The 144,179-nt window shown below is 43.1% G+C and overlaps 1 protein-coding gene across 1 annotated transcript; it reads left to right on the top strand.

Annotated features, from left to right (window-relative positions):
• The first annotated feature begins 29,652 nt into the window (after positions 1-29,652).
• Positions 29,653-77,685, top strand: PROKR1 (prokineticin receptor 1). The gene is made up of 3 exons (XM_069768743.1): positions 29,653-29,786; positions 57,799-58,377; positions 75,493-77,685. Exons 2-3 carry the CDS (start codon positions 57,959-57,961, stop codon positions 76,187-76,189), a joined length of 1,116 nt encoding a protein of 371 aa, XP_069624844.1. The 5' UTR covers positions 29,653-29,786; positions 57,799-57,958; the 3' UTR covers positions 76,190-77,685.
• Positions 77,686-144,179: the final 66,494 nt, after the last annotated feature.

The following is a 144,179-nucleotide window of genomic DNA, read 5'->3' as shown; positions in this document are numbered from 1 at the left end:
CTCTCACTCAGTGGGCCATAGAAAGCCTTTTTTTGTTTTATTTGTTTTCTAAATTCTCCCTGAAAAAATCATTTTATTTTATTTGGTTTCTAAATTCTTCCTGAAAAAATCATTTTATTCTATTTTTTTTTTCCTAAAGTCTCCCTGAAAAAAAAACAAAAAAAAAACAAATCAGTGGGAGATTAATATTGCCCTTTCTGCTTGTGTGCCAGTCTTGACTCCTGGGTGTGCCATCTCTCTCTCTCTCTCTCCAATTGTGGGCCATAGAAAGCCTATTATTTTTTTTAGCTTGATTTGGGTTTCAAAATCTACCTGAAAAAATCACTACATCAATCAGTGGGAGATAAATATTGGCCTCTGGGCTTGTGTGCCACTCCTGACTCCTGTGTGCGTCATCTCTCACTCAGTGGGCCATAGAAAGCCTTTTTTTGTTTTATTTGTTTTCTAAATTCTCCCTGAAAAAATCATTTTATTTTCTTTGGTTTCTAAATTCTTCCTGAAAAAATCATTTTATTCTATTATTTTTTTTCCTAAAGTCTCCCTGAAAAAAAAAAAAAAAATCAAATCAGTGGGAGATTAATATTTACATTTGTGCTTCAGTGACAGTCCTGCGTGTGTGGCATCTCTCTCATTTGTTGCCACCAACAACAGAGTGTGTAACATTGTGCCTGATTTTCGTTGTGGTCTCACTCACCTGTAAAGGGGTAGCTAAATCATACTGAAGTTATAGCTCACCGTGTAATTTGTGTGACAGCAACAAATACCGTTAGTTTGTTTACGTTTTTAAAACAATGAGGAAGTATGGTGGAAGAGGTCGTGGCCGGGGGCGTTCATTGTCAGCTGGTAATGAGGGTAGTGGTAGTGGTGGAGCATCAGCTGGTCGTGGGAAAAAAAATATTGCACCTAAGTCTGGAGCTGTGGAGCCAGGTTCGTCGTCTGGCTACACAAGGCCTCGAACGCTCCCTTTTCTGGGAGTAGGAAAACCGCTTTTAAAGCCGGAGCAGCAAGAGCAAGTTTTGGCTTATCTTGCTGACTCAGCCTCTAGCTCTTTTGCCTCCTCTCGTGAAACTGGTAAATGTCAAAGCAGCGCGTCGTTAGTGGATGTTCACGGTCAGGGACAAGTCGCTTCCTTGTCCTCTTCAGCAAAAACAACAACAGAGAAGAATGCAGCAGGCGACACAACGGGTTACTCCATGGAGCTCTTTACACATACCGTCCCTGGCTTAGAAAGTGAAGCAGTTAACAGTCCATGCCCATTACAAGTTGAATCTGACATGGAGTGCACTGATGCACAGCCACAGCCAGACTACTATGCTGGTCCTTTGACTCAGACCACAACATTGCCCTCGCAGGGTGCTGATCAAGAATCAGACCCTGATGAGACTATGTTGCCCCATCACGAACGCTATACCACCGACCGACACGGTGACACAGACGAAGTTGCACACGAGCTACAAGAAGAGGTAATAGATGACCCAATTCTTGACCCCGATTGGCAGCCATTGGGGGAACAGGGTGCAGGCGGCAGCAGTTCTGAAGCGGAGGAGGAGGGGCCGCAGCAGGCATCAACATCGCAACAGGTTCCATCTGCCGGGCCCGTATCTTGCCCAAAACGCGTGGCAAAGCTAAAACCTGTTGGAGGACAGCGTGGCCATCCGGTTAAAGCTCAGTCTGCAATGCCTGAAAAGGTATCCGATGCTAGAAAGAGTGCAGTCTGGCATTTTTTTAAACAACATCCAATTGATCAGCGCAAAGTCATCTGTCAAAAATGTTCAACTACCTTAAGCAGAGGACAGAATCTGAAAAGTCTCAATACAAGTTGCATGCATAGACATTTAACCAGCATGCATTTGCAAGCCTGGACTAACTACCAAACGTCCCTTAAGGTTGTAGCACCCTCGGCCAATGAAGCTAGTCAGCAACGCAACATCCCTTCCGGCAGTGTAGGGCCACCATTTTCCGCACCACCTGCAGTATCTGTGCAGGTTTCTTTGCCAGGCCAAAGCAGTCAGGGTCAGGGAATCACCAGTTTCGTAGTAGGAAACACTGCATCTAGGGCACCGGTGGCAACAATACCATCTCCCACCGTCTCTCAGTCTGCCATGTCCACCGGCACCCCCGCTAGTTCCACGATCTCCAGCTCTCCAGTCCAGCTCACCCTACATGAGACTATGGTTAGAAAAAGGAAGTACTTAGCCTTGCATCCGCGTACACAGGGTTTGAACGCACACATAGCTAGACTAATCTCGTTAGAGATGATGCCCTACCGGTTAGTTGAAAGCGAAGCTTTCAAAGCCCTGATGGACTACACTGTACCACGCTACGAGCTACCCAGTCGACACTTTTTTTCCAGAAAAGCCATCCCAGCCCTCCACCAGCATGTTAAAGAGCGCATCGTCCATGCACTCAGGCAATCTGTGAGCACAAAGGTGCACCTGACAACAGATGCATGGACCAGTAGGCATGGCCAGGGACGTTACGTGTCCATCACGGCACACTGGGTAAATGTGGTGGATGCAGGGTCCACAGGGGACAGCAAGTTTGGGACAGTTCTGCCTAGCCCACGGTCTAGGAAACAATTGGCTGTAGCCGTTCGCAACCCCTCCTCCTCCTCTTCGTCCTCCTGCAGAAGCGAGAGCTCGTCCACAGACCGCAGTCGCACAACCACTCCATCCGCAGCTGCCACTGTTGCACACCAGGTCTCCCATTATGGGGCAGCTACTGGCAAACGTCAGCAGGCTGTATTGGCTATGAAGTGTTTGGGCGACAACAGACACACCGCGGAAGTTCTGTCCGAGTTCTTGCAGAAAGAAACGCAGTCGTGGCTGGGCACTGTAGATCTTGAGGCAGGCAAGGTAGTGAGTGATAACGGAAGGAATTTCATGGCTGCCATCTCCCTTTCCCAACTGAAACACATTCCTTGCCTGGCTCACACCTTAAACCTGGTGGTGCAGTGCTTCCTTAAAAGTTATCCGAGGTTATCCGACCTGCTCCTCAAAGTGCGTGGACTTTGCTCACATATCCGCCGTTCGCCCGTACACTCCAGCCGTATGCAGACCTATCAGCGTTCTTTGAACCTTCCCCAGCATTGCCTAATCATAGACGTTGCAACAAGGTGGAACTCAACACTGCACATGCTTCAGAGACTGTGTGAACAGAGGCGGGCTGTTATGTTTTTGTGGGAGGATACACATTTACGGGCAGGCAGTAGGATGGCAGACATGGAGTTGTCAGGTGTGCAGTGGTCGAAGATTCAAGACATGTGTCAAGTCCTTCAGTGTTTTGAGGAATGCACACGGCTGGTTAGTGCAGACAACGCCATAATAAGCATGAGCATCCCCCTAATGCGTCTGCTGATGCAAAGTTTGACGCACATAAAGGATCAGGCGTCTGCAGCTGAGGAAGAGGAAAGCCTTGATGACAGTCAGCCATTGTCTGGCCAGGGCAGTGTACAGGACGAGGTAGCGGGCGAAGAGGAGGAGGAGGACGAGGAGGATGATGGGGATGATTATATTTTTAATGAGGAAGCTTTTCCGGGGCCACTGGAAATTGGTGGCGCGGCAAGGCCGGGTTCTGGTTTTTTGAGGGACACAAGTGACGTGGATTTGCCTGAAACTGCCCCTCAACCAAGCACAACCGCAGATTTGAGAACTGGAACTTTGGCCCACATGGCGGATTATGCCTTACGTATCCTCAAAAGGGACACACGCATAACTAAAATGATGAATGATGACGATTACTGGTTGGCCTGCCTCCTTGATCCTCGCTATAAAGGCAAATTGCAAAATATAATGCCACATGAGAACTTGGAACTAATATTAGCAACCAAACAATCAACTCTTGTTGACCGTTTGCTTCTGGCATTCCCTGCACACAGCGCCCGTGATCGTTCTCACACGAGCTGCAGGGGCCAGCAGACCAGAGGAGTTAGAGGGGCAGAAATCAGAAGTGGCGTTGGTCAGAGGGGTTTTCTGACCAGGTTGTGGAGTGATTTTGCTATGACCGCAGACAGGACAGGTACTGCAGCATCAATTCAAAGTGACAGGAGACAACATTTGTCCAGTATGGTTACAAACTATTTTTCATCCCTTATCGATGTTCTCCCTCAACCGTCATTCCCATTTGATTACTGGGCATCAAAATTAGACACCTGGCCAGAATTGGCAGAATATGCATTGCAGGAGCTTGCTTGCCCGGCAGCTAGTGTCCTATCAGAAAGAGTATTCAGTGCTGCAGGTTCAATACTAACAGAAAAAAGGACTCGTCTGGCTACCCAAAATGTAGATGATCTAACCTTCATTAAAATGAACCACAACTGGATTTCGAAATCTTTTGCCCCACCTTGCCCGGCTGACACCTAGCTTTCCTATGAAAAGGTCTTGCCTGTGGACTATTCTGAATGCCTTTTCCAATCTCGTAATTTTCTGCACCTGATTGTCCAGCATACGACATGTTTACACCTCACTAAATGGCCAAACTCCCCACACGGGGCCGTGGTATCGACACTTGGCGACAGCACCCATGAGAGTGCAGTTTGTGTGAAGAGGTGGGTGAGCCCGCTTTTGGTCGACGGCACTGCCACTGGGTCCCTCCTAGTACAATAAAGTGTCTCTGGCGGTGGTGGTGCGCACCCAACGTCAGACACACCGTTGTAATATGAGGGGCCCTGGGCCTGTACCGCCGGCCACAAGACAGTTTCCCCCCACCCCAGCTCAAACAGTGCTCTACCACTTGCAAAATTATCTCACAGCTCCACCAATGTTTAGTCTATGCGCTGACATCCTTCAATGCCTGCCACTGACAATACCATTGTATTGACATTTTTGTTATGTTAGGCCTTCGATGCCTGTCTGTGGTCACTCCTTCCACTAGGCCTCCACTGACCACACCACTGCTGCCCGTGTACCCCTGTAACCAATTTAAAATTGCCTACAGCCATGTGTTATTATTTTAGGCCTTCGATGCCTGTCTGCGGTGACTCCTTCCACTAGGCCTCCACTGACCACACCACTGCTGCCCGTGTACCCCTGGAACCAATTTAAAATTGCCTACAGCCATGTGTTATTATTTTAGGCTTTCGATGCCTGTCTGCGGTGACTCCTTCCTCTAGGCCTCCACTGACCACACCACTGCTGCCCGTGTACCCCTGGAACCAATTTAAAATTGCCTACAGCCATGTGTTATTATTTTAGGCCTTCGATGCCTGTCTGCGGTCACTCCTTCCACTAGGCCTCCACTGACCACACCACTGCTGCCCGTGTACCCCTGTAACCAATTTAAAATTGCCTACAGCCATGTGTTATTATTTTAGGCCTTCGATGCCTGTCTGCGGTCACTCCTTCCACTAGGCCTCCACTGACCACACCACTGCTGCCCGTGTACCCCTGGAACCAACATCAGAAAATATAAAAATAAGTATTTTGCTTATAAAAAAGAAAATACTGGAGAGATATCAAATGCAGACATTTTAACATTAAAAACAAACACATACAACAAAAATCTGGTACAGTACTAAAAATGGCCACCAGCTACAATAACTTTCTCCTGCAAGTAGTTAACTGAAAGGTTTTTTCAATTTTAAACACAGATATGGCATCCACCGAGTGTTGTCCTGTCGCGTCTTCTTTATATTATTGCCAAGAAGATGCAAAACAATGAAAATAATAAAATCATTATTTACCAAAAAAATAGAGTAAGTCAAAACCACATTGCAAATAAACATTCATTACAAATAAAGAAGCAGGGCGCGTCCGAGGGTGAGTATATACCTAATAAGAATATAATCACCCTCGGACGCGCCCTGCTTCTTTCCGACAGCCTTCCTTCCTAAGAATCAGCCCTTCCGTGGTGTAGAGAGAGGGTTTGTTACACTCCAAGGTGTTCCCCAGGTTGCCTTTCCTGAGCTTCGATCTTCCGGCTCCCGTTTAGTAGTTGTTGGAAACTACGCTGCATTGGGCCTACAAATTGGGTATGGGGTGTAGAGAGATGGTGTGTTCCACTCCAAGGTGTTCCCCAGGTTGCCTTTCCTGAGCTTCGATCTTCCGGCTCTCGTTTAGTAGTTGTTGGAAACTACGCTGCATTAGGCCTACAAATTGGGTATGGGGTGTAGAGAGATGGTGTGTTCCACTGTAGAGAGATGGTGTGTTCCACTCCAAGGTGTTCCCCAGGTTTCCTCTCCATTGCTTCGATCTTCCGGCTCTCGTTTAGTAGTTGTTGGAAACTACGCTGCATTAGGCCTACAAATTGGGTATGGGGTGTAGAGAGATGGTGTGTTACACTCCAAGGTGTTCCCCAGGTTTCCTCTCCATTGCTTCGATCTTCCGGCTCTCGTTTAGTAGTTGTTGGAAACTACGCTGCATTAGGCCTACAAATTGGGTATGGGGTGTAGAGAGATGGTGTGTTACACTCCAAGGTGTTCCCCAGGTTTCCTCTCCATTGCTTCGATCTTCCGGCTCTCGTTTAGTAGTTGTTGGAAACTACGCTGCATTGGGCCTACAAATTGGGTATGGGGTGTATAGAGATGGTGTGTTCCACTCCAAGGTGTTCTCCAGGTTGCCTTTCCTGAGCTTCGATCTTCCGGCTCTCGTTTAGTAGTTGTTGGAAACTACGCTGCATTAGGCCTACAAATTGGGTATGGGGTGTAGAGAGATGGTGTGTTACACTCCAAGGTGTTCCCCAGGTTTCCTCTCCATTGCTTCGATCTTCCGGCTCTCGTTTAGTAGTTGTTGGAAACTACGCTGCATTAGGCCTACAAATTGGGTATGGGGTGTAGAGAGATGGTGTGTTCCACTCCAAGGTGTTCCCCAGGTTTCCTCGCCAATGCTTCGATCATCATGCTCTCGTTTAGTAGTTGTTGGAAACTACGCTGCATTAGGCCTACAAATTGGGTATGGGGTGTAGAGAGATGGTGTGTTCCACTCCAAGGTGTTCTCCAGGTTGCCTTTCCTGAACTTCTATCTTCAGGCTCTCATTAAATTGTGGTTAAACGGAACAACTGCATTTGGCGTACTAGCTGGTTTGGGGCCTACTATCGATGTCTGCCGCTCCTTGCTGTTCTCCTGGTTTCCTGTCCTGAAATTCCGTTTTCAGGCGCTCGTTAAGTAGTTGTTAATGTTAGACTGCATTTGGCCTACTAGTTGGGTTGGGGCCTACTATCGGTGTCTGCCACTCCTTGCTGTTCTCCTCCACTGAACAAAGCTGTGCCGCCTGTTTACTACTGTTGCCAATTTTGAACTGCATTTCGACTACTTACTGATTTGGGCCTACTCTCTGTGTCAGCCTCTCATTCCAGTTGTCCTCCACTGCAATGCCCCCTGATTAGTCCTGTGTTACCAATTTTGAACTGCATTTAGCCCACTTTATTCTTTGGGCCTATATCTGTGTTTCCTCCTCATCCTGCCCATTGCCCAGCCAGTGATAGATGAGTCTGCTGGTACATTGACCCATAACGCAACATTTCCCGTGCACGCTACACTGCAAGATTGTGACCCTGCTGAAAGTCAGGTCCCCCTTCCCGCATACCATACCACCTTTCACGGGGACAAACAGGAAGGTGCAGATGAAAGTGCAGGTTCCTTCATCAGGTGGGGGGAGGAATACTAGTTGGCGACGTCACTGGCACAGGGCCTCTCATGGTACGCAAAAGTGTTGCTGCCGGTGGGAGGCGCCCCCGCCGTGCAAACACACCGCTGTACTTTGAGGGGCCCTGTGCCAGTGCCAATGCCAACGAGTGGGCCCCCCCTGCTTGCTCAGGTTCACAGCACTTGCAAAGTTGAAATACTTACCTCTCCCTGCTCCACTGCCGTGACGTGGTCCAGATTTCCTGGGCCCACTAATTACTTGAACCAGCCCTACCCACCACAACTTTAGCCAAATGACCCCCAATTTCAAATGCCTTCCAATTATTATAAGGTAAATTACGCTTGACAAGCTTCATTAAGAAGAATGGATGGTTTTAACATTAAAATGGGCACTCTAGGTGTTTTCCTGGCCCCCACTCACTGCCGACTATGCTGCCCCATTGACTTGCATTGGGTTTCGTGTTTCGGTCGATCCCGACTTTACGTCATAATCGGCCGATTTCACTCGACCCGACTTTTGAGATAGTCGGGTTTCGCGAAACCCGGCTCGACTCTAAAAAGGTCAAGGTCGCTCAACTCTACCGGTGACCGCTCCATTGCAAGCGGCAGCTTCCGGTCCCAGGGCTGGTATGCGACAAGGACCTGCCATGACGTCACAGTCATGTGACCGCGACGTCCTCACAAGTCCTGCTCATACTAGCCCTGGGACCGGAAGCTGCCGCTTGCAATGGAGCGGTCACCGGAGGGTCCCGAGGAGCGGCGGATGGTGAGTAAAGCAGGACTTCAACGGGCCTTCGGAAGGTGAGTATACTTTTTTTTGTATTTTAAGTCTCTATACTACGTGGCTCTGTGCTGTATACTCCGTCGCTGTGCAATATACTATGTGGCTGGGCAATATACTACGTGACTGGGCAATATACTATGTGGCTGGACAATATATTCCGTTGCTGTGCAATATACTACGTGGCCTGGCAATATACTACGTGGCTGGGCAATATACTATGTGGCTGGGCAATATAGTACGTGGCTGGGCAATATAGTACGTGGCTGGGCAATATAGTACGTGACTGGGCAATATAGTACGTGACTGGGCAATATACTACGTGGCTGGGCAATATAGTATGTGGCTGGGCAATATAGTGCGTGGCTGGGCAATATACTACGTGACTGGTTAATATACTATGTCGCTGGGCAATATACTACGTGGGCTGTGCAATATACTACGTGGCTGGGCAATATACTACGTCGCTGGGCAATATACTACGTGGCTGGGCAATATACTATATGACTGGGCAATATACTACGTCGCTGGGCAATATAGTACATGGGCTGTTCAATATACTACGTGGACATGCATATTCTAGAATACCCAATGCGTTAGAATCGGGCCACCATCTAGTATAATATAAATAGATAAATTACCAAAATTTCATATATCAGTTAAACGGCTGACATGAGATACGCACATCTATGGTGTGAAAACACGGGGATATATTAAGAAAAAATGCATCCAGATTCATCAGAATACCAGTCTATATGGCCTCCAGTAATGCCATCTAAGGCTAATAATGTAGGTAATATTCTTATTTCACAATGAGAAAGAAGCCGTGCTAAGTATAATACCACTGGATGAACTAGTCAAATCTAAATCCCCATATCTTAAGGAATAATCCCAGAGACATTAAAGAAGACATGCACATGAATTATCCATGCAGAAAATGCTACGTGCTCACCAAATACCGCACACGTGTACCCGTTCGGCGTCCACTCACCCCGATGTACGTTTCGCCGCCAGCTTCTTCCGTGGGCGTGCCTGGTTTTTGATGTGGGACTTTTTGTGTGGTTTACAAGATGAAGGCATTGCAGCTATGGACTGGCCCACCCATTACCCAGACCTGAATCCGATTGAACACATCTGGGATATCATGTCTTGCACCATCCACCAATCCGACTTTGCACCACAGACAGTCCAGGAGTTGGCAGATGCTTTAGTCCAGGTCTAGGAGGAGATCCCTCAGGAGACCATCCACCTCCTCATCAGGAGCATGCCCGGGCATTGAAGGGAGATCATACGTGGAGGCCACACACACTACTGAGCATCATTCCATTGTCTTGCGGCATTTCCACTGAAGTTGGATCAGCCTGTAACTGCATTTTCCACTTTGATTTTCAGCATCATTCCAACTCCAGACTTCCGTGGGATATTAGTTGTGATTTACGTTGATTATTTTTAGGTTTTCTTGTTTTCAACACATTCCACTATGTAGTGAATAAAAATTTTACAATGGGGACATTTAATTCAGTGATATCTAGGATGTGGGATTTTAGTGTTCCCTTTATTTTTTTGAGCAGTGTATATTACATTATTGTTTATTTTTATGTGTACTATTTATTTATTAAATAAAAAATAAAATAATGGATGCTCTCTAAGTTTCAGGCTGCAAACTTTGTTACTTTTATGCCTTTTTATGTGCTCCTGATGTGATATTTGCTGTCTGGTCCAAGTTTCAGATTTTTGTGCTGTGAGACACTCATTCCCAGTAATATTGGCTGGATGTGAGACAAGTGTGCTATTACTTATCTTAATATAACCACTAACTTATGTTAAAAAGTGTTCATAGCTCTTAAATGGAAGTTGTCACTTCAGAAAAGCTATTTACCTACAGATATGTTTATTTATATATAATTCAGAATATTTAAATTTTAAAACCAATAAAAAGGGGAGACAGAAATCCCTCACACTTCAAATGCAATAGATATAATACATCATCATAAATTATACAGGTAAAGTACAATCACAAGTTTATGTTGTCAAACAAATAATTGTATATTTTTCTGTAAGGTATATAAGAAAATAAAAAAAAATGTAAACAATTGCTTTATCACTCCTACAATCAAATAGGACTAAAATTAGTCCAGTTCACAGTAAAAAGATATGCTGCGAACATAGTGTCCGTAAAGTGGTATTTATACCCATGAGTAGGGTTGAGCGACCTTTACTTTTATAGGATCGGGTCGGGTTTCACGAAACCCGACTTTTTCAAAAGTCGGGTCGAGTGAAATCGGCCGATCCTATAAAAAAGTCGGGGTCGGGGTCGGCCGAAACCCGAAACCAAATGCAGTGCATTGGGTTTCCATGGTTCCCAGGGTCTGAAGGAGAGGAAACTCTCCTTCAGGCCCTGCGATCCATATTTTAGTGTAAAATAAAGAATTAAAATAAAAATATCGCAATACTTACCCTCTGACGCGCCCTGGTACTAACCGGGAACCTTCCTTTCTTCGAATCAGCGCTTTCAGGACCTTCGGTGATGTCGCGATGATGTCGCGGCTTGTGATTGGTCGCGCGACCGCCCATGGGACCACCGCCAACCAATCAGAAGCCGTGACGTCACCGCGACGTCACCGAAGGTCCTGGAAGCACTGATTCTTAGGAAGGAAGGCTGTCGGAAAGAAGCAGGGCGCGTCCAAGGGTGAGTATATTCCTATTAGGTATATACTCACCCTCGGACGCGCCCTGCTTCTTTCCAGCAGCCTTCCTTCCTAAGAATCAGCGCTTCCAGGACCTTCGGTGACGTCGCGGTGACGTCACGGCTTCTGATTGGTCGCGCGGCGGTCACATGGGCGGTCGTGCGACCAATCACAAGCCGCGACGTCACCGCAAGGTCTTGGAAGCGCTGATTCGAAGGAGGAAGGTTCCCGGTTAGTACCAGGGCGCGTCAGAGGGTAAGTATTGCGATATTTTTTATTTTAATTCTTTATTTTACACTGAAATCTGAATTCCGATACCAATTCCCAATATCTTAAACATATCGGGAATCGGTATCGGAATTCCGATTCCAGATTCAGAAGATCGCCGACTTCATGGCCGACCCCACACTGGGGTCGGGTCGGGTTTCATGAATCTTACCGACCCGTTTCGCTCAACCCTACCCATGAGTATTATAAAGTGCAAGTGCGTGTAATTGAAAAATTACAACCAACATTTGGACAGATATACTGTATATACATCGAATGGGTATGCCAATACCAAGCATAAAGAGTGAGTAAATCATTCACTAGGAATATAAGTTATACACCCTATTTAGATAATTTGGATGAAGACATGTATGCAAAGAATGAGAATGCCAGTGCCAAAACATAATTAGTAAATAGTCAATCACTAGTAATGATGGTAGAATAGTGGTCAATAGGGTTGAGCGACCTTTACTTTTATAGAATCGGGTCGGGTTTCACGAAACCTGACTTTTTCAAAAGTCGGGTCGAGTGAAATCGGCCGATCCTATAAAAAAGTCGGGGTCGGGGTCGGGGTCGGCCGAAACTCGAAACCCAATGCAGTGCATTGGGTTTCCATGGTTCCCAGGGTCTGAAGGAGAGGAAACTCTCCTTCAGGCCCTGCGATCCATATTTTAGTGTAAAATAAAGAATTAAAATAAAAAATATCGCAATACTTACCCTCTGACGCGCCCTGGTACTAACCGGGAACCTTCCTTTCTTCGAATCAGCGCTTTCAGGACCTTCGGTGATGTCGCGGTGACGTCGCGGCTTGTGATTGGTCGCGCGACCGCCCATGTGACCGCCGCGCGACCAATCAGAAGCCGTGACGTCACCGCGACGTCACCGAAGGTCCTGGAAGCGCTGATTCTTAGGAAGGAAGGCTGTCGGAAAGAAGCAGGGCGCGTCCGAGGGTGAGTATATTCCTATTAGGAATTATGAATTCCTATTAGGTATATACTCACCCTCGGACGCGCCCTGCTTCTTTCCGGCAGCCTTCCTACCTAAGAATCAGCGCTTCCAGGACCTTCGGTGACGTCGCGGTGACGTCACGGCTTCTGATTGGTCGCGCGGCGGTCACATGGGCGGTCGTGCGACCAATCACAAGCCGCGACGTCACCGCGACGTCACCGCAAGGTCTTGGAAGCGCTGATTCGAAGGAGGAAGGTTCCCAGTTAGTACCAGGGCGCGTCAGAGGGTAAGTATTGCGATATTTTTAATTTTAATTCTTTATTTTACACTTAAATCTGAATTCCGATACCAATTCCCGATATCTTAAACATATCGGGAATCGGTATCGGAATTCCGATTCCAGATTCAGAAGATCGCCGACTTCATGGCCGACCCCACACTGGGGTCGGGTCAGGTTTCATGAAACCCGACCTTGCCAAAAGTCGGCGACTTCTGAATCTTACCGACCCGTTTCGCTCAACCCTAGTGGTCAATGTATATAACCATGCATGATAATTAAAAAGGTAGATAATAACCTGTAATGCAGTCTGGAGGTTAATAACAGGAATGGGTCAGACCCGTAGAAGCGCTATACCAGCGCGAAACGGCCGTCGTCAGAGCCTGCACACTCCTATCTTCACACCCCCCCGAGCCATGAAGGTTTTATTATGTGACTGAATAAAGGACAAAACATTTTAAGGATCGGTGAGTGCTGCCTTCTCTTCTTTGTCATATGGACTACATTTCAATGTTTTTTCAGAGGAGCACCTGAGATCCGGAGGCTAAGCTTCCATGAGCACACTATGTGTTAGGTGCTTTGATCCAGTGTAGTCGGCGGTGCTGTCTACTATTTATCTTTTGACAGATTTTTGCTGATGTTGCCCAAATGAAAGACACTGATTCGAGATATAAAGTAAAAAAATATGAAATATGTAAAAAAAATTACACATGAGAAATATTTGATTAAAGTTTTTAAAGTCAGATATCAGGGATAATAATAAATTCTGAAGAACAAATAGCACATAATATATTTGTTTCATGCAAAATACAAGTCTATCGTGCAACCAAGAGAACAATAGTTGTGTAAGTTTACATTGCTAGGGAGAAATGTTGTCTTTTTGGATGCTCTAGAATAGTTATGATCAGGGTTGTCACACTGTAAACACCAGAAGTGGGCTGCCATCATGTTTGTTTTCCATCTGCCTTGATATCCCGTGCATCTCCCAAACTCTGGAACTTTCTACCCCAACATATCAGACTTTCGCCTACCGTGGAAACCTTCAAAGAGAACCTAAAAACCTACCTCTTCTGACAAGCCTACAACCTGCAGTGACCACTGATAGACCAAACCGCTGCACAAACAGCTCTACCCTCGCCTACTGTATTCTCACCCATCCTTGTAGATTGTGAGCCCTCGTGGGCAGGGTCCGCTCTCCTACTGTACCAGCCGTGACTTGTATTGTTCAAGATTATTGTACTTGTTTTTTATTATGTATACCCCTTCTCACATGTAAAGCGCTATGGAATGAATGGCGCTATAATAATAAATAATAACAATAATATCTATGTTCCTTGGTCGTGAAGGATGTCTTGGTGAAAGTGTTCACGTTATTCTTCACTCATAACACCAAAATTGAAGGGGATTGTAGTTCAGGTGGCTATGAAGGAAATGCAATTTGACACTCATGCTTGATCCCAGTCTTTGAAAAACAATCAACATATTTTTAGCTAAAATGTTATCATTTTTGGCCCTAAAGTTGCCAAGAAAGTCTGCGATCACGTCAGAAAAGCAAACCAAGCATCCTTTTCTATGGTTTTCATGGTATTAAAGAATTTTATGTCTTTCATTAGAAGCCAAATTTTCAGGTCATCAAATGTGACAGCTTTCAACTTCTCGTGTGAAAGAACAGGAAATTTGGTACAGATGTACTTGAAACACCATATCTTGATCCAAAGTCCTGATGAACTGCTTCACGAGTCTCAATTTTATATGCAGTGAAGGGAGCAACACTTTCTGATATTCTTTTCACTGATCGTAAATTTCTCTCTAGCTGGCCATTCTTGTCTTGTATAATGTTGTGCCCTTTAATCAGTTACCCCAAAGGCACAAGAAGCAAGGTAATTTTGTTTATCCGCTTTGCTGTCCTAAAATAACACTAGGCAACAAAATTTCAAAAGTTGTCTGGTTCAGAAATCAAATTAGCCATTTCTTAATGATTTTGATGTACTGAATTCAAATATGACAAGGAAAACTGTTATTTGGCTCTAATTTCCATGAAATCAAAGAGTTTTCGTTTTACTTTTAAGTAAATTAATAAATAATTATAACATGTAGTTATTACTTCTACAAACATAAAACTGGACATGTATTGTCAAATACATTTTATTAGATGTATTCAGAGGAAACTCAAGTGTATTTAAATCTACTATATAATTAATTCACATGTCTAAGTACTTTGAACAATTTTAATTTTAACTATTAATATACATTATTGCACAGTCCAAAATATGTCCTTAGTCACTGGATACTTGGCTCCTTTTTACTTGTCTCTTGTATTCAAGCATTGGATTATCTCTGGTGATTGTCCAACAGTAGTCTGCAAGCTTTGAAGGGTTCCAATTACCCTGATATCTTTTTTCCATAGTCGCAATTTCCTGGTGAAATTGCTCACCATGCTCGTCACTAACTGCTCCGCAGTTTGGTGCAAAGCAGTCTAGATGCGAATGCAAGAGATGAATCTTTAATGACATGTTGAATCCAAGATTATGATTGCCTGAAGAAAATTTTCCACCAGGTCTTTATAGTTGTGTGACTTGGTGTTTCCAAGGAAATTTGTTACCACTAACTGGAATGCTATCAATGCAGCATTTTCCTTGCCACACAGTAAACGGTGAAACTCCTCATCTTGCAGAAGCACACGAATCTGAGGACCAATGAAGACTCCTTCCTTTATGTTTGCTTCACTCAACCTTGGAAATTTACAAATGAGAAATTTAAATGCTTCTGCTTTTTGTCCATTGCCTTTACGAAGTTCTTCATGAGACCCAACTTGATATGCAATGGAGGTAACAGAATTTTCTGTGGTTCGACATGTGCTGGATGTATAGTCCACTTCTTTTTCTTAGAAATTATTTTCCCAATTGGAGGCACCATGCAGAATTCACAGTTGGTATTATGGTCAGAAGGCTCTCTCCATACCATTAGCACTGCAAAGGCATTGATTGTCTTTTCATATTCAACCACTGTGTGAGGTGTGATGAACATCGATTACAGCATGTATGTGGAGCCCAACTCTTGTCCCGATCTCCTATTTTGCAGCCAAAATACAGGTTGTAGGCTCTCTTCAAAACATGAGTCAAGTGTCACTTTTGTGACTCAAAAGTCACCTCAACATAGATATAGCAGAAATAATCTGCTTTATTAATGCAAGTCCGAGGCATCACTGAATAGCTGAACGATGATATCAGTAGACCACTGAAATTGCTGTGTGACTGATTGAGGGAGAACATGCACCTTTTATAGACTTGTGTGATGCAAGTTTAATTTAGATTGCATCATCTTTCTTTATTTGGCATCTATCATTGGTCATTTAGAGATGATGAAATACTGATGACTCAATTCATAAGTCATTTGGAGATGGTGCAATATTGATGAAGCAATCCATTAGTCAGTTGCATGGTGCAAAACTGATGACACAAGGCTGATGATGTATTCCTTGCCTAGCATTGTATCAAAGGCTGCGAGAAATATTGACGCACCCCTGTATCATAAAAATTAAAGCCACCCCAAAATTAGTTAAGTTGAACTGTTTTCATGTCTGAACCAATTTTGCTGTTGTAAAGTGTAATCGATATAACCTTTAGGTAACCACATAAAATCTAGCAACGATCATAATATTTGATTTTTTGAAGAATGATTCTCATGCATTTATAAGTAGTGATGAGCAAACCTATGGGCATTCGGGTTCGCCGAGTTCGTTGAATGTACAGTAAAAAGTTTGGTTCAGACCCGAACGTGACCCCAGACTCGATAGAAATCAATTGGGACCCGAACTTCGATACTTTAAAATGGCTGTAAAATGGTGATAGTCAGGGCTAGGAGGCTGCAAAAATAATCTAAATGGGGGTAAGAGCAGGACAATTGCCCTTCAAACAAATATGGACAGGGAAATTACTTAAAGAGGTTCTGTCACCATAGCAGTCATGGTAAAATAGGAAGTAAATGAATATCATAAAAATGTTAACAGTACCCTTACAGAGACTGAGGCTTGCTACTGCCAGCCCAGTTAAAAATTTTACCCACAGAGCATGGGGCAGAGTACCTCAACAGAAGCAACTTACAAATTTCACCGACAGAGCATTGGCACAGTAAACCTTGTAAGGTGGCTACAGGACACAAAGTTACTGGGAGGTATGTATCACAGAGGTGGTTGTCATCTGTGATGTAAACCTGGCATATTTCTCTAGTGCACATAGCACTAAGAGTCTTGTTTGGTGCTTTTGGGCCATGTTTTTTGGTCAGCCTGAGTGATGTGCTGGTCTGGCTGCCCACATATCCTATCTCTATGGTTCAGATGTTAAAATGGAGTATGTTGTTTGACACTTGGTTTGTGTGTGTGGAGGAAGAATGCCTCCTGTGTGTTATCTACAGACAGAGGCAGTATACTGGATGCTATCCAACCTATGTGACCAGAGCTGGCTCTAAAGAGACTTTGCCAAGAACTGTTTATTTTGTTTTACCTGCATGGAAAGGTCATTTGTTTTTCTTTTGCTTGTGGCTGGTTTATGAAGCACCAATAAACCGGCATGGACATTTAAATGGAAACACTGCCTGTGATGCCTCACGACACACCCAAGTGAGTTGCAATCCCACAACCTACAGAATCTTATAAAAAAAACTTCACCCACAGAGAATGGGAAGAGTAACCCTATATTAGAAGCTTACAAATTTCACCCACAAAGCATGTTTGCACATGTGCAGTGGTGACCAAAATTATTGCATTTTTTTAAACACTGTGATTACTTCTGTCTGGTTGTTGTGATGCAATTTTCCTGGTGATTTTGGTAAACCGGAAGCAAATGGTTGTCAGCTACAAGGATGAAAATTGTGTTTGACATTGTTTTATCCCTTTGTGTGATAGCTTTCAACATTTGCTGGGCCAAATGTTTTGCATATTCTGTCATAGGTAGTCAAATTTTGTGTTTTTTGGTTTAAACATAAGACACATTTATCACCAGATGTCAGGAAGCTTATTATTCTGACTAGATCGTGGCCCGATTCTTACACATCGGGTATTCTAGAATATGTATTTATGTATGTATATAGCAGCCACATGGTATATAGCACAGGCCACGTAGTATATAGGAGCCATGTAGTATATAGCAGACAAATACTACGTGTCCTGTGCTATATACTATGTGGCTGCTATATAATACATATTATAGAATACCCGATGCATTAATACAGGCCACACAATATATAACAGTGGCCACGCAGTATATAACACAGCCACGTACTATATAACACAGCCCACGCAGTATATAGCAGCCACGCAGTATATAACACAGACGACGTAGTATATAACACAGGCCACGCAGTATATAACACTGGCCACGTAATATATAACACAGCCCATGCAGTATATAGCAGCCACATAGTATATAACACAGCCCACACAGTATATAGCAGCCACGTAGTATATAACACTGCCCACGCAGTATATAAAAGTGGCCACGTAATATATAGCACAGCCCACGCAGTACATAACACAGCCCACATAGTATATAACACTGCCTATGTGAGACCGCTAAGTCTTCTGGGTAATTTCGCAGTGATCCCCAGGAATGGAAGATGGCGGCAGACGAGTGCGGCTCGGCGGACTACGGAGGGTAAGAATAGCAGGTTTTCTGTTTTTTTATTATTTTTAACATTACATTTTTTTTTACTATTGATGCCGCATAGGCAGCATCAATAGTAAAAAGTTGGGGACACACAGGGTTAATAACAGCGGTTACGGAGTGCGTTACCCGCGGCATAACGCAGTCCATTACCGCCGGCATTAACCCTGTGTGAGCGGTGACTGGAGGGGAGTATGCGGGCGCCAGGCACTGACTGCGGAAGTATGGAGCGGCCATTTTCTTCCGGACTGTGCCCGTTGCTGATTGGTCGTGGCTGTTTTGCCACGACCAATTAGCAACTTGGATTTCCATGACAGACAGAGACCGTGACCAATGAATATCCATGACAGACAGATGGAAGTGACCCTTAGACAATTATATAGTAGACTAGATTGTGGCCCGATTCTAACGCATTGGGTATCCTAGAATATGCATGTCCCCGTAGTATATGGACAATGATGATTCCAGAATTCGTTGCGGATTGTGCCCGTCGCTGATTGGTCGAGGCAACCTTTATGACATCATGGTCGCCATGGCAACCATTATGACATCAGCCCGTCGCTGAATCAGAAACGTGGGATTTCTACGTCCTTTATGACATCATCGTCGCTGTGCCTGTCTCTGATTGATCGAGGCCTAGCGGCCTCGACCAATCAGAGATGCGGGATGTCTACGTCCTTTATGACATCATCGTCGCTGTGCCCATCGCTGATTGGTCGAGGCCTGGCGGCCTCGACCAATCAGGGACGCGGGATTTCCAGGACAGACAGACAGACAGAAAGACAGACAGACAGACAGAAAAACCCTTAGACAATTATATATATATAGATAATGGAGTCAGGCAAAAGCTAAAAAGAGGTAGCTATGGAATTCAACTGCTCTCACAGTCAAGTGTCACGTATAATAAAGAAAGAAAAAGAAGGCTATGGAACACTTGATCACATTATTGAGAAAAAGTTAGTATCAAATCTCCATAAAAGAGTTGTACAGATTTCACACTAAATGAACGAAGAACATGGGATCAAAGTCCCCAAAATGTGATGTGATAGCTAAGAGCAGTAGGGTTGAATGCATGATTCCAGTCAAGAAGCCTTTCATCTCTGCAAAGAATGAGAAGGTCTGACTTAAGTTTGTCAAAGAACATACCAATGGAAAGAGACAGATTGGTCTAAGCTGTTGTGGTCAGATGAATCCAAGTTCAGTCTGTTCGGTAGTGATGACAAGCATAATATAAACCGCCCAATTGGAAAACGTAATGAATTAAGGTGCCAGACACCTGCAGTGAAACATGGTGGCAATGTCATGGTTTGTCGCTGCTTGTCTGCATCTGCCATTGGCCCTCTGCATAGAATTGATGGAAATGAATGCTACCATGTACAAGGATATATCGAAGAGTGTAATGCAGCCACATGGTAACCCCAAAGTAGGCAGAGGCTAAATTCCAGCAAGACAATGATCCTAAGCACACATCCAAATTAGTAAAAAATAGGTTAGCAAAGAAAAATGTTCGCTTGCTGCAATAGCTGAGCCAACCACCTGATTTAAACCCTATAGAGCACCTTTGGGATGAGTTAGGACAACGAGTTGAGGCCCGTACCCATAGCAATAAAGATAAATTGTTTGCAGATTTGCAAATGGAATGGAGCAAGATCCCTCAGGATGACTTGAATACCTTAGTTGCTTCAATAGGTGATGTCTCACAAGAGCTGATGGCAAACCTTCACATGCTCAATTGTCCCACTCGCCCTAGCTTGGGCGAGCTTATCCGGGAGGGTCTCCTCCTCTCCCTCTTCTGGCAGGTTGTATACAATGAGAGCACAGGCTTCCCACTCATATGCTTTCATTATGTTCACATGGAAAGCCTTCTGTCTTTCTCAGGAGTAGTCGAGTAGTCCAGTGTGACTAGGTACGTTACGGCATTAAGCTGCTGGTGCACAAGGCAGCGGCTTTGCCAGGCCACCTGCAGCTTGTCCTGGTGTACAGGGACCAGTACCCACACCTTTTAACCCACCTGGTAGGTCCTCTCACAAGCATTCTGGTCGTACCATTGCTTCTGGTCTGCCTGGGCTCACATCATATTATCGTGCACCAGCTGCGCCAAGGCCTGCATCTTGTCATAGACGCGTACAACGTACTTGATGACCGGCAATCCAGGGATGGCTAAGTCTCTTTGCCATACCTCCTCCACCTGAGCCAGGGGCTCTCGCACACGTCGCCCGTACAGGAGCTCAAAGGGGAGAACCCCGATGAGGCCTGTGAAACATCCTGGAAGGCAAACAGGTATGGGAGAAACCGCTCCATGTCACACCCATAGGAGTCAACCAACTTCTTAAGCATATGCTTCAGGGCGCATTTAAACTTATTGCACACACCATTGGTCTGTGGGTGGTACAGGATGCTCACTGGATGTTTCATCTGTATCTGCTTACAGAGGGCCTCCATTAGCTACGACATGAACTGGGTTCCGCCAGTTGGTGAGCATTTTCTGGGGAAAATCCACTTAGGAGAAAATCTCCAGTAAGGTGGAGACCACATGACAAGGCTACCGCTTCCTGGTACCTGGTGGCATAATCTACTAACATCTGTACGAAGCATTTCCTAGAGCTGCTGGGCATGGCCATCAGTCCAGCAAGATTCACAGCCACCTTCTTAAAAGGCTCTTCAATAATTGGCCAAGTTACCAGTGGGATATTGAGGTGCCACCATGCCTTCCTCACCCTCTGACACGTGTTTCACAAACAACATTAGGCAGCCACATCGGCCCCCATCCTTGGCCAGTAGAAATACTGGGTTAGCCTGGCCTTTGTCTTAATGATCCCTAATTGTCCGACCATAGGAATCCCATGCGTAATACCCAACAACTCTGCCCTGAACATAGTACCACTAACTGTCTTTCCCTAGACCACAACCTCCAGTGAATCCTGCTGGATTGTTACCTGGCACAGCCATTCTTGGTCCCAAGCCACCCTCTCGAGGTCTGAATCAGTGGGAAGTTGGGCCACCTGCTCCTTGAGAGCTTTCAGGCTGTTGTCAGCTTCCAAAACCACCTGAAACCCCTGACTGTATTTGGCCAGTATAGGTGAGACTGCCACATCTTCTGTCAGTTCCCTGGGACCTGTCTCCTGTCTTCTGTCTAACCCGGCAGCCACTTGGTCAGAAGGGGGAAGCTGTCGGACCCCCCAGAGGCCCCTGGAGCCCCAACACTACCACGACGCATTACAGCAGCCATGGCCGTTGCAACTGCATCTAGTTACCGCTTCCCCTCCGCTTCCAACCAAGTCTCTGGTCCAGACTGACTAACCTGACCCTCTGACTCCGAGTTGCAGAGGAACCATGCAATGATGCCTTACCTGGCAACCCTACCTCTCCTGGGACAGACCCACCTTCAATTGCATGTTCTCCCTCCGTAGATGTCTGTCTCCTGTCCATCTCCTCTGTGACAACCTCACAGAACAACTGGTCCCAGCATGCCAGCTGGCCACACTTTAAGCTTGCTTGGTTGATCTCCTCCCCCTGATTGGAGAGAGACACAGTACATCACTCACACCTACATGCCCATCAGTAGGCATGTTAATCTCATTGACATCAACACGGGTGGACATCATGTAGTTGTCTGGAGGATCAGGCCTTGGGGGCTCAGTGGCCCCATACTGGGACACTAGCAGCACCAAGTCTGTCCCAAACATTTGTGGGAATATTCGCGTATACAGCCACCTCCCACACTCCCTTCCTAGTGCCCCAGTCCAAATACACCTTGGTGCAGGCAACATCGGTTCGACTTCTCCAATCCCTTAAGGTACCGTCACACTCAGCGACGCTGCAGCGATATAGACAACGACCCGACCTAAACTAGATCGCTGGAGCGTCGCTGTTTAGGTCGCTGTAGAGACGTCAAACACAGCAACTCCAGAACGATGCAGGAGCGATCCAGTGATGTAACGGCGACTCACTTCTCGTTCTCGCTGGTTGTTAGCTCCATGTCAAACAGCCGGAGTGTACCGATCCGACACACATCTAGGGACCCTATGCTCGTTGCTGGCGTCGTTGCTTTTGATGTCAAACATGACGATACACGCCAACCTGGCGACGAAATAAAGTTCTGGACTTCTAGCTCCGACCAGCGATGGCACAGCGGGATCCAGATCGCTGCTGCGTGTCAAACACAACGAGATCGCTATCCAGGACGCTGCAACGTCACGGATTGTTGTAGTTCTCTTTGCAAAGTTGCTGAGTGTGACGGTACCTTTGGACAGCGAGGATTTTCCTGGGTACCACATCCTGTGAGGCCACCAGCTCAGGCAACACAAGAGTCAACTCAGTGCTGGCATCCTTCAGTCCCATGCCCACAGCCTGACCTAGGGTGATGGGCTGAAAGTTGTCAAGGGACCTCCCAACACCCACACACAAAACAGTGCAAGGTTTCTGGGATGTGCACAGGCCCTTCTGGTGCTGGGGACTCATGGCTTTGAAGTGTCCCGGCTGCTTGTAGAGATGACATAGTCGGAGTTCCCCCAGCGACATGGAGGCGGTAGCATGGGCAGGTGCCCCCATAGGTTTGGGGGCAGGGAAAGCAGGCACTGCAATTTTCTTAATCCCTCTCTAGCTGGCAGGTATCTGGGCCTCTGGAGTTCTGTTGCTGGAGTACTCATCGGCAAGCGTCGTTGTTGCAGAAGCGCCCTTTAGCTTCTGGTCATGGAGATACTGTTTGAGGTCCCCTGGGCAGTTCCTCAAAAACTGCACAGCTGCTATAATCTCTTTCAGCTGATGGATGGTGGTGAGCTCCAATCCCATGGTTCATTGGTCGACTATTCTCAGTAGGGCCCACATCTGATCAGCCTAGCTGTCTGCAGTACACCGCTGCATACTCCAGAGCTTCTTCCGGGACATCTCAGGGGTTAAGTTATACTGCCAAACCAGAGCTTGCTTCATATCCACATAGCTAAGCATGGTCTAGTTGGGCACATACCCAAAGATTTCTAGGGCCTAACCCCTGAGGTGAGGGGTAAAGAACCGGACCCAAATGCCAGCAAGAAAGTGTCCAAATCCCCTCCTTCGTACAGCAAGGGGAAGTTTTCCATCTGTAGATTTGGGACTAAGATCTCAGGGGACTCGCAACTGACTGGGCTCTGTGGCTGGAGCTGCAGTTTAAGCTGAAGCATTTGTCTCTGGTGGTCACGCTAACACTGACGTTATGCAGCTTCCTCGCAACGTTCTGCTGCCATGATGGTCTCATAGATTGCCTTGTCTCTGGCCAAGGCAGCTTGCAGGAGGGTATCCTACCCTGACTGGCTGGGGGAACAGGCAGGTGGAGAGCGGCCCACTGCATGACTGACTGCCGGAGACTTGATCCTTGTGGAGCCAGGGCTGGACTCCCCCTCTGCTTGAGCAACATTATCTTCCACTTCTCTCCACCATCCATAGCATTAGCAATCTCCCCGACTCTGCCCCTGGTGCCACCACATGTGATGAACATGCACCTCGCCACCCCACCTGACGTCACTATTATGTCAAAGAGATCATGTGGAACTATCTCCTCACTTGCACCAACTTAACGTTTTGCATCTCCTGGGTACAAATAACGTCGGCTTGGCACAGCTTTATACAAACACTCCCTGTCCATATGGGCCCAGGGAGGCACGTGGACTGAGAGGATTTGGCCCACGCAGTCACTGACATGGCAGCATGCTTGCTCACAACCCTGACAGGCTGAGAGGCCCTTTCACTAGCACGGGTGAAACAGTCTTATCAGCCTAGTGGGACTGCCATCAGTTCCTCGTTAAATATAAGCCCGGTCCATTAATGGGATTATATTGGGCCAGAAACCAGCCCCGGTAGCCTGGAAAGTTAAAACTGAGAACACGGACATGTGGATTCATGGATCAAAATAAATGCGCAGTCCGAGGTTAAATTATATATTTAATCACATTAAGGGCACACTAGACGATACACTACTGTATATAGAAAATGGTTATACATATAAAAATGGTCAGATATGCAAATACAGGTGAAGTACAAAAAATATAAGCAAATTAATCATGTCAATTAACGATTTAATGTTCGATCATGTGTGCTGGGTAGCATGGAGGCATGGGCTGCCAGCAGGTTCCTGTTCCTCGCAGTACGTTACTCGATGTGGTCCCCCTATAAAGTGAACAGCAAGCATGACAAAGAGAGAGCATTTGGCCTTACACAAGCCTTTTATCCCTTGTTGGTCACACCCTCTTTGTCTCTGGCATGAGCCTTATCACCCTCCCGTAGGTGCTTCTATCTAAAACTCCAAAATCCTATGGTTCTGGTGCTATAGGATCCGGCCGGGTCGCCATTACACTTGGAGACCAAACATGGCTTTTATCCCTACCTTCTACTAGCTGTTCTGTGTATTTCCCCACCCTGGGGTGCTAGAAGAGATCAAGATATTTTCTGTCCGTTCCAGATATCTCGAAAATGTAACCGGTGTGTGGTTAGGAAGTACAATAACTCCATATTCTCCTTAAATCTCCTTATGAAATTGTACCTGACTAGAGGAAGTTTAAATGCAGTCATACAGCGTGGGTAGCAGAAGTGGTTATACTGTGTGATACTGGATAATAGTTGGTGGGGCTGGACCACATGCTGAGCCAGGGGTCCTGTTACAGCTACAAATGCTGAAGGAGGACTGTTAGTTGCCATTAAATCTCCCCATATTCTTCACAAATACTGTAAATGCCGTCAGGTATGAGCGGTTCTTACGTCTCAGATTTCTGTTATAGCCGATGGACTGGGTTATGCAAATTGATTTGCAATAACTCTGAAATACAAAACTGAGCAGCAAAATTAGAAAAGTTTGAAAAAAATGCTTTCAAAATAAGCAGTTTTAATAGTTTAGTTTTCTCAATTAACAAAATTAAAAGTGAATTAGCTCAAGATCTAAATCAAATCAATATTTGGTGTGACCACCCCTTATCCTTGAGACAGCATCAATTATTCTAGGTACACTTTCACATAGTCATGGATTTTGTAGGATTATAGTCAGGTGTATGAGTAACCAATTATACCAGCAAGTGATTATGATCATCATCATTTTCATATGTAGATTCCATATAACATAGTAACATAGTAACATATTTAGCAAGGCCGAATAGTAAATACATTTACAACAACAGACATTGGTCCATCCAGTTCAGCCTATATTCCATCAGAATAAATCCTCAGATCTATGTCCTTCTAAAAACTTAACTGTAGGATACAATATTGTTACGCTCAAGGAAGACATCCAGGCCTCTCTTGAACCCCTCGACTGAGTTCGCCATCACCACCTCCTCAGGCAAGGAATCCCAGATTCTCACTGCCCTAACAGTAAAGAATCATCTTCTATGTTGGTGGAAAAACCTTCAATCCTGGTGGAATGCCCTCTTATGACCGCCACCTTCCTTAATATAAACAGATCCTCGGAAAGATATTTGTATTGTCCCCTTATATATTTATACATGTTTATTAGATAGCCCCTCAGTCATCTTTTTTCTAGACTAAATAATCCTAATTTTGCTAATCTCTCTGGGTACTGTAGTTCCCCAATCCCCTTAATTTTGTTGCCCTCCTTTGTACTTGCTCTAGTTCCATTATATCCTTCCTGAGCACCGGTGCCCAAAACTGTACACAGTACTCCATGTGGGGTCTAACAAGGGATTTGTACAGAGGCAGTATAATGCTCTCATCATGTGTATCCAGACCTCTTTTAATGCACCCTATGATCCAGTTTGCCTGGCACTGGCTGCTCCAGGTAAGTTTATCATGAACTAGTGAACTAGGATCCCAAAGTCCTTCTCCATGTTAGATTTACTCAGTGGTTTCCCGTTCAGTGTGTAATGGTGATATTGATTCCTTCTTCTGATGTGTATAACCTTTCATTTATCATTGTTAAACCGCATCTGCCACCTGTCAGCCCAAGTTTCCAACTTATCCAGATCCATTTGTAGCAGAATACTATCTTCTCTTGTATTGACCGTTTTATATAGTTTTGTGTCATCTGCAAATATTGATATATGTAAACCTTCTACGAGATTGTTAATAAATATGTTGAAGAGAACAGGTCCCAACATCGACCACTGCTGTACCCCAATGGTCACAGTGACCCAGTTAGAGAATATAACATTTATAACAACCCTCTGCTTTCTATCACTAAGCCAGTTACTTACCCATTTACACACATTTTCCCCCAGACCAAGCATTCTCATTTTGTGTACCAAACTCTTGTGTGGCACGGTATCAAACGCTTTAGAAAAATCAAGATCTACCACGTCCAATGACTCACATTGGTCCTATCTATAGCTTACCTCTTGATAAAAACTGATTAGATTGGTTTGACAGGAGCGATTTCTCATAAACCCATGCTGATATGGAGTTAAACAGTTATTCTCATTGAGATCGTCCAGAATAACATCCCTCAGAAACCCTTCAAATATTTTACCAACAATAGAGGTTAGACTTACTGGCCTATAATTTCCAGGTTCACATTTAGAGCCCTTTTTGAATATTGGCACCACATTTGCTATGCGCCAGTCCTGTGGAACAGACCCCGTCGCTATACAGTCCCTAAATATAATAAATAATGGCTTGTCTATTACACTACTTAGTTTTTTTAGTACTCGTGGGTGTATGCCATCCGGACCCGGAGATTTATCTATTTTAATCTTATTTAGCCGGTTTCGCACCTCTTCTTGGGTTAGATTGGTGACCCTTAATATTGGGTTTTCTTTGTCTCTCGGCATTTCACCTAGCATTTCATTTTCCACCGTGAATACCGTGGAGAAGAAGGTGTTTAATATATTAGCTTGTTCCTCCTCATCTACAACCATTCTTTCCTCACAATTTTTTAAAGGGCCTACACTTTGCCTTTTTGATTCTTTTACTATTGATATAGTTGAAGAACAGTTTGGGATTAGTTTTACCCTCCTTAGCAATGTGCTTCACTGTTTCCTTTTTAGCAGCTTTACATAGTTTTTTAGATAAAGTTTTTTCTCCTTATAGTTTTTTAGAGCTTCAATGGTGCCATCCTGCTTTAGTAGTGCAAATGCTTTCTTTTTACTGTTAATTGCCCCTCTTACTTCTTTGTGTAGCCACATTGGGTTTTTCCTATTTCTTGTCCTTTTATTCCCACAAGGTATAAACTGCTTACAGTGCCCATTTAGGATGTTCTTATCATTTCCCATTTATTATCTGTATTCTTATTTCTGAGGACATTATCCCAGTCAACCAGATTAAAGGCATCTCTAAGCTGGTCAAACTTTGCCTTCCTAAAGTTCAGTGTTTTTGTGACTCCCTGACAAGTCCCCCTAGTGAAGGACAAATGAAACTGTACAATATTGTGGTCGCTATTTCCTAGATGCCCGACCACCTGCAGATTTGTTATTCTGTCAGGTCTATTAGATAGTATTAGGTCTAAAAGTGCTGCTCCTCTGGTTGGATTCTGCACCAATTGTGAAAGATAATTTTTCTTGGTTATTAGCAGAAACCTGTTGCCTTTATGGGTTTCACAGGTCTCTGTGTCCCAGTTAATATCCGGGTAGTTAAAGTCCCCCATAACCAGGACCTCATTATGGGTTGCAGCTTCATCTATCTGCCTTAGTAGTAGATTTTCCATGATTTCTGTTATATTTGGGGGTTTGCAACAGACCCCAATGAGAATTTTGTTACTATTTTTCTTTCCATGTATTTTGACCCATATGGACTCGACATCCTCATTCCCTTCGCTAATATCCTCCTGACTTGAAACACAAGTCATTAACTGAAACAGAAATAGTTATGTAGGAGCTTAAAACTGAGTGAGGAACAGTCAAACTCTACTATAAAAATGAGGTTGTGGAGACAGTTTAAAGTCCGAGGTCATACACTATGGCAAGACTGAGCACAGCAGATGGTGCAGAATCATGGGGCAGGATGGATACGATGGAGACAGATGGGGAAGGATCATTGGGCAGATGGGGCAGGATCATGGGACAGATGGGGCAGGATGAAGGGACAGATGGGGCAGGATGAAGGGACAGATGGGGCAGGATCATGGGACAGATGGGGCAGGATCATGGGACAGATGGGGCAGGATGACGTAGGATCATGTGACAGATGGGGCAAGATATCCTCTGCATAAGGGCACTTATGGTGATATTAGTATTATGTGTTTTTTTTAATTAGTGATCAATATTGTAGTATTCAGTCATTATGTGGTGATAATATGTTGTCCGGCCATGGTGTGGTGGTATTTGTTCCTTGTATGTGCTATTATTTGGTCACTGTTTGGTGGTAATTTGTGGTCTGGTCATGGTGTGGTGGTATTTATTCCTTGAATGTGGTATTATTGGTCATCATGTGGTGGTAATATGTGGTCTGGACATGGTGTGTGGGTATTTGTCCCTTGTTAGTGATATTATTCGGTCACTGTGGTGGTAATATGAGGTCTGGACATGGTGTGGCGGTATTTGTTCCTTGTATGTGGTATTATAGGTCACTATGTGGTGGTAATATGGTGTTTGGTCATGGTGCAGTGGTATTTGTCCTTTGTATATGATATTATTGGTCATTTTAAACATTGAAAAATAATTAAAAATATACCTAAATTGTATTGGATATTTTAACAAATGATTAATAGAATAGAGTAGAGTAGGGCCCGGCCAAAAGTCTACCTTGTCGTGGTGGCGGCTTAAAAAATCTTTTGACTGTGGACAGTTTGAGGGGTGGAGCCTGGGCGGAGTCACAACGGTGCCCCGAAAATTTTGCCAGTATGGGGCCCCAAAATTCCTAGTGGAAAATAGGTGCCTGACATTCATAAAATGCTTTTCTTTGGGAGATTGCACATGGTTTCTCAATGGATGCTGCATTTCTATTCATTGATGTCTCTGAATCACAGATAAGTTGACTCTTTTTGTTAGCCATGGCTAGGTCAATAAATAAGCATTTCATACATCATGGCATTACATGCCCAAACAACAGGCAAAATGTTGCATCCTTTTAGAAAGAAAAGAAATCTGCCTGGGAAACAATCTGGCTATTGTTTCATTAGCTGCATGACATGTACACTTATTGCTCAGTATGCAGCATGGGGATATGTTTAAGTATCATTTGTTCATTTCTTGACTTACACTGTTACACAGTGTTTCATTTTAATAAGAGCCTCTAGGAATTGGATCTTGCTTGCTGGACAATTATATCCACAGTTAATAATAATAAAAGTTACCCTGAAGCAGAATATGCTACATGGTAGAATAGAGAAGAAGAAGCTCTCCTACTGTGTATTGATTCCTAAGCCATGCTTATAGCTGTGTGTGACAGAGATTTACTTCCAAGGGCTCTGCAGCTCTTCTATGGTGAATTCTGCAAAGACAACAGCAGGGGGCGCCAGCATCTCCAGTTCTAAAGCAAGCTGTCCATAAGATTTAATATAGGGAGGTACTTGGAGTTTTCTCAATACACAGAAGCAGAACTTAGAATCCCACATTGTATCACTGACAAGGGAAGGAGCTGAACAAGAGGAGAGGAAAATCTATTATTTATTTACTCGCAGATTTGTTTCCCATGGATGGCAAAGAAACTTTTATCACAATTATTTTCGGACAGGTAAGGACTTCGGTGGTTGTGTAATTCCCTTCTAAGCCTTTAACTTTGTTTTATGATCAGCTTTGTAAACCTTGCTCTTTTATGGATGGAAAACAGCCACGTGTCCTGCTCCCTGAAATAATTCCTAATGAATATTTACAGAAAAGTCTAGGGACAATGTGTATGGATGTACTGTTTAATAGTTAGATGACAGATAGCTAGGTAGATAGGTGGGTTGATCGATCAATAGATAAATAGATATAGATAGGTAGAAAAAGGTAAAGCAGCATTCTGTAAGGGCTAAGATGTATGCAAACATTTCATATAAAACATTTGGGCTGAATTACTGCTATATAGAATATACTTATAAATTGAAGGTACTTGGCGCACAAATTGACCAAATAATGAGAGCCCACCTGCAACGACAAGGTGTTCCTTTACTGGGTCCTTGAACCTAACATTTAGATAGATATCAGGGAAAAACACGTCAGCACACACAATACTGAGCTTTTTTTCCATTATTTATTGTTCAATAAACACAAGTCCACCTTTTTTTTACTTAAAGATGGAGCACTGCCCAATTTTGTTTTGCATTATAATTCTCTAGACAACTGGATATTTGTTTAGAAGCAAGAACCCACATTGCTTTATACCAGTGCTGCTTTAATTTGTGATAGAGAGAGAGAGAGAAAGATAATGGACAGATAGATGATAGATAGATAGATAGATAGATAGATAGATAGATAGATAGATAGATAGATAATGGACAGATATATGATAGATAGATAGATAGATAGATAGATAGATAGATAGATAATGGACAGATATATGATAGATAGATAGATAGATAGATAGATAGATAGATAGATAGATAGATAATGGACAGATATATGATAGATAGATAGATAGATAGATAGATATATAGATAGATAGATAGATAATGGACAGATATATGATAGATAGATAGATAGATAGATAGATAGATAGATAGATAGATAATGGACAGATAGATAGATAGATAGATAGATAGAAAGATGATAGATAGATGATAGATAGATAGATAGATAGATAGATAGATAGATAGATAGATAGATAGATAATGGACAGATATATGATAAATATATATGATAGATAGATAGATAGATAAATAGATGATAGATAGATAGATAGATGATAGATAGATAGATAGATGATAGATAGATAGATAGATAGATAGATGATAGATAGATAGATAGATAGATAGATAGATAGATAGATAGATAATAGATAGATAGATAATAGATAGATAGATAGATAATAGATAGATAGATAGATAGATAGATAGATAGATAGATAGATAGATAGATAATGGACAGATATATGATAGATAGATAGATAGATAGATAGATAGATAGATAGATAGATATATAGATAGATAGATAGATAATGGACAGATATATGATAGATAGATAGATAGATAGATAGATAGATAGATAGATAGATAGATAGATAGATAATGGACAGATAGATAGATAGATAGATAGAAAGATGATAGATAGATGATAGATAGATAGATAGATAGATAGATAGATAGATAGATAGATAGATAGATAATGGACAGATATATGATAAATATATATGATAGATAGATAGATAGATAGATAGATAGATAGATAAATAGATGATAGATAGATAGATAGATAGATAGATGATAGATAGATGATAGATAGATAGATAGATAGATAATAGATAGATAGATAATAGATAGATAGATAGATAATAGATAGATAGATAGATAGATAGATAGATAGATAGATAGATAGATAGATAGATATCTGTGCTATGACTGAACTATGACTGTTTTGCCTCGGTGGAGCGCTGCTATTTCTTTATTTTACTTTTGAATTTGGACTAAGATCACATCCTGCTCGGTGGTAATGGGGCTAAGTCTGTTTTTCATGCATGTGCTGCTTTTTCTGTGAAGTATTATTAGTCGATAGCTGAATACATTGTTGGCCATGAGAAGGACAGACTAGGTTTTATTCTAGGTCGTGTAATATGTGCCCATAAGGCTGGTCAGGTCCGTTAACCTTTAGCCCTAAGGAAAATCATTTCAGCATTTTGCGAGTTGTGCTAAAATGAGGAAGTCTGAGAAACCTATATGTGCTATATGTGCTGACTGATATCTAAGGATATAGAATAGATAATAGACAGATACCTATAGTAATACATCATAATAAAAATCTCCTAATCTTTACCCTCCTACTATACATTGTGCCAAAAGGCCGCCTTGTCTCTGCTCCTCTACATACAGCCTGGGATGAGTAGTAACGAACACATGGAGCTTTCTGATAAATGTTCGTTAAGTGCACAAATGTGAAGTGCGATAATACATATATACAGTACAGTCCTAAGGATTGTATACTATCCAGTTGTATTTATGTTTCATTATATTTCTTCTTACAGCCAGAGAAAGTATTGGATATTCTCTATCCAGATTTCTTGATAATAGATCCCATACTTGTAGCAATGACCGTTCTATTGTTTTGCCTGGAAATACCGATAATGGGATTTGATTATGTAGAGAATTTTAACTACCTGCTACTTAATACAATAAATCGCCATCACTACATTTTCTATTATGCCATACAGTTTAGTACGGTGTATTGCTGGTGACATTTGAGCAGCGTTTCCATCCTGTGCCTATAATATAACACATCGCCCGAGGGGAGAGTTTTATGAGGTTTTCTAAGTGCTAGAATGCGAAGATCAAATTGTATTATGTCGCCAAGTAGATTAAATGGGACATTATGCTTCACATTTGGTTAATGTATTCTGAAGCCTTGTTATAATTATAATGTACAATCTACAAATTATACCCAATGTACGAACAAGCTGAGGGGCCACGATAAATCCTTCTATATACCAGGAAATCATCTAAGTGGCTCCAGGGTTTATAAAGAGCCGGATATCAATCGTATCTCTCATATATGTATCTGCTAGCTCTCTATGTATCTATATCTATCATATCTGTCTATCAATCTATTTATCTTGGTTCATCCATCCCATATCTTGTGCTTACATATCTCATATTCTATAATTTTATTATAAATCTTTATAGATTTATCATTTCATATCTATAAATCTGTAAAATTTCCAATACTAGATCTATCTATCTATCTATCTATCTATCTATCTATCTATCTATCTATCTATCTATCTTTTGTCTACTGTATAGTATACAGCTCTGGCAAAAATTAAGAGACCACTGCAAAATGTTCAGTTTCTCTGATTTTTCTCTTTATAGGTATACTTTTGAGTAAAATGTAAATTGTTCTTTTATTATATAAACTTCTGACAACATGTCTCTGAATTTCCAAGCAATAAATTTTGTATTTTTTTTTTCTGAAAAGGATAAATAGTCAAAATTACAAAAAAAAGTGGTTTGAGACCTCAAATAATAGAAAGAAAACAAGTTCATAATCATTTAGGAACAACAATACTAATGTTTTACCTCAGGAAGAGTTCAGAAATCGATATTTTGTGGAATAACCTTGATTTTTAATCACAGCTTTCATGCGTCTTGGCATGCTTTCCACCAGTCTTTCACACTGCTTCTGGCGCAAAAATGTAAGCAGTTCTTCTTTGTTTGATGGCTTGTGACTATCCATCATCCTCTTGATTACATTCCAGAGATTTTCAATGGGGTTCAGGTCTGGAGATTGGGCTGCCCATGACAGGGTTTGATGTGGTGGTCTCTTAATTTTTGCCAGAGCTGTATATCATATGTTCCAACATTATATCTCATATTTTTCTTTATATCTTTGTTTTATTTAGTCATATCTATCTATAAAACACATTTATCTTATACCTACCTATTTACAAAAGATACATTTGTATAGGTTGTGTCATCCCTACATTAATAGTTAAGATAATGCACATCCATCTATCTATCTATCTATCTATCTATCTGTCTATCTACATGTGCTTCTCACAATATTAGAATATCATCAAAAAGTTATTTTATTTCAGTTCTTCAATGCAAAAAGTGAATCTCATAGGCGCAGTGGTTAGCACAGCAGCCTTGCAGCGCTGGAGTCCTGGGTTCTAATCCCACCTTGGACAACATCTGCAAAGAGTTTGTATGTTCTCCCCGTGTTTGTGTGGGTTTCCTCCGGGTACTCTGGTTTCCTCCCACATTCCAAAGACATACTGATAGAGAATTTAGATAGGGGACAGCGATAATAATGTGTGCAACCTGTAAAGCGCTGCAGAATATGTTAGCGCTATATAAAAATAAAGATTATTATTATTATATAAAGTCATTACAAACAAGTGTTTATTTCTGCTAATGTTGATGATTATAGCTTGCAGCCAATGAAAGCCCAAAAGTAATTTTCTCAATAAATGAGAATAATTAATAAAAAACACCTGCAAAGGCTTCCTAAGTGTTTAAAAAGTTCCCTTAGTCTGTTTCAGTAGGCTCCACAATCATGGGGAAGACTGCTGACTTGACAGATGTCCAGAAGGCAGTCACTGACACACTCCACAAGGAAGGTAAGCCACAAAAGGTCATTGCTAAATAATTTGGCTGTTCACAGAATGCTGTATCCAAGCAGATTAATGGAAAGTTGAGTGTAAGCAAAAAGTGTTGTAGAAAAAGGTGCACAAGCAACCGGGATAACCGCAGCCTTGAAAGGATTGTTAAGAAAAAGGCATTCAAAAATATGGGGCAGATTCACAAGGAGTGGGCTGCTGCTGGTGTCATTGCTTCAAGAGCCACCACACACAGACGAATCCAGGACATGGGCTACAAGTGTCACATTCCTTTTGTCAAGCCACTCATGACCAATAGACAATGCCAGAAGCGTCTTACCTGGGCCAAGGAGAAAAAGAACTGGACTGTTGCTCAGTGGTCCAAGGTGTTGTTTTCAGATTAAGTAAATTTTGCATTTCATTTGGAAATCAAGGTCCCAGAGTGCGGAGGAAGAGTGTAGAGATTTCAAGGCAAATTGGGGTATTAAAACTTAGCTTTTAATGTATACATGTTAAAACCTAACAAAAAGGTGCAAAGAGTGTGGAAAGTGCAGGTACATATATATATCAAAATGACCTGCCACCATTTCAGTGGTATGAGGTTCTCAGTTGAGAATAATGTGTTCTGCTACACCAAAAATAGCTATCCCCAATTGTCTGGGCAGCTTAAATATATAGTATATTTTGGAGCATATCACCTAGACAGATACCCTACACCTTTAAAGATCCAAATTGCATAGGTAAATACAATGTCAGAGGGCATTCGGCCCTTTATGCCCTAGCAAAAGATCATATATAAGTATAGGCTGTTATTCATATGTTAGAGGCAGTATCATTAATGCAAACTTCTTATCAAATAGCATACAGCCTGGAACCTATTACTTTGTCCCATTCTTAAATAAAATATATTTGCTCACTCATAGAGGCCCTAAAACAAAACATGCCAAGTCTTTCAGTTAAGGCGTACGTACAGTATGTCCTCATAGTATGTTCCATACAAAAAAAAAATCCTTACTTATACTCATCTGAAGGATCGGGAATGGATGCCGATTCTTACATACGGGTTAAGGAGTCCCAGCCTCAGTGGAGTATATGGCTCATTGCTTTCCCATGTGGCCTCTATTTATATATAATCGTCTAAGGTCCATTTCTGTCTGTTTGGTGCGACCAATCAGGCTGGCGCGACTAATCAGCGACGCGGGATTTCCGTTACAGACAAACAGACAAACAAACAGACTGTAACGGAAATCTCGTGTCGCTGATTGGTCGCCCCCGGCCGGCCGCAACCAAGCAGCGGCAGGCTTTACTATTGATGCTGCCTATGCAGCATCAATAGTAAAAAGATATCATGTTAAAAATAATTTTAAGAAAAATCGTGCTATTCTCACCTTCCGGCGGCCCCTGAACCCTTCGCCATCCTCGCGATGCTCTCGGCAGCTCCTTTCCCAGAAATGCTTTGCGAAATGACCCCAGATGACGTAGGATCACGCGAGACCACTACGTCATCACGGGTTATTGCCGCAAAGCATCACTGGGAACAGACCTGACGAGAGCATCGCTAACTCCTGGGCTGGATCTGGGGGTCGCCGGAAGGTGAGTATATAACTATTTTTTATTTTAATTATCTTTTTAACAGGGATATGGTGCCCACACTGCTATATACTACGTGGGCTGTGTTATATACTCTGTGGCTGTGCTATATACTACATGGCTGTGCTATATACTACGTGGCTGTGCTATATACTACGTGGACTGTACTATATACTATGTGGCTGTCCTATATACTACGTGGACTGTACTATATACTACGTGGATTGTGCTATATACTATGTGGACTGTGCTATATACTACATGGCTGTGTTATATACTACATGGCTGTGTTATATACTACGTGGACTGTACTATATACTACGTGAGCTGTGTTAGATATTACATGGCTGTGCTATATGCTATGTGGCTGTGCTGTATGCTATGTGGGATGTGTTATATGCTACATGGCTGTGCTATATACTACGTGGGCTGTTATATGCTACATGGCTGTGCTATATGCTACGTGGCTGTGCTATATGCTATGTGGCTGTGCTATATACTATGTGGGATATTATATGCTACGTGGGCTGTGTTATATACTACATGGCTGTGGTATATGCTACATGGCTGTGCTATATACTATGTGGCTGTGCTATATACTACGTGGCTGTGTAATATACTATGTGACTGTGATATATACTACGTGGGCTGGTATATGCTACGTGGCTGTGCTATATGCTATGTGGTTGTGTTATATACTATGTCACTGTGCTATATGCTACGTGGGCTGTGTTATATGCTACGTGGCTGTGCTATATGCTACATGGGCTGTGCTATATGCTACGTCAGCTGTTATATGCTACATTTACGTTTACTGAACAAGTTCCCGGTGCCGGGATCTATGGTAACCCCTGCAGCTCAGCGCCTTATCCTTGGAGGCACCAGCGCCACTCCTCCTGCGATTTTTTCTCTTTGCCAAGGCGTTTATCTCCCATTCCTCCAGGTCTAAAGAGGTACAAACACCACCCCCCCCGGGTATTGTCTGGCGCTGGCGCCTTTTTGGGCCCATATTCCTTGTTATTTGGCTTCCAGTACATCAAAGTTGTTTCTGATGAAGGTCTTGTGATTGGACCGAAAACGTTTAAACCTTTGAACTGGATGCACAAAATAAACGAAATGTTCATTTTCATCTTGCATAAGAACTTTTGAGTGCCAAGTAATTTATTGCTATTGAGTAACGGGTTGGAAACCTAACTTGTGCACCTCCAAGGAGCCCTGAGTGCCGTGTTCACTACTTCTATATGATTGGTCAATTTATGAGCTATGTGTTAGGGCTAGCGGAACGCACCGAGTAAATAGAGATGTTTATTGATATTGGTGCGTTCGCAGCCCGGGGTCCACCGTGCAGGAGTCCCTGCTGCTAGCAAACGGCGGAGCTATATGGCGGTATAGAGTAACTCAGTTAATTCACTGAGTAGCCGTGAAAGGAAAGCACTGTGCCCTGTTAGACTCCACAGAGGCACAGGCTAACTGCCCAAACAGAGAGCAGTCAGTGGTCACACAAACACACAAAACTCCTCGCCGGAGGAGCCAGCATTCTAGGGGCTTATTTCAGCCGGGTCCCTGAATACACTCAGACTCAATCTCCTCGCCGGAGGAGCCAGCATTCTAGGGGCTTATTTCAGCCGGGTCCTGAATACACTCAGACTCAATCTCCTCGCCGGAGGAGCCAGCATTCTAGGGGCTTATTTCAGCCGGGTCCCTGAACACACATACATGTGATCACACTGGCGCAAAGCACATAACATAAGACAATACTAGCGCATGGCCGTGCGGTCATGCGCAGTTTATATAGTTGCAGCACAGGAAGCTGCTACTGAAGTTTTTGCCCTTTCAGGACCTTCCAGAAGGACCAATGGAAAGTGCTGCAGTACCTGAGCATGTTTTGCCCTTTCAGGACCTTCCAGAAGGACCAATGGAATGTACTGCAGCACCTGAGCATGTGACCGAACATGTGGCCCTCGACCTCCAATGGGAGACCCTGCCCTGGGCATGCTCAGTGTGAGTAAACAAGGACTTAGTCCCAGAGAGGCTCGCTCACCGCAGATTAGTGCAGGGTATCATAGGAAAGCCAGAAAAGGCAGTAGTGACCCTATGCACCGAATCAGCCTCAGTGAGACGCTGGGAGCGACGTCTCCACTGAGCAGAGCCCACTGCGGCCGATACCGAATGGGAGACCGCAGCAGACACGGATCGAGATTCCCCTGTGCAGCAGAGGAAACTCGACTCCTAACATTACCCACCCTCCTAGGGCCCCCCCCTCCTTGAGCCTCACTACGCTCAAAAGCTGCGATAAGCAGCGGAGCCCGAATGTGCTCCACAGGCTCCCAGGTTCTATCCTCTGGGCCGTGACCCTTCCAGTCCACCAGATAAAATTTCTTGCCACGTACCACCTTGCACCCCACAATAGCATTCACCTCAAACTCATCCGTGGATGAACCCGATGTCCCAGCAGATGACTCGGAAAACCGGGACAAATGAACGGGCTTTAAGAGGGAAACGTGGAAAGTATCGGTGATACCAAGGCGTGGAGGAATAGCCAAACGGTAGACCACAGGGTTGACCTGTTCCAGAACCTTAAACGGGCCAATGTAGCGAGGAGCAAACTTAGTGGACTCAACTCGCAGCCTGATGTTACGGGCGGAGAGCCACACTAAGTCGCCAGGAGCAAAGACCGGAGTGGGGCGCCGGTGTGTATCAGCCGAAACCCTCATTCTCTCCTTGGAGGCCCGGATGGCATCCTGTGTGCGGTCCCAGATGTCACGTGCCTCCACCGCCCAGTCTGCCACCCTAGAATCGGTGGATGACACGGGCATGGGCACAGGGACACGTGCTGGCCGTAATTAAGGAGAAAAGGAGTTTGACCAGTGGAATCGGCTACGGCGTTGTTCAGGGCAAATTCCGCCCAAGGTAGCAAAGATGCCCAGTCATCCTGCCTAGCAGAGACGAAATGTCGCAAATACAGTTAGGGCCAGAAATATTTGGACAGTGACACAAGTTTCGTTATTTTAGCTGTTTACAAAAACATGTTCAGAAATACAATTATATATATATAATATGGGCTGAAAGTGCACACTCCCAGCTGCAATATGATAGTTTACACATCCAAATCGGAGAAAGGGTTTAGGAATCATAGCTCTGTAATGCATAGTGTCCTCTTTTTCAAGGGACCAAAAGTAATTGGACAATGGACTCTAAGGGCTGCAATTAACTCTGAAGGCGTCTCCCTCGTTAACCTGAAATCAATGAAGTAGTTAAAAGGTCAGGGGTGTGAGCAGACAACATGCGGTCAAAGGAACTCTCAATTGAGGTGAAGCAGAACATCCTGAGGCTGAAAAAAAAGAAAAAATCCATCAGAGAGATAGCAGACATGCTTGGAGAAGCAAAATCAACAGTTGGGTACATTCTAAGAAAAAAGGAATTGACTGGTGAGCTTGGGAACTCAAAAAGGCCTGGGCGTCCACGGATGACAACAGTGGTGGATGATCGCCGCATACTTAATTTGGTGAAGAAGAACCCGTTCACAACATCAACTGAAGTCCAGAACACTCTCAGTGAAGTAGGTGTATCTGTCTCTAAGTCAACAGTAAAGAGAAGACTCCATGACAGTAAATACAAAGGGTTCACATCTAGATGCAAACCATTCATCAATACCAAAAATAGACAGGCCAGAGTTAAATTTGCAGAAAAACACCTCAAGAAGGTAGCTCAGTTCTGGAAAAGTATTCTATGGACAGATGAGACAAAGATCAACCTGTACCAGAATGATGGGAAGAAAAAAGTTTGGAGAAGAAAGGGAACGGCACATGATCCAAGGCACACCCCATCCTCTGTAAAACATGGTGGAGGCAACGTGATGGCATGGGCATGCATGGCTTTCAATGACACTGGGTCACTTGTGTTTATTGATGACATAAGAGCAGACAAGAGTAGCCGGATGAATTCTGAAGTGTACCGGGATATACTTTTGTCGGGGTCGTCACGACAATACCCTTCATCCACCAGTCATTCCAAATCAGATTAAAAGCAGTGGTACCAAATTGAAGAATGAGTCAGACAAAGCTGGTTCAAACTCAGAGTCTGCTTATGCTTCCACACGTAGTGGTAACCTCACAGCAACTGAACTCTTTATTTCATATACACAACATTATATGGTCCATTGGGGGAAGGTGTGCAGAGGGCGGGGTTTAAGCAATGTATCTAGTATTCAGTCCCTCTGATTGGCCTGACATCATCTGATGAATCTTCCTTTGTCCACATCTTGTTAAGTTTCGATTTCCAGAGAAATGGCACTTTAGCTTCAGAAACGAAAGTAGATTCTTGGCAAGAACAAAAAGTAGGGCAAAGGTGAATACTGGCAGCCATCTTAAATACAGTTAAATTTGCATTTGGCAAGCAAAGGGAAAAACTTTATAAAATAGATTACATAAATCACCTGCGCTTATGGGGTAAAATGGATAGAGAAATAGGTGGATAAAATGCAAGAGCCCCAACACAGGATGCTGTATAGTAGCACAATAAAATGGTCTGGCTGGGCCTCCACCCCAGCAGGATAATAATCAATCCACTTAATGCAGATAATGTGAGCACTATACAGCAGACCCACATACAATAACTGGCTGGAGTGATAAAGGTACCTGGATAGTGAAGTAGGTGACCGTGCTGCTCCAGGAATCGGTGTGTCGGGCTGTACCGCAAATCTGCGGAGGAGTGACGGGACTGGCTATCCTCCAAAACAGTCTCTACTTGCTGGGCGGCTGGCAGGGACAAGAAACCGCCAACTCCTAGCGTGCCCCGGCCGGAAGCAACGCCGGAGCAGGAGCGGTGTGTGGAGGGGGCGTGGCCTAAGCTGTGACGTCACAAAATGGGCGGGCGCGAGACAGGGCAACCAATCCGACGCGTTTCGAAGGAAACACTCCTTCTTCGTCAGGACCCTGACGAAGAAGGAGTGTTTCCTTCGAAACGCGTCGGATTGGTTGCCCTGTCTCGCGCCCGCCCATTTTTGTGAGCCCTGACGAAGAAGGAGTGTTTCCTTCGAAACGCGTCGGATTGGTTGCCCTGTCTCGCGCCCGCCCATTTTTGTGACGTCACAGCTTAGGCCACGCCCCCTCCACACACCGCTCCTGCTCCGGCGTTGCTTCCGGCCGGGGCACGCTAGGAGTTGGCGGTTTCTTGTCCCTGCCAGCCGCCCAGCAAGTAGAGACTGTTTTGGAGGATAGCCAGTCCCGTCACTCCTCCGCAAATTTGCGGTACAGCCCGACACACCGATTCCTGGAGCAGCACGGTCACCTACTTCACTATCCAGGTACCTTTATCACTCCAGCCAGTTATTGTATGTGGGTCTGCTGTATAGTGCTCACATTATCTGCATTAAGTGGATTGATTATTATCCTGCTGGGGTGGAGGCCCAGCCAGACCATTTTATTGTGCTACTATACAGCATCCTGTGTTGGGGCTCTTGCATTTTATCCACCTATTTCTCTATCCATTTTACCCCATAAGCGCAGGTGATTTATGTAATCTATTTTATATTGTTTTATCCTAGACAGAGTATAGCGCAGACTCTGTCACCTCACCAGCAGCTTATTTTCCTTCCCTCTTTATGCACATTTAGTTTCTCTTCTTCCTGTCTGCAGCATTTTTGTCGGCGCAGCGCCGGTGTATACTAGTTTTATTCATTATAAAGGGAAAAACTTATTGTTTCACAGCATAAGAATATATAAAAGTACAAAAGTGTATAAAGACATATATTTTCACCTTGACAATCCCCCCTAAACACTAAGTTTTTCCCTAAAAAGAAAGTTCCTTCGAGACTGTCCATGTGATGGGGAAAGGGGAGGTGGATTTCTTCATCCAGACACCTCAGAAGCTCTCCCGTTGTGAGAGGCATCCAGGCAGCTGAACCCTTCACTAGCTTCACATGGAGTTCTCCTACTGTCCCTAAACTAAATCTTTTTACATCATCTGAAAATAGTGGGTTTTGTCTAATTTCTTGAGGGGGACGTACTTGGGGATCTCCCCTGGATCAGTGCCATCGTACTCTGGTGAGTCTACTTCTTGGTTGAGGAAGGTGCCAGTCGGAGTTGCCTCAGTGATAAACTTTTTTATACAGGGGAATAACACAACAGAGGATTATCGATCTAACTACAAGAAGGGCAATCAGTACTAGACAAGCTTGTTGAAGGAATCCTTTGAGCCCACCCAACCAACCGGAAAAGAAATATGTGTCTACTCCAGCATTTTAATTCTGCTGCTAACCCATTTATCTTTTTAAGGGCTATCATGGTCTTTCCATTTACCCCAGAGTTCTGAGGGATATAGGTACAACATTCCTCTCCCACCATCCCACAGACTCCTCCTTTCTCAGCTAAGATCATATCGAGGGCTAGTCGGTTTTGGAGGGTCATTCTAGTGTTAGGGCCCAATTCCTCAACTATACCCTGGAAAGCATCACAGGTAAAATTGACAAACCTTTGTTCACTGTAATATATGTAATTGATCCAATCAACATTTTTATTAATCTGCACTTGTGGATTAAAGAAGCAAAGCCAGCATAGATCTGGTTCTGGGCTTTAAACTGGTCAGGCACCCCCCTTGGCACTCCAATGCCATCGACATATACCAATGGATTTTCTTCATAACTCATGTGGAGCTGATCGAGACTTCTCCTCTTTCTGGTATATTCATCAGGTGTCTCTGGATCCCAAGGTAAAATCTTGAACTGCATGGCTAGTTTAACAAGGGTGCATTGACCTATCCAGGCATTAGGCAACCTAGGACGGAGCTTACCATCTCCACATAACCAATAAATATCGTACATATACTGTGTATGATTAACTAGCAAGTCAGTATCCAGGGAACTGTTCTCTTTGCAGAAACCTGTCTCGAAGACCCCTACTGGTGTACCTGTAGTGTCGTGGGAATTATAGTAGGTATAATTATCAGCTAATACGGTTATCCCTCCTGGGACCTTTAGTTTAGGTGCTTCATGAATTAGTGGGACATAATCTGAGCAATCAGTGGGCTTTAAATCCTTCAACAGATTCATAACACAGGCAGTGGTATTGTCATCAGGAAAAAACAATGCATGTGTGTATAGATGTGTATTCGCTGCAGCACAAGCAACACATCCTACAGAGATATTCTGGACTTGTACATTGTATCTTACCCATTCTAACCATAAATTTGTCCTTGGGGCTGTTTGTGTTTCTATGGAGAAAACTTCTTGCCAACTGAGGCCTGGAATGGGGATTGCTTCGTTAACTATATTTTGCAAACGTTCACCTGGGCCTGTTTTAGCTGTACTGGTAACAGGGGCCTTGGTTGGTCTGAAGCTAATATCCTGGAGCTGTATATGGCCTAAATTCCCATAGTATCCACTATTAAACACATTATGAAAATATCTTCCCAGCACAATTGTTATCTCTGGTAACACATATATAATACTGGATAATTCCCTCTACCACCCGCTGAGTCTCGGGGCACTTGACTACATCGCAGAAATCAAATCTCCAGATATTTACCGGGGCCGTTAGGTTTACCCAGAGAATAGTGGCACCGGAATTCTTATTTACAATAGGGGCCGGAAAGGTAGGGGCGAGGATGGCCCCCAGCCTCAGGACCAAAAACAACAGCAACATTTTCCTTCGATCATCACTGTGACTAAGCGCTGGTCCGGTCTCTTTTGCAGTGTGAAGCGTGGATCCAGGTGCTCTTTCCTTCAAGTTTTACTGACATAGCTTTTCACGACCATAAAACCACCAGGCTTCAAATTGTGACAAGTATCGGTTTCTGCTGAATCTGGAAGGGAAGAAGAAACTAGAACATGGGTGTTAGCAACATTTTTTTTTTTTTACTAAGCTGAATAACATATTGAACAGCACGGTCAGTTTCTTCTGACAACTACTGAGGCTGAAAATTTGCAACTGAGAACCTAGCACCAAACAATATCTCATATGGGGACAGGCCATGTTTTGCAATAGGGGTAGTACGAATGTGTAAGAGCCCTGGCCATAGAGCCGTAGTCTCCTGCATCATTTTGGTCAATTGTCCCTTCAGTGTGCCGTTCAGCCTCTTAACTTTCCCACTAGATTGTGGATGGTACGGAGTATGGAGGGCTACAGTGGATCCAAGCATTGTCAGAACCTCCTGACACACATGAGAAGAAAAGTCCGGGCCCTGGTCACTTTCAGCAACTTCTGGAACACCATATCTGCATATAACTTCCATCACCAGTTTCTTTGCTGTGGTCTTTGCAGTCACGTTGGTAATGGGGAATGCTTCTGGCCAACTGGAGAACATGTCGACAACCACCAGACAATATTCATACCTTCCAGACTTAGGCAACGTGATGTGGTCCTGTCGTCCACCTGGAGCCTTTGGAAAGGATAGTCGGGCTTAGCAAGATGCTTCGGGGTTACACGTTGAAGTTGACCGGGATTGCAGGTCTGACAGATACCTTGATGTGTGGGCCCATGCGCCCACGTGACAATAGCAGGGTACATCCGCTTAGGGAGACACACAAGTTGGCCCTTTTTCCAGCGACCATTGTCCATACGTGCTCCATCAGCTTTCCACTGCTTCACTTCTTCCTTTGGAGACATTCTCTGCATCGTCATTAAGCGGTCTTGCGGGGTCCGGCAGAAAACCTCAGTCTGTCATAGATCATCAGGTTCTTGTAGAGTCAGTGTTTCTTGTAACTGTTTACGCTGAGAGCGTGTGGTCACCATAGCTGGTATGGTCTGTTCAACGGGCAGAAGAGCAGCGGCTTTTGCTTGCATATCCGCAAAGGTGTTACCAACAGTCTGTGGACTGTTCCATGGTACCGTGCTCCTTAACTTTGATAATGGCCACCTGGGTAGGTAATTTGATTGAGTCCATGAGGGCTTTAACAGCTTCAGCATTCTTCACTGAGTCCCGGCAGTAGTAACAAACCCTCGATTGGCTCATAGGGCTCCTAAATCATGAGCAATACCAAATGCATATTGTGAGTCCGTGTATATATCAGCCCGCCTGTCTTTGGCCAAAGTACATGCAGTAGACAGAGCCTGACGTTCTGCTTCTTGTGCTGACAGGGAGGGAGGGAGTGCAGCTCCATGCACTACAGTGTCTTCCGTAGTAACAGCATTTCCGGTGTGAAATCTGCCAAAATCATCACCATATCTTGAACAGTCTTTCAGGGCCTTGTAGAGAAATTGCATTATGCGGGGTGCGTCCGGTATCCACTGACAACAATAAGTACATAGTCCAAGGAAACGCTGGAGCTCAGTCTCATCCTTTGTAGCTGACGGCTATTTTTCTTTCTTCTGTGAGGTGTCTGGCACCCTGAAGGAGACAGTGACCCAAAAATATCACTTGACCAAGGCAGAACCGAAGTCTCCAGGCCGAAACCCGACAGTTCAGATCTGCCAGATACTTGCGAAAACTAACAGTGGCAACAATGGCTTCCTGCTCTGTCTGTGCACACAACAAAAAAAAACAAAAAATTACCCACATACTGAAGCAGCATAACATAAGGATATTCTAACTGCCAGGGTTAGAGACACTATCCCCCCTATTTTTTTTTTTTTTTTTTAAACACATCTCATTATACTCATCTACATAGGGGTTATATAACATAAATACCATCTGACCATCATCTTGGCTCACCAACTCTCTAGGTCTGCTCAGGTGCACTTATACATCCATCATATTGTCTTTGTCTGTATAATGGGAAAGGTTTGTGCTCAGGGTCAGCCAATTATTTTAGCGTAGCTAGCTAGTCAGAGGGCTTTCAGGGATAATACTCCTGTATCTGTCTTACACCACCTGATGTGGTTGGTTCTCTGGTGGTGGGGGTGACTAGATGACCGGTTGGGGGTGACATGACATGCTGGTCTACAGCTCCTTCCCAAAAGGATTACTGTCAGCCTACTCCCAAAATTAATGTCCCCACTACCCACTATCCTGTGTCAGCTTCTTATGTCACTACATGTGATCTTATCTGGACAGGAATCAGTGTAATTCACTTAGATTGGGTTGCAACACAGATTATACAAGTATTTCTCCAGTCTGGGTTTGTCTGACCGCAATATTTACAAATCCATCTGTCTTGTCTTGGTCTGAAAATTAACATGGCGAGAGAGATTTCCAGACACAGGGTTAAAATGAATATTGGAATATGAGACTAGATTTGTGTAAGGGAGGGGGAGCTGGAGCTGAAGTCTTCTGCTTCTTGGGCCACTGATAAGGAAGCGAGCTGCGAGTTGTGTCCTTGAAGCTGCGGGGGGAGGGGGACTAGAGAGCGAGTAAAGATCGCTGCAGCTGCTGATACAGACTGGGTTAAGTTCTTCTGAAAACTTTGACCCCCCTTTCTCTGGCCCGCAGCACAAAGAGGAGAAGTAAAAAAAAAAAACAATTTGCGCAGGGGTTCACCCCTCCCATCAGCTTTAAACACAGAAATAAGAATTTACAGCATTCCTCAACACAAAAGGAAACAATAACGCAGCTATTTGACTCCCCCCTCCCATGGGGTGTTTTGGAAAACCACAGTAACGGAATACAGCAATTCTCAGACTCAATTAATTTCTACAAAACCTTCACACAATTCATATACCAAAACACCTTAGAAAAACCAATGATTGAGGTATTTTATAACCAAACACGGGCTCTGCATCCTTTCATCTTTCCTCTCCATCAACCTTTCTCCATTCCTCGTTCTTTAAACCTCGCGCAACTCACAGATGAGCTTGCGCTTGTTCTAACAGTCCTTTATCTTTCAATATTCTTGACTGCCTTCTTGCCCTCCCGTGACTCTACTATTGTCTTGACTTCCACAGCATCCTCATCTAACCTGTGGGGCACGGACTTCTTCTTCAAGAGACGCAACATGACTCACAGAATACTACGCCCTTCTGCAGTAGGCCGCTGACAGCGACAGCAATACTTGTGTCCTAACACAGAGCCTCGCGCTCCACGTGTTATGAATAAAGAGCCTCGCGCTCAATATTTTTCCCTAACCTGAACACCAGTGATTACAGTCTGCCCTGTCACGATATTCTAAACATTGGGAGGCGATCTCCTAGTGAGACCCCTCCACTGAGATTCTGGTGGTCCCCCCACTTGGGACGTCTTAATTACCAATGTGATTCTGGTGGTCCCCCCACTTGGGACGTCTTAATTACCAATGTGATTCTGGTGGTCCCCCCACTTGGGACGTCTTAATTACCAATGTGATTCTGGTGGTCCCCCCACTTGGGACGTCTTAATTACCTAGTTGGTACAATATCACAGAGGCTGCGTCTCCTGTCCCTTCTCTCAGCCGCCCCCAATCCACAAACTTCCTCAATCTTTCACTCTATCACTACTAGGCAACAGTCACGGGTAGGGTGGTTGAATGGAGTACAATGACCGGTGGAGGAGGTGTGGTGTACACGAGGACGCGCAGAGTGCAACGTCTCTCAGTTGCTGGTTCGAAGCGTGGCACGGGATCGCGCTCGGTCTCACCACTCGACCGGTCACTCCCCAGACCCAAGGAGACCACAGACTAACCAATAATGGCTGAAACACTAGCAAGTGTGACACATACATAGTAAGTAACATAGTAACATAGTAACATAGTTAGTAAGGCCGAAAAAAGACATTTGTCCATCCAGTTCAGCCTATATTCCATCATAATAAGTACCCAGATCTACGTCCTTCTACAGAACCTAATAATTGTATGATACAGTATTGTTCTGCTCCAGGAAGACATCCAGGCCTCTCTTGAACCCATCGACTGAGTTCGCCATCACCACCTCCTCAGGCAAGCAATTCCAGATTCTCACTGCCCTAACAGTAAAGAATCCTCTTCTATGTTGGTGGAAAAACCTTCTCTCCTCCAGACGCAAAGAATGCCCCCTTGTGCCCGTCACCTTCCTTGGTATAAACAGATCCTCAGCGAGATATTTGTGTTGTCCCCTTATATACTTATACATGGTTATTAGATCGCCCCTCAGTCGTCTTTTTTCTAGACTAAATAATCCTAATTTCGCTAATCTATCTGGGTATTGTAGTTCTCCCATCCCCTTTATTAATTTTGTTGCCCTCCTTTGTACTCTCTCTAGTTCCATTATATCCTTCCTGAGCACCGGTGCCCAAAACTGGACACAGTACTCCATGTGCGGTCTAACTAGGGATTTGTACAGAGGCAGTATAATGCTCTCATCATGTGTATCCAGACCTCTTTTAATGCACCCCATGATCCTGTTTGCCTTGGCAGCTGCTGCCTGGCACTGGCTGCTCCAGGTAAGTTTATCATTAACTAGGATCCCCAAGTCCTTCTCCCTGTCAGATTTACCCAGTGGTTTCCCGTTCAGTGTGTAATGGTGATATTGATTCCCTCTTCCCATGTGTATAACCTTACATTTATCATTGTTAAACCTCATCTGCCACCTTTCAGCCCAAGTTTCCAACTTATCCAGATCCATCTGTAGCAGAATACTATCTTCTCTTGTATTAACTGCTTTACATAGTTTTGTATCATCTGCAAATATCGATATTTTACTGTGTAAACCTTCTACCAGATCATTAATGAATATGTTGAAGAGAACAGGTCCCAATACTGACCCCTGCGGTACCCCACTGGTCACAGCGACCCAGTTAGAGACTATACCATTTATAACCACCCTCTGCTTTCTATCACTAAGCCAGTTACTAACCCATTTACACACATTTTCCCCCAGACCAAGCATTCTCCACTTACCGTGTTTGGAGGGTGATCAGTCCTCGAGGTCAGCCACTACGGGTGTCGTCCACGGACGTCCAGGCATGGGTCCAGGGGGTCTCGGATCGCCGGCCACGCCCCACGTTGGTTGCGCCAAATTGTCGGGGTCGTCACGACAATACCCTTCATCCACCAGTCATTCCAAATCAGATTAAAAGCAGTGGTACCAAATTGAAGAATGAGTCAGACAAAGCTGGTTCAAACTCAGAGTCTGCTTATGCTTCCACACGTAGTGGTAACCTCACAGCAACTGAACTCTTTATTTCATATACACAACATTATATGGTCCATTGGGGGAAAGTGTGCAGAGGGCGGGGTTTAATCAATGTATCTAGTATTCTGTCCCTCTGAATGGCCCTGACATCATCTGATGAATCTTCCTTTGTCCACATCTTGTTAAGTTTCGATTTCCAGAGAAATGGCACTTTAGCTTCAGAAACGAAAGTAGATTCTTGGCAAGAACAAAAAGTAGGGCAAAGGTGAATACTGGCAGCCATCTTAAATACAGTTAAATTTGCATTTGGCAAGCAAAGGGAAAAACTTATTGTTTCACAGCATAAGAATATATAAAAGTACAAAAGTGTATAAAGACATATATTTCCACCTTGACACTTTCAGCCCAGATTCAGCCAAATGCTGCAAAGTTGATTGGACGGCGCTTCATAGTACAGATGGACAATGACCCCAAGCATACATCCAAAGCTACCCAGGAGTTCATGAGTGCCAAAAAGTGGAACATTCTGCAATGGCCAAGTCAATCTCCAGATCTAAACCCAATTGAGCATGCATTTCACTTGCTCAAATCCAGACTTAAGACGGAAAGACCCACAAACAAGCAAGACCTGAAGGCTGCGGCTGTAAAGGCCTGGCAAAGCATTAAGAAGGAGGAAACCCAGCATTTGGTGATGTCCATGGGTTCCAGACTTAAGGCAGTGATTGCCTCCAAAGGATTTGCAACAAAATATTGAAAATAAAAATATTTTGTTTGGGTTATGTTTATTTGTCCAATTACTTTTGACCTCCTAAAATGTGGAGTGTTTGTAAAGAAATGTGTACAATTCCTACATTTTCTATCAGATATTTTTGTTCAACCCTTCAAATTAAACGTTACAATCTGCACTTGAATTCTGTTGTAGAGGTTTCATTTCAAATCCAATGTGGTGGCATGCAGAGCCCAACTCGCGAAAATTGTGTCACTGTCCAAATATTTCTGGCCCTAACTGTATGTCACCAGAGTCTGGTTGGTTCTCTCCACCAACCCATTCGTCTCGGGATGGTATGCAGAGGAGAGGTTTAACTCTATGCTGAGTAAACGGCAGAGCTCTCTCCAAAACCGAGATGCGAACTGGGGACCCCGATCGCTGACAATCTTATCAGGCATACCATGCAATCGGAAAATGTGTTTAATGAACAACACCGCCAAGGCCCGTGCTGAGGGTAACCGAGGAAGCGGCACCAAATGCACCATCTTGGAGAAATGGTCGGTGACAACCCAAATAATGGAGCAGCCACGCGACTTGGGTAGACCCACCACAAAGTCCATCCCGACCATCTCCCAGGGCCTGTCTGCCACCGGTAGAGGGTAAAGCAACCCAGCAGGCCGTTGCCGAGGAGACCGATTCTGGGCGCAAGAAACGCACGCCTGAATATAGTCCTTGACATCTCGGGCCATATGCGGCCACCAGAATGTTCTCGCCAGAAGCTCAGATGTCCTCTTGGTCCCAAAATGCCCACCCACTCTGGAGGAGTGAGCCCAAGAGAGAACCTCCGGTCGCAAGTTAGCTGGTACGAAAGTCTTGCCCGGGGGCACAGACTCTAACAAAACCGGAGCTACAGTTCTCAGGCTCTCAGAAGGGACAATAAGCCGAGGCTCCTCCTCCTCCTCCTCCGATGACACCACGGAGCGGGAGAGAGCGTCAGCACGAACGTTCTTCTCCCCGGAGAGGAAATGGAGAGTAAAATTGAACCGGGAGAAGAACAGGGACCATCTAGCCTGGCGAGAATTCAGCCGCTGGGCCGTTTGCAGATACACCAAGTTCTTGTGGTCAGTGAAGACTTGGAAGGGAAAGCGAGCTCCCTCCAAGAGATGTCTCCACTCCGAAAAAGCCAACTTCATGGCCAACAACTCCCTGTCCCCGATGGAATAATTCCTCTCCGCTGGTGTGAAGGTCTTGGAGAAGAAGAAGCAAGGATGCTTCCGACCTTGAGCATCCTTTTGGAAAAGGACTGCTCCAGCACCAACGGATGAGGCATCCACCTCCAAGATAAATGGCTTATCAACATCGGGGCGATGTAGGATGGGAGCGCTAGCGAAGTGTGACTTGATCGAGAGAAAGGCTTTGGAGACCTCCTCTGACCACAACTTGGGATTTGCTCCCTTCTTGGTGAGGGCAACCAAGGGAGCTACCAAAGTTGAGAAGTGTGGAATGAACTGGCGATAGTAATTAATGAACCCCATAAAGCGCTGCACCGCTTTAAGAGAATGGGGTTCCTGCCAGTCCATTACAGCCTGTAGCTTGGCAGGATCCATAGCCAAACCCTGGGCAGAGATGATATAACCAAGGAAAGGCAAGGACTCCTGCTCAAACACACACTTCTCCAACTTGGCGTAGAGGGAGTTTGCCCGTAAGAGGTCGAAGACTTTGCGAACATCTCTCCGATGGGAGTCAATATCTGGAGAGAAGATGAGAATATCATCCAGATAGACTACGACCGAGGTGGTGAGCATATCCCGGAAGATGTCATTCACAAAGTCTTGGAAAACGGCTGGGGCATTACAGAGCCTGAAGGGCATCACCAGATATTCATAGTGCCCATCCCTGGTGTTAAAAGCCGTCTTCCATTCATCCCCCTCACGGATGCGAATCAGGTTGTAAGCACCCCGCAGATCTAACTTTGTAAATACCCTCGCTCCCCGTAGCCTATCAAACAGCTCAGATATCAGGGGTAGTGGGTACTTGTTCTTAACGGTGATGGCGTTAAGACCCCTGTAGTCTATGCATGGACGTAAGTCTCCAGTCTTCTTCTGTACGAAGAAGAACCCTGCCCCTGCCGGTGACACTGACTTCCTAATGAATCCTCTTGCAAGATTCTCTTGGATGTACTGGGACATTGCCTCCGTCTCCGGGAGAGATAACGGATAGACTCGACCCCGGGGAGGCTCAGCACCAGGCAAGAGGTCAATAGGACAGTCATAGGGGCGGTGAGGCGGAAGGGTCTCCGCAGCTCTTTTGGAGAACACGTCTGCATAGGGCCAATAGTGCTTGGGGAGAGAGGAAAGATCTGCGGGTACCTGTGTAGTAGCAACCTGAACGCACTCCCTCAGACATCTACCCTCGCAGGATTTACTCCATCCCAAAATTCTCCCAGAGGACCACTCAATATGAGGAGAATGGTAGCGAAGCCATGGTATCCCCAACAGGACCTCATCAATTCCCTCAGGAATGACTAATAGGGAGATTATCTCCTGATGTGATGGAGACACAGATAGCGTGAAAGGAATGGTTTGGTGGGTAATCTGTGAAGGTAGTGTTGACCCATTTACCACTCGAACGGTTACTGGCTTGGCGAGCATCACCAAGGGTATTGCGTGACGCTGGGCAAAAGCGGAAGACATAAAGTTACCCTCTGCCCCAGAATCCACGCATAGCTCGACCATAAGAGTGGATGGGCCTATGGTAATTGTCCCCTTGAAGGACAACTTTGAGGCAAACATCGCCGTGTCTAGTGTACCTCCTCCAACTGCCACTAGACTCTGACGTTTCCCCGACCGCTGAGGACCCTTGGAGGCAAGGTGTCCTGACTGCTGGCAAACATGATGGACCTTATGTGCACGGGCAGACTGAGACTTGGATCCCGCTCGTGTCACCTCTAAGGCCTCATGTGACTCGGATGCCTGGACTGGAGATTCCAAAGGTTTGGCGAAGGTGGGAGCCAGCCGAAACCTCTGCCTACACTGGGCTCGCTCCAACCTCCGCTCGTTAAAACGGAGGTCAATACGAGTAGAGACAGTTATTAACTCCTCCAATATGGCAGGAATCTCCCTAGTGGCCAGAGCGTCCTTAATGTGGTCAGCCAGGCCCCTCCAAAATATGGGGATAAGGGCTTTATCCGACCACTCCAGCTCGGAAGCTAAAGTACGGAAGCGGACGGAAAAATGGTAGACCAAGGACTCACCCTGAGTTAATGCCAGTAGTTGGAGCGCTGTGTCATGGGTGACTTGAGGTCCTAAAAAGACCTTTTTCAGAGTGCTCAGGAACAACGGAGCACTCTGCACCACATGATCACCACGCTCCAACAGCGGCGTAGCCCACTCCAACGCCCTGTCCGACAAAAGAGACACAATAAATCCCACCTTAGCCCGCTCTGTAGGAAAACGTGCAGCCAGGAGCTCGAGGTGAATAGAGCACTGACTCACGAATCCCCTACAAGTTTTGCTATTTCCAGAAAATTTTTCTGGCAGCGGGAGGCGAGATAACGTCGGAACAGGGGTGGCAGTGGACAAGGTTGCTGCAGCCACGCTAGCAGCCTGTACAGCAACTGCGGTAACATCCACAGCTGAGGTTGAGCTCTCGAGAGCCGCCAACCTACCCTCCAGCTGCTGGATATACCGCAAAGATTGCTGAATGTCCGCCATTTACTAGCCAGACCCTGGCACTAGTATTCTGTTAGGGCTAGCGGAACGCACCGAGTAAATAGAGATGTTTATTGATATTGGTGCGTTCGCAGCCCGGGGTCCACCGTGCAGGAGTCCCTGCTGCTAGCAAACGGCGGAGCTATATGGCGGTATAGAGTAACTCAGTTAATTCACTGAGTAGCCGTGAAAGGAAAGCACTGTGCCCTGTTAGACTCCACAGAGGCACAGGCTAACTGCCCAAACAGAGAGCAATCAGTGGTCACACAAACACACAAAACTCCTCGCCGGAGGAGCCAGCATTCTAGGGGCTTATTTCAGCCGGGTCCCTGTATACACTCAGACTCAATCTCCTCGCCGGAGGAGCCAGCATTCTAGGGGCTTATTTCAGCCGGGTCCCTGAACACACATACATGTGACCACACTGGCGCAAAGCACATAACATAAGACAATACTAGCGCATGGCCGTGCGGTCATGCGCAGTTTATATAGTTGCAGCACAGGAAGCTGCTACTGAAGTTTTTGCCCTTTCAGGACCTTCCAGAAGGACCAATGGAAAGTGCTGCAGTACCCGAGCATGTTTTGCCCTTTCAGGACCTTCCAGAAGGACCAATGGAATGTACTGCAGCACCTGAGCATGTGACCGAACATGTGGCCCTCGACCTCCAATGGGAGACCCTGCCCTGGGCATGCTCAGTGTGAGTAAACAAGGACTTAGTCCCAGAGAGGCTCGCTCGCCGCAGATCAGTGCAGGGTATCATAGGAAAGCCAGAAAAGGCAGTAGTGACCCTATGCACCGAATCAGCCCCAGCGAGACGCTGGGAGCGACGTCTCCGCTGAGCAGAGCCCACTGCGGCCGATACCGAATGGGAGACCGCAGCAGACACGGATCGAGATTCCCCCTGTGCAGCAGAGGAAACTCGACTCCTAACACTATGTGCCTTCATTTTATAAGTATATTCTATATAGCAGTAATGTAGTCTAAATTTTATATATTCAATGTTTTCATACACCTTAGCTCTTACAGAGGCTGTTGTATTCTTTTGTATCTATCTATTTAGGTCACCATATATACACATTGTAATAAAATAATTCAGATATTGTATTTTTGCAATTACCACTGTTTTTAAGTTTTGCTCATTCACACTGTTGGGCCACGTTGACCCTTTGAGTATTTGGTCAGTTTTTTACATCAGTATTTGTAAGCCAAAATCAGGAGTGGGTGATAAGCAGAAGTGGTGACATGTTTCTGTTATACTTTTCTGATCAAATACTGAAGGTGTGAACGTGGCCTTAGCGTTCCAGTAGAAGTCCAGAGGTCAATTCAAAGTGTTGAAGAAACGTCTAGATCCTGAAGACTTGCAGGGTATTCTGTTTTAATTATTGTGGTTAATATTGTCTGTTTTTGTATTACTATTATGCTATTTTTTTATTCTTTCCTATCTGTTCTGTTTCTTATGATGCTCTTAAACGAGCAGAACACCATTTTAGATACAGACATCTCGCTGACGATCTTATTTACTGTGTTGCTCTGCAGAAAATCAAACACCATCACAGTCCTGTCTGGAAACGATGGAAAAAGCAATAACCTTCCATGGGGTTTTCTGCTCAAAACTATTAATTAGTGAAAAAGCATAGTCCCCAGATTTCTCCTACAAGCCATCAGTTTACTGAATGCTCCCATGAATAGGGATTGGAACTATGATGATCACATTCCTTGTGCATAAAGTTCAGGCTTAGCCCAAGTTATTAGACAAGTCTTGTAGAAATAAAGCAAAATCATACATGTTGTTACAAGCCACAGTAATGGCTAAATATTATAATGATAGCTTCTCTGCTAAATTTAAGGCAATTGTTGGAGTCATCTATATAAAAAAATAATTCAATCTGCATCTTTCACCGAAAAAAAGAACAAAGTTTATCGAGCACAATTGTTACCACAAAGTTAAAGGAATTGTCACCAGTTTTTGAGCCTGTGAACAAATGGAACTACCTTTAACTGCTCCTGTTTGGTAGACATGTCTTTCTACATCCCAAAGACATGTCTACCAACTCCTGACTGTATACACCAAAAAATACCATTTGATATGCTCCTGCTCTGTACGTAAATGAGGGTGGTCCGGTCCGATGAGGGTTCTCGCTGGGGCGTCAGTGCCTCTTCTCTGCTCCTAATCCCATCCTACTGATTTGACTGATATGGACGCGTCATCCACATTGAATACCGAGATATTGCGCTTGTGCAGAAGCCTCACTGGAGCACACGGGCGCATTCTGTTTTGTCCTACTGTGAGCAGAGCATTAAAGAGCACTGATCAAGCGCATAGATTTTATTGATGTGAATGATGCCGATGATATCGCTGTGCGCTTGCGCAGTGCGGTTTTATGCTCTGCTCACAGTAGGCAAATCAGAATGTGCCTGCACAGTCTTGTTCGCAATGTGGATGACGCAGGACACATCATACACATCAATCAAAGCAGGAGGATGTGATTAGGAGAAGAGAGGAGGGAGGCACGTCGCAGCGAGATCACCCATCGGACCAGACCACCATTATTTACATGCAGTACAGGAGCATATCAAATGGTATTTTTGGACTATACAGGGTAATTTGGGAGCTGATAGGCACATTTGTGGGATGCGCATAGGAGCAGTTAAAGGTGGTGCCATTTGTTCACAGACTCAAAAACTGATTGCAGGTTCCATTTAATGAGAGACAAATCTTACAAACAGTGGTTAGTGAAGGAGGTCGCCAACATTTTCCTTCTTATCATTGGATTAATTATCAATGAGTTTCTACTGCAGTTACTTTCATTACTTATATATATGGTCAAAGTTAATTTTTGGGGGTTGAGAATTTTTTAAATTATTAAGACCTAAAAAAAATGACAAAAGATTGGGACTTATAGTTCCAATCAAAATTATTCGACTGCCATTGCGAATTCGGATTATTAGCAAAATGTACAAACATTTTGCTGTTTTCAATAAGCTAATCAAACAAGATTAAGTTAAATTGCTGAACATGAATAATATAATGAGAGGTTTCAGTAAATTCAGCATCAATTACACTTTTAATGATTACTTCAGTCTTAGAATTATTTCCTCCTTCGTGACAAGCATCTTTTAATACTTAGTTGAGCACCTCTGGATGTTATGACCTGCTGCAAATGTAATGATGTAATGTATAGCCTGGCGTCAGCTTCTGGCAGCGTTCCTGAGGAATCTTAGTCCACTCCTCATGATCATTCGCCTCCAATTTACTAAAATTCTTCCTATTCCAGAATCTTGCTGGACATGTTCAGAAGCCAATGGTTTGCAGACTTTGAAGAATGCCTAAGATGGAAGGTCTAATGAGGCCCTATCTTCAACTGCCTCACATAAGGCTGGATGTTTTCATCTAGAATTTCCTGACACCTTACAGAATCCATCTCCCTCCCCCCCCACACACACACACATATTGCAGATTTTAAGTGGCCGCAAGGAAAAATTGCATTTTGTGTAGAATTTAGAGAAGCCACTTGTTATATTAGTTTTTTTGAGCTACTTAAAGGTAGCCTGTCACAAGGCTTTCCCCATATAAAGTACAGCCTCCACCATTAGGGCCTTTATTTACAGCATACTGGAATACTGTAAAAAAGTCCCCAATCCCCATTCCTACATCATCCCCACAGTGTGCTCCATCGCGCTCCTGCACAGGTGCGCTTCTCTCTGCCCTGCCAAGGGCAGAGCAAAGTACTGTAATGCACATGCACAGGTTTTACTTCCAGGTCATTGCCACTCTTTAGCCTATCCCGGCGCATGCGCATTACAACACTTTACTCTGCCTCGTCAGGGCAAAGATATGGTGTCTACTCAGGAGTGCGATGGGGGACACTTTGTAGATGATGTAGGATGCATCATCTGAAGGGAAGGAGGACAGCAATCATAAGAAAAGAGGAGGCACCGGTTCAAGACCAGAGACGCCCATCGGACCGGACTGCACCATCTGTAAATATAATAAGCGGTATTTTTTGGATCTGCAAACTGGATTGTGGACTTTTTTTTTTTTACAGCATTCCTGTATGCTTTTTAAAAGGACCCTAATGGTGGCGGTCATACTTTATATGGGAAAAACCTGATAGCAGGTTCCCTTTAAATTATTTTTGGTCTTTTGTAACTATTATTGGAAAGTTAGTACATTTTGGTGCTAAATCTAATTTGCACAAAGAGTTGAATAATTTTGATTGCATCTATACAAATGCAAACCCATTCATTTGTTCGCCCATAGAATGAAACTTATTACGTTCTTTTGGCAAATGATCCTGTCTCGTGGAGGAGATAAAGTTTACTCTACATTCTAATGTGAGTTTTAAACACCGATTATGTGTCTCTCTACATAAAACTAGAAATCCCTTTAAGCTGACTTTATTTCCTTTATCTTTTATAGGAAAATGGTGGTAAGATACTATGGTATTTGAGTTGCTTGGAGATGTAGCTTGCTATGTCAGTAACTTGTATTTTTCTTTTACTTGTGATCATAGGTGATAAATGCAATTAACTCATGATTTTTTTTTTGCAGATTATTTTCAGATCGCAACTCATAACTCTGGTATTTCTCATGACATTCACTAAAGAAATGATCTGGAATTTCAAGATTACTCCCAATCATCTTTTATCTCAATCAAAGTGACTACTTGTGTCTTCTTCAACCAATTCTCCATACACTATTTATTGCTCCCATGATGTCTCTGACTATGGACTACAACAAAAATTTAACCCCCCTACCAGATTACAACTACAGCGACTACGAATTAGATGATGATGATGTCACCAAAACCAGGACTTTTTACGCTGCTAAAATTGTCATCGGGGTGGCTCTTGTCTGCATTATGCTGATTTGCGGCATTGGGAACTTTATATTTATTGCAGCATTGGCAAGATACAAAAAGCTCCGAAATTTAACCAACCTTCTGATAGCCAACCTGGCCATTTCTGATTTCATCGTAGCCATAGTTTGCTGCCCTTTTGAAATGGACTATTATGTTATAAAGCAGCTTTCTTGGGAGCATGGTCACATCTTATGTGCCTCTGTAAATTACCTAAGGACTGTTTCCCTCTATGTCTCGACCAATGCTCTGCTGGCAATAGCTGTTGACAGGTAGGTCCTACCCATCTTTTCTACAAGCTTTACCCACGTGTTCAATAGCAATAATCGGATTAGGATTTAAAGACTAGAGGTTTACAAGACAAAAACAATTTCATTTCAATATATTCTATTAACTACAAAGACAGGTTATTTAGATTGTGAGCCCTGATGGGGACAGTGATGATAATGTCTGTAAAGCACTGTGACATATGTTGGCGTAATAAAAGAAAGTAAAGTAAATAAGTTATATGGACATAATGGAGGGACATTTACCTGTTTGGGATTGCCCTCTATTGGAAAAGGGGCAGACGAGCGTATGTTTTGTCATCCCAGAAAATTGGAGTGTCAGCATGGTGTGTTGTGAATTCTGCTCTTGGGTTCCCTCCAGGGGTTGTAGGTGGGAATGCAGTTGTCTCTGAGTCACAGTCTTGGCCAGGTGTATCTGCTAATTGCTGTTCTGACTGGGATATTTAAGTGTGCAGGATTCATTAGCCCTTTCCAGTTGTCAATGTTTCTTTGGAAGTATTGGATCTCTGCCTGGCCTCACCTGCTTAGCTGCCAGTTCAGCAAAGATAAGTGTCTGTTTCTTTTTCTGAAGCACACTTGCTGTGTGCTTGTTTTCAGTGCTGATCTTTTGTTTCTATTTGTCCAGCTTAGACTGTGTCAGTTGTTTTTCTCAGTCTGGTTGGATTCTATGGAGTTGCAGTTATACTCTCCACATCTTTAGTTAGGTGGTGGAGTTTTGTATTTTCTGCTGTGGATATTTTTGTAGTATTTTTATGCTGACCGCTTAGTATCCTGTCCTGTCCGTTTCTATTTAGCTAGAAGTGGCCTCCTTTGCTAAGCCTGTTTTCTGCCTGCGTGTGTCTTTTCCTCTCCAACTCACAGTCAATATTTGTGGGGGGCTGCCTATCCTTTGCGGGTCTACTCTGAGGCAAGATAGTTTTCCTATTTCCATCTTTAGGGGTATTTAGTCCTCCGGCTGTGTCGAGGTGTCTAGGTTTTGTTAGGCACACCCCACGGCTACTTCTAGTTGCGGTGATAAGATCAGGGTTTGCGGTCAGTATAAGTTACCACCTACTCCAGAGAAGGTTTTCATGCTGCTCCAAGGCCACCTGATCATAACAATGGTGTAATGCGATTCTCTCAGATGAGGAGAAGATGAAGAATAAAAATTCTCCATCTTCTCCATTGTGTCAGTCCATGGAAATCGCACTAAAAATTCTCCATCTTCTCCATTGTGTCAGTCCGTGGAAATCGGACTAAAAATTCTCCATCTTCTCCATTGTGTCAGTCCATGGAAATCAGACACCCTCAGATGTCATCTAAGTGCAGTCTTATAATTTCAATGAAATCATTGACCTGCATGTCCGAGTGAGATCTGAATATCAGATCAAACTCAGAAATGCAGCAATTGTGTTCTTTTGCGCGGAGAGATTGATTAAAAAAATCACACATGAGCACGATCCCATAGCATAACATTGCTTCTGTGACGCTAGTCACATCTCACGGCAAAGCCGTAAGTCAGAGTGGTCAAAAAGTGCAAGGTCAGAAGCCAGGGGGGTACGTCATAAACAAAAGGAAGAGACAAAAGCGTGGTCAGGCAACAATCAGAAGTCAGAGAACCAGGAGGATAATGGATCCGAACTGAAGGGGTTGAACAGGCGGATGGTCAGAAAGAAGTCCAATGTCAGACAACAGATCAAGCAAACAAAACTCAAGGCACAAGAAAGCACAGCACAATCCTTACAAGCTGAATGTATGCCTGGCTGTGTTCTGGGAGACACAGCTCAGTTAAGAAGCATGGCAATTAACTGGAATAGTGGACACCTGGAGACAGCTGACGCCTCACAGTCTTAGATTGATAGTTGAGCTGTCAATCAACACACTGACAGCTCAGCACACCCCTGTACTAGATTGAATGGCCAAGCTGTCAATCAAAGTACTGACAGCTTCAGCATGCCCCTAAACCAGATTGAGCGGTCGTGCTGTCAATAGCTGCATCCCAGACGCACCGAGGAGTGGAATCGTGACAGCTTCGAGCATGATCTCATGTTTTGTCGAATTGCACTTGGACTGATAGTGTAGTTGTCTGCATGAACCCTTAGCAACCGTAAAGAGTCAGTAACAAAGAAAGTCTCTGATTCATTCCAGCTACAACTTCATCTGATGATCACAGTTGAGTAGCAGGGAGTTTGGGAACTGAACCTGCTTTGACCAGCTCGCCAATTTCAATATAATGCTTTTAAAGTATCATAGTGTCAGTGCAATGTGTGGCAGAAAATGAAAGAATTTCAATTTTTGCAAAGAAAGTTATAATGAATTATGCGTATATTCATTTGTACAATCATTATACAAAGCGACTCAATCTCATTAGATAATGTTACCAATAAATAATTTGTAAACCTTTTAAAAATATCTTACCTTAAACAAATAGAATCACTTTGAAGTGACAACCTCTCACTCTCTCCTGTCATTTACACTTGCTGTCCAACGTCTGCTGTTAAAGAAAATCTATCAACAGGTTTATTTAATCTCACCGCAGCTTGATATAGAGGTACAGATTTCAGCGATGGGTCTCTTATTGAGTTGCTTGTTGTAGTTCCAGTAAAATCAGTTTTTTATCAGCTGAAGATTATCAATAGAGGACGGGTTCTCTTGTGCCATGCCCTGTGTATCCTCACCCCCATCACTGATTGGCAGAATTCTGCCTATGCACAGTGTACACAGAAAGCTACCAGATGGTGGTGTGGGTGGGGTTATTCAGGGCTCATCATTGAGCAGATCGGCAGTAGAGAAAATAGTGATGTTATTAAAACTGCATAAAGCAGACTAGTAATTGATACATAACTGGAGCCAGGGTCTCTGTTCCTACATCATGCTGCTCTCGGATTAAAAAACACAAGCCTGATTACAGATTCCATTTATGTGTAATCTGTCACAAGCATCAGAGACTTAGAGACTGATTATAAGAAGTGAGGATTGGTCTTTGTGCCTTTACTGGGAGTGGGAGCAGCTCTTTATCTTGCTTCTTCTGGGCTCCTGTCTGTCAAGTTACATACCAGCATAACACAGAGATAGACTTTCAGTTCAGAACAAGCATCTCTTTGGACACTGACAGGAGCAGTGCATGCTGGGAAGTGAGGAAGATGGAATTTCCAGCACCTGTAGTGCTAACATAATGCTAAAGAGAAGCTTCCCGCTAAAAAGAGTGGGTGCAAGTTCCAAAGCAGAAGAAGCATTGCCCCTAGTGACATCCTGTCATGTCCCCAGTATGAAATTTTCCTATGCAGTATGACACCCCCACAGAGCTTTCCTCCAAACAGTATTACATCTCCATAATATGCCCCGACTGTGTCCCCCAATACAGTATGATACCGCCCGTGCTCCAGAACCATATGATGCCTCCACAGAACCCCCAATAGAGTAGGATGCAACCACAGTGCCCCAAATACAGTATGATTCCCCCAATGCAGAATGATGCCCTCACAGGCCCCTCAATATAGTACAGGGTCTCTCCTTCCATCACAGAAAAATACACTGACACAGTAATAAAAATGCACTGACACAGTAATAACAATGCACTGACACAGTAATAAAAATGCACTGACACAATAGTAAAAAAAAATATTCACCTACCTCTAGTCTCAATGTTAACCCTCCAAGTATATTCGCTCATCACTAACAGTGACATCATACCAATAGGACAACCTCCCACTAGGGTCAGCAAATGGGAACATTTACCACCTTAAAAGGGGAGATGAGAATATTGGGTACACCCCTTACATGTACATACTAAATTATTTTATTGTTGTTTTCTTTTCATGTTTCTGCTATACAGTGTTCATTTTAGGACCTGGTCACATATCAAAGTCAAACATCAGAAATACTCAGTCTGATACCTCATTCTGATACTTGACTCTGATACCTGACTTTCACATATCAAAGTCAAACATCATAAATACTCTGTCTGATACCTGATTCTGATCCCTGAGTCTGATGCCTGAGTCTGATACCTGAGTCTGATGCCTGACTCTGATACTTGAGTCTGATACCTGACTTTGATACCTGACTCCGATACCTGACTTTGATACTTGAGTCTGATACCTGACTTTGATAACTGACTCTGATATCTGACACTTTTGACTTTGATATCTGAGTTTGATAATTCTGGGGTTTTGACTTTTTTTTCGCTACACCATTTACTGATCAGATTAATTCTTTATCTAGCTTGACAGATCAGGCGATTCTGAACGCAGCAATACCAAATATGTGTATGTTTGATTAATTTATTGTGCTATTTTGAATGGGGCAAAAGAGGGTGATTTGAACTTTTAGATTTTTTTATTTTTTTTTATTTTTAAAAACATTATTTGTTTACTTTTTGCATGCTTCAATAGTCTCCATGGGAGACTAGAACTACAGTTGCCCGATCGGCTCTGCTGCATACATGCATTCACCATACCTGTATGTAGCAGAAATCCTCACTTGAAATGAGTGCTGACCACCGGGCAGCACTCAGAGCAATCCAGCTATGACAATCATAGAGGTCTGCTGGAGACCTCTAGTAGTCATGCCAACCCATTGGTCACCCGCGATCATGTGAAGGGGTCACCGATGAGCAGGATTTCCAGCAAGCTTCGCGGAAGTGCGAGTTAAATGTCGCTGTCAGAGATTGACAGCGGCATTTAACTAGTTAACAGCCGCAGGTGGATTGTGATTCCACCCGCGGCTGTTAGAAGCACATGTCAGCTGTTCAAAACTGCTGACATGTGCCGGGAAAGATGTGAGCTCAGCGCCAGACACCACATTAAAGGGAACCTGTCACCTGAATTTGGCGGGACTGGTTTTGGGTCATATGGGCGGAGTTTTCAGGTGTTTGATTCACCCTTTCCTTACCCGCTGGCTGCATGCTGGCTGCAATATTGGATTGAAGTTCATTCTCTGTCCTCCATCGTACATGCCTGCACAAGGCAAGATTGCTTTGCGCAGGTGTGTACTATGGAGGACAGAGAATGAACTTCAATCCAATATTGCAGCCAGCATGCAGCCAGCGGGTAAGGAAAGGGTGAATCAAACACCTGAAAACTCCGCCCATATGACCCAAAACCAGTCCCGCCAAATTCAGGTGACAGAGTCCCTTTAAAGGGGACAGAAATGACAGGTGCAGTACATGTACAGCTAATGTGAGTAGGGTTGAGCGAAATGGGTCGAAATTGTTCAAAAGTCGCCGACTTTTGGCAAGGTCGGGTTTCATGAAACCCGACCCGACCCCAGTGGGGGGTCGGCCATGAAGTCGGCGATCTTTTGAATCTGGAATCGGAATTCCGATCCCGATTCCCGATATGTTTAAGATATCGGGAATTGGTATCGGAATTCAGATTAAAGTGTAAAATATAGAATTAAAATAAAAAATATTGCAATACTTACCCTCTGACGCGCCCTGGTACTAACCGGCAGCCTTCCTCCTTCAAATCCGCGCTTCTAGGACCTTGCCGTGACGTCGCGGTGACGTCGCGGCTTGTGATTGGCCGCGCGGCCGCCCATGTGACCGCTCGCGCGGCCAATCACAAGCCGCGACGTCACCCGCGACGTCACCGAAGGTCCTGGAAGGGCTGATTCTTAGGAAGGAAGGCTGTCGGAAGGAAGCAGGGCGCTTCCGAGGGTGAGTATATTCCTATTAGGGTGAGTATATTCCTATTAGGTATATACTCACCCTCGGAAGCGCCCTGCTTCCTTCCGACAGCCTTCCTTCCTAAGAATCAGCCCTTCCAGGACCTTCGGTGACGTCGCGGGTGACGTCGCGGCTTGTGATTGGCCGCGCGAGCGGTCACATGGGCGGCCGCGCGGCCAATCACAAGCCGCGACGTCACCGCGACGTCACGGCAAGGTCCTAGAAGCGCGGATTAGAAGGAGGAAGGCTGCCGGTTAGTACCAGGGCGCGTCAGAGGGTAAGTATTGCAATATTTTTTATTTTAATTCTATATTTTACACTTAAATATGGATCCCAGGGCCTGAAGGAGAGTTTCCGCTCCTTCAGACCCTGGGAACCATGGAAACCCAATGCACTGCATTGGGTTTCGAGTTTCGGCCGACCCCGACCCCGACTTTTTTATAGGATCGGCCGATTTCACTCACCCGACTTTTCCAAAAGTCGGGTTTCGTGAAACCCGACCCGATCCTATAAAAGTGAAGGTTGCTCAACCCTAGTGGTGAGGTGTTAAAAACACAGGTTATACTGAATCTTTTCTGAGAATTCTAGATATCAATCTGCTTAGCTCCCCCTGCTCTATTATATGTTGTCTGCAGATTAGACAACATTTTCATAGTGACAGGTTCCCTTATAAGGGGCATATGGCATTAAAAAAAAGGTTTTTGTTGTTTTTATCTTGAAACTGTGTCACTGAAGTAAAACGATTTTTGTCTGGTATTGCAATTTAACACATTTCACTTATAGAGAGATTAACTAGATTGTCAGGCAAAACTCAATTTGAGAATTTTCTGAAATTAGCAGACTATTTTCTTTTAATTCCAACAGCATGTTGTATAAAATGTGTCATCCAAATATGGTCTATAGTTTAAATAATGCTTTTTACGTTCTGTGATGCTTTTTCCATATCATAAAAAAAATCCTGAAATCTTGCAGTTTTCACAATTAACACTGAGCCTTCAATTCTCAGAAATTACTGTATCTGATGGATATCAGACGGAGGAATACAATGAAGGGTAAAACCTCCATATGTGTATCCATAGCATTGGATCCATCTTTTAAAATCTGTAATGTCACAGCTCACCTCCTGCCTCTCCCTGCACACTGGCCTCTGCACAGGTCACAGAGCAAGCCCACACCACTTTTCCATAAAAGATAATGAACATCTCCAGGCTATTATTTCAAATAGTCAATGTAGCTGATGTAAAACAAATTGGACCATCCCTCCAAAAAAATTAAATGGGGACTTTTGAAATTGGAGGCATATGGGTGTACAGTACCAGTATGAAAGGGGTCGTCTGGTCTAAAATGAAAAGTCGGCAGTCACTGTGTACTGCGAGGTTTTGCCAATCTCTGCCCTGGGAACTTAGGTCAGGTATGCAATATGCATACTCCTTGGCAGAATCCGTCTAGTGGGCGCTGCCTCGCTCAAAAGAAGATTATTGAGCGAGGCCTTCTAGTGGAAGAGGCCGCCTAGTTCACGCTACCCTGTAGAGGGCACAGCCTCTGCATAAGAAGTTTACTGAGCAAGGCTGCGCCCACTAGCCAGTTTTTCCCGGGGATTATGCATATCACATGCACGTCTTCTGTTCCTGGGTAGTGAACGGCGAATCCTAACAGTGAACAGTGCGTGTGTTGGAAGGATTCTTAAGTCTGCATGATAAAATAGATAATAAATCAAATTAAATCTACTCTCATAAACTTAATGATAATTAGTGATGAGCGAATATACTCGTTACTCGAGATTTCTCGAGCACGCTCAGGGGTCCTCCGAGTATTTTTTAGTGCTCGGAGATTTAGTTTTTCTTGCCACAGCTGAATGATTTACATCTGATAGCTAGCATAAGTAAATGTGGGGATTCCCTAGCAACCAGGCAACCCTCACATGAAAGAAAAACTAAATCTCCGAGCACTAAAAGATACTCAGAGGACCCCCAAGCATGCTCGAGAAATCTCGAGTAACAAGTATATTCGCTCATCATCACTAATGATAATCCTTTATCACTGCACAGTGAAAAGTGACCACATTAGATCTGCAGATACTTATTTACTATCTTTAAACTTTACTTTCTTGAATAGTTGACAGTCATTCCAAAATTCCTGAAGAGTCTGTAAAAAGAGAGCACTTTTTTCCAGCACCAATGAAAGAAATAAATTATTTTTACGAGGTTGGTGTCACTTGAGTAGGTCAATTGTAATCATTGGAGATGTGCAAATTCTCCTCGATTTTACAAAAAATTGAATTTGCCAAAGTTAATTTTCCAACTTGCTACAGATTAACTCAGCAAAATGGTAAGGCTTTTACGTAATTAAAGCTCCACTCCAGTGTGTTAGGCGTCAAGTTCCTGCTGCTGCACAGGGGGAATCTCGAGCCATGTCCACTGTGGTCTCCCATTCTTCTCCAGCCACAGTGGAGCCTGCTCAGCGGAGATGTCTGTCCCAGCACCTGGCTCAGACAGATAGTGCACGTTTGGTTACTGCTGCACTTCCAGGTCCATCCATTATAACCAGTACTGTTCAGCGGCGAGCAGGTGCTCCTGGGACTAAGTCCTGCTTTTCTCCTCCTGAGCATGTCCAAGGGAAGACCTCTCATTGGAGGTCAGGGGTCACACGCTCAGGTCCTGTAGCAGCTCCTATTGGTCCACTAGGAAGGTCCTAAGCTGCTACAGCTATAAAAGGTTTGCATGGCCGCACGGCCATGTACTAGTATCATTTGTGTTTGGCAGTTGCCAGTGGATACTCTGCCACACTGTATATATGTGGTGTGAGTCTGTTTAGCCTTGGGGCTGTACACTCAGGCAGGCAGCAAGCGTCAGTGGGGGCAATTAGCCTTGGGTTAGCATCTGATTCCTTCAAGTGTGCGGTTAGCACAGAAGAGTTCCAGAGCAAGCACAACTTTCAGTTAGGGTTTTAGTCCCTGTGTAGAGCGCGACTCTGTGAGGCAACAGAGCTCGCTTTCATCTCACAGGTTTAAAACCCACGTGTGAGCTCAGTGTCCTTCTGCCATTACTTGCAGCAGGTATCTCTGCACGGTGGACCCCGGGCTGTGAACGCACCTCGTATCTATCACCCTATTGCTTGGTGCGTTCCGCTAGCCCTAACAGTATACTAGCGCCAGGGTCTGGCTAGTAATGGCAGACGAACAGCAATTGCTGGGGTACATCCAGCAGCTGGAGGGCAGGTTGGCAGCTCTCGAGCGCACAACCCCAGCTGTGGATGTTTCCGCCGTATCTGTTCAGGCTGCTAGCGTGGGTGCACCAAGTTTGTCCCCTGTTCCAACCTTATCTCACTTCCCGCTGCCAGATAAATAGTCTGGTGATAATGCATCTTCATGAGCCAGTGCGCAATAAACCTCAAGCTCCTGGCTGCACGTTTTCCCACAGAGCGGGCAAAGGTAGGATCCATTATATCTCTTCTGTCGGACAGGGCGTTGGAGTGGGATACACCGCTGTGGGAGCATGGTGATCATGTGGGGCAGAGTGCTCTGCTGTTCTTGAGCACTCTGAAACAGGTCTTTTTGGGACCTCGGGTCACCCATGATAAGGCAGTCCAACTGTTGGAATTGACTCAGGGCTCGTCCATGGTCAGCCATTTTGCCGTCCACTTCCAGATGTCAGCATCTGAGCTGGAGTGGTTGGATAAAGCCCTCATCCCTGTATTTTGGAGGGGGCTGGCTGACCATGTGAAGGATGCTTTGGTGACTAGGGAGATTCCCGCCACACTAGAGGAGCTAATAGCTGTGTCCACTCACATTGACCTCTGTTTTAACAAGCTGAGGTTAGAGCAAGCCCAGTGTAGGCAGAGGTTTCGGCTGGCTCCCACCTTCGCCAAACCTTTGGAATCTCCAGTCCAGGCACCCGAGTCACATGAGGCCATGGAGGTGTCATGAGCAGGATCCCGGACCACTCGTGCACTCAAGGTCTGTCATGTCTGCCGGCAGTCAGGGCATCTTGCCACCAGATGTCCCCAGCGGTCAGGGAAATGTCAGCATCTAGTGGTAGTAGGTGGAGGTACACTAGACACGGCGACGTTTGCCTCCAAACTGTCCTTTAAGGGGACAATTACCATAGGCTCATCCACTTATTCGGTAGAGCTTTGCGTGGATTCCAGGGCAGAGGGCAATTTTATGTCATCTGCCTTCGCCAATGACATGCAATACCACTGGTGATGCTGGCCAAACCAGTGACCGTACGAGTGGTGAATGGGTCGACACTGCCCTCACAGATTACACACCAGACCATCCCATTTACTCTATCTTTGTCGCCATCTCATCAGGAGATTATATCTCTGCTCGTCATTCCTGAGGGAATTGATGAGGTCCTGTTAGGGATACCTTGGCTACGGTACCACTCCCCTCATATTGCGTGGTCCACAGGCAGAATTTTGGGATGGAGTAAATCTTGTGGGGGTAGATGTCAGAGGGAATGCATTCAGGTTGCTACCACTGAGGTACCCGCAGATCTTTACTCTCTCCCCAAGCAATATTGGCCCTATGCGGACGTGTTCTCCAAAAAAGCTGCAGAGACCCTTCCGCCTCACCACCCCTATGACTGTCCTATTAACCTCTTGCCTGGTGCTGAGCCTCCCCGGGGTTGAGTCTACCCGTTGTCTCTCCCGGAGATGGAGGCAATGTCTCAGTACATCCAGGAGAATCTGGTAAGAGGATTCATTAGGAAGTCAGTGTCACCTGCAGGGGCTGGGTTCTTCTTCGCGCAGAAGAAGAGCGGAGAGTTACAGCCATGCATAGATTACAGGGGTCTTAACGCCATCACCATTAAGAAGAAGTACCCATTACCCCTGATATCTGAGCTTTTTGGTAGGCTTCGGGGAGCAAGGGTATTTACTAAACTAGATCTGCGGGGTGCTTACAACCTGATTTGCATCCGTGACGGGGACGAATGGAAGACGGCTTTTAACACCAGGGATGGGCACTATGAATATCTGGTGATGCCCTTCGGGCTCTGTAATGCCCCAGCCATTTTCCAAGACTTTGTGAATGATATCTTCCGGAATATGCTCTCTACCTCGGTTGTAGTCTACCTGGATCATATTCTCATCTACTTTCCAGATATAGACTCCCACCGGAGAGATGTTTGCAAAGTCTTCGACCTCCTACGGGCAAACATCCTCTATACCAAGTTGGAGAAGTGTGTGTTTGAGCAGGAGTCTTTGCTTTTCCTGGGCTATATCATCTCGGCCCAAGGATTGGCTATGGATCCCGCTAAGCTACAGGCTGTGTTGGACAGGCAGGAACCCCATTCTCTCAAAGCATTGCAGCGCTTTATGGGGTTCATCAACTATTATCGCCAGTTCATTCCCCACTTCTCAATGTTGGTAGCTCCTCTGGTTGCCCTCACCAAGAAAGGAGCTAATCCCAAATTGTGGTCGGAGGAGGTCTCTATTAAGTCACACGTCGCTGGCACTCCCATTTTACATCGCCCCGATGTTGCTAAACCATTTATCATGGAGGTGGATGCCTCTTCTGTCGGTGCTGGAGCAGTCCTCTTCCAGAAGGATGCTCAAGGTCGGAAGCATCTTTGCTTCTTCTTCTTCTCCTCCAAGACCTTCACACCGCCGGAGAGGAATTATTTATTCCATTGAGGATAGGGAGTTGCTAGCCATGAAGTTGGCCTTTTTGGAGTGGAGACATCTCCTGGAGAGGGCTCGTTTACCCTTCCAAGTTATCACCGACCACAAAGATTTGGTGTAGTTGCAAGCCGCCCAGCGGCCAAGCCAGATGGTCCCTGTGCTTTTCCCAGTTCCCCTTTACCCTCCATTTTCTCTCCGGGGAGAAAAACACTCATGCCTACGCTCTCTCCCGTGCCTTAGTGTCATCAGAGGAGGCGGAGACACGGCTTATTGTCCCTTCTGAGAGCCTGAGAACTGTGGCTCTGGTTTCACTAGAGTCTGTGACCCCAGGCGAGACTTTTGTTCCATCTAATTTGAGACCGGAAGTTCTCTCTTGGGCTCACTCATCCAGGGTGGGTGGACATTTTGGGACCAATAGGACATTTAAGCTTTTGGCGAGGACGTACTGGTGGCCGCATATGGCCTGTGACGTCGGGGGCTATATTCCAGCGTGTGTCTCCTGCACCAAGAATCAGTCTCCTCGGCAACGGCCTGCTGGGATACTTTACCCCCTGCCGGTGACAGACAGGCCCTGGGAGATGGACAGGATGGACTTCATGGTAGGCTTACCCAAGTCTCATAGCTGCACAGTTATCTGGGTAATCACCGACCATTTTTCTAAAATGGTGCACTTGGTTCCACTTCCACGGTTACCTTCTGCATGGGCCTTAGCGGCGTTGTTCATAAAACATGTTTTTCTGTCTACATGGCATGCCTGACAAAATTGTCAGTTACCGGGGTCCTCAGTTTGCGTCTCGGTTCTGGAGAGAGCTCTGTCCTTTACTCAGCATTGAACTGAATCTTTCTACTGCATACCATCCCGAGACGAATGAGTTGGTAGAGAGGGCCAACCAGACTATGGTCACATGCTTGTTACATTTTGTCTCCGCCAGGCAGGATGACTGGGCATCTTTGTTACCTTTGGCGGAATTTGCTTTGAACAACGCTGTAGCTGACTCTATTGGGCAGACTCCATTTCTCCTTAATTACGGCCAGCATCCGCGTGTCCCTGTGCCCATGCCCGTGTCATCCACTGATTCTAGGGTTGCAGACTCAGCGGTGGAGGCATGTGACATTTGGGACTGCACACAGGATGCCATCTGGGCCTCCAAGGAGAGAATGAGGGTTTCTGCTGATGCACACCGGCGCCATGCTCCGACCTTTGCCCCTGGTGACTTAGTGTGGCTCTCTGCCCGTAACATCAGGCTGCAAGTTGAGTCCACTATGTTTGCGCCTCGCTACATAGGCCCTTTCAAGGTTCTGGAACAGGTCAACCCTGTGGTCTACTGTTTGGCTATTCCTCCGCGCCTAGGTATCACCGACACTTTTCATGTATCCCTCTTAAAGCCCATCTATACGTTCCGGTTTTCTGAGTCATCTGCCGGGAAATTAGGTTCGTCCACGGATGAGTACGAGGTGAACTCTATCTTGGGGTGCAAGGTGGTACTTGGCAAAAAATACTATATGGTGGACTGGAAGGGCCACGGCCCAGAGGATAGAACCTGGGAGCCTGTGGAGCACATTTGGGCTCCGCTGCTCATTGCGGCCTTTGAGCGTAGCGAGGCCCAGGGAAGGGGGCCCTAGGAGGTAATGGTAATGTTAGGCGTCGAGTTCCTGCCGCTGCACAGGGGGAATCTCAAGCCATGTCCGCTGCGGTCTCTCATTCTTCTCTAGCCACAGTGGAGCCTGCTAAGCAGCGCCTGGATCGGACAGATACTGCACGTTTGGTTACTGCGGCCCTTCCAGGTCCAGTCATTATATCCAGTACTGTTTGTCGGCGAGCAGGCGCTCCTGGGACTAAGTCCTTATTTTCTCCTCCTGAGCATGCCCAAGGGAAGACCTCTCATTGGAGGACGGGGGTCACATGCTCCGGTCCTGTAGCAGCTCCTATTGGTCCACTAGGAAGTTCCTAAGCTGCTACAGCTATAAAAGGTTTGCATGGCTGCACGGTCATGCGCTAGTATCATTTGTGTTTGGCAGTTGCTAGTGGATACTCTGCCACACTGTATATAAGTGGTGTGAGTCTGTTTAGCCTTGGGGCTGTACACTCAGGCAGGCAGCTAGTGTCAGTGGGGGCAATTAGACTTGGCTTAGTATCTGGTTCGTTCATGTGTGCGGTTAGCACAGAAGAGTTCCAGAGCAAGCACAACTTTTAGTTAGGGTTTTAGTCCCTGTGTACAGAGTGACTCTGTGAGGCAACAGAGCTTGCTTTCATTTCACATGGGGTGAAGTTAACCCACGTGTGAGCTCAGTGTCCAAACCAGGGCTGCGAACGCACCTCGTATCTATCACCCTATTACTTGGTGCGTTCCTCTAGCCCTAACACAGTGGGTTTTTTACTGCACCACAGGAGTGGTGCTTTAAATGTTAGCACTCTGCCCCATGTCTCATATTCACCTGTTTTCCTAATTTCCAGCGTTGGTCTCTATGACAGCCTTGTTCTGGCCTCATAGACTTGCTCTGAAAGATTGGGACGTGGCTTCTGAGTTCCGGCTAGTCAGAAGCACAATATGGAATCGTGGGACGGGAGCAGTGCCAAAAAAAGGTGAAGATGCCGGAGAGTGAGTATATGATCGGGGACAGGGAACTTACACTTAAAGCTCCACTCCAGCGTTGAAATAAAAATTGCTGGAGTGGAGCTATAAAGAGGAACAGGAAGGTGTTAAAATTATCTTATACTCACCTCTCTTATGGCCTTCCTGTTATATTTCCAACCCTTGTTCCTCCCCCAATTGGCTTTTCTGTCTTCCAATTTATGTTTTCTATCTTTGTTCTGGTCCTTCCAATCATTTCCATCAATGCGTATTCCATTAAATAGGCCTCAATCCATACGTGGCTCATGTCCTATGTGACGACATGGGACCTAATGGATGAAATCCCGGATCGAAGCGACCGGAGGCCCGGAATGAAAAAAGAAGATAGAAGAGCTATTCAGAGAATCAACATAGGTGGCTCAGGTATCGGGAAAGTTTAATAAGTTTTTTTTTTTCCTAGCCATTTCAGTTGTTTCAAGCTTGTTCAATACAAATCTAATTTTCCTCTAAATTTAGCAAATCTTCATTACTCGAATTTAAGGGGATTCGTTCAACTCACTCAAATTAGTGTATTGAGTTACAAACATGGATTATATATAATCTTTTTTAGTCATTATTATTTTTCATTTCGTCCATAAAAAATTCATAGTGGTCTTAGATGAGATGTCCAGAAAAGGAAGAAAAATTCAGGTTTGAAACACTAACGTTATGTATTTCTTTGTGTCTTCCCTTTCTATTCTTTTTTGAGCCTCTATCCTATTTCATATTTGCTATAACTGTGTGCAGGATAATTTAGCTGGAAAAGTAAATGGAAGCATTATTCAGTATGTTAAGCAATAAAATGTACAGAGCTTTCATGCTTCATGAATAGAAATATGGAATTACCAGTAATATTGTCATTTACAGGATTACTTTACTTTTGATCCGTAAAAATAATTCAGTCATTTAAACAGAATATATGGGAATAAAAAAAATAGGCTTCTTTGCTTTCGATAGAACATTTACTGCTTTACATCTTTGTGCTTTTCATACTTTAGTGATTGATTAAAAAATAATTTGAGGTTTTGATGTTCTCTTTTGTATTATTTTCCTTTTTTTAGCAACTTTATACTGTATTATGTCAGTTCACACAATTGCTCTATATGACTCAAAATTTTTACAAGTTACATGATCATTCCGTTTGCCGTGTTTACCTCGAACCCCTTTATGACTAACAGTACGCCTTATTACAGCTGCCGCTAATAGTCTTTATTCTAAAACGCCATATATTTTTAATATAAAAGCTGAACAGGAGCTCATGCAGCCATGGCTTGGGAGCCTGGCTGTCAGAAACAGCATTTAACCACTATTTAGAATTCAGTTGATGATTTGCAAGACCTTGATGTAACTGCCACATCGGTATCCCATCGTAGACAGAGCACCACGAATTTCCTACTTCCTGCTGGCATGTGAATTTCATACTACCAAGGTCATGATGTTGCAGTGTCCTTGTTGTTTATTTCGATTTTATTATTTTATTAAAACATTTGTTTGATCATGATGAAAAAGGTATTTGCTGAAAACTTAATAATACGCTATTGGGGCCACATGATTTATGTGCATGCCACTGCATTGTCACTGCTTGTGATTTCTGTACAGGAAAAATCAATGCCAGTGTGATCAGTGTTCCATGCCCGTGTGCCAACCGCGTGGCATTGTGCTACATCCATGTGTCCGTATGTCCATGCCTGTGTGACATCTGTATGTCTGTGTGCAATGTCTGTGTGCCATCTGTGTGTAATCCGTGTGTCCATGTGCAACATCTGTACTTTGCCCTGGAAAAAAATGCATGATAGTTAAACAATTGATTTCATCAGTGTAAGCTGAGAGAAATTGCCCAGGAATTGTGTGTTGTTTTTTTTTCGTGTACTTGAATTCATTAGATAAATAAATATTTTGCACTAAAAAATGGTGTAGGCTCCCGCATATTTTTCAAAACCAGCAGAGAGAAAGTCGACTGCTGGGGGCTGATGTTAATCTAAGAAAGGGGGCATTAGCCCTAAATGTTGCCAGGCTATTAATAACAGTTCACAGATGTTTGCTTAGCATTTACTAGTTAGTTTACAGGGGACCCCAGAAAAAAATGATGTAGGGTTCCCCTATAAATTCTAACCAGCAAAGGCTAATATTAATAGCCAGTGAATGAGCAATGGATATTGGCCCCCCCTCCCAGGCTAAAAACACGAGCACTCAGCAGCCCCAGAAATGGCGCATCAATAGGATGCGCCCAACCTGGTGCTTAGCCTCGCAAGTGCAATGATGCCATGGCAAGTAGGGTTATAGAGTTTAGGTTGATGTCAGCTTTTTATGGCCACTGACATCAAGCCCAGGGATAAGTAATGGAGAGGAGTCTGTAAAACACCCCCATTACTAACGCCACAGTAATATTGTAAAAAATACACTGCCAGAATAAAGTCCGTTAATTGAAAGATAGACACAGACTCCTTTAATTGAAATAAACACTCCCACTCTTTTTTTACCTATTTATTAATGTAAAATTAAAAATAAAAACGCCATATTCCTCACCTGTCCAACGATAATCCATTTATCCTGAGAATTCCTCACGGTGCTAGCTGTGATCTCATTCAGGTCATCGCAGTTTATTGGACCTCTCACAATGAGCTGCCCATGGGAACCGCAGCTTCAGTGACCTGCGGTAACCTCAATGACGCTCAGCTCAGTGTCTCCTAATGTCAGGCTGAATGGTCGCATCATGCCAACGTTCAGTGAAGCATCCAGATGACGCAGAGATGGATTACATTTAAGAAAACAGCCGCACTCAGATTTTGGATTTTTGAATGCATAACAAGAGCAAAAGTTTATTCAAGTCACCACAGTATTATGGCAATTTAGAGAAGGTCTCTGTAGTAGGTCTAAAGTAGGTAACGTTTCGACCCCGTGGTGGGTCTTTATCAAAGATGGATTACGGCATGTGACAACTGGTCTTTCGTTGGGCAGGTAACAAATATGTTAGTTTTTTTGCTTTTTTTAATTTTTAATTTTACACTAATAGAGAAAAGAGGGTGAAGAGTGTTTATTTCAAATAAAGGAGTCTGTGTCTTTCTTTCAATTAAACTGCTAGAGTCCTAGCTCTAGAAATTAGATGTCATTTTCCCTGTGTTTGCAAAACTGGCACGGAAGGAAAACTGCTGAAATGTGTAGTGTTAAGTTCTTTTTGATGTGGCTTTAAATTTTAAAACTTTTTTTTTCTTGCAGGTACTTGGCCATAGTACATCCTCTGAAACCTCGGATGAATTATCAAACAGCCTCATTTCTGATTATGTTGGTCTGGATTATATCATTGCTCATAGCCATCCCATCGGCATACTTTTCTACAGAAACTGTGCTCTTTATTGTTGACAATCAAGAAAAGATATTTTGTGGTCAGATTTGGCCAGTTGACCAACGGATTTATTATAAATCTTATTTTCTTTTTATTTTTGCCATTGAGTTTGTTGGCCCAGTTTTAACAATGACTTTATGCTATGCCAGGATCTCTAGAGAACTTTGGTTTAAAACAGTTCCTGGGTTCCAGACTGAGCAAATTCGTAAACGTCTGAGATGTCGAAGGAAAACAGTTTTGGTCCTGATGTGCATCCTCACCGCATATGTCTTGTGCTGGGCACCATTTTATGGATTTACCATTGTTCGTGATTTTTTCCCAACGGTTTTTGTAAAAGAGAAGCATTTTCTTTCGGCTTTTTACATTGTGGAATGCATCGCTATGAGTAACAGCATGATTAATACCATGTGCTTTGTGACTGTCAAAAATAATACCATGAAGTATTTTAAAAAAATCATGTTTCTGAAATGGAGATCCACTTACAGTGCAAGTAAATGTAGTACTGAGATTGATATCAAAACTAGTGCAGTGCCTATTACAGAAGAGGTTGATTGTATCAAACTGAAGTAATGTATTGATAAGGTTAGATTCGCTGAAAGGACAACATCACAAACATTACATTTGATACATTGGTTGGATGGATTCAATAGGTGGTCTCCTTCAAATACTGTTCTTTTTTCCAGTAATGTTAATTACAGCTGAATGAATCGATTTTGCACAAATTGAGTTTGATACCAATTTTTCAAAATTTGTTGAAGTTTGTTCATCGGAATCATTTGTGATCTGGTGACACCATGTTACAGACAGTATCAGAAAGAAAAGAAGGATCACATAATCTTATGTGATGCCCAGCAAGCTTCCCCATAATTCTTTGCAGTCTCCCATCACACGCACTTATGAGGGACCATAGTTCAGAGGTCACAGATGAGTTACAGCCACTATAAAAGCCCAAGCAGGAGATGCTGGTGCCATTTTGTAAGAAATGTGGATAGGAGAGAGTACCTCAGAGGATTAGAGGGTGAGAAGAATACAATTAAAATAATTTGATTGAGAGTGAGTGAGATAGAAGTTTGCTCTTGCATCTCACTTAATGTTTGCACCTGCCCAGTGTCTGTTTTACTACACCCAATATTGATGTATTTTCTCCATCAACATTTAAATACTGCACAATTGGTTACAGTTGGTTCTAGTCCAGTTTGTGAAAAATTAGTGATTAGTGAGGTACTTCACTTATTGTTTGCACTTGTGTGGTATTTGCTTTTTTTCCACATCAAATACTACTGTATTTTGGACTCAAACTAATAGAATTTAAACACCATCGCGTCAATTATTTAAGTTCAGTCTATGATAATTTAGTAAGCAGAACCAATAACTAGCGCATGCCCAGTGGTGCCTCATGAAAAAAATGGTTAAAAAAAAATGGCAATGGCTGTGGTAACATAACGGAAACTGGATCGCCCCCCAAGGGCCGTGGGATACTCGGTACCTGGTCCTTCAGTTCACAGAGATGTCACGGTGGCTGACCTGGTCCGTGGCCCAGGGAGCCCATGTAAAAGGGAAAGGTCTTTAAAGGGATAAAGTTTATGTTCGTGATGCCACCTGTGGTATTCGGTCAGGGTGACCGCTGCTGCTTTAAGGGGTCCGCTGGGGTGATGTAATGGCAGCTAGATGGTATGCCTTCCCACAGGTGAAGTATGTCGCCAGGGCTTCCCGGTGTGTAGATGGTGGTATGGTGAGAGGCGCAGAGAACAATGACGACAAAAGGTTGCAGTCTCTTTACCTTTACTGAAGACTTTAGCATCCACAGTGCAGGGTACCAGATCACAGGGCAGGCAGAGTCTGGCCGGTTTGGAGGCAAGTCCAGAGTTCCCTTGTCCAGGTAGAAATCAGTAGCCTTCCCTTGCGCTGCAGTGGTGTAGTCCTTTATTGCCTATTGCTTCACATAAGGGTCTCACAGATGCAATGTTTTGCTCTCTCTGTCCCCCCTATTGGATATGGCAAAACCCGTATGACTGGTGACTTGAGCCTTTTTATAGGGTCTCTTAGATAACCCGGCTCTGTAGGTGTCACCGTGCCTATAGCCCGGTTCACTATGTAATTTCGCCGGAATTTTCTGGAGAGTTTCAAATATGTACATTTTTGGAAAGGCTATGGTATAAGCAATAAGAAAAACAATGTTTCCATTTGCCCCGAGTCCTAAGTGGCCGCCATCTTGGATTTTACAAAATGGCTGATTTACATCGATTTTTGTTAATATCTCAGCTTGTAAGTAACGTAAAACTTAAATTTTGACAGCTAAACATACATTTTGAGTACTAAGAAATGCAGTGGTATCCAAATAAATACTCTATATACGACTACAAATTGTATCGGTTTATATTTGAACAAATTTTCGAACTCGAAAAGCAGAGAGTTAATGTTTTTAACTTTTGAACAACCAGAGTGTCTTTACATATCGCCACCATCACTGTCATCATCAGTTTCATATTTGGTCTGAGTGTCCTCGTCATTCATACACTCGCTGTCACACTGACAAAGATCGGTACAGGATAAGTTATTTTTTCGGCACGAACACCTTGAAGAAGAACAGTCATGTTTGCATTGACAACTAATCATCTCGATTATTGCTTTTGGAGCTGGAAGAACATCTGTCATGGTTGGTTTCAACTGTCCATCCAACCCTTTGTGATAGCCATTCTTCTCGGGATCCAGCTGAGAATCCTGCAAAGCAATGTTAGCTTGTCCCCACACTCTGGCTTGGATATGGACTCTGAGGACATGTTGTTTTAGAGCTCCGAGTGTAGGAGGTAACCTGTCACTTTCTGCCATATGCTTGCAAAATAGATGCCATCGCAGTTCGGGAATATTCTTAATAAAAATGCCTTTTGGAGAGTAAGCAAAACATACGAAGGTAGCAAGAGTTGACAACATAGTTTTGCTCACTTCTTTTTCAGTCGAAAGCATCTGCAGAGAACTGATTACATCTGGTGTTGCGTTCATGTAAGCTTGCAGCCAGATTGCTTTGCCAATTCGAGAGAACCTTCCAGTTGTGTCAGCACCAGTGAATGCATGGAAGGCTGTCAAAGCCTTTGCTCTGTCTGCCCCTATGACTCTCCTTATTGGCTCTATCTCGATCATCCCAGAGACCATTGAAATCGATGTATTCTTCAGCATGAGGTCATAGTTAGCTATGACCAACACCAGTACATCGGTATCAGGGGAGAAGAAAACCATCCTTGCATCCGGTGGGTTTCGTTGTGTTGCCAAGACAGCTTGGTAGATCAACAGTGTGTCTGCTTCTTCGTGATTGTTGTCGTCGAAAACTAAGTTTTTGTTGCTCCTGGTACACCCTGAAGAACAAGTGATGACCAGTTTTTGTGATGAACTGTTGAACTCTAGAGTCTTTGCAGCAAGATAGTTGGTCAGGTCAGCCTTTGTCTTGTCATGTGAAAGGAACCTGTTCATTGGAATATGATTAATGTTTGTTTCATCTCTGACCTGGTACTGAATTGGTGCCTTTCCTTTTCTTCTTTTATCCCTGGTAGCATCCTTGAGAGAATTTTCCCTATACGTATCAAACACAAGGATTATTTCATCGTAATTTTCTGTGAGAGACATAAGCCTGTCATTGAAGCAGTAACTGAGATCTTTGACTGTCACTAGTGTTGCCGGTTTCTTGGCCATCTTTTGCAGAAGAACCATTCCATCTACCAGGGCTATCTTGCGACTTGGATCATCTGATCTTGTGTCCATCCTATCTTCTGGCTGCAGATCTTTCTGTGGAGTTTCTACTATAACCAACTTGTTAAGGAGACTGATCAGTTTCGATTTGTCATGGCATGGTAACATTGTACCATCTGGAGCAAAAAAGGCTCTTGGGGTCAGAGTGAATTCGTAGTTCCCAATGGCCACTTTCTGGTTTATGTCTCTGTTGGACCTTGCCAAAACCATCATTCTTCCATACAAGTCCTTGGTCTCCTTAAGATCAACAGTCTTGTCTCGGAGTTTTACTGTGGTTTTCTTGTTTGCCGACATGAACATCCTGTTGTTCTCCTTCTTTACTGGTGCCCATAGGCTAACATCCCCATTGATTCGCGCCAACACATAGTCTTCATACAGCTTTTGACCTGTCTCATCTGCATTCAGGATCATTTTTACATACTCATCAGGGATGTAGGCATGGGTGATTACATTGTGCAACTTGTCACCTACAACAGCAAATGGGTTGCCATGTTTCAAAATTGCTTCCTTAATCTTGTCAATAACATGATGACACTTCTTGACTGCACTTGGCCCAAGATCGTGATGCTCTCTGGTTTTGTCACGTTCTAAATCAAACTGTCTGGTATATTCTTTGACAACTCGGGAGAGTTCAGGTGTGGCCATGAAGAATCTCTGACGAGCATTGGCATTGTTCGAGATGCCGACTATGCCAGCATGGATTTTCATCAGCTTGTTCAGATGCTCGCATGCATGGTCCGCCCCAATGGATATAAATGGGATAGCACTTTTCGTGACTGAAATGTTACCCGCTTTCATTTCTTCCCATGTTTGAGGGTGATTTATTTTAAGGTCATGCATGTCCGTGATATACCTTGGCCACAATCGCTTGTATTTCATCCGGTCAAATGCAAAGAAGAGCTTGCTGAGCTGCTCTCCGGCTTGAAGATGAAGCTCAAGGTCTGCATTCCTGGTTGCAGCAACAAATAAAAGGATTGTTTCCACTCGCTGTAGGTAGTTCATCATTGACTTGAACATTGCATTTTTGGATCTCTGTTTCACCCATGTTTGAAAGACTGTGATTATGTCAGCAGTGGTCAAGGCCTCTAGTAGGGTAGTGCTTGCTTGTTTCACTGACTTACTTTTTGTGTTCTTGTTTTCCTCAGAACAGGCAGCTTCAATTCCCTCTGTTGCCATCAAACACACCTGTTTTAGTTCTGGATTATCAATGAAGAACTCGTCCAGCAACAGTTCATACAGAGCAACATATGTATATGTGTGAGCACGAAGAGCACGCTTGTAATGGGTACATTTCAGTATTTGCCTTGTTGTTGCAGACCCATACACATCACCTTCTATCCATGCATCATCAAAATGCATCTAAAAACATGCATCTAAAAATGCATCTAAAACACATCTGCAACTAGTAATATTGCATTTCTTAGCCCTAAAATGTATGTTTAGCTGTCAAATTTTATTTTTATGTTATTTATAAGCTGAGATATTAACGAAAATTGGTTTTACGTCAGCCATTTTGTCAAATCCAATATGGCGGTCACGTGGGACTCGGGGCAAATGGAAACATTGTTTTTCGTATTGCTTATACTATAACCTTTCCAAAAATGTATAGTTTTCAGACTCTCCAAAAAAATCCGGCGAAGGCCTAAATCAATACATAGTGAACCGGACTACTACTGGGTGTAGGGGCGGACAGGTAACGTGCAATTAGCTGTCCTTCCGGTCTCTGAAATAAGGGGTAGAGGTCCTTACTCCCTCGGTGTTCTGGCTACCGTGATTTTGCGCCTCAGAAGGAGGCAGCCTGAGCAGGGCAGGTCCCCTTCTGGTATCCTCTCCTTTGCTTCGACTTCCTTCACGCTCGCTGCAATACAATTCTGTCTTTCAATGTCTCTTTCTGGAAGCTGCAGCTCTGAGGGCATGCACAGCTCCTTTAACCTTCTGTCCTCCTCAGACTACTGTCTGGAACTGAACTCCTACAGAACTCCAGTCTGGAGCTCTGTCAGGAACTAACTCCTATAAAGACATACTTACGCACACTCTGGGGAGTCTGATGCAACAAAGTGTTTAATACATACAGTATTCACAATGTTCACAAACATTTCGGTCTGCAAACGACCTTCATCAGTGTGCTCTGAGAACAAACAAATAAAGTGCATAGACATAATGTAAAGGAAAAAATGAAACAACTAAACCAAAAAAACAAAGTATATACAGGGAAGCAAACATGGTCAAAATAGTTTAAATTGAAATGGAAACCAGAGGTGACCATCCAAACGTAATCGCTCATATGCGTAATACATGTAATGCCCAATACCCCCTACTCCTACTGTGTCTCACTAGCACTTTGCATAGTGTAGTCATTTTCTATAACATTCCTTTCCTGTACCCATTATTATCACACAGTACCACTCTGATTGGGCATTACATGTATTACGCATACGAGCGATTTCCTTTGGATGGTCACCTCTCGTTTCCATTTCGGTTAACTATTTTGACCATGTATACTTACCTGTATATACTTTGTTTTTTGGTTTAGTTGTTTCATTTTTTCCTTTGCATTATGTATATGCACTTTATTTGTTCTCAGAGCACACTGATGAAGATCGTTTGCAGACCGAAACATTTGTGAACATTGTGAATACTGTATGTATTAAACACTTTGTTGCATCAGACTACCCAGAGTGTGCCTACGTATATCTTTATCGTATTTTATGATCTGGGCACCTACTATCAGGCACCTCTACCATTGGGCTGTGCTGACCATTTACTGTACCGGAAGGAACTAACTCCTGTCTGGAACTGATTAATTTTCCCTACAGACTACCAGTTACAGTATATATCTATATGGGGAGTGTCCTAATAAATAGGAGCAGAAGCTCCCCCTGGTGGCCTGGAGTGTGAAATGTGTTGCATGTTTGTGATACCTGGATGCAGTTATCCTTCTTTGCCTCCAAACGTAGCATCACTCTCCCCGAGAGGAAAGCAATACCACTGCAACGACCAGGACCCAGGGGCACCGCAAAACATCCTACCACATCATCTGCTAGTAAGAATGTGGGAGGCTATAGCACAAAAGTCAGCACCAGCCATCTGGCTAATATTAGCAGGCGCAGGCAACAGTTGTCTGTGGTATCCGCTAGGCATATTATTTAATAAAAATGTGATATATTAAAAAATGTATATTTTGTTTAGAAAAAGTAAAAATCAATATTAGTTACCAGGTTAATGTTTTTAATTTAAAAAATAAAATATCTGACAGTGCAGTATAGTATTAAGCAGCCTGTTTGTTACCACCTATTTACCCATAACTATATATGATGACATCGCTTTGACAATACTAAGGATGTCTTTACATACCAGAGCTTGAAATGTGTTGGACTCAGTCATAGAAGGTCTTAGAGTGTAATACTTATCTTGTCAAGCAAATTGGAGGCTTTGGAAAACTTCTGATTCGTGACGAAGAGATTTAGACCAAATTGAATTTTTCAGACTGATTGGTGACACCTGAAGAAACTTCAGGAAATTCGTTACTCTTGAATATTCAGCCTTTTTGAAGATGCAGGTGTCTGAAACAGCTTACAAATCCATCATAAAACCTATCAATCACTGATGATTAGTTGTGTATTAAAATTTTATTTAAAAAAAAAAGGTCAAATATGATTGCAGGGTCAGCATTGGAGGACAAATAAGGTAATCAACCCGAAACACCATCCTTAAATTGCTCCTTAGCCTTTTCAAACCAGAAACTAAACTGATAATGCCAGTCCTGCATGATCAATCCAATTTCCAATGTTAGAATTGTAGAAGGACCTCAGGTGACATCATGAATGATCGTTTGACCAAAAGTACTTCAACTTTCTCGAGTATAGAGAAACTGAAGTGAAAACAGACTAAAGGAACTGAAGAGAGACTTGTATGACCTCTACACTCTTTGTGTGTGTGTAGCATGCAGTATGTGTGAATAATGTGTGAAATGTATATAATATGAATTAACATGCGGTGTGTGTGTGTACCATACACAATTGTTACATGCAAGGTGTATGTATATATGTTTGTATATGTGTGTAACAGGCTGTGTGTGTGTGTGTGTGTGTGTGTGTGTGTGTGTGTATGTGTGTGTGTGTGTGTGTGTGTATGTAGAAAATGCAGAAAAGTATATGTAACATGCAGTGTTTGTGTCAAACAAAAGAACAGATTTTCAATAAATCCTTAGGGACACCAACCAGGTACATCTCTGATTTCTCAAGTTTTACTTGTAGGCATGAACCATTAGAATGAATTGTCTGTCATGAACTCATGATCCATGAAGAAAAGCATTAACGCATATAGCAGTCTGTGAAGAATGTAAATACATTGCTATGTTGGTCATTAAAAGGCAAGTTCTGATGTAGATTTCTTACCCCACAGTGTTGTACCATTGAAGAAAAAATCCACACTTAAAGGGCTTATCTGTGACTTTGGTTATTTTTTCCCACGGGACTAAGAACTGACAGTCAGGTAATTGCCAACTACTTTTCTGCTGTGTTAGTTCAAGCGGTGACTATTCCACTTCATCTCATCTCACATTGATGGAGCATCAGTGCCAACATCTGGATGATTCAAGGCCAGCTCCCCGCAGTTAAGCAGCAGGGAGCTAGCTGTCAGTTAGCATGAAATTGGCAGTGCAGAAAAAAAGCTGGTCTGTCATGTGATGTCACCGGAAGCATGAAAATAGCTGGCGAGATTGGTCTAAGCCAGCATAGATCATCAATGGTAATTAGCAACTACCTTACTGTAAGTTCCATAGGAAAAAATATCTAAAATGATGGATGACTCCTATAACCATTTTGAAAATTAAGCTGAAAGTGCATCAACAGTGGGTCAAATCTCTGTTAGAGCATTGATGCACCTCAGTCTTTCCTAACCAATATGTTATGAGTTTTGCCTGTAACATTTTGCACATTGCCTCTTGGTATCTCTACTTGGGGAATATACACATTGTCTCTTCAGAGAGGAAGAGGACTAGAAGAGGACTAGAACTCTAGCGCCACCTACGGGAAGTGGCGATCCTAGCAGTCAATGTCTACCGTTTAACAAGCCTTGTCACATGACTTAGGATAAAAGACAAAACGAGAATAAAATATTCCAATTCCTTTGCCCACAGAAGATAGAGTAATACATAGACGATGACCGGACAATACCACAGACATAATAATAGTGATAAGAAGTCAACCTAACACTTAGATGTGGTGAGAAGATGCAAATATTGAGACTATACAAAGCAATAGCTATGCTTCAGCATACGTTCAATTTACTTCCATCCTTTCATTCATTTACTTTCTCAATGGAAAATATCTTTGATGCAGGAAAGGTTCCGTGGAACTTGTCTTTTAATACTCTATATATCAATGCATTTAGTTTCTAATTATTTATTGATAGTGCCCTAACATTTAATAAAAAACATAAATCAAATGCAATATGAAATTTCTTATTAAAGAGTAGATTTAATCTTCAATATTCAGGAGCGCACCGCTTCACTTGCCTTCCAGCCCAGCTTCTTGCATGCCAGAAGACGGTGCGCTCTTGTAGATTAATTGTTTGGACCAAGCTGTTTAGCAAAAAGCTCACAAGTGCGCGCTCTTTACCTGGGAAAGCTATGGAGGATTGCGGAGAGGACTTGTAAAACTAAGTAAATTGCAAAGTTGCTTGTTTAATAAGTGCTCTGCAACTTTAATCATGTATCATATTAATAAAAAACACCTTTATTAAACTTAAACACGCACTCCAAATCAAAATTGTTATCCTCTTAATATATTGCAATTATATTATAAGGCACTGTGCACTCCCAATTGCTCATGTTGCCTTTCTACCCAGTTAATTTTTCTCTTTTCCATTCGGTTTCTGACATCACCTGATTAGAAACTGACTAACTGAAACATTCTAAGCTCTATGTAGAAACAGAGGTCAATTTTCCCTGCACAAGTCATCGCTGCAAAAGTCCCTGGCAGGGATTAGAAGTGCAGCAGCTGGGTCAGGAATGGAAGAGGGGGATAATAAAGGAAGGGACAAGAGATTTCCTTTTTATACATAGAGCACAGAAAAGAGAAGAATTATCTGGGTAGAAAGGAAAATGAGCAATTGTAAGTACAAAGTGCTATATAATTTGATGATTGCAATATATTAAGAGGATAAAACAATTTTATGTTAAGAATGCTTCGTTAAGGTCTTTTATATTTTTGTACATCAGTGGATTATACAAAAAACTACACTTTTTTGTTAGGAATGGAATTTTTTTTATGTAAATTGTGCAATATACAGTATTATCTGAACTTTTATGGTGTGCCAAATGTAAAAAAAATAATAATTCCACACTCTCTGTATATTAAATATCTGAAAATGACTATATGTAACTTGCACTTTGCAAAACATATTTTAAATATGGTGTTTTTGCTGCACATTCACAAACCATAGTAAATGTGATCTCATAGATTGCTGTGCTGTACTTCTTTTACATTAGATATAAATGCTACTATTTCATTGCTTATGATTATGAAATGTGCACACTGGGACTTGTTTTAGTGGATGGAGGTTAAAACAGGTTTCTTGAAAGGGTTAGACTGATATAATGGTTTATTACTGTAATAAAATGGACAATTTTCTAATTAAATATGAAAGCATACATTGTCTTTTGACCATTTCTTTGCCGCCCCCATTGTTTATGCTGCTGATCAGCTCATTGTAGTAAGGATTGTGGCAGCAAGAATAACAATTCTGATCATGTTGTGTATGATCTATTTCTCTCCTGTCACTGCACTCTTGTCTTGACAGGAGATTTCCACACACAGAATCACAACAAGATGTGAAACCGTCAAAGATCCAATTTACTTAAATGGTAAGTTTAAAAAAAAGCAGCAGCAAAATACAATTGACTCCTCAGTTGCACCCCCAATATACTGGCGCCATATACAGTGCTATGCACAGAGCTCTCACAATAATACAAGCCACGAGTCACAATGTCCCTGAATATTACAAGTCAAAGAGCCCTTTTGTAGTTTTGAAGAAGTTTATAAATTGACAATGGGGAATTATCATTCCCATTGTTAAAGGGATGTGTCCCTATACAGTGCAGAACTGTCTCACTCCTATGGAAGATGAACAGTATCCCCAAGCTGTCAATTTATTCTATAGTAATGAGCGTTGCCGAGAACTCAATCTGCACATGCATCGCCTCCGGCCATGTGGTCATTTTCCCGGAGACCACAGCATCAAGGCAATAGAAGCATGGGGGCTTTCACAAAACGTCACCATAGCCCCCCGCACCACTGAGCCTTCGCACCAGTCTGGGTCATATCATCGCCTGACCACCAAACACCCCCTGTGACTCAGTTCGACCAGGGCTGCTGATCCCCATGGGTAAGCTGAATTCGGGACTGTAAGACGGACCCCCATTTGATGCATTAATTTTTTTCCCCCATTTTCCTCCTGAAAATTTGGGGTGCATCTTATGATCTGATGCATCTTATAGTCCAAAAAATACGGTACATAATTAAGATTAAAAAAATGTCAAAAATAGAAAACAAATTATTCATAAACTGTATATCAGTAAAACAAGTCTCACAAGATCTTAAAATGAGTGGACAAACATTTAAGTGCACCTTCCCAACTATATATGTTCCATCTATCTCCACCCCTCTCTATAGATCACCGATCGCCTATAGGTGGTTTGAACAACCATTCTGTGCTGACAGAGTCCCTTTAAGGCCTTAGCTAAAAACAGATCTAGGGGTTGCCTGGTTGCTAGGCAACCCCCACATGTACTTATGCTGGCTATCAGATGTAAATCATTCAGCTGCGGCAAGAAAAACGAAATCTCCGCGCAGTAAAAAACACTCGGAGGACCCCCGAGCATGCTCGAGAAATCTTGAGTAACGAGTATATTCGCTCATCACTAGTAGACATGTGATTTTCAACATACCGTCATTAAATAGGGTATTTTCAACAATACCATGATTAAGGCTTTGGAACTGAAACAAGTAGGCTTGTTCTCACAATGAAGGCACTGATTTTCTAATGCAGGTATAAATGTGAAGTTTTAAATCTACAATTTCTGTCATCGCTGGAGAATTTCCTTTCTTGCCCTGATTGCTGATTGTTAAGCCTGGACCTGGGCGGTTCAGCACGATGTATACATTGTGAACGCCACTACAGTCTTATTGGTGAGATGACTCCCACTCTCCTCTCTTACCATTTTTTTACTTGACTTTTACAGTCATTAAAGCAAGAAGGAACAAAGCTAGCTAATTAATCAAAACCCTCTTTGTGACCAATAAGTTATCCCTTGCCCTTCTTCTTTACCAGTATTCTTTTCACATAGCTGGCTTTTGCACCAAGCAGGACCTCATCTACACCACTGAATTTTAAGTAATACATTAGCACCACATTGTTTTTATTATCACCTGAGTAAGGACTAGAGATGAGTAAGATCAAGTTCAAATTGAATCTCCTGAAATTTGTGGTTCCAAGCAAAATCGAACATTTTTAAGATTCATTTCGTCGTTCGCAAAAAGAAAAAACGTGCCTGGCACCATTCCCTGGGCTCCTGAAGCATCAGAAAGCAGGACAATGTCGTAGCAATGACATCTTACAGATTTTCATGTCTTGTACAATGGTGGTCAATACCTGGGTCATCAGAGATCAGTGGTTCCCAGTGGAACACAGTTTGTACAGCATAACCTATTTCCATCTCCAGAGTCAGGATAAGTCTCTCATTTCTGTAGTGTGTAAGCTGTTATGATCAGCGGGGTCCTTTCTCTTCTGTAGTGTATAAGCTCTTATGGCCATCAGAACCCTCTCTCTCTCTCTTGTAGACGTGTAGAGTGTAAGGGTGTAAGCTCTTATGGCCAGTATAGTCCTCACTCTCTACTGTAGAATTAAAGCTCTTATGGCCAGCATACTCCTCTCTCTCTCTCTCTACTGTAGAGTTTAAGCTCTTATCATCAGCAGAGTCCTCTCTATCTCATGCCTGTAAAGTGTAAGTTCCAATGGTCAGCAAGGTCCTCTCGTTCTGACATCTCTTAATTATTTTTGCTTTCTATTAGTGACGCACCCACAGGGCAATGGGGTACTCGGTACCGGGTCCTGAGTTCACAGGGGGATGTCACAGTGGCTGCGACCCGGTCCGTGGCCCTGGGCATCAACGTTAAAAGAGAAAGGTCTTTAAAGGGAATAAAGTTTATGGTCATGACACCACCTGTGGTATTTGGTCACTGGGGACAGACTCTGCTTTAAGGGGTCCTCTGGGGTGATGTTATGGCAGCTCGATGGTGAACCTTCCCACAGGTGAAGTATATCCCCAGGGCACCCGGTGTGTAGATGGAAGGAGAGAGGTGCAATGAAGAATGAGGACAGAGGTTTGCAGTTTCTTTACCTTTTTTTACTGAAGTCTTCAGGCAGCCACAGTCCAGGGCACCAGTTCACAGGGCAGGCAGGATCCGGCCAGCTTGGAGGCAAATTAGGAGTCCCCTTACCCAGGTGGAAATCAAAGCCTTCCTCTAGCTCCGTGGTGTTGTAGTCCCTTACTGCCTATGGCTTCAAGTAAGGTCCTCACCGGTGTTCCATTGTTCTCTCTGTCCTCCATATAGGATAGGACATGACCCGTATGACTGGTGACTTGAGGCGGTTTATAGGGACTCCAGCACGCCCCAGCCTCAAAGAGTGTCATCGTGCCTCCTGAGTATTAAGGCGGACAGGTAACATGGAGTTCAGCTGTCCTGCCGGTCTCTGATGTAAGTCGTGGAGGGCCTTACGATCCTCGGTGTTCCGGCTACCGATTTCTGTGCCTCAGAAGGAGGCAGCCTGCTCGGGGCTGGCCTCCCCCTGGTATCCTCTCCTGTGCTTTGCTCTCCTGCACGATCACCGCAATGTATTCGGCTTTCTGAATGTCTATTTCCGGGAACTGCTGCACTGCGGCTACACAGCTCCGTAAACCCTCTTCTGCCTCAGACTGATCCAGTCTGTTTCCTGGCAAAAACTGACTAACTTTCCCTACAGACTACCATATATATGGGGAGTCACCTGTAAATAGGATCAAAAGCTCCCCCTGGCGGCCTGGAGTGTGAGTGTGTTGCATGCTTTTGGTTACCTGGTGACAGTTATCCCTTCTTACATTCGAGCGTAACATCACTTTCCCAGTGAGGAAAGCAATGCTACTCTGACGACCAGAACCATGGGGCGCCACATTAGCTCTGATCAATATCTTAAGGTCATGGGAATCAAGTATTCTCAACTCATTGGATTGTGCGTCAAAGGACTGTTCACTGTAGTATATGTGATGTGCCCTGAAAAATTGGCCTGTTTATATAGCACTGAAAACCTGTGGGGTATGAGAGCATTTTGCCCTTAAACAGGCACTTACCAAAGTTTATTTGCTGCAGGGGCGGATTATCAGAGGGTCAATATGGGCGGTAGCCCAGGGCCCAGTGGTCTGGGGGGGCCCTGGGCTACCGCAGAGATTGACCCTCTGCTAATCATCTGTGAATGCCCGCCGCCGGGCGGCGTTTATGTGCCCCCGGACCCGGTGGGCAGAGAGAGGGGGCCCGCATCGGGCCCCTTCTCATCTGCTCACCGGGCCCCTTCCGGCGTTGCGGCGGTTTCCTATTGACGTGCGGGCGCGCACCCGCACGTCAATAGTTAACAACAGCCGCCAGCCAATTCGAGGCTGGCGGCTGATGTCGGCCGCAGGCGCACAAGTCGCCGGCGTCTGACGTCATTGTCAGTCGCCGGCGAGTGTGCTCTGTTGGAGGGAGCTCGTCGCTGGAGCGCGCACAGGTGAGGAGACTGTTTGTTTGGTTTTTTTTTATAACGGTGGACACACTGGGGGCAATGTTGGAGGACACTGGGGCAGATTGCTGGAGGACACTGGGGCAGATTGCTGGAGGACGCTGGGGTAGATTGCTGGAGGACGCTGGGGCAATGCTGGAGGACACTGGGGCAGATTGCTGGAGGACGCTGGGGCAGATTGCTGGAGGACGCTGGGGCAGATTGCTGGAGGACCCTGGGGCAGATTGCTGGAGGACGCTGGGGCAGATTGCTGGAAGACGCTGGGGCAGATTGCTGGAGGACTCTGGGGCAGATTGCTGGAGGACGCTGGGGCAGATTGCTGGAGGTCGCTGGGGCAGATTGCTGGAGGACGCTGGGGAAGATTGCTGGAGGACGCTGGGGCAATGCTGGAGGACACTGGGGCAATGCTGGAGGACACTGGGGCAATGCTGGAGACACTGGGGCAATGCTGGAGACACTGGGGCAATGCTGGAGACACTGGGGCAGATTGCTGGAGGATGCTGGGGCAGATTGCTGGAGGACGCTGGGGCAGATTGCTGTAGGACGCTGGGGCAGATTGCTGTAGGACGCTGGGGCAGATTGCTGGAGGACGCTGGGGCAGATTGCTGGAGGACGCTGGGGAAGATTGCTGGAGGACGCTGGGGCAATGCTGGAGGACACTGGGGCAATGCTGGAGGACACTGGGGCAATGCTGGAGACACTGGGGCAATGCTGGAGACACTGGGGCAGATTGCTGGAGGACGCTGGGGCAATGCTGGAGGACACTGGGGCAATGCTGGAGGACACTGGGGCAATGCTGGAGACACTGGGGCAATGCTGGAGACACTGGGGCAGATTGCTGGAGGACGCTGGGGCAGATTGCTGGAGGACGCTGGGGCAGATTGCTGGAGGACGCTGGGGCAGATTGCTGGAGGACGCTGGGGCAGATTGCTGGAGGACGCTGGGGCAATGCTGGAGGACACTGGGGCAATGCTGGAGGACACTGGGGCAATGCTGGAGACACTGGGGCAATGCTGGAGACACTGGGGCAGATTGCTGGAGGACGCTGGGGCAGATTGCTGGAGGACGCTGGGGCAGATTGCTGTAGGACGCTGGGGCAGATTGCTGGAGGACGCTGGGGCAGATTGCTGGAGGACGCTGGGGCAGATTGCTGGAGGACGCTGGGGAAGATTGCTGGAGGACGCTGAGGCAATGCTGGAGGACACTGGGGCAATGCTGGAGGACACTGGGGCAATGCTGGAGACACTGGGGCAATGCTGGAGACACTGGGGCAATGCTGGAGACACTGGGGCAGATTGCTGGAGACACTGGGGCAGATTGCTGGAGGACGCTGGGGCAGATTGCTGGAGGACGCTGGGGCAGATTGCTGGAGGACGCTGGGGCAGATTGCTGGAGGACGCTGGGGCAATGCTGGAGGACACTGGGGCCATGCTGGAGGACACTGGGGCAATGCTGGAGGACACTGGGGCAATGCTGGAGACACTGGGGCAATGCTGGAGACACTGGGGCAGATTGCTGGAGGACACTGGGGCAGATTGCTGGAGGACACTGGGGCAGATTGCTGGAGGACACTGGGGCAGATTGCTGGAGGACACTGGGGCAATGCTGGAGGACACTGGGGCAGATTGATAGAGACACTGGGGCTGATTGCTGGAGACACTGGGGCAGATTGCTGGAGACACTGGGGCAGATTGCTGGAGACACTGGGGCAGATTGCTGGAGACACTGGGGCAGATTGCTGGAGACACTGGGGGAAATGCTGGACATACTGGGGCAGATTGCTGGACACACTGGTGGTAATATGCTGGACACTGTCTGGGGGAAATGCTGGACACACTGGGGCAATATACTGGACATACTGGGGCAGATTGCTGGACACACTGGGGGTAATATGCTGGAGACACTGGGGCAGATTGCTGGACACACTGGGGCAGATTGCTGGACACACTTTCTGGGGGCAATGCTGGACACACTGGGGCAGATTGCTGGACACACTGGGGCAGATTGCTGGACACACTGGGGCAGATTGCTGGACACTGGGGCAATATGCTGGACATACTGGGGCAGATTGCTGGACACACTGGGGGCAGGACTGGTGGCATGGGCAGAATGTAGACACGGGGCATGATTGGAGACACGGGGCAGAATGAAAGACATGGGGCAGGATTGGATCCTGGGGCAGGATGGATACGATGGAGACATATGGGGCAGGATGTGGAGATCATATGGGGTAGAATAGAATGGATACTCATGAGGGCAGGATGCGAGAACATATGGCTGGAGCCAGGAATGAGACACACGGGGCCAGGGTGGGGAATATTATTACCATAGGGGCTAATTAAGGGATATTATTACTGCAGTGGTGTATTTATTTTATTTTTTGAGTATACTTTTTTAAATGGGGGGGCGGTCCTGTTACTGTGCAGAGTGACACTATATCGCCTTTTTTTCTTCATGTGGTGTAATGTAGAAGTTGTGAAAAATTAAGTAATGTGTTCTGCAAGCGGAGCTCGAGATAACTGTGTTATTTCCTGCAGAAAAAAGTCCTGGCTGGAAGAAATGATGGCGGTCTGTGCTGGATGAAAATGAAGGACTTCACCTAGAGACGTCACTGGTGAGTCAGTGTTATCTATACACTGACACTATACACTGTATACTATATACAGCGGTCCTGTGTACAATGTCACCAGTGATCACTGTATTACCTATACATTATATACAGAGCTCCTGTGTATAATACCACCAGTGATCTCTGTATTACCTCTACACAGACACTGCATACTAAGTACAGATCTCCTGTGAATACTGGCACTTATGGTGATAGTATTGTGTTTTGTTTTGTTTTGTTTTATTACTGATCAGTATTGTAGTATTCAGTCACTATGTGGTGGTAATATGTGGACTGGAAATGGTGTTGTGGTATTTGTCCCTTGTATGTGCTATTTGGTCACCAAGTGGTGGTAATATGTGGTCTTGACATGGTGCGGTGCTATTTGTTCCTTGGATGTGATATTATTCGATCACTGTGGTTGTAATTTGTGGTCTGGGTGGGGGGCGGTGGTATTTGTTCCTTGTATGTGATATTATTGGTCAAAATATACCTAAATTGTATTGCAGATTTTAACAAATATTTAATAGGTTACAGTAGAGTAGGGCCCGGCCATTTTTCTGGAATAATCTGGTTCGGGTATATCATGACCCCCGTCACATGACCCCCGTCACATGACCCCCGTCACATGACCCCCGTCACATGACCGGGGGGGCCCACAGTGTCTGAACAGCCCGGGGCCCTGGCTACCCTTAATCCACCCCTGATTTGCTGTAAATATCGTATCTATGTCACTATTCACTTCTCTAGAGTTTAAAATCCAGGAAATCAAATATGTTTTACCTGTATTTACAAGGCAAATTAACATTCAAATCAACTTCATCATTTGAGGTCAAGAAAGCTTAAGGTTGGGGGCTTTCACCTCTGCACAAAAACAGGACATCAACAACCAATCGCATCCATGTCAAAGTCTTCTCCATTGGTCTCTTGGTAATGGAATGCCCCATTCCAATGACCCAGAATCATATATGAGAGTTTCCCCAAAGCGTTACCTTTTTCCTGAAAACTATGGCATTTGAGGGCAACTAAATCATTTTTGGGGATGATTATATCGAGCAAGTTAAAAATATGTGCCTTTGGTACTAGTACTAATAGTTCCCTACCTTTTGCATTATATTAGTAGGGGTATGTACTCAGCATTTTGTGCTATTAGGAAAATCACGTAGTGCTTCACAGCATTCTATATTGTTTCAATCTTTCTAGTAGTTGTTTATCATATTTAATAAGGTTTTCTTTGAAATGTTGTTTGATTTCACAAAGACGTCCACATATGGGTCCACTATGTAGATAGTCAAAACAATTAGAGTTTTCCTGACATTAAACATATATGTGTAAAATTATTTTATTGCATTAGAGTCCAAGAAATGATGAATCAAATTATTTTTTAGCTGTGTTACTTTAGCATGCAATGGGAGAAAAATGAATGTGAAATCTCTGCCAAGTGTTATGCATGATGTAAGTTGTTTCTTGGTACATGGAGCTATTTATACACTAAGTAAAAGAAGTATTTAAAATATTCCCCTATGTCTGGAAAGTTTGCTTTCCAGATTTTTCTTGGAAGTTTTTTTCAACTACAGTATTATATGTAGTATATAACCAACTGGTTAATGGAATTAGTAGAGATGGGAGGACACGTGGATGCTCATGTCCAGCTGAACAGTACTCGTACCTGAACCTGGACCCCATTCACTTGAATGGAGGACAGAACATCCAGTGTTTGCCGTGCTGTCATGTGCATGACAGCGTGGCAAACACCGCTTCTGATCAGTAGTTAAAATCATCACCGCTGGTCTGACAGCCCCGGTTTCCATGCTGTCAAAAGACATCGTGAGCAGCTGTGGTCGGAGGTACAGTGGGTACGGAAAGTATTCAGACCCATTTACATTTTCACTCTTTGTTTCATTGTAGCTATTTGGAAAATTCAAAAAAGCTCATTTTTTTCTCATTAATGTACTCTCTGCACAGCATCTTGCATGAAAAAACAGAAATGTAGAAATTTGTGCATCTTTATTAAAAAAGAAAAACGGAAATACCACATGGTCATAAGTATTCAGACCCTTTGCTCGGACACTCATATTTAAGTCACACGCTGTCCATTTCCTTGTGAGTCTCCTTGAGATGGTTCTACTCCTTCATTGGCATCAGCTGTGTTTAATTAAACTGATAGGACTTGATTTGGAAAGTCGCACACCTGTCTATATAAGACCTAACAGCTCACAGTGCATGTCAGACCAAATGAGAATCATAAGGTCAAAGGAACTGGCCAAGGAGCTCAGAGACAGATTTGTGGCAAGGCTCAGATCTGGCCAAGGTTACAACAGAATTTCTGCAGTACTCTAGGTTCCTAAGAGCACAGTGGTCTCCATAATCCTTAAATGGAAGAAGTTTGGGACCACCAGAAGTCTTTCTAGACCTGGTTGTCCAGCCAAACTGAGAAATCATGGGAGGAGAGCCTTGGTGAGAGACATAAAGAAGAACTCCAAAATCACTGTAGCTAAGCTCCAGAGATTCAGTGGGGAGATGGGAGAAAGTTCCACAAAGTCAACTATCACTGCAGCCCTCCACCAGTCGGGCCTTTATGGCAGAGTTGCCCAATGGAAGCATCTCCTCAGTGCAAGACATATGAAAGCCCTCATAGAGTTTGCTAAAAAACAAATGAAGGACTCCATGACTGTGAGAAATAAGATTCTCTGATCTGATGAGACAAAGATAGACCTTTTTGGTGATAATTCTAAGTGGCATGTGTGGAGAAGACCAGGCACTGATCATCACCTGCCCAATACAATCCCAACAGTGAAACATGGTAGCGACAGCATCATGCTATGGGGGTGTTTTAAGCTGCAGGGACAGGACGACTGGTTGCCATTGAAGGAAACATGAATGCAGCCAAGTACAGAGATATTCTGGATTAAAACCTCTTCCAGAGTGCTCTGGACCTCAGACTTGGCCGAAGGTTCACCTTTCAACAAGACAATGACCCTAAGCACACAGCTAAAATAACAAAGGAGTGGCTTCGGAACAACTTTGTGACTATTATTGACTGGCCCAGCCAGAGCCCTGACCTAAACCCAATTGAGCATCTCTGGAGAGACCTGAAAATGGCTGTCCACCAACGTTCACCATCCAACCTGATGGAACTGGAAAAGATCTGCAAGGAAGAATGGCAAAATCTTGTTGCATCATTCCCAAGAAGACTCATGGCTGTACTAGCTCAGTGTGCTTCCACTCAATACTGAGCAAAGGGTCTGAATACTTATGACTATGTGATATTTCAGTTTTTCTTTTTTAATAAATTTGCAAAAATTTCTACTTTTCTGTTATTTTGTTCAGTCAAGATGGGGTGCAGAATGTACATTAATAATAAGAAAACTGAATTTCTTTGAATTTACCAAATGACTGTAAGGAAACAAAGAGTGAAAAATGTAAAGGTGTCTGAATACTTTCCATACCCACTGTATAAAATGTCAATTGATGGGACTACTGCTCCCATCAGCCAACGCCTGCTGCCACTAATAACAGTGAGAGCAGGCAGCCGCTGATAGGAGTATTCATCAGCCAGCGCCCACACTGTAAATAAATAATTTTAAAGAAAAAATTGCATGGGTTCCCCTGTATTTTTGATAACCTGTCACAGCTGGAGGCTTGTATTGAATATTTAAATAAATAATTAAAAACAGCATGGGCTCCTCCCCATTTTTGACAACCAGCCAAAAGTATGACGGTGCAGAGATGAGTTCAACACAGTTCACCAGGAGAATTTCACTGCAGTGAATTTGAACTGTGGGGAACTCGCCTCTGCACTGTGAGACTTTGTCTCACTGTTCTATTGGTGATCTCACCGAGATAACTGCAGTTCATTTGGTCAGCCTCAGTGACCTGTTGTATCCTTGATGACATAACCTCTAGTCACTGAAGCTGAGCTCGCAGGAGCTCATTCCCCAGTGGTCCTCAGCCTGGACGGTTGCATCTTGGCACCATCCTGGTTTAAAACTGTTAATTCCCCAGACATGAATTATGGCATGGGACAGAACGACAGACGTTGTTGATTTTTATTTTTGTTTTATTACGGGAGACGAGGGATTCAATGGAATGGGCATTAGGTGAGTATAAGTGTGTTTGTTATTTGTAAATAAAAAGGTAAAAGTGTATTTTTTTTTAAATTTCAAATAAAGGACTTTATTCTGGCTGTGTCTTTATTTACCATACAATTATAGGAATAGTAATGGATAGGTGTGTTATAGATGCCTCTCCATTACTAATCCATGGGCTTGATATCACCGGATACTACAAAGGTGACATCAATACTGCAAGTATGAACCCCACTTGCCACCATTACACTGCAAGTTGGAAGAGCCAGGCAACGCAGCAGAATTGGTGCATCTAACAATGGTGAGGTAACTCAAGTTTTTTCTTCCCAAAATTAATATCATGTTGTCCTGTGAAATAGGGGAGCAATTCAAAATGCATGTGTAATGTCTCAAGTCAAGTATAAACAGCAGCAATGATGTGAAAAAATTAGGGAAAAGTACATCATACCAAGTGCAAATTCAATCTTTAGATTGTTCTGTCCAGCAATATAATTGCTGTCTAAAAAAGTTTAGTCATTTTTGTGTCTCAGTTATTACATACATTGTATTTTCTGTTTATATTAATCCTTCCTATATTTTTTATATGGCAAGGTAACACAACACCATCTACTGGCGGTTTGATGTATACATTCTAGTTTAGTTTGCAATGTATTATGGGAAGTTCCTAGGGCATTGTGTTCCTGTTTAGTGATGAGCGAATATACTCGTTACTCGAGGTTTCTCGAGCACGCTCGGGGGTCCTCCGAGTATTTTTTAGTGCTCGGAGATTTAGTTTTCATCGGCGCAGCTGAATGATTTACATCTGTTAGCCAGCATAAGTACATTTGGGAGTTGCCTGGTTGCTAGGGAATCCCCACATGTAATCAGCTAGCTAACAGATGTAAATCATTCAGCTGAGGTGAGGAAAACTAAATCTCCGAGAACTAAAAAAATACTCGAAAGTCACCCGAGCATGCTCGAGAAACCTCGAGTAATGAGTATATTTGCTCATCACTATTCCTGTTGCATTGTGGTCTTATTATGACACTGTGAAGGGAACAGCAGCCATTGTTCCTGTATACTGTGAGGAGAAGCCACATCACTCGTTTTTCTGCATGCTCCTTGTAAGCAGCCTGCTCAAAGCATAGTTGGTGAGTCACTATCAATGCTACAGTCTTGTGTTTATCAGTACGTTTGCTGTATTAATAGGTAATCATCAGCTTGTAGTACCTCTTGTTACTGTGTTTTGAAGACTATCTGTATTCTATGCATTGTACAGTTATATATTATGAAATTATATCATTATTGCATCTCATAGTTTCACCCTTTCCTGTCACATCTACAATCAATAAAAGAAGGTTACAACTTTACAGCCTCTTTTTCTTAAAGAAGACAGGGGGTTTAGCTACATCTCATTGCAGACCCTGCCTATATTTGTGGTCACATGCAATGAATGGGATATCATCACTATAGCTAATCACACTGATAGCTCCCATTTTTCGTAGCAATATGTGATATTAATTTTGGGGGAAGAAAACTTGAATTACCTCACCATTGTCAGACTAATATCTCATATATTGTGTATTTCTGTATACATAGTAACATAGTAACATAGTTAGTAAGGCCGAAAAAAGACATTTGTCCATCCAGTTCAGCCTATATTCCATCATAATAAATACCCAGATCTACGTCCTTCTACAGAACCTAATAATTGTATGATACAATATTGTTCTGCTCCAGGAAGACATCCAGGCCTCTCTTGAACCCCTCGACTGAGTTCGCCATCACCACCTCCTCAGGCAAGCAATTCCAGATTCTCACTGCCCTAACAGTAAAGAATCCTCTTCTATGTTGGTGGAAAAACCTTCTCTCCTCCAGACGCAAAGAATGCCCCCTTGTGCCCGTCACCTTCCTTGGTATAAACAGATCCTCAGCGAGATATTTGTATTGTCCCCTTATATACTTATACATGGTTATTAGATCGCCCCTCAGTTGTCTTTTTTCTAGACTAAATAATCCTAATTTCGCTAATCTATCTGGGTATTGTAGTTCTCCCATCCCCTTTATTAATTTTGTTGCCCTCCTTTGTACTCTCTCTAGTTCCATTATATCCTTCCTGAGCACCGGTGCCCAAAACTGGACACAGTACTCCATGTGCGGTCTAACTAGGGATTTGTACAGAGGCAGTATAATGCTCTCATCATGTGTATCCAGACCTCTTTTAATGCACCCCATGATCCTGTTTGCCTTGGCAGCTGCTGCCTGGCACTGGCTGCTCCAGGTAAGTTTATCATTAACTAGGATCCCCAAGTCCTTCTCCCTGTCAGATTTACCCAGTGGTTTCCCGTTCAGTGTGTAATGGTGATATTGATTCCTTCTTCCCATGTGTATAACCTTACATTTATCATTGTTAAACCTCATCTGCCACCTTTCAGCCCAAGTTTCCAACTTATCCAGATCCATCTGTAGCAGAATACTATCTTCTCTTGTATTAACTGCTTTACATAGTTTTGTATCATCTGCAAATATCGATATTTTACTGTGTAAACCTTCTACCAGATTATTAATGAATATGTTGAAGAGAACAGGTCCCAATACTGACCCCTGCGGTACCCCACTGGTCACAGCGACCCAGTTAGAGACTATACCATTTATAACCACCCTCTGCTTTCTATCACTAAGCCAGTTACTAACCCATTTACACACATTTTCCCCCAGACCAAGCATTCTCATTTTGTGTAGCAACCTCTTGTGCGGCACGGTATCAAACGCTTTGGAAAAATCGAGATATACCACGTCCAATGACTCACCGTGGTCCAGTCTATAGCTTACCTCTTCATAAAAACTGATTAGATTGGTTTGACAGGAGCGATTTCTCATAAACCCACATATATGGGATAGTATATATACTATCATTGTTACTATTTTCTACAGATGCTTGTGTTTCCTTTCATAAAATTCTGTGAAGCATCTGGGGGTTCAAAGTGTTCGCTACACATCTAAATAAATTCCTTGAAGGGTTTATTTTCCAAAATTGGGTCACTTGTGGGGGTTTTCCAGTGTTTAGGCACATCAGGGGCTCTTCAAACACAACATGATGCCCACTAATGATTCCAGTCACTTTTGCGTTCCAAAAGTCAAAGTTCCATCCAAGCCCTCCTGTGAGACTAAACAGTAGTTTTCCACCACATATGGGGTATCGGCATACTCAGGAGAAATCACACAACACATCTAGGGTGTATTTTCTTCTGTTACCCTTGTAGCAAATCTAACTTTTTTGTAGGAAAAAGTAAAATTTTCATTTTTTCCTTCCACATTGCTTTAGTTCCTGTTAAGCACCTGAAGGGTGACTAAAGTTCTTGGATGTGGTTTTGAGCAGTTTGAGGGGTGTAGTTTTTAGAATTGTGTCACTTTGGGGTATTTTTTGTCATATAGGTCCTTCAAAAACATTTCAAGTGTGATGTCCCTAAAATAATGGTTTTGTAAATTTTGTTGGAAAAATTAGAAACTCCTGATAAACTCTCTAGTCCAAGAGCAGAAAAACAAAAATTTGATAATTGCAAAATTTTCAACATTTTCTCAAAATTTCTGATATTTTCACAAATAAACCCAAGTCGTAGATAACAAATTTTACTACCATCATAAAGAACAATCTGACTTGAACAAACAATCTCAGAATCACTGGATACAATTTTACAATATATGAAAGCCTACATCTTTGGGCTCAGGTCAGATTATTACTAGTGTTACATTTTTTTCTATCTACATAGCCTTTACTGGTGGCTTTTTACAACATTGCATCCTAAAAATGTTTCCATTTAGGATAGAATATTCATAATTATTATCAAGAATTGCTTATATAGCGCTATCATATTCTAAAGTACTTTACATACCTTCTCGTTGCTGTCCGCAATGGGGCTCACAATCTAACTTACCTATCGTGAAACTGAAGAACCCGGAGGATACCCATGCAAATACGGTGAGAGCAAAGAAACTCCTCGTAAATGTAATCCTTGGTGAGATTTAAACCAAGGACCCCAATACTGCAATAGTGCTAACCACTGAGTCACCATGCTGCCTAATAGTTGTGTCTGATATTACAGCTTGAGATACTGTTTTTGGAAGAATTCAGTAATGTTTTCCTAATTCTAGGTGACAAATTAAATAGCACATTGGTGAACAGAAATAATCAATGCAAACTAGTAAGATGTAACATTATACCTTAGAGTTAATGATCTCCTTCAGCTTGCCGCACTCGAGACCTAGGTATTTAATGACTGTATATTATTCAGGACTAATCTAATTTCCTTTTGATATTATATATAATTAGCTATGTTGTTGACATACAGCAAGAAGTAACTTATATGGAAACTGAAGCAATAATTATAATTTGGAAATCTTCCCACATTTTAGATTTAATAGCAAATACTTAACCTTTTGACAGATCCAGAATACATTTACTTTAACTAAGATGATGCATGTCTTTGATAACATTAACTACATTAAGAGCAATTTAGTGACTTGAGTCATGGTCTATGTAACACTGGCAATCAAGGGAATTAATTTCAAGTTCCTTGAAGCTGCTGACACACCAAGGAGACAAACCAGCTTTGTTACAACACTGGGTAACTCTGCTAAACCGCTGACAAGTTCTACATTAAATCTTGCAATAAATGCTGCTTGGTAAGGCTAGCTCAGAATTTGACTCTGTGACAAACTCAGCTCTGTACTATCGTTGAGTAAGCTTTGCCATATTGCAATGTCAGCTCCGGTCCTGTGTAACACAGTTCTGCTACACCATTTCTTTATCACTAGGTCTACTTAGTTCCTTCATAAACTACAGCTCTATTACACCAGCTGTCATTGCCTTGACTCATTTTCATTGTATCCCATGGTTCCAGTTCTACTCCATCTGTTGCCGTTCAGACACTACTGCCTCCATTGTTACACCTGTGCCATCTTGCTGTACCAATGCTATCAGTCCGTTCTGAATTACCACTGCTCATACAGAACAATGACTTTAAGGCCGGAGTCACACTAGAGAGGAATACGGACGAGTGCTATGCGATAAAACATCGCATAGCACTTGGACCAGTATTCGTCTATGGGGCAGCTCCCATTACCGAGTCTCGGCTCACTTGCACTCAAATATGCCTATGGCTGCGAGTGAGACAACGCACATCACTCTATCATCACCTGGAACTTTTCAACCTTTTCCCACATATCATGCTTCAAACATAAAGATTCCAAATGTAAAATTTTGGTGAAGAATCAACACCAAGTGGAACACAATTGTGAAGTTGAACGAAATTTATTGGTTATTTTAAATTTTTATGGAAATTCAAAAACTGAAATGTGGGGCGTGCAATATTATTCGACCCCTTTACTTTCAGTGCAGCAAACTCACTCCAGAAGTTCATTGTGGATCTCTGAATGATCCAATGTTGTCCTAAATGCCTAATAATGATAAATATAATCCACCTGTGTGTAATCAAGTCTCCGTATAAATGCACCTGCTCTGTGATAGTCTCAAGGTTCTGTTTGAAGCACAGAGAGCATCATGAAGGCCAAGGAACACAACAGGCAGGTCTGTGATACTGTTGTGGAGAAGTTTATAGCCAGATTTGGATACAAATTATTTCCAAAACTTTAAACATCCCAAGGAGCACTGTGCAAGCGATCATATTGAAATGGAAGTAGTATCACTGCAAATCTATCAAGACCCGGCCGTCCCTCCAAACTTTCATCTCATACAAGGAGAAGACTGATCAGAGTTGCAGCCAAGAGGCCCATGATCACTGTGCATGAACTGCAGAGATTTACAGCTGAGGTGGGACAGTCTGTCGACGGGACAACAATCAGTCGTACACTGCACAAATCTGGCCTTTATGGAAAAGTTGCAAGAAGAAAGCCATTTCTCAAAGATATCCATAAAAAGTGTCATTTAAAGTTTGCAACAAGCCACCTGGGAGACACACCAAACATGTGGAAGAAGGTGATCTGTCAGATGAAACCAAAATCGAACTTTTTGGCAACAATACCAAATGATATGTTTGGTGTAAAGGCAACACAGCTCATCACCCTGAACACACCATCCCCACTGTCAAACATGGTGGTGGCAGCATCATGGTTTGGGCCTGCTTTTCTTCAGCAGGGACAGGGAAGATGGTTAAAATTGATGGGAAGATGGATGGAGCCAAATACAGGACCATTCTTAAAGAAAACCTGTTGGTGTCAGCAAAAGACCTGAGACTGGGACGGAAATTTGTCTTCCAACAAAAGAATGATCCCAAACATAAAGCAAAATCAACAATAGAATGGTTCACAAATAAACGTATCCAGGTGTTAGAATGGCCAAGTCAAAGTTCAGAGAATCCAATTGAGAATCTGTGGAAACAGCTGAAAACTGCTGTTATTATTATTATTATTATTTATTGTTATAGCGACATTTATTCCATGGCGCTTTACATGTGAGGAGGGGTATACATAATAAAAACAAGTATAATAATCTTAAACAATACAAGTCATAACTGGTACAGGAGGAGTGACGACCCTGTCCGCAAAGGCTCACAATTTACAAGGGATGGGTGAGAATACAGTAGGTGAGGATAGAGCTGGTCATGCAGCGGTTTGGTCGATCGGTGGTTACTGCAGGTTGTAGGCTTGTCGGAAGAGGTGGGTCTTCAGGTTCTTTTTGAAGGTTTCGATGGTAGGCGAGAGTCTGATGTGTTGTGGTAGAGGGTTCCAGAGTAGGGATGATACGCGAGAGAAATCTTGTATACGATTGTGGGAAGAGGAGATAAGAGGGGAGTAGAGAAGGAGATCTTGTGAGGATCGGAGGTTGCGTGTAGGTAAGTACTGGGAGACGAGGTCACAGATGTATGGAGGAGGCAGGTTGTGGATGGCTTTGTACGTCATGGTTAGGGTTTTGTACTGGAGTCTCTGGGCAATGGGGAGCCAGTGAAGGGATTGACAGAGGGGAGAGGCCAGGGAATAGCAGGGGGACAGGTGGATTAGTCGGGCAGTAGAGTTTAGAATAGATTGGAGGGGTGCAAGAGTGTTAGAGGGGAGGCCACAGAGCAGGAGGTTGCAGTAGTCAAGGCGAGAGATGATGAGTGCATGGACTAGGGTTTTTGCAGATTCTTGGTTGAGGAATGAACGGATTTGTGAAATATTTTTGAGTTGAAGTCGTCAGGAAGTGGAAAGGGCTTGGATATGTGGTTTGAAGGATAGATCAGCGTCAAGGATTACCCCGAGGCAGCAAGCTTGTGGGACTGGGGAGAGTGGGCAGCCATTTACTGTAATGGATAGGTTCGTTGGGGGGGTCGCGTGAGATGGGGAAAGATGATGAATTTTGTTTTGTCCATGTTGAGTTTGAGAAATCTAGTGGAGAAGAAGGATGAAATAGTGGACAGACATTGAGGGATTCTGGTTAGTAGGGAGGTGATATCTGTTCCAGAGATGTAGATCTGTGTGTCATCAGCATAGAGTTGATACTGAAAGCCATGAGATTCTATGAGCTGTACCAGGCCAAAGGTGTAAATGGAGAAGAGCAGGGGCCCAAGAACTGAACCTTGTGGGACTCTGACAGATAGGGGGCGAGGTGAGGAGGTGGTGTGTGAGTGGGAGATGCTGAATGTCCGGTCTGTTAGGTATGATGAGATCCAGGATAGGGCCAAGTCTGCGATGCCAAGGGATGAGAGGGTCTGTAATAATAGGGAATGGACCACTGTGTCAAAGGCAGCCGACAGGTCGGAGGAGGAGGACAGAGTAGTGTTGCTTGCTCTTGGCGGTTAAGAGGTCATTGGTGACCTTAGTTAGGGCAATTTCAGTGGAATGGTGTGACCGGAAGCCAGATTGTAAGCGGTCAAAGAGGGAGCAAGAAGAGAGATGGGAGGACAGTTCAAGGTAAACGCGTTGTTCCAGTAGTTTGGAGGCATAAGGGAGAAGTGATATAGGGCGATAGCTAGATACAGAGGATGGGTCAAGAGAGGGCATTTTGAGGATAGGTGTGATGGAGGCATGTTTAAAGCTTGAGGGGAAAACACTAGTTGTTAGTAATAGGTTGAAGAGATGGGTTAGGGTTGGGATGAAGACTGTGGTGAGGTTTGGGATAAGGTGGGATGGGAGCGGGTCAAGTACACAGGTGGTGAGATGCGATCTTGAGAGTAGAGTGGATAGTTGATCTTCTGTAATGGTGGAGAAGTTGGTTTTGGAGGTGGAGGGCTGGGAAGTCAGGAGGAAGGGCTCTGGGGGTTGTTGACCAAAACTGTGTCTGATGCTATCAATCTTCTGCTTGAAAAATGAGGCAAAGTCTTCAGCGGAGAAAAGTGGGGAGGGAGGAGGTGCTGGGGGACGGAGGAGAGAATTGAAGGTGTTGAATAACTGTTTAGGGTTGTGAGACAGAGAGGATATGAGAGATGAGAAGTAGGTTTGTTTAGCTGTGGCGAGTGTGGTCTTGAAAGTAGTGAGGGACTGTTTGAATGCGATGAAGTGCTCGTTGGAGTTGGTTCTTTTCCATCTGCGCTCAGCAGCCCTGGAAGCTCGCCTCAGTTCTTTGGTCAGGCTGGTGTGCCAGGGCTGTCTGTTGATTTGTGTATGTGTAAGTGGGGCAGCAGATTCCAAAGCTACAGCTATTGTGGTGTTATATAGAGCGGCAGCGTCATCGGCATTGTGTATGGAACTTATGTCTGTGAGAGTAAGGAGGGATTCAAAGAATGAATGTAGGTCAAGATGTTTAAGATTTCTGCGAGGGTGTGAAAGTTTGTGGGGTGGGGATTGAAGACATGGAGTGGAGAGAGATGAGAATGTAAGAAGGTTGTGGTCAGAGAGTGGAAGAGGTGAGTTAGAGAGGTTAGATAGGGAGCATAGGCGGGTGAAGATGAGGTCCAGTGTGTGACCATCTTTGTGGGTGGCTGCAGAAGACCATTGAGTGAGGCCGAAGGATGAAGTGAGAGATAGAAGTTTAGTGGCAGCTGAGAGGGAAGTGTCAATGGGGATGTTGAAGTCGCCCATGATGATAGTGGGGATGTCCGCAGAAAGGAAATGAAGTAGCCAGGTGGTGAAGTGGTCAAAGAAGGTGGTGGCTGGCCCTGGGGGGCGGTAAATGACAGCCAGTTGGAGGTTGGAGGGGGAGTAGATGTGCACAAAGTGCACCTCAAAGGAAGGGAGGGTAACAGAGGGTGGCAGTGGGATTGGGGTGAAGGAGCAGTTATCTGACAGGAGAAAACCAACTCCTCCGCCATGCTTGCTGCTGGGACGGGGTGTGTCAGAAAGGTGGAAGCCACCGTAAGAGAGTGCAGCAGGTGAGGCTGTGTCAGAAGGGGTGAGCCAGGTTTCGGTGATGGCGAGGAAGGAAAGTTTGGTAGTAACAAAAAGATCATGGATGTAGGAAAGCTTGTTGCAGACAGAACGAATGTTCCACAGAGCTCCTGTTAGTGGGACTGGGGAAGCGGGGGCTGGGCGAATGGGTAAAGGTTAGAGAGGTTACGGAAGTTTGTGATAGAGTGTGGATGGGAGGTAGAAATGACAGTGGGAATATGGTGAGGAGGACCAGGATTTGGAGAGATATCACCAGAAGTGAAAAGGAGCAGAGAAAGTGTTAGCAGGTGGGAGCAGGAGAGGGCATGAGGGGGCTGCCTGTGCTTTGAGACAGAGGATTGTATGTTAAGTAACAGTTCTGAGGAGGAGGTGAGATGGATGGGGAGGATTGAAGAGGAGATGAACAGTTCTTTGCTAGGAGTAGGGATTAGGGGAGTTTGCAGAAGGTGAAGAATTATAGGGGTGAAAGTGAAAACAAACAGAAACATTGATTACAGTGACTGTGTCCAGATACCTTCAGTTCCCTTCTGGGTCAATTCAGGTTTTAATTCTACTGTAATCCACACTTTTAGGACACGCTTATAGGAATCACACTGCAGACTAAAGTCATTGCAGACTTTTGCTATGCAATATATGGAAAACTAAGTGCCTTCAGGTGTGAAGCAGAGAGGAGTGATCTCTGCTCATCTTGGTCAGAGAATTAAGAGTGGACTAGATGCATACAATCAAGCCTTAGTAAACAAGGTCATAAATATCACAGGGTAAGCTGGGGTTAGCTGAAAGGCATACTGTTATGACCTGGTGGTCAGGACAATAATGGACCTGGTGGTTAAGAGCACACGGAATGACCTGATAGTTACTGATAATAAGGACGAGCTCTGGGACGTGGGAACTCTGCTGACCGCAATCCCTAAACCTATCAAACACACTAGAAATAGCCGTGGATTGCGCCTAACGCTCCCTATGCAACTCGGCACAGCCTAAGAAACTAGCTAGCCCTGAAGATAGAAAAATAAAGCCTACCTTGCCTCAGAGAAATTCCCCAAAGGAAAAGGCAGCCCCCCCACATATAATGACTGTGAGTAAAGATGAAAATACAAACACAGAGATGAAATAGATTTAGCAAAGTGAGGCCCGACTTACTGAACAGACCGAGGATAGGAAAGGTTACTTTGCGGTCAGCACAAAAACCTACAAAAAGACCACGCAGAGGGCGCAAAAAGACCCTCCGCACCGACTCACGGTGCGGAGGCGCTCCTTCTGCGTCCCAGAGCTTCCAGCAAGCAAGACAACAAATTAAATAGCAAGCTGGACAGAAAAATAGCAAACCAAAGAAATACAAGCTGGAACTTAGCTTCTGATGGGAAGACAGGTCACAAGAACGATCCAGGAGTGAACAGACCAATACTGGAACATTGACAGGTGGCATGGAGCAAAGATCTAAGTGGAGTTAAATAGAGCAGCAGCTAATGAATTAACCTCGTCACCTGTGAAACTCAGAAACACCCACCAGAGGAAGTCCATGGACAGAACCAGCCGAAGTACCATTGATGACCACAGGAGGGAGCCCGACAACAGAATTCACAACAGCATACCATGTGAAAGCTAGGAGCGGAGGGAAGTCTATGTGCAAAGCTGGGTGATGTACTATGTGTAGTGTTGAGCATTCCGATACCGCAAGTATCGGGTATCGGCCGATATTTGCGGTATCGGAATTCCGATACCGAGTTCCGATATTTTTGTGATATCGGGAATCGGTATCGGCATTAAGATTCATGTGTAAAATAAAGAATAAAAATAAAAAATATTGATATACTTACCCTCGGACGCGCCCTGGTTGTCACCGCTGCAACTGCCATGCTTCCGTTCCTAAGAATGAGCGCGTTAAGGACTTTCGATGACGTCGCGGCTTGTGATTGGTCGCTGAGCGGTCATGTGACCGCTCACGCAACCAATCACAAGCCGCGACGTCATCGAAGGTCATTAACGCGCTCATTCTTAGAAAGGGAAGCATGACGGTTGCAGCGGTGACAACCAGGGCGCGTCCGAGGGTAAGTATATCAATATTTTTATTTTTATTCTTTATTTTACACATGAATATGGATCCCAGGGCCTGAAGGAGTTTCCTCTCCTTCAGACCCTGGGAACCATAGAGGATACCTTCCGATATTTGTGTCCCATTGACTTGTATTGGTATCGGATATCGGTATCGGCAATATCCGATATTTTTCGGATATCGGCTGATACCATCCGATACCGATACTTTCAAATATCGGACGGTATCGCTCAACACTAACTATGTGCACTTCATAGACAGACAGCAGCAGAGCTGGGTGGATGAACATACCATGTGAAAGCTAGGAGCAGAGGGAAGTCTATGTGCAAAGCTGGGTGATGTACTATGTGCACTTCATAGACAGACAGCAGCAGAGCTGGTTCACAAACGATCTCCATCAAACCTCACTGAGCTCGAGCTCTTTGCCAAGGAAGAATGGGCAAGAATTTCAGTTTCTCAATGTACAAAACTGATAGAGACATACCCCAAGCGACTTGCAGCTGTAATCGCAGCAAAAAGTGGTGCAACAAAGTATTAAGTTAAAGGTGCTGAATAATATTGCACAACCCAATTTTCAGTTTTTGAATTTCCACAAAAATTTTAAATAACCAATACATTTCGTTCCACTTCACAATTGTGTTCCACTTGTTGTTGATTCTTCACCAAAAATGTATATTTGGTATCTTTATGTTTGAAGCATGATATGTGGGAAAAGGTTGAAAAGTTCCAGGGGGCCGAATACTTTTTCAAGGCACTGTATATATATTTATGCAAAGTAATATCTTGAATTATGGTTAAAAAACCTATGTAGGAGATTGCAAATACTACATTGAGAGACAATACTGTCCAGCCTCTGCCACCACTTCTTTCACTGGTGACCAAATTGTGGAACCTAAAAAAAATGCTAAAAAGTGACTTTTAATTGTAGTAAAGTTAAACATATTATAAAAAATGAACAGACTTAAAAAATGATAATTCACCACAAGAAAGTAGGGCTGGCTGGGATTCCACATTAAAAATGAGTGGTGCTCTGTGCTGAGAGATTCAACAAAATCCTTTATGAAAAGAGTTTTAAAATTTTCATCCAAGATTTTCATTCATTTATATAAGGTGCATACAGTATATTATATAGGAGGGACAAATGTGCAGTAGCAGCTAACAGTTGTTTCACATCCTCAGATGCTTTCTCATTCTTGTTGTGGGTGTCGTCAATATACCTCTTTTCATGAAGATTTTAAAAAATGATAATTGTATGCGTTTTGGATTATACATGTATCCTTAGTCATAAATACTGCACAAAATAGAGATGGAAAACTTAATGGGGTTTTCCGGCATTGAGGTCAAGTCTGCAGTGGATTTATATGACTTTATGTGACTATAGACTTGTGAATCCTCACATTGTACGCACAGTCATACTGTTAGGATTTTCTTGTGCCGGCCGGGAGTATGCACTGTACCTAGTTTTGCCCCATTAAAAATAAAGCAAAAAAAAACCTAAAAAGTACACATATTTAGTACCACTGCGTTTGTAAAAGTCTGATCTATGAAAATATAAAATAAATTAATCCCAACGGTAAATAATGTAACGTGAAAAAAAATCAAGAGTTCAGAAGTACGTTTTTTCCCACTGCAACCTTGAAATACAATGCTAAAAGAGGTGATCAAAACATTGCATCTACCCTAAGATGTTATCAGTAAAAGTGTTAGCTCAGGGCACAAAAAAATAAGCCATCACACAGCACTACATGCCAAAAATGTAAAATGTTATTGGTCTCTGAACATGATGATACAAGCAAAGGAATATTTTTACAAATTTTTTAATTTTTTTCACAACCTAAATAATAGAAACTTGCCATCTTCAAAAGAGTACTGACCTGGAGAATCATATTGCCAGGTCAGTTTTTATCAAATAGTGAATATGGTACATAATCCCACTTCACCGCCCCCCCACCACCACCACATCCCCCCAAAAATCTATATTTTTGCACTTTTTTTGCAATTTCGGCGCAGTTGGAATTTTTTCTACTGTTTTCCAGTGCATGATAAAATGATTTATGTGATTCAAACGTACTACTCGGCCCACAAAAAACAAGACAGCTATGGGAATGGGAAAATGAAAAAGTTACGGCTCATGGAAGAAAGGGAAGAAAACCTAAAACATTGAAAATTGACCAGGGGTAAATGGGTTTATTGTTTTTTTTTGTTGTTGTTTTTTGTTTGCTCCATATTTTTCATTCTATATAGGAGAATGTAAAAGCGGCAAAAATGCTCAAAGCATTTACAAACTGAGATCTGGACAAAGTAGAAACAACTAATATCAAAAATTTTCTTCCTAGTCATTAAATTTAAAGTGGCAGAAATAACTCATTGGAAGTCAAATATGTGCATCTATGCAAACAATCCAATATAATTTGCGTAAAAATTTGCATTTGATCTAATTCATCCAATGCAAGGTGTTAATATCCTCACGAGCTGCATTATGGGGCACAGCTGTGGCACAGATTTAGCCATTACTGTTTTAGCTATGTAGGGATGATTGATGGTGGAGATGCACACATATTATTTTTATCATTTCTTTTTACATGGGAGACTGTGGGTGAGGAATGGTGGATGGTCAATGGACAGCTGTTGTGAATTCCGCTCTTGGGCTCCCTCCGGTGGTTGTAAGTGGCACTTTTGTGAGTTCTGCTCTTGGGCTCCCTCTTGTGGTTTCTAGTGGTATGGCTGCTCCTTGGAGTTAGCTGTCATCAGCTGCCTCCACTTATCGTCCGCTATTTATGTCTGGCTCTTTCTTCAGCCTGTGCCACTTGCCAATGTTTCCTGGCTGGATTCACATCTCTGCTTGGATTCTCCTGGTTTCCTGACCAGTTCTGCAAAGATAAGTTCTGGCTTTGCTCATTTAAGTCCACATGTTGTGGACTTATTGTTCTGTGCATTCTATATTTGTCCAGCTTGTCAGTATGGATTTTTTCTGTTAGCTGGAAGCTCTGGGAAGCAGATTTACTCTCCACACCTTTAGTCAGGTGTGGAGATTTTGTAAACTCTGTGTGGATTGTTTTGTAGTTTTTATACTGACCGCACAGTATCCTTTCCTGTCCTATCTATCAAGCTAGACTGGCCTCCTATGCTAAAATCTGATTTCATTTCTGCGTATGTTATTTTCCCCTCCTCTCACCGTCAATATTTGTGGGGAGCTCTCTTTCCTTTGGGGATTTTCTCTGAGGCAAGATAGGTTTCCTGTTTCCATCTTTAGGGGAAGTTAGATCTTAGGCTGTGCCGAGGGGTCTAGGGAGCGTTAGGTACCCCCCACGGCTATTTTTAGTTGCGCTGCTAGGTTCAGGGTTTGCGGTCAGTACAGATACCACCTCCTTCAGAGCTTGTCTCATGTTGTTCCTAAACCACCAGATCATAACAGATAGCATCCTTCCAATGGATGTATATATTTTTTACTGTGCCAGAAACATCAGTGAAAATGTTTTAACACTGTTAGTGATTATTAATGCAATATCCTAAACAATATCTTTAATTTCAAATTATTTTTAAAGGTATCAGTTAGGGAACTGAGTTAGTGTTGGATATCTCCCAGGACACAAAATCATATACAGTAAATCAAGGTATCTCTTTATTCTTATCTTACGGCAAGTGGAGAAGGCATTGGTCGGCATTGGTCATAAGCATTGTCCAATTTATTGTACATCACCTGACTTTTTATACTGTTACAATATAATAGATATACTTGTCTATTTTTATTGGTTAATGTCTATTTGTATAATTAACTTCTCGGAATCTTATTTATCATACAAAATATACTTGCTGTCTATACACACTGTCTTGGATTGTCTCCACCAAATGTGCATGCTGATCCAACCCACCGGATTCGATAACACAAGTCCTGTATAAATCCAGTCTCATTCTATCCCAGAAACAGATGTTTGATAAGTACAAACCTGCAAACATTATTTTGTCCCTGCGATGAAAACATCTTTTGGAAATACATTTTGCTATAACTTGATTTTGTCTCTTGATTTTCCTAACAGTTAGCAAACTAATTGATACCATTATTATATTACTCTCTGTGAGCTAAAGTTGACAACGTTTTGTGCTTTGTGAACGACTTTTTTATCACGATCTTGACTCAGTTTTAGATTTGAGTACATTCAATGGTGAAAAAGTTGATGAAAAATGAAAGAAAGGTTGAATTAGCACAAGACCCCGTCACTAAAGACAATTGTATTATTAACTGCTAATTTAATGTAACTAGTGGCCAAACTGTTATATTTTCTTATTATATTTCATTTACATAGTTATATATGTTTTATTTTAAATTCATAATTACATTGAAAACATTGTATTTTTCTACCTTGTATATTTAAATTAGATATAAATTTCCCATATAATCTATTAATTTGTTATTCTGTTTTCAATGCTGATATTATCAAGAATATCGCAATGATTCTACACTCGATCATGATTTTAGTTGGATACAAAGGTTAACTTCGCTTTCTTTAGCCACAGACTCTAATTTCTCTCCATGTTGTGTTCTGCTTGTGTGACAATGCACCTTTCAGAACAAGATGTTCTGAAACTAACCAATAAAACGTCAATTGCCACCTGGAAACATAAAGCAAATGTGAAAAGCTGAGATTGACCCTTTGTCAGTGAGCTTATAAGAATGGAGAATGTGGCTATATACAGAAATATCAAGTTGTTCACAGTTTACCTCTAGAGACCTGGAAATGAAACTCCAGAAGATGATAACTCTCTTATGGAATGTTGTTTTACAACTTACTCTCAAAATGTTCTACATCTACAGTATCTGCAGATATTTGTATTTGGGCTAAACGAAAAATAAATACTAGAGACCCCCTGCATACATTATAACAACTTGCATTCTTAAGGATCTGAGGTTAGTTATGTTGAAATGACTTTGCTTGCATTGAGACAGCACCAAATGAGTAATGAGTTTTCCAAACCTCTACCAAGTTTAAGGAAAATGCCGACCAATGATTAAGTATAAAAACTCTAATATTTATTGGAATAATAAAAAAGAAATAAAAATTCTAAATACAATATGTAGTGCAAGAAGAGAGAAGGGCAAAATAGGAGAAGAAAACATTCTTAAAACAGTAGCACACATCCCCTATCTGAAGCCACTAAGTTATTAAGGTGCAAAAGAGTAAATAAATACATAATGGTAAAATATGTATTGATCACATTTCAAAAAGGTCCATTTGTTGATCCCATAGTAATAAACTGCAGATTTTATGAAGGCACATCAAATAGAAAATAAGGGGAATGTCCATGAGTTATAATAGATATACTAGGATTAAATTTGTTACACCTTTGCTTATATCAAAAAGATGGTAGCATAAAAAATAATAAATTCCCAAATATACCATAAGACATCCAGCTCCATACTGTACTTCTTCTACACATGTTTCACCGATACACTGCGGCTTCATCACGAGTTATGAGACAGGGATGAATAGAGACTATATAGCCAGTCCAGTGATGCCAATAATTGAAAGATAAATCAGCCCAGATGATTGGTGGCAAATCTTCAACTGAGCGCCACAGCGCTTGAGGAGTAACATCCATATCTCATCATCTGAACACAGCGAGCTAGGTGATAATGAGTGCAACATCATTATGAATTTGTGACACGGAGGGGGTGGACACAGAGCACACAGGTGTAACATTAAAGTTTATCATATCTTTAGAGGTTTAGATGTTCAAAGATATGGACAATTTGGGGTCAGTTTTTTTTACTTATATACATGCATTTTGGGCTCCAATTAATTTTTGTCTTTAAATTACATTGCAAATGTTGAATTGTTTGGTTCCAACAGCCTGTATATTTCACTGCATGTAGCCAGCTGAAGAAAGTGTTAACCAAGGAGACAAGTTGATCTAACATATTTCTCAATCGCCAAATCACACAGATTTTCCCAGGAAATTTGACTCACAGCAAAGTTATTCTCTGTCAACTGAATGTCCCTTTTTATGCTCAAAGTTTCTCCAGACCATCTACTATATAATTGTCTAAGGGTCACTTCCGTCTGTCTGTCATGGATATTTATTGGTCGCGGCCTCTGTCTGTCATTGAAATCCAAGTCGCTGATTGGTCGTGGCAAAACAGCCATGACCAATCAGCGATGGGCACAGTCCAGAAGAAAATGGCCGCTCCTTACTCCCCGCAGTCACTGCCCGGCACCCGCATACTCCCCTCCGGTCACACAGGGTTAATGCCGGCGGTAATGGACCGCGTTATGCCTCGGGTAACGCACTCTGTTACCGCCGCTATTAAGCCTGTGTGTCCCCAACTTTTTACTATTGATGCTGCCTATGCGGCATCAATAGTAAAAAAATGTAATGTTAAAAATAATAAAAAAAACATAAAACCTGCTATACTCACCCTCCGTGATCCGCCGAGCCGCTCGCGCTTGCCGACCTCTTCCGTTCCCAGCGATGCATTGCGAAATTACCCAGAAGAGACCGCTAAGTCATCTGGGTAACTTCGCAATGCATCCTGAGAACGGAAGATGGCGGCAGGCGCGAGCGGCTTGGCAGAGCTTCGGTGGATCCCAGGGGTGAGTATATAACAATTTTTTATTTTAATTATTTTTTTAACAGGGATATGGTGCCCACACTGCTAAATACTGCGTGGGCTGTGTTAGATACCACGTGGTTCTGTGCTGTATACTACATAGGCAGTGTTATATACTATGACGGCTGTGTGATATACTCAGAGGGCTGTGCTAGATATTACATGGCCACTGTTATATACTGTGTGGGCAGAGTTATGTACTACGTGACTGGACAACATACTACGTGACTGGGCAATATACTACGTGGCTCTGTGCTGTATACTACGTGGCCCTGTGCTGTATACTACGTGGTACTGTGCTGTATACTACGTGGCTCTGTACTGTATACTATGTCGCTGGGCAATATACTACGTGATTGGACAATATACTACGTGACTGGACAATATACTACATGACTGGGCAATATACTACGTGGCTCTGTGCTGAATACTACGTGGCTCTGTGCTGTATACTACGTCGCTGGGCAATATACTACATGGCTGGACAATATACTATGTGGCTCTGTGCTGTATACTACATCACTCTGTGCTGTATACTACATCGCTGGGCAATATACTACGTGACTGGGCAATATACTACCGGACTGGGCAATATACTACCTGACTGGGCAATATACTACGTGACTGGGCAATATACTACGTGGCTGGGCAATATACTACGTGTCTGTGCTGTATACTACGTGGCTCTGTGCTGTATACTATGTCGCTGTGCAATATATTACGTAGTTGGGCAATATACTATGTGACTGGGCAATATACTATGTGGCTGGGCAATATACTACGTAGCTGGGCAATATACTACATGACTGGGCAATATACTACGCAGCTGGGCAATATACTACGTGGCTGGGCAATATACTACATAGCTGGGCAATATACTACGTGGCTGGGCAATATACTATGTGGCTGGGCAATATACTATGTGGCTGGGCAATATACTACGTGACTGGGCAACATACTACGTGGACATGCATATTCTAGAATACCCGATGCGTTAGAATCGGGCCACCATCTAGTTGAGCATAATAAATGTAAGATGTTAAAAAATGCAACTTTTACTCATCTCACTGCTCAGCTGTCCAGCCACTTTGCTGATCACTACCCAACTTCTGGTCTTCAAAGCTGTCTCCTCTTTTCTCCATTGCGAGCTGCATGTGTCGGCCTGTTCAATCTAAGTCAGAACTTCCTGCCTTGGAGGTCATTGCACACGGCACATCCTAACATCAAGGATGTGTGATGTGCAGTGTTCCCAAAGGCCTGGTCATGGCTGCAAGTCCCAGCCTAGAGTGAGGACCAGAAGGCAGGCAGCAAGCAGCAGTGCCTGCCTTCTGGTCCTCTCTTTCTGGTGTCACATGTTCAACCGTAGATTTCCTGTTGCAACCAGGCCTCAGATGTCAAGATGCATTTCAGTTCAATTTCCTTGAATAAATGTGATAAATAGCACTGTGCTTAATTGATATTCTATATATATATATTTTCAATTTATGGCTTAAATCATTTTCAATTATGATGCACTATCTAGTATTTATATATATATACAGTACAGACCAAAAGTTTGGACACACCTTCTCATTTAAAGATTTTTCTGTTTTTTCATGACTTTGAAAATTGTACATTCAAACTGAAGGCATCAAAACAATGAATTAACACATGTGGAATTATATACTTAACAAAAAAGTGGGAAACAACTGAAATTATGTTGTATATTCTATTTTCTTCAAAGTAGCCACCTTTTGCTTTGATGACTGCTTTGCACACTCTTGACATTCTCTTGATGAGCTTCAAGAGGTAGTCATCAGGAATGGTTTTCACTTCACAGATGTGCCCTGTCAGGTTTAATAAGTGGGACTTATTGCCTTATAAATGGTGTTGGGACCATCAGTTGTGTTGTGCATAAGTCTGATGGGTACCCAGCTGATAGTCCTACTGAATAGACTGTTAGAATTTGTATTATGACAAGAAAAAAGCAGCTAAGTAAAGAAAAACGAGTGGCCATCATTACTTTAAGAAATGAATGTCAGTCAGTCTGAAAATTGGGAAAACTTTGAAAGTGTCCCCAAGTGCACTGGCAAAAACCATCAAGCGCTACAAAGAAACTGGTTCACATGAAGACCGCCCCAGGAAAGGAAGACCAAGAGTCACCTCTGCTTCTGAGGATACGTTTATCCGAGTCACCAGCCTCAGAAATCGAAGGTTAACAGCAGCTCAGATTAGAGACCAGGTCAATGCCACACAGAGTTCTAGCAGCAGACACATCTCTACAACAACTGTTAAGAGGAGACTTTGTGCAGCAAGCCTTCATGGTAAAATAGCTGCTAGGAAACCACTGCTAAGGACAGGCAACAAGCAGAAGAGACTTGTTTGGGCTAAAGAACACAGAGAATGGACATTAGACCAGTGGAAATCTGTGCTTTGGTCTGATGAGTCCAAATGTGAGATCTTTGGTTCCAACCACCGTGTCTTTGTGCGACTTAGAAAAGGTGAACGTATGGACTCTACATGCCTGGTACCCACCGTGAAGCATGGAGGAGGAGGTGTGATGGTGTGGGGCTGCTTTGCTGGTGACACTGTTAGCGATTTATTCAAAATTGAAGGCGTACTGAACCAGCATGGCTACCACAGCATCTTGCAGCGGCATGCTATTCTATCCGGTTTGCGTTTAGTTGGACCATCAATTATTTTTCAACAGGACAATGACCCCAAACACACCTACAAGCTGTGTAAGGGCTATTTGACCAAGAAGGAGAGTTATGGGGTGCTATGTCTGATGACCTGGCCTCCACAGTCATCAGACCGGAACCCAATCGAGATGGTTTGGGGTGAGCTGAACCACAGAGTGAAGGCAAAAAAGCCAAGAAGTTCTAAGCATCTCTGGGAACTCCTTCAAGATTATTGGATGACCATTCCCGGTAACTACCTCTTGAAGCTCATCAAAAGAATGCCAGGAGTGTGCAAAGCAGTCATCAAAGCAAAAGGTGGCTACTTTGAAGAACCTAGAATATAAGACATAATTTCAGTTGTTTCACACTTTTTTGTTAAGTATATAATTCCACATGTGTTATTTCATAGTTTTGATGCCTTCAGTATGAATGTACAATTTTCATAGTCATGAAAATACAGAAAAATCTTTAAATGAGAAGGTGTTTCCAAACTTTTGGTCTCTACTGTATAGTACAGACAGTAAATGCCTCCAGTGAACCCTTTAAAAAAATATTTAACTGAGGCTGTATTTGTACAGAACAATCACAGCTATTAAACGATTGGCCTCATGTAAGCCGATTGGTGAAAATTTAATAGCCTGGTTAAGCAGGCCAACTCCACTTCCATGCTCACAAAACAATCATTATTATGATCATTCTGTGACCATAGAATATGATTGTTCTCGGTAGCATATATCCTGTTTACACAGAGTGATGTGCTGCCGAGCAAGTTGACTCTTAAGTCTAAAACTCATTTCACCCAATGAACGAGTGTTTTGGTCATTTTCCAAGTGATTGGCAGACTGATAATATGGAGTAAGCATTTCTACGGACACTCATTCCCGATACCCAACCTGACTAAACAGATTCTTAGGAACAATAAGTTCCTATTATTGCCAATGTATATGTATAAATAGCCAAAAGGCATGAAAAGGCGTAAGTAGCAAAGATAAATGACTAATGACCTCAGCCTGGTTGTTAATCTATTTTCACATTGATGATCTCATGTGTACAGCTGTTTGTACTGTGCGATCATGTAGACATGCTGGGTGGCACTTGCCCAAGATAAACACATCTAAAAATTAGAATAGATTGATGGTAAAATAATTGTATTAAATATTTTTATGTAAATTGATAATTATTTAAATAAGACTACAAAGCACAATGTTACATACAAAGGTCGCAACTGGACATCTCAGCTTTACATGAACAATCTTACATGATAATATCCATTGCCATAGAAACAATGAGCATAGCCCAATTTGTTTCCATGGTTACATATGGTACTATGAACTGTCAGTAATTTACAACACATCTGTCAGTGGCAGCTAAAGTGAGTTTCCCAGATTTATCAGGCATCAGATTTATTAACGTGTCAAAAATGTTTTCTGCTGCATGTGATAATTGCATTTGACAATTTAAGGCAACATGACAACATCATCTCATAAGAGAAAAAAATATTTACTCAAAAGTTTGATTTTATAACATTTTGGTGTTTATTTTTATTAAATGCTGAATAAGGATTTTTGACAAATATACAGTGGGGGAAATAAGTATTTACCGTATTTTTCGGACTACAATACGCACTTTTTCCCCCCCAAAAAAGGGGGGGAAATGGAGGGTGCGTCTAATAGTCGCAATGCAGGCTTACCGTGGCGGCAGAGGTGCGGTGGCAGAGGTGCAGCGGCAGAGGAGGCGCAGTAAGCGGGGTCCCTTTCCCCGGTATGGTGATTCAGCAGCCCGGTAAGCAGCAGAGCCGGGTGAATCCTGTTGTTATCGGTGGGCGCGGCCATTTTCCCGAGGCCGCGCGTGCGCAGATGGAGCGCGCTGCTTCCCGGGGCTTCAGGAAAATGGCCGCCGCGATATCCATCTGCGCACGCGCGGCCTCCCACGGCCATTTTCCTGAAGCCCCGGGAAGCAGAGGGCTTCATCTGCACACGCGCGGCCTCAGGAAGATGGCCGCGCCCACCGATAACAACAGGATTCACCCGGCTCTGCTGCTTACCGGGCTGCTGAATCACCATACCGGGGAAAGGGACCCCGCTTACTGCGCCTCCTCTGCCGCTGCACCTCTGCCACCGCACCTCTGCCGCCACGGTAAGCCTGCATTGTCTGCACGGTAAGCCTGGGACCCCTCTCACGCCATACCTCTCACTGCACCTCCTGATCCCAGCACCTCCTGATCCCAGCACCTCCTGATCCCAGCACCTCCTGATCCCAGCACCTACTCATCCCAGCACCTCCTCATCCCAGCACCTCCTCATCCCAGCACCTCCTCATCCCAGCATCACCCCACCTCTGCCGACACCTTGCCTCCTGTGACCCTGCCCTGCCACCTCCAGCCCTCAGGTAAGATACTGTAAATTCGGACAATAAGACGGACCCCCATCTTATAAAAAATCTTTTTTTCTGCAATTTTCACCCCAAATTTGGGGTGCGTCTTATGGTCCGGTGCGTCTTATAGTCCGAAAAATACGGTAATTCCTTGCTGATTTTCTAAGTTTGCCCACTGACAAAGACATGAACAGTCTATAATTTTAAGGGTAGGTTAATTTTAACATTGAGAGATACAGTCATGGCCAAAAGTATTCACACCCCTGCAATTCTGTCAGATAATACTCATTTTCTTCCTGAAAATGATTGCAATCACAAATTCTTTGGTATTATTATCTTCATTTAATTTGTCTTAAATGAAAAAACACAAAAGAGAATGAAGCAAAAAGCAAAGCTTTGATCATTTCACACAAAACTCTAAAAATGGGCCAGACAAAAGTATTGGCACCCTCAGCCTAATACTTGGTTGCACAACCTTTAGCCAAAATAACTGCGACCAACCGCTTCCGGTAACCATCAATGAGTTTCTTACAATGCTCTTCTGGAATTTTAGACCATTCTTCTTTGGCAAACTGCTCCAGGTCCCTGATATTTGAAGGGTGCCTTCTCCAAACTGCCATTTTTAGATCTCTCCACAAGTGTTCTATGGGATTCAGGTCTGGACTCATTGCTGGCCACCTTAGAAGTCTCCAGTGCTTTCTCTCAAACCATTTTCTAGTGCTTTTTGAAGTGTGTTTTGGGTCATTGTCCTGCTGGAAGACCCATGACCTCTGAGGGAGACCCAGCTTTCTCACACCTGGCCCTACATTATGCTGGAAAATTTGTTGGTAGTCTTCAGACTTCATAATGCCATGCACACGGTCAAGCAATCCAGTGCCAGACAAAGCAAAGCAACCCCAAAACATCAGGGAACCTCCGCCATGTTTGACTGTAGGGACCATGTTCTTTTCTTTGAATGCCTCTTTTTTTCTCCTGTAAACTCTATGTTGATGCCTTTGCCCAAAATGCTCTACTTTTGTCTCATCTGACCAGAGAACATTCTTTCCAAAACGTTTTAGGCCTTTTCAGGTAAGTTTTGGCAAACTCCAGCCTGGCTTTTTTATGTCTCGGGGTAAGAAGTGGGGTCTTCCTGAGTCTCCTACCTTACAGTCCCTTTTCATTCAGATGCCGATGGATAATAAGGGTTGACACTGTTGTACCCTTGGACTGCAGGGCAGCTTGAACTTCTTTGGATGTTAGTCGGGGTTCTTTATTCAACATCCACACAATCTTGCGTTTAAATCTCTTGTCAATTTTTCTTTTCCGTCCACATCTAGGGAGGTTAGCCACAGTGCCATGGGCTTTAAACTTCTTGATGGCACTGCGCACGGTAGACACAGGAACATTCAGGTCTTTGGAGACGGACTTGTAGCCTTGAGATTGCTCATGCTTCCTCACAATTTGGTTTCTCAAGTCCTCAGACAGTTCTTTGGTCTTCTTTCTTTTCTCCATGCTCAATGTGGTACACACAAGGACACAGGACAGCGGTTGAGTCAACATTAATCCATGTCAACTGGCTGCAAGTATGATTTAGTTATTGCCAACACCTGTTAGGTGCCACAGATAAGTTACAGGTGCTGTTAATTACACAAATTAGAGAAGCATCACATGATTTTTCGAACAGTGTGAATACTTTTTTCCACCCCCTTTTTTATATTTGGTGTGGAACTATATCCAATTTGGCTCTAGGACAATTCTTTTTGTGTTTTTTCACTTTAGACAAATTAAATGAAGATAATAATACCAAATAATTTGTGATTGCAATCATTTTCAGGAAGAAACTGAGTATTATCTGACAGAATTGCAGGGGTGTGAATACTTTTGGCCATGACTGTAGAATATCAAAAATAAAATCCAGAAAATCACAATTTATTTGCAGTGAGAAATAAGTATTTGATCCCTCTGGCAAACAAGACTTAATTCTTGGTGGCAAAACCCTTGTTGGCAAGCACAGCAGTCGGACGTTTTTTGTAGTTGATGATGAGGTTTGCGCACATGTCAGGAGGAATTTTGGTCCACTCCTCTTTGCAAGTCCCTCCATAAGATTGCTATGGGATTAAGGTCTGGAGACTGGCTAGGCCACTCCATGACCTTAATACCTTAATGTGCTTCTTTTTTAACCACTCATTTGTTGCCTTGGCTGTATGTTTTGGGTCATTGTCTTGCTGGAAGACAAAGGCACAACCCATTTTTAATGTCTGGGCAGAGATAGGGAGGTTATCACTCAGTAATTCATAGTGCATGGCTCATTAATGCGGTGAAGTAGTCCTGTACTCTTAGCAGAGAAACACCCCAAAAACATGTTTCCACCTCCATGCTTGACAGTGGGGACAGTGTTATTTGGGTCATAGGCAGCATTTCTCTTCCTCCAAACATGGCGAGTTAGTTAATGGCATAGACCTCAATTGTTGTCTCGTCTGACAGCAGCACCTTTTCCCAATCACTCACAGAATCATCCAGGTGTTCATTGTCAAACTTCAGATGGGCCTGCACATGTGCCTTCTTGAGCAGGGGGACCTTGCGGGTACTGCAGAATTTTAAACCTTTATGGCATAATGTGCTACCAATGGTTTTCTTGGTGACTGTGGTCCCAGCTGCCTTGAGAACATTAACAAGTTACCATCGTGTACTTTTAGGCTGATCTCTCACCTTCCTCATGATCAAGGATACCCCACGAGGTGAGATTTTTCATGGTACCCAAGATCGATGTTGATTGACAGTCATTTTGTATTTCTTCCATTTTCTTACTATTACACCAACAGTTGTCTCTTTCTCACCCAGCGTCTTACTTATGGTTTTGTAGCCCATTCCAGCTTTGTGCTGGTCTATAATCTTGTCCCTGGCATCCTTTTAAAGCTCTTTGGTCTTGCCCATGTTGTAGAGGTTAGAGTCTGACTGATTAATTGAGTCTGGACCGGAGTCTTTTATAAAGGTGACTATGTAAGACAGCTGTCTTTAATGCTGGTAACGAGTTGATTAGGAGCGTATAACTGATTTGTTGGAGCCAAAAACCTTTAATGGTTGGTGAGGATCAAATACTTATTTTTTACTGCAAAATGCACATAAATGTATTTAATTTATACAATGTGATTTTCTGGATTTTATTTTTGATATTCTCTATCAATGTTAAAATTAACCCGCCCTTTGTGGACAAACTTACAAAATCAGCAAGGGATCAAATACTTATTTCCCCAACTGTAAATTTATGTAGAATAGAGATGAGCAAATGAATTACATTTGCATTGATTTTCAATTACAAATGGATTTGGCAAAATTTACATTTTTGCAAATTTGTTTGGTTCAAATACAGCAAAATGGCGGCAGGAAACTTTTCCACATTATATCATGTAACACCCACAAACATAAATATATTTTATTGAGATTTTAAGTGATCATGCCAACAAAAAGTAGCAAGTATCTGTGAAGTGTAAAGTAGATGATGCATGGTGTTCTAATTATTTTGAAATATAAATCTGAAAATTGGGACATGAATTTGATACAACTAATAAAATCCTGAGTAACCAATTGCCTCCAGAAGTTACATAATTAGTAAATTGAGTCCATCTGTATGACAGTTATTCACAGCATAACTACAACTGTTTTATAAAAACCTCAGAGGTTTGTTTTAGAACTTTAAAGAATCACACCAGACAGGTCCGGGAAAAAGTTGTGGAGAAGAGTAAAGCAGTTATGATCAATTTGGGCTAATAAAATGTAACCTTTATTTGTACCAATTAAAATACCTATTCATGTACGAGAAAAAGTGCAAACGTGCTAGTGCAAATACAAATAGTGCAAGTCAAAAACACAAGATACGGAATACCGCCATGGAAATTACTATACTATCAAAAAGACCCTGCCACAATAGTTAGAAAATCTGGGTCAGCAGTGTGTTATGTTAACAACTCTTATATAGGTCCTCAAACATCATCAACAACCTATATTCTCAATTGCAGATTGCAGATGCAGAATACTCTATTTATTTATCAAAAATTAATCAATATCATGGTTAACCCATTGACAGGTTAAATACTCTTGTGTAGCTGTGATCTCAAATTCCACCCGCATATCATAGGTAAATTCCACTGCATGGGAGAAGTATATGACGATCCTTTCCCAGGAATTATATAGACATCAATCTATGCTACTAAAATGGCGTTATTACCACCGCAACAAATTATAAAAGAGTATAACAAATGAGTCTAAACCTTTCAGTTTGTCCCATTCTAATAGCAACAGATATGGTCACATATAGGAATGCACAATACACCTATGCCTTCTTGACAGTTTCTCTTATGGCATACGTTTAATCAATTCCCGTATTGAATACCATTAAACATCAATTATGTTGTCCTCATCCATAGGACCGGAACCTTGCCACTGATTACTGCAGTCGAACTCAGGGGGTCCCAACCTTAGCGGTGTGTGCAGCCCATTACATTGCCAAGTGGCCTCTCTTAAGAATAGTGTCTCTCAACGCGTTTCATTTGAATTAGAATCATCAGGGGTCAAGGACATCTATCATATTTCAGATATGAGCTGTTGCACTGAATCGGTGGCAATGTTCCGGTCCTATGGATGAGTATAACATAATTAATGTTTAATGGTATTCAATACGGGAATGGATTAAACGTATGGCATAAGAGAAACTATTAAGAAAGCATAGATGCATTGTGCATTCCTATATGTGACCATATCTGTTGCTTTTAGAATGGGACAAACTGAAAAGTAGAGACTCATTTGTTATACTCTTTTATAATTTGTTGCCACGGTAATACCGCCATTTTATTAGCATGTATTGATGGCTATATAATTCCTGGGAAAGGAACCTCATATACCTCTCACATGCAGTGGAATTTACCTATGATATGTGGGTGGAATTTGAGATCACGGCTACACAAGAGTAGTTTACCTCTCAATGGGTTAACCGTGATATTGATTAATTTTTGATAAATAAATAGAGTATTCTGTATATGCAATCCATAATTGAGAATATAGGTTGTTGGTGATGTTTGATATAACAGTTGTTAACATACTACACAGTTGACCCAGATTTACTAACTATTGTAGCAGGGTCTTTTTTCATGCAGGCGATTGGCATTTGCCAGAGAACACCAAGATTGGCAGATTCGACATTGGTGCCCTGTGCTCTTCATGGATAAGGGCAGGGTCACACTAAGCACTTATGACAAATGTGACAGTCTGGAGATGCCGTGGAGAACATTTTGCTGCCTGCAACATCCTCCAGCATGACCGATTTGCCAGTGATTCAGTAATAGTGTGGGGTGGCATTTCTTTGGAGGACCACACAGCACTCCACGTGCTAGCCAGAGGTACCCTGACTGCCGTTAGGTACCAGGATGAAATTCTCAGACTCATTGTGAGACCATATGCAGGTGCAGTGGGCCCTGGGATCCTTCTGATGCATGACAATGCTAGGCCCCATTTGGCTGTATTGTGTCTGCATGATGAAGGCACTGATACTATGGACTGGCCTGCCCATTCCCCAGACCTGAATCAACTGAACACATCTGGGATATCATGTCTCATTCCATCCACTAATGCCTCATTGTACCACAGACTGTTGAAATAAGACAAAGGTCCATCAAGTTCAATCTTTCTTCACCAGTAATACATTATTTATAACCCATTTGTTGTGAGAAATAGAGTTAATCTGCATGATAATAGCGTTATTAACCTGCCTGCACTTACCGGAAGCTGTGTTGAGAAAATGAACTTTATTCTCCCTAGCAGGATTCCAGTTTCAGTCACAAGGGCCGCACCGGCGAGGGTTCAGTCACTGCACTGAGAATAGAGATCACCATTCCTTTGATACTGACTGACACTGGCTCTGCATTAGGACCGGCAAAGTGCAGGCACTGGGCAGGTTAGCAACACTAATAACCTGTAGATTAACTCCAAATAATGTCAATATTTAATTTGTACTAAAGCAGCCATACTTCTTGTGATAATTTAGTAATATTGGGTAGTGAAATTTGATTTCTGCCTTGGTGAATAATAGGAGGCAGTTCATTGGTGAACAGTACATGTTTAATCCCTTCATGACATATGATGTATACTTATGTCATATTTTGTGTCCCCGATTTTGATGTGGGATTCAGCGCTGAATCCACGTCTTTTCCTGCGCATGACAGCTGATTTAATCAGCTGTCATGTGCCTCTAATTGCCTTAGGTGGATCAGCGCTCCACCCATGGCTGTTAACCAGTTAAATCCTGCTGTCATTCTCTGACAGTGGGATTTAACACGTGCTGGCTGCAAGAGCGTCACAAATCCTGCCAATCAATGCCCCGTCACATGATCAGTGGGTGCCGATGGATTGTCATGACAGCCAAGGGTCAGCAAAAGACTCCAATGCCTGTCATTGTGAAACTCCTGTAAACGCTGGCTCATGGCTGGCATTCATGGGAGATTGTGATTTTGCTATATGTAGCAATGCTGAAGCCCTGCTATGTATAGAATAGGAAATTGGTCGATCATAGCTTCAAGTCTCCTAAGGGGACTATTAAATAAAGTAAAAAGTAAAAAAAGTTTTTAAAACTATGAAAAAAATAAAAAACACAAAAGTCGAAATTACCCCTTTTTGCCTCATTGAAAACAAAACAATTTTGTATGACATGTATTTGGTACCACTGCATTCAGAGATGTTCGATCTATCAAAATATCAAAACAATCCAATTGGTCAATGGCGTAACGAGAAAAAAATCAAAACAACAGAATTATTGGGCTTACACAACATTAAAGTAAAATGCAATAAGAGGCAATCAAAACATTGTATCTACCCTGAAATCAATAAAAATATCAGCTCAGGATGCAAAAAATAAGCCATCAACCAGCCCCAGATCCTGAAAAATGGAAACACTACAGGACTCGGAAAACGGCAGCAATAGAAAACTTTTTTTTTCAAATAAATTTCAGAATTTTTTTCACCACTATAATAAAAAATAAACGATACATCATTGCCTGCTCGCCCTAACCTGAGGAATTATATTTCCAGGTCTGTTTTACCATATAGTGAACATGGTACATAAAAACACCCAAAAACAATTGCGGAATTGCAGTTTTCTTGCAATTTCACATTTTTTTCCAGTACCTGATGTGGTACAATCAATCTTGTCATTCAAAAGTACAACTCATCCCACAAAAAAAAAGCCCTCAAATGTCCATATTGACAAAAAAAATTAAAAGTTGTGGCTCTTGGAAGAAGGGGTGGAAAAATTGAAGATGAAAAAAAAGGTAAATGGTCATGGTGTGAAGGGGTAAATATCTCAGCCTTCTCTTTATCCTCATTGAGATGATCATCTTTTACGGGGCGATGCCAACAGATTTTCTTTTCTTTCTCTGTTGCTAACTTTGCCAGCTTGATATCTTTTTTACATTTCCTGTTGAGATCTTTATACTCCTGGCATGCTATGTTTACTTTTCAGCCTTCAATGTTTTAAATGTATTTATCCTATTATGCTTAATACTGCCCTATTTATCCTTCATGGTTTCTATTTATTCCTGAAAATTTTATTAGGAGTGGGTAAAAGCTTTCTACAAGATTCTAAAAGAAAATGTCCTTGGCCAAGAGCATCTGAAATGAAGAACTATTAAATAAATAAAGAAAGTGTGGTTACATAAACATATGGAATACATTGTCAATGTAAGGTTCAATGCAAATAACATACAGTGGGGAAATAAGTATTTGATCCCTTGCTGATTTTGTAAGTTTGCCCACTGACAAATACATGAACAGTCTATAATTTTAAGGATAGGTTAATTTTAACAATGACAGAATGTCAAAAATAAAATCCAGAAAATCACATTGTATAAATTATATAAATTTATTTGCATTTTGCAGTGAGAAATAAGTATTTGATCCCTCTGGCAAACAAGACTTAATTCTTGGTGGCAAAACCCTTGTTGGCAAGCACAGCAGACGGACGTTTTTTGTAGTTGATGATGAGGTTTGCGCACATGTCAGGAGGAATTTTGGTCCACTCCTCTTTGAAGATTATCTCTTAGTGTTGAACGATACCGTCCGATACTTGAAAGTATCGGTATCGGATAGTATCGGCCGATACCCGAAAAGTATCGGATATCGCCGATACCGATATCCGATACCAATACAAGTCAATGGGACACCAAGTATCGGAAGGTATCCTGATGGTTCCCAGGGTCTGAAGGAGAGGAAACTCTCCTTCAGGCCCTGGGATCCATATTAATGTGTAAAATAAAGAATTAAAATTAAAAAAAATTGATATATTCACCTTTCCGGCGGCCCCTGGACATCACCGCGGGTAACCGGCCGGCTTCTTTGTTTAAAATGAGTGCGTTTAGGACCTGAGAATGACGTCGCGGCTTCTGATTGGTCGCGTGCCGCTCATGTGACCGCCACGCGACCAATCAGAAGCCGCGACGTCATTCGCAGGTCCTAAATTCCTCGAATGAGGAGTTTAGTGCCTGAGAATGACGTCGCGGCTTGTAATTGGTCGCGTGGCGGTCACATGAGCGGCACGCGACCAATCAGAAGCCGCGACGTCATTCTCAGGTCCTAAACGCGCTCATTTTAATCAAAGAAGCCTGCCAGTTACCAGCGGTGATGTCCAGGGGCCGCCGGAGAGGTGAATATATCAATATTTTTTATTTTAATTCTTTATTTTACACATCACTATGGATCCGATACCGATTCCCGATACCACAAAAGTATCGGAACTCAGTATCGGAATTCCGATACCGCAAGTATCGGCCGATACCCGATACTTGCGGTATCGGAATGCTCAACACTATTATCTCTAAATCATTAAGCTTTAGAGGCTGTGACTTGGCAACTCGGAGCTTCAATTCCCTCCATAATTTTTCTATGGGATTAAGGTCTGGAGACTGGCTAGGCCACTCCATGACCTTAATGTGCTTCTTTTTGAGCCACTCCTTTGTTGCATTGGCTGAATGTTTGGGTCATTGTCTTGCTGGAAGATAAAGCCACGACCCATTTTTAATGTCCTGGCGGAGGGAAGGAGGTTGTAACTCAGGATTTTATAGTACATGGCTCCATCCATTCTCCCATTGATGCGGTGAAGTAGTCCTGTGCCCTTAGCAGAGAAACACCCCAAAAACATAATGTTTCTACCTCCATGCTTGACAGTGGGGACAGTGTTCTTTGGGTCATAGGCAGCATTTCTCTTCCTCAAAACACGGTGAGTTGAGTTAATGCCAAAGACCTCAATTTTTGTCTCATTTGCCAACAGCACCTTCTCCCAATCACTCACAGAATCATCCAGGTGTTCACTGGCAAACTTCAGATGGGCCTGCACATTTGCCTTCTTTAGCAGGGGGACCTTGCGGACACTGCAGGATTTTAAACCTTAAAGTGTAATGTGTTACCAAAGGTTTTCTTGGTGACTGTGGTCCCAGCTGCCTTGAGATCATTATCGAGTCCCCCCGTGTAGATTTAAGCTGATCTCTCACCTTCCTCATGATCAAGGACACCCCATGAGGTGAGATTTTGAATGGTGCCCCAGATCGATGTCGATTGACAGTCATGTTGTATTTCTTACTATTGCACCAACAGTTGTCTCCTTCTCACCCAGCACCTTACTTATGGTTTTGTAGCCCATTCCAGCTTTGTGCAGGTCTATGATCTTGTCTCTGACATCCTTATGAAGCTCTTTGGTCTTGCCTATGTTGTAGAGGTAGAGTCTGACTGATTAATTTAGTCTGTGGACAGGAGTCTTTCATAGAGTTGACTATGGCAAACAGCTGTCTTTAATGCAGGTAACGAGTTGATTAGGAGCGTCTAACTGGTCTGTAGGAGCCAGAACTCATAATGGTTGGTAGGGTATCAAATACTTATTTTTCACTGCAAAATACAAATAAATTTATATAATTTATACAATTTGATTTTCTGGATTTTGCTTTGGATATTCTGTATCTCAATGTTAAAATTAACCTACCTTTAAAATTATAGACTGTTCATGTCAGTGGGCAAACTTACAAAGTCAGCAAGGGATCAAATACTTATTTCCCCCACTGTAGATAGAAAGTGTGCAGGGAACTAATACGCATTTGTATAATATTTCTGTCACGAATCATTAAGGGATTTGTAGCAGCTCTGCGTCTGCTAAAATTTAATATGTTGTTTTTTCCTTTTGGTCCAGTAAGAGTTAATGTCAGTCTCTTCCTGGAAATCTTTTTAAAATTGTCAGCTGATGTTGGTTGGTAAGCACTCCTACCTCCCCCTAAATAGCCACATGACTCATGAGCTGATAGTCAGTTACAGAGTTCTTCTATGCAGACCAGCGAGGGGTGTGGAGCTCTCCTGTGATGGTGGTGCTGATGCTTTGGGAGTTCAGTTTCCTAGTGCCATTTTCTCTGATGCTGTGGAGCTTAGCAGCAGAGCCTTAGATCAGTTTTTTTCCTTTGTCTGTCCCGCGTTTGTCTCTTCCCCTGTGTGTAACCATCTGCAGTGGTAAAGCTATCGTCCTTGCCAGCCACTGCACTAGACAGGGTTCATTGAGGAGACAGTCATAGACTAGGCACATGACGGCGGCGGGGGAAGGACCCACATAGGGTGTTAGGGGAGCTTAGTGACAGTCACAGATTGGAGTCATGAGGTGTCCCATCCCTCTCTCCCTACCTTTAGGGCCTTCCTCTCCTTTTTTCTTCCAGTTAAAGTTGTATGCTAAGTTGTCCGCCGTACTTACCTGTGTCCGTGTGTGACAATCACTATGTCATAAGGACAATAAATGTTAAATGATGGGAAGACATTATATGAATAAAATTACAAAAGTCTGCAAATCCATGTAAAGTGGAACAGGCACTAAGTCAATAAAAAATGGATCTGAATTGTAAAGTGCTGCGGAATTTGTATGCGCTAAAGAAATAAAATGACTATCTTTACACTGGTCACTAGAAATTTTTACACTTATTTTTTAGCAAGATTACAAAGACAGTAATTTGCAAGAAGAAGCTTTGGGCTGCAACTCACCTCTTCGCTAAGAAATGTTATTAACTGATTTGGAAATAAAAAGAGAATTTGTATCCTTATTGTGCACTTTACATTCCATTATTGGAGTTTGGAACAATGATTATGACAGGTCTCTCTATACACAGCTGATAAAACAAGATCCAAAATTCTCAATAAGTGATGTCACAGCTGACCCTACTTTTCCTCCCTTCACAATGACGTTTGCACAGGATTGTTAAATGCTTCAATTAAAAAATTGGTACAAAGTCTGTTCATTTCTACTAAAGAACGTGTGGATTTCCTGAATCTACAGGAAATTAGAATCTACAAAAGCAGCAGTGGCCAATGTGAAAACTAAAAGATTTCTATTTTTAATTTTTAATACAGATTGTCATTTAGAGAAAAAATAGCATTGCCAAAAATAAAAAGAAAAAAATACATTTAACACAAAAATCTGATTTAAACCATAGGTCATCTTCTTGTGACAGCTACTTTAAGGGAGCCGGCAATGCTGCTCCTCCCCAAAAGGCACCCTGGCATTTGTACAATGTTAATTTACTGCCAAAATTGCCATAAATTATCTGTATAGTGTAATGTGGCAAAATAGTAATTTATGAATTTGGATACAAGCCCAAAAAGAAGGAAAATGCATGTTCATATCCTGAGATAAACCGAGAAGCCAAGCGCTACATTAAGAATCCAACATCATCTCTTTACACTAAGTAAAGGCAAATATTTGTATCACTGAATTATGACTGTTGTCTCCTTAGGCTAATGGGCAAATTCTAATTTTGAAATGTTGGAATGAATAAAGCAAATTTAAAGGAAACGGTTATAGAAAATTACAGAATATTTTATATGGTGAAAGCTCATAATGTCATAATAACATTGTGGAGGAAACATTCTCAGCACTTGAGTTTCTAACAGTATGCTAATGAAGTGATTTATTATTATACATAGTTATTTGGAAGAATGTATTACAGCAAACATAACATTGATAAATGAATTTATTGAGGCACATAAAATAAATTGCTAAAGAATTGCACAAAACAATTGCCTGTCATTATGGTATTAGAATAGAGGATCAAGCCATTTTTTTACCCTTAGCATTCACATAAAATGTTTGGATTGTTATTTTGGCACGCTAATGAAAATAACATTCATTTCTACATCTCCATAGCACCATGGAGTTATGAATTGTGCAGGACAGGTTGTAGTTTCTAATTTGATTTTGGGGGAACAGTTAAAATGTATGTTATAGAAATATGACTGGTGGTTCCTATTACTTATAGATCTGGACATACAGTATGACTAGTGGCTCCTATTAGTTATAGATATGGACATGCAGTATGACTAGTGGCTCCTATAACTTATAGATATGGACATGGCAATGTGTATTACACTATGAGTTATAATTATGAAATTATTTATGACATTATATTTTTTAATACACATTCTCACAATCTCAGTGACCACGTTTTCCAACACGACAGCTGATTTCATCAGCTAACATGTCCCCCTAACAGTCTAGGGTGGAATTGCGATTCACCCGTTGCTGTTAACATGTTAAATGCCGCTGTCAATCTCTGTCAGCGGAATTTAACATGCCCGCGTCAGAAGCGCGTCTCTACCTCCGCCCATCAGCGCCCTGTCACGTGATCACGGGGTGCCGATAGATGGGAATGACAACCCGGCATCTGCAGGAGTACCCTGTGGTTGTCATTGGTCATCTGCTGTGAGCGTCGCTCAGTGGTGGCGTTCATAGCGGATGAATATTTCTGCTATATATAGCAGGGCTGAAGCTCTGCTATGTGTAGCACAAGTGATCAAAAGATCACAGATTCAAGTCAAAGAGTAAAAAAAAAAGATGTTTTTAAAAATATTTAAAAATGCAAAAAATAAAAAAATTTAAATCAGTCATTTCAAAATAAAACAATAAGACATTAATAAATACACATATTTGGTATCACCGTGCTCAGAAACATCAGATCTATCAAAATGTAAGGAGAATTAATCCAATCGGTAAATGGCATAACAAGGAAAAAAATCAAAGCACCAGAATTACTTTTTTAGTCACTGCAACATTGCAATAAAATGCAATAATGGGTTATCAAAATACTGTATCTACCCCAAAATAGTATGAATAAAAGCATCAGCTTGGCGTGCAAAAAATAAGCCCTAATCCAGCCCCAGATTCTTAAAAATGGAGACGCTAAGGGTCTAGGAAAAGGCGCCTTTGTTTTTTTTACAAACTTTGGATTTTTATTCACCACTTACAAATAAATAAAAGAATGAATGAATGAATGAATGAATGAATGAATGAAAAAAATGACTTGGGTCCTCCTATTTTTAATAACCAGCCAAGGGAAAGCGGACAGCTGTGAGATGGTCTTATTATTCTGGCAAGAGGCCAAAATACATAGACCAGTGTTCCCCAACTCCAGTCCTCAAGAGCCACCAACCGGTCATGTTTTCAGGATTTCCTTAGTATTCCATGGGCGATAATTGCATCACCTGGACAGGCAAGCATTCAATCACCTGTGCAACAATACTAAGGAAATCCTGAAAACATGACCTGTTGGTGGCTCTTGAGGACTGGAGTTGGGAAACACTGACATAGACCTTCCCAACCTAATAATATCAGCCCCCAGCTGTCTGCTTTGTCTTTGCTGGTCATTAAAAAAGGGGGGACCCTAAAACATGATGTGGGGTCCCCCTATATTTAATAACTAGCTAAGGCAAAGCAGGCAGCTGAGAGCTGATATTAATAGACTGGAAAGGACCATGGATATTGGTCCCTTCCCAGTCTAACAAGATCAGCCCTCAGTCGCACAAGAAATGGAGCATCTATTAAATGCATGAATTCTGGCACATATCCTTTGCTCTTCCCGATTACCCTGGTGCGGTGGCAATCAGGATAATGGGATTGTGTGGTTCATGTCAGTTGTGTAATGTCCACTGACATCAAGTCCTTGAGTTAATAATGAAGAGGCGAGCTAAATTGCTAACCCAGTAAGTAAAAATAGGAGAAAACACACTGAAAAAAATCTTTATTTGAAAAAACTTCCCAACAATTTCCCTCTTTCTCCATTTATTTAAAAAAAATTAATAATAAAAATCCACTGGCTCCATAATATGGAGGCCCAATGATGATCCCAGTCTTATTCATCCAGTCTGTGGAGTTCTGTTCAGAGAACACAGCTCCATAGACTGGAGCAGAAGCCACTGCCTGGACTGATGCAGTACTAAGCGAGACAAGGCTGCTGTCAACTGAGATGATGTTAGTAAGGTTAACTCAGTTCACAAGTTCACAGAGGCCAGTCCTCACTAAGGGTGGTTTCACACTTGCGTTTTTGTCTGCAGCGTTTTTTTTTTTCAAAAAAACGCATGCGTTTTTTTCCCCTATATTTAACATTGAAAACACATGCGTTTTTGTTTGTACACGTTTGGTCGCGTTTTGCAACGCATGCGTTTTTTACTGCATGCGTTCATTTTCAGAAATGCAACTTGTAATATTTTTGAGAGGCGTTTTTTGGACCAAAAAAAACGCATGCATTTTCATGCGTTTTTTTTTGGTCAAAAAAATACATTGGAGTCAATGGGGACGCATGCGTTTTTTTGTGCATGCGTTTTTTGCGTTAAAAACGCATGCGTTTTTATATTAAAAAAACAGAAAACACACTGATATGCCACCCCCCAACATAAAGGTGATAAAGGGATCCTAACCCTAACCCTAACCCTACCCCTAACCCTAACCCTACCCCTAACCCAAACCCTAAGGGATCCTAACCATAACCCTACCCCTAACCCTAACCCTACCCCTAACCCTACCCCTAACCCTAACCCTGCCCCTAACCCTAAGGGATCCTAACCATAACCCTACCCCTACCCCTAACCCTACCCCTAACCCTACCCCTAACCCTAACCCTAAGGGATCCTTACCCTAACCCTACCCCTAACCCTAACCCTAAGGGATCCTAACCCTAACCCTACCCCTAACCCTAACCCTAACCCTACCCCTAACCCTAAGGGATCCTAACCATAACCCTACCCCTAACCCTACCCCTAACCCTAATCCCTTTAGTGTTAGGGTTAGGGTTAGGGGTAGGGTTAGGGGTAGGGTTAGGATTCCTTAGGGTTAGAGGTAGGGTTAGGGTTAGGGTTAGGGGTAGGGTTAGGATCCCTTTAGGGTTAGGGTTAGCGGTAGGGTTAGGGTTATAATCCCTTTAGGGTTAGGGTTATGATCCCTACCCCTAACCCTAACCCTAACCCTAACTATTTCTGTTTATAGTGGGTTTTTTACTTTATTTTGATGATTGGCAGCTGTCACACATTTCTCAGCATGCGTTTAAAAAACGCAAACGCATGAAAAAACGCATGTAAACGCGTCAAAACGCCGCATTTTTTTCACCACATGCAAAAACGCATGCGTCAAAAAAACGCAGCGTTTGCACGCGTTTACATGCGTTTTTTCACCATGCGTTTTTTTGCGCTTTTTACCGCAAAAACGCACCCAAAAATGCAAATGTGAAACCAGCCTAAGGCAGCGCCGCTGTGAACTGAGGTAACCTTACTGACATCACCTCAGTTTACAGCAGCCGGTTCTCATGATGGCAGCGTGAGTGCCAGACTAATGAGTGACAGCAAAGCTCAATAGGGTTACTCGCAGTCAGAAGCATGAGAATTTCTGTGCCTGCCGCTGACCGCAAGAGAACTATGAAACCTTGCTCTGAGAACTATCTCACAAAGAAACTTCATAGGATTCGCTGGACATCAATGGACTATCTTACAATGAAACTCCTTAGGATCGCTGCCACATCATGGGACATTTCACTATTGGATTACTGTCAGAACTTCCTGGATTTATTTTTAATTAATAAATGGGTAAATGAGGGAATGTGGGGGAGTTTTTATTCAAATAAAGTATTTTTTCCTGTGTGTTTGAATTTTTTTATCTCTTCAATTACTGGGTTAGTAATATGGGTGTCTGATAGACGCTGTCCCATTACTAATCTCTAAGCTTGATGTTAGTAAACATTACATAGCTGACATTAACCCCAAAATATTATCCTACTTGCCAATTCACCAGGGCAAGCAGGAAGAGCCAGGCAAAGAGTCAGAATTGGCACATCTAATGGATGCTCCTTTTCCAACGGCGTCTGCGGGCTGCTATTTTTAGGCTGGGGGCAACATTGCGCATTGCTCCGCGGTTAGGCAGGAATTTATAGGGAAATACTAGGGTTGTGCCCTGAGCCCTTTTATAGGACATACTGCATTTTATCTCTCTTGTACTTAAAAGCCCTATCAGTTATTCAGATTCCAGGATTTGTTCAATTACTATATAAGGAGAAGCCACTAAGTGGGTTTTAACTACTTTTTGAAAATTAAATAAAATAGTTTTTATTTTTTTTTCTACTTTGATATTTACTTCTATAAAGGGCCCTTGGGCTTATTGTCTTATCATTTTAATTATGCTTGGCTTCTTTGTTCATGATTTTATATTGTGCATAGTCTCTGGAAATGTAAGTGATTAATTATTTTGACCTCTCTCAATGCAGTTTGCATAGGGAACAAAGAAACAAAAGTCTAAGATTCAAAGAGGAATTCAGCAAACAAAAGAAACAATAGAGAACATATAGTTTCACATTCAATTACTCTATTAGACAACATCTTTTTGTGAGCGAAAGTTATGGTAAAAACAAAACATAGATTTAACATGTTATACTATCACAGCGTCTTGTGACACATACACCTGCAGTAGTTAAATGGCTTCATCATCCTATTAGCAGTAGTGGCTTTCTTTGCTCTGGTGCTGCATGGGTTAAACTGTTTAGTTTGTCTACTGAAGTTCTCTGTCTTGGGTTGTGTCAGATGTTCTGAGTTCCTTATTCCCAGCATACTGATTTGGCTTTTATCCTAAGTCATATTGCACGACTCGTTAAACGGTTGATTGCGACTTGTAGGATCGCTACTTCCAACAGGTGGCACTGTAGAGTTTAAGTCCTCTTTTTCTCTGAAGAGGCAATTTGTATATTACTGCCAGCAAGCATAAGAACCCTCCTCCTTGATTCTGAACTTGCTAGTGATAGTTTTAGCACTTCCTAGTTTCGAGTCTTTGGAGTGTTCAGAGTTTGAAGAAGGCTATTGGATTTGTAGTCAGGAGATTTCTGCGATGATTTGGTTTGTGTGATTCCTCCCAATCCTCCTCTCATTTGTTTTTTTTCTGACCTATTCCTTCCTTGTTTCCCACTTGGTTGTTTGGTGAGTGTATTTGTTTGTAGTTTTCCTTTATCCCTGTCTGTTTACCCCTGTCTGTTTATTTTGTGTTATCCTATACACTTCTGTCTCATATCTCCCTGGACAGGGGAACGGAACAGATAAGTGTTATTATAGGAGCATAGCAAGGTACGAGACCCTGGTATCTCCATGATCAGGAGTAATCCGGGGGAATGGGATAGCCTAGGGTTCTGCTAGCTTGAGGGACAGGGCAGGTGCCCACTGTCCTTGAAAAATATACATACAATTTTGAGCCTGTGTCCTTTGTAATGGATATCAGTTGTGTATGACAGTTTTATACAGTGGTGTATCTTGAAGCTCATGGTCCCAATGCAAAAATCTCCAACAAGGCTGCTAATTATTGCAGATCTTTAATGAAGATGTTCTTTTCATATTGGCCCCTCTAGACTCAAAGGCCAAGATTGCAACTCCTGCACCCACTACTATTATGAATGTGGTTTTATAGTAATGTACAGTTGAAATCTTCTACCAATATTGTAGACTCAACTCCTTAGTTTTTGTCATCACATGCACATGTGTGGTAAATTGCAGAGAAGGTTTTCCTGGTAGTGAAGTATATACAAAGAGGATGTCAAAAGAGTTTAAATAAATACTAAATCCAGAAATTTATAAAGTTTAAGGTACACAAGAACTGAATTTGTTCCCACTGTTTTATAGCCTGCAACATTTTCTGCATAATCCTGAAATAGTCAGTGTTGTAGAAAATCTGCAAAGGGGTTAATCTCCTACTGATCAGTTCCACTCCAGTGGTGTGTGATTTTAACTAATGCAGTACAGCAGAGCTGAGTTTTGTCTCATTACAAACACATCTACATTTTTAGTTACCCTCTCAGAGCATTGTAAGCTCTGCTGCATTGTCCCTTCCCACATACTGGCTGATATGGAAGCTGAAGAAATCAAGAGAAGTCTGTGAGACATGTAAAGATAGACGGTCTGCTCCCCTCAATAAGCTCTGTTTCAATACAAGCACATCTAGAACCTCTCCTCACAGTGTTGTCAGCTCTGCTATATTGTTTCTCACCCTACAATAGCTGCAGTAAAGCTAAAGAAGTGCATGTAATCACACATATGTCTTCTCTACTCTGGAAACTTATAATCACACACTGATCTGCAGTGAGATCAGATGAGCAGACTGTCAGTCATTACATGTCCCACACTAGTTACTCTTCCTTTCATTTAAAATAAGCTCTGGATGTAGAGTCTCTGGAAGATCTATGTCCAGCCCATAGGTCTTAACAGCTCATGTACATATGAAGAAAAGCAAGGATTTCTGTAGAGTGAGACATCAGATCGCAGATATCGAGGTATCATGGACATGGCCATACTAATGGCGTACGAGGGTTGATTCTACTGACACATTCCCTTTAAATGTATTCCTATGTGGGAGATTTGGAGGTTTTCATAAGAAAAAAACAAAGCTCTCATCGCTATGAAAACATATTAAAAATATTTTTATATACAGTTTAAGATCGGCACTATAACCTCCAACATATACATTTAACTATAACAGCCTAAGTCCCAGGTGGTGTTCAGTATCAATATGTAAAAAAGAGGTAACATCCCAAGAAATACAAAATGTAGCATAAAGTACAGAAAAAAATGCAGCAGTCGCCCATAATGTTTTGAATCTTTATTCCAGTAAAAATAGAGTCCATAATCATTATCGCAGACAGACTTACACAGGCACTTTAATTTCCTAAAACACCTTTTATAAAATATTGCTGTCTGCATATAAGGCAATGTGGTCTCATAATAAGTATTACAATTTTACATGAATGCCTTTCATTTCTAAGGATTGGTATGTAGTCATGGCTGAAAGTGTTGGTACCCTTGAAATTGTTCCAGAAAATGAAATGTTCCTCACAGAAAATTATTGCAATTACACATGTTTGGTTATACATGTTTATTTCCTTTGTGTGTATTGCAACAACATAAAGAACAGACAAAAAAGGCAAATTGGACATAATTTCACACAAAACCCCGAAGATGGGCTTGACAAAATTTTTACCACCTTTCCAAAATTGTAGGTAAACGACTTTCAAGCATGTGAAGCTCGTTCAAACTCACCTGTAGTAAGTAACACGTGTGAACAATATGAAAATCAAATCTGAAATAAAATCTGAGATAAAAAGGGGAGAAGTTGACTCAATCTTTGCATTTTGTGTCTTTGTGTGCCACACTAGGCATGGAGAACAGAGAAAGGAGGAGGAAACTGTCTGAGAAATTGAGAATAAAATTGCTGAAAAATATAATCAAACTCAAGGTTAATCTAGTCAATCTGCAGACATCTTGATCCTTTGCTCACTATGCACAACATAATCAAGAAGTTTATAACCCATGGCTCTGCAGCTAATCTCCCTGGATGTGGACGACAGAGAAAAAATGATGAAAGATTGCACTGCAAGATTGTCTGTATGGTGGATAAGCAGACCCAATTATATTCCAAAAATTTCAAGCTGTCCTACAGGCTCAGGGTGCATTAGTGTCAGCGCAAATTATCCATTGATTTTTGAATTAAATAAAACACTATTGCAGGAGACCCAGGAAGACCCCACTGCTGACACAGTGACATAAAAAAGATAGACTACAGTTTGCCAAAATGTTTGTGAGTAAGCCAAAATCCTTCTGGGAATCGTGTTGTGGACAGAAGAGACCAAGATAGAGCTTTTCGGTAAAGCATATAATTCTACTGTTTACCGAAAACAGAATGAGGCCTACAAAGAAAAGAACACAGTACCTACAGTAAAATGTGGTGGAGGTTCAAATATGTTTTGGGATTGTTTTACTGCCTCTGGCACTGGGTGCCTTGACTGTGTGCAAGGCATCATGAAATCTGAAGATTACCAAATAAGTTTGGGTCGCAATGTAGTGCCCAGTGTCAGAATGTTGGGTTTGTGTGTTAGGTCATATGTCTTCCAGCAGGACAATGATCCCATACGTACTTCAAGAAGCACTCAGAGATGGATGGAAACAAGGTGCTGGAGAGTTCTTAAGTGGCCAGCTATGAGTCCGGATCTAAATCACATTGAACACCTTTAGAGAGATCCTAACACCTTAAGCCCCGAGGGTGGTTTGCATGTTAATGACTGGGCCAATTTTTACAATTCTGACCACTGTCCCTTTATGAGGTTATAACTCTGGAACACTTCAACCGATCCTGGTGATTCTGACATTGTTTTATCAAGACATATTGTACTTCATGATAGTGGTAAAATTTATTTAATATTACCTGCGTTTATTTGTGAAAAAAATGGAAATTTGGCGAAAATTTTGAAAATTTTGCAATTTTCCAAATTTGAATTTTTATGCCCTTAAATCACAGAGATATGTCACACAAAATCTACTATATAATTGTCTAAGGGTCACTTCCATCTGTCCTTCTGTCTGTCTGTCACGGATATTCATTGGTTGTGGCCTCTGTCTGTCATGGAAATCCAAGTCACTGATTGGTCGCAGCAAAACAGCCACGACCAATCAGCGATGGGCACAGTCCAGAAGACTTACTCCCTGCAGTCAGTGCCAGGCGCCCACATACTCCCCTTCAGTCACCGCTCACACAGGGTTAATGCTGGCAGTAACGGACCGCGTTATGCCGCGGGTAACGCACTCCGTAACCGCTGCTATTAACCCTGTGTTTCCCCAACTTTTTACTATTGATGCTGCCTATGCGGACCCCAGAAGTTGTTGTCCAATTTGTCCTGAATACGCTGATGCCCCAGATGTTGGGGTAAACCCCTGTTTGGGCGCATGACTATCGCTGCAATCGTACTGACCCAAAAAATAAAACTGCTTTATCCATTTTACCAAATGTGGGTTAGGGTTAGGGCTAGGGTTAGGGTTGGGGCTAGGGTTAGGGCTTGGATTACATTTACGGTTGAGATTAGGGTTAGGGGTAGGGGTGTGGTTGGGATTAAGGTTAGGGGTGTTTTTGGGTTAGGGTTTCAGTTAGAATTGGGGTTTTTCACTGTTTAGGCACATCAGGGCTCTCCAAACGCGACATGGCATCCGATCTCAATTCCAGCCAATTTTGCGTTGAAAAAGTAAAACAGTGCTCCTTCCCTTTTGACCTCATTTATATCATTTTTTTTTTGTTTTGGCGCTTTTATACGATAAAAACTATTATAGAAAAAATTATTTTTGCATCGCTTTTTTCTGAGGACTATAACTTTTTAATTTTTTTGCTGATGACGCTGTATCATGACTTGTTTTTTGCAGGACAAGATGACGTTTTCAGCGGTGCCATGGTTATTTATATCCGTCTTTTTGATCGCGTGCTATTCCACTTTTTCGGCGGTATGATAATAAAGCGTCTCTTGCCTCGTTTTTTTTCTACGGTTTGCTACGGTGTTCACTGAAGGGGTTAACTAGTGGGACAGTTTCATTACGGACGCATCGATAGTAAATCTGTGTACTTTTATTGTTTTTTCTATTTAAATAAAGAAATGCATTTATGGGAATAATATTTTTTTTCTTTATTTAGGAATTTTTTTTTTTTTTACACAACGAAATATTTTTTTTACACAACGAAATATTTTTTTATTTTATTTATAACATTGCCCCAGGGGGGACATCATGTTATAAGGTCAGATCGCTGATCTGACACTTTGCAGAGCACTGCTCTGAGCAGGCACTTGGTAAGACACCTCCTTGCAGGACCCGGATGCAGCCCCACGGCCATTTTGGATCCAGGGCCTGCAGGGAGAAGAAGGTAAGAGACCCTCGGAGCAACGCGATCACATAGCGTTGGTCCGAGGGTCTCAGGGAAGCACACAGGGAGCCCCCTCCCTGCGCGATGCTTCCCTATACTGCTGGAACACTGCGATCATGTTTGATCGCAGTGTGCCGGGGGTTAATGTGTCGGGGCGGTCCGTGACCACTCCTTGCACATAGTGCCGGATGTCAGCTGTGATAATCAGCTGACACCCGGCCGCGATCGTCTGCACTCCCCCCGTGAGCGCGGCCGATCGCTATGACGTACTATTCCGTCCCTTGGAATTAAGTCCCAGGTCACCTTGATGGGATAGTACGTCAAATGGGATTAAGGGGTTAAAATTGCTGTTGGGAGAAGGCACCCTTCAAATATGAGAAACCTGGAGCAGTGTAGGTGGAGATGTAAGAAGCTTTCTGATGGTTATTGGAAGCGATTGATTGCAATTATTTATTCAAAAGGGTGTGCAACCAAATATTAAGCTGGTGGTGCCAACAAATTTATCCGACCCATTTTTGGGGTTTTGTGTGAAATTATGTCCAATTTGCCTTTTTTTCTGTTTTTTTTTTGTGTGTGTGTTCCGATATATACAAAAAAATAAACTGTCAACACTTTTGGCTATGACTGTACATTTTTATGTTTAAGAATCTGTGTTTCTGTGAGGAAGGGCATAGTAGAAGAATAAAAATTCTCCCTGGCCAGCTCCAGTTGAGTGACGAGTTTCTCCCTTTTCCCCACCGATTTTGGCACAGCTGGGAGAAAAAGTTTTAAGAACACTGGTTCTTCTGGTTAAGGCAACCATGAATTAGAGACCAACTCCTTCACTGCAAACATATGTTTTGCTGCAAAATGTTGCAGCATTTCAGAGAAAAACTAAGTTAAAAGCATGGCTGAGGAACTAGTCCAAAAAACATTCCCACCAACTTCTGCCTGCTCAGGTAGACTGACAGGTTTCTCTCTATACAGACAAATAAGAGGAGACCTACCAGTCTAGTTGGATGGATCAGGAGAAGGCATCGAGGGACACATCTTTTATACTACCTCTACCTCTTCCAACAAGCCTACAACCTGCAGTAACCACCGATCGACCAAACCACTGCATGACCAGCTCTACCCTCGCCTACTGTATCCTCACCCATCCCTTGTAGATTGTGAGCCCTCATGGGCAGGGTCCTCTCTGCTCTTGTACCAGTCTTGACTTGTATCGTTTAAGATTACTGTACTTGTTTTTATTGTGTATGCCCCTCCTCACATGTAAAGGGCCATGGAATAAATGGCGTTATAATAATAAATAATAATAATAATAATAATGACTAGTCAGCTTGCCCTAGGTCCTGCTTTCAACAATTTCTTTTACTGAAACCCCACAATATTTTAGAGTAAATGTAGTGTTTGTAATGCAGGAGATGCCACTGATTCTGGCTGCTCATGGTTTGGACTGCATGAATCAGGTGACACCTTCCCTTTAACCCCTGACATGCGCGGTACTAGTACTGCTCAGCGGGAACTGAGTTCTCGCAAACCGCAGTACTAGTACGGCGGCATGGTCGCGCGGCCTCATACTGAGCGCTGACGCGATCACGTGCAGGTGTTAGCTGTATATGACATCACAGTTAGGGAAAAATAATAACATTTTAAAAAATGCATTTATTTCCATTTTCCCATTAGGTTTAGGGCTAGGGTTGGGGCTAGGGTTGGGGCTAGGGTTAGGGTTAGGGCTAGGGTTAGGGTTAGGGCTAGGGCTAGGGTTAGGGTTAGGGCTAGGGTTAGGGTTAGGGCTAGGGTTAGGGTTAAGGCTAGGGTTAGGGTTAGGGTTGGGGCTAAAGTTAGGGTTTGGACTACATTTACGGTTGGGATTAGGGTTAGGGGTGTGGGTAGGGTTATGGTTGGGATTAAGGTTAGGGGTGTGTTTGGGTTAGGATTTCAGTTAGAATTGGGGGTTTCCACTGCTTAGGCCCATCAGGGCTCTCCAAACGGACATGGCGTCCGATCTCAATTCCAGCCTGCATTGAAAAACTAAAACAGTGCTCCTTCCCTTCCGAGGTCTCCCGTGTGCCCAAACAGGGGTTTACCCCAACATATGGAGTATCAGCGTACTCAGGACAAATTGGACAACAAATTTTGGGGTCTAATTTCTCCTGTTACCCTTGGGAAAATACAAGACCGGGGAAAAAAATAATTTTGGGGGGAAAAAAAAGATTTTTTAATTTCACGGCTCTGCGTTATAAACTGTAGTGAAACACTTGGGCATTCAAAGTTCTCCCAACACATCTGGATAAGTTCCTTGGGGGGCTTATTTT

The sequence above is a fragment of the Ranitomeya imitator genome, chromosome 5, assembly GCF_032444005.1.
Source record: "Ranitomeya imitator isolate aRanImi1 chromosome 5, aRanImi1.pri, whole genome shotgun sequence".
Classification (NCBI taxonomy): domain Eukaryota; kingdom Metazoa; phylum Chordata; class Amphibia; order Anura; family Dendrobatidae; genus Ranitomeya; species Ranitomeya imitator.
This window is presented reverse-complemented; position numbering and strand designations above follow the sequence as displayed.

Excerpts from the sequence above, each read along its gene's own strand:
- PROKR1 (XM_069768743.1), top strand. The coding sequence starts at position 57,959 with ATGATGTCTCTGACTATGGACTACAACAAAAATTTAACCCCCCTACCA. Across the intron at positions 58,378-75,492 it reads CTGGCAATAGCTGTTGACAG|GTACTTGGCCATAGTACATC; the intron begins GTAGGTCCTACC and ends TTTTTCTTGCAG.